This window comes from Nerophis lumbriciformis, linkage group LG23 (genome assembly GCF_033978685.3).
Source record: "Nerophis lumbriciformis linkage group LG23, RoL_Nlum_v2.1, whole genome shotgun sequence".
Taxonomy (NCBI): domain Eukaryota; kingdom Metazoa; phylum Chordata; class Actinopteri; order Syngnathiformes; family Syngnathidae; genus Nerophis; species Nerophis lumbriciformis.
The window spans coordinates 12,802,501-12,911,083 of NC_084570.2; the positions used below are offsets into that span (position 1 = coordinate 12,802,501).

General features: G+C 40.0%; 4 protein-coding genes across 4 annotated transcripts in view; 3 read left to right on the forward strand and 1 right to left on the reverse strand.

Moving 5' to 3' along the window:
- The window catches only part of LOC133622383 (ras-related protein Rap-2a-like), a 26,550-nt gene extending 4,135 nt beyond the window's left edge, over positions 1 to 22,415 (forward strand). Inside the window, exon 2 of the mRNA XM_061985056.2 lies at positions 21,492 to 22,415. Within this exon, the coding sequence (XP_061841040.1) occupies positions 21,492 to 21,729 (238 nt within the window). The 3' untranslated portion in view covers positions 21,730 to 22,415. The remainder of the gene's footprint in view (positions 1 to 21,491) is intronic.
- Positions 22,416 to 34,427: 12,012 nt separating this feature from the next.
- mrpl39 (mitochondrial ribosomal protein L39) lies at positions 34,428 to 57,414 on the forward strand. Its single transcript, XM_061985054.2, has 10 exons — positions 34,428 to 34,591; positions 38,792 to 38,998; positions 39,099 to 39,238; positions 43,503 to 43,602; positions 43,689 to 43,756; positions 43,847 to 43,959; positions 44,037 to 44,102; positions 53,369 to 53,522; positions 53,614 to 53,661; positions 55,729 to 57,414. Exons 1-10 carry the CDS (start codon positions 34,552 to 34,554, stop codon positions 55,807 to 55,809), a joined length of 1,017 nt encoding a protein of 338 aa, XP_061841038.1. The 5' UTR covers positions 34,428 to 34,551; the 3' UTR covers positions 55,810 to 57,414.
- Positions 57,415 to 63,042: 5,628 nt separating this feature from the next.
- Positions 63,043 to 99,497, forward strand: jam2a (junctional adhesion molecule 2a). The gene is given in 11 exon segments (XM_072915873.1): positions 63,043 to 63,748; positions 63,751 to 63,846; positions 76,242 to 76,307; positions 76,455 to 76,565; positions 80,836 to 80,985; positions 86,790 to 86,977; positions 87,059 to 87,161; positions 90,829 to 90,936; positions 91,100 to 91,115; positions 95,225 to 95,258; positions 98,416 to 99,497. Coding segments are annotated over 11 exon segments (1,281 nt in total). The 5' UTR covers positions 63,043 to 63,378; the 3' UTR covers positions 98,455 to 99,497.
- A 3,428-nt stretch (positions 99,498 to 102,925) lies between these two features.
- Positions 102,926 to 108,349, reverse strand: atp5pf (ATP synthase peripheral stalk subunit F6). The gene is made up of 4 exons (XM_061985055.1): positions 108,224 to 108,349; positions 103,886 to 104,055; positions 103,576 to 103,700; positions 102,926 to 103,017 (listed from the first exon to the last, which is right to left on the reverse strand). Exons 2-4 carry the CDS (start codon positions 104,053 to 104,055, stop codon positions 102,989 to 102,991), a joined length of 324 nt encoding a protein of 107 aa, XP_061841039.1. The 5' UTR covers positions 108,224 to 108,349; the 3' UTR covers positions 102,926 to 102,988.
- Between the last annotated feature and the right edge of the window lie 234 nt (positions 108,350 to 108,583).

Genomic DNA, 108,583 nt, shown 5'->3' on the forward strand with positions numbered 1-108,583 from the left:
TAGATCAATACAGTCTGCAGGGATATTTCTTTATGACAAAAATAAATAAATAAATAAAATAAAAATTACATAACCCTAAGGTCAAAGATCCTCTATATGACAGGAGCGTCTTTCTAGTTTTAAAGAATCTACTGATAAAAATGCCAGTCAAAGATCCTCTATCCGACAAGTTTTGAACTGCAGCGCCAATGCGATGCCATTGATGGGCGTGGTTGTAAAAAATATGACAATGTTTTTATTTTTTAGTCAAACAAGATGACAGATGACAAAATAAAAGCACAGGAAGTAGGTGAGGATGCACACTTAAAGATTAGCGTTTGCTCTTGACTAAACGGCGTCTCACTTCTTCTGACGTCAGCGGCGTCACGCGGCGCGACGTCACAGCCTGGGGGGGACGCCGCCAAGATGGAGGGGGAGCCTGTCCTCTGGCCCATAAATACTTCATGCTTTTATTTCACACTGCTCTGACTCTCCGCTGGCTTCCTGTTGCGTGAGATGCACACTTATATAATCACAGCATCTGTCTGAAGACACAAAACACAGCAAAAGAGCAATGGGGTATCCAACCATCGGCCCGGGGGCCATTTTTTGGATCACGTCTTGTGTTGTTATTGGCCCTCGGCATATTGCAAAAATACAAATTATTAAAAGTGAGACAAAGCATTATGTAGGATACAACTTCTTCACTTCCCATACCGATACTGGATCCTTGAATGTTGTCTGATACTGATGCGATACGATATCAGCACGAATCATACACACGTTTAGTAGTTTGTAATGGTCAATATTGGCTTTCTTTCCGATATGCCGATACGCTCTTCCCTCAAACTGTGAGCTAGCAAGCGTGTTGCTCTGCCGCTAAAAGTCGCAGAGCGAGTAATAGCCATTCCATCTTGATCGTCAGGAAAATACGATACCAGTATGATCTTACGTCTCATTTTCAAGCAGATTGTCAAGTTCAAACACTGATGACATCTATTAATCAGGCAAGAAGCAAGGAATCATGCAGAGACAGAGTTCAATTTAGCTCATGAGAGCTGCACACTTAGTCACAGTCTCGCCCTACGCTCTAAGGTTCAGCTCCTGCGTCCCTCTATTTATTCAGGAGTTCCACAGTCAACAATACTAAGGCCGCCTCTCAAAGGAGTGGTCACATATATTATGCAAAGCAGGTCCAGGACGCACGATACGTGACGGAATGTGCTGGGGGCCTTGTGATTTCCCCGCTTCGTCTGCGTGTTGTCATCTTATCTTCGTTGAGGTCCGTGAAGTCTCTGCTTCGTCTGCGTGTTGTCATCTTATCTTCGTTGAGGTCGTTGAAGTCCTTGGCTGTTAGCGGGCTAAAACAAAGATAACATCTGTGGCTGAGGCCACCCCTCAGACAAGAAGTTTTGTCCTTGCATGGATTAGAAAAGTGTAACTTGAGCACAATAGCTAATAACTAAAGCAACGGACTTTAAGCATACTAAAGGAAGTGTGATAATATATACATAATTATTCTAACACAGATAACGGTCGGTTGTATCGGTCTGTACAACTTTTTCCACTTCCGACACCATCCGACACCATATCGATAATGTGCCCTTGAATCTAGGTGGATGTCGATATTGATCCAGTACGATATCAACACGAATCATTCAAACTTGTATTATTTTGTAGCGTTGAATGTTCAAAACCGTTTGATCAAGTGAAATGGCAGGTGTGAAAAACCCTAAACTATTTATTATTAACCATCTGAAATAGACTGATGCTGTCTTTCGGTTAAAGTGGAGTGATAATTAATTGTTAACAGCACCTAGTGGCCACAATAAGGCACAAGTGGCTGTAAGTTGAACGATGCGGACACGTTTGTTACTTGATGTTTTGCTAAGTATATGACTAACAACTAAAATTATTTGATGCGTGTTTATATTGACAAATGTGCTGTTTTAGACTGCAATTATTACTTATTAAGGACATTTATTGCGCGTGTCTAGCTGGTGTGCTATTGTGTGCTTAGCTGTTGTGTAGCTGGCAGCTCCTAGTAGCCTATTTCCCACCATGCTTACATTTTTTGAAATGTCAAAAAAAAAACATGTGTTTATTGGGGGATATTTAGATGTTAACTATGCATGGTCAAATGGGAAAATAAATATTTAAATAATTACTTGAATGTGTTAAAATTACTTCTAATTGGAATTAAATACAACATTGTGTTATTAAATGTGACATTAATGTATTTAATGTACAATTGCATTTATTGTTTATTCATTTAATTGATTATTGATTTCATTATTTCATGATTTAATTATTTCACTAATTTAAATATTTCATTAGTTATTTAAGGATACATTTAATTATCTTATTAATTACAACACAATTGTATCAATTATTTCATGGTTTAATGATGTATTTATTTATTTCATAATTTAATTAGTTATTTCAAGATTAATTTTTTATTTCATGATTTAATTATTTCACAATTCAATTATTTAATTATTTAATTAATTATTTCACAGTTTATTTAATTATATGTAATTATTTTACAATGTAAATAATGATTTAATGACTTAATTAATTATCTTTTTTATTATTTCACAATTTTACTAGAGCTTTAAAGGTTTAATGATTTATTTGACTATACAATGGTTTTATTAATGATTTCACAGTGTATTTAATTGTATGTAATTATTTTACAATTTAATTAATGATTCAATGATTTATTTAATTATCTTATTTATTATTTCACAATTTTACTAGAGCTTTAAAGGTTTAATGATTTATTTAACTATATTATGGTTTAATTAATTTATTCACAATGTATTCATTTATTTCAAGATTAATTAATTATTTCACTACTTATTTAATTATTTCATGATTAAATTGTGCTACGATTTATTTAATTGTTTTAGGATTTAATGATTTATTTAATCAAAATCAAGTAGAATTAAGTTTTGACCCTCATTGCATTTCATGTAATTGTACATTTTATACATTAGTGACATTTACGAACACATTTATGTATTCAATTCCATTTATAGCTATTTCCTGTCACATATAAATAAGATTTATTTCAAAACAAAATTTTCTCCAATTTAATCCTCTATAACAGTGGTTCTCAAACGTCTGACAGGAAGTACCACCTTAAAAAAAAAGTGGCTCTCCAAGTGCCACAATAATGACCAACATTAAAATACAGTAGTGTAGTAGGCCAAAGCAGTCATTAAAAACAAGGTAGAGGTCTCATTTTGTTAGAAGTATATTCAATATTTTTGGCCACAGTAACATTACACACAGTTTGAACAGTTTGCGTATTTAAAAAATGTATCAAATAAAATGAATTGCGCATAACAAGTGATTCCTCGGTGTACCACTAGATGGAGCTTGTGTGCCATTACTGGTGCTTGTACTGAAAATTGAGGATCACTGCTCTATAGTTAAATCCCCACTTAAGAACTTTCAGTTTTGGTTGATTTTAGTGGACCAAAGCGGTAGTGTTTTGCCTGAAGATAGACCACATTTACCATGAGGCCCAGCGCATAGCGTGGTAAATGGTCCGAAACTACTGTCACATACACACAAACTGACACAACGATACCACAATGACTGATCTTTCCACAGTTGGAACCTACTTAGTGGACTCAAACTTTACATTTGCAGTCATTTTTTTTTTCTTTATACAGTACTTGTTTTGAGTTTGTTGCGTGGCTGGTCGTGTCGGTGTGGAACGATCAAGCTGATGGCGATTTTTTGCTAACATTAGCATTAGCATTTTTTATTTAAGCATTGAAAATCACTTACTAGTTTAGCGGGACCAGAGTCGAAAATGCCCTCCACGTCTGTTAGCTTACATAAACCAGTGTTGATCCTTGACTGTCTGGTTAAGCTTCCTTTTTCTTTTTTGTGTGTACTCATGCAAAACTTTTCGTTTCTTTGGTCGTTTTGATACTTCTACCAGGACAGCAGTATAATGCCGTCAGTTATGTCCAGTTTTGATGTCGGAAATCTAGAAGGCCACATCCACGAAAGCTATTTTTGCACTTGCCTTGTCTGAAAATAAACAACTTAAGGGAGAATACGCACTATTTTTGCAACCTTCACACACATGGTGGATGGAGAGGAAACACAAACGCTATTGCTCGCGACGTACAGAGTATACCACATGAAATTAATGTAGTTAGCATATAAAAACGTACAACAATACAATTGTTTATGGCTCATTTACTGCGACAAAAACTAATCAGAAGTGGTAATAACGGATATCCCTCCCCGTTCCACATCTCACCTCCCCGGATTGTAAATAATCAAATGTAAATAATCAAATGTATATACTTGTTCTTATGCTTTCTGATCTCTCTATGCCCACTACTTGCTGTACATATCCTACCACGTTAGACCTACACTGTTTCAATGTCCATTTCTCTTAAGTGGACCTCGACTTAAACAAGTTGAAAAACTTATTCGGGTGTTACCATTTAGTGGTCAATTGTACGGAATATGTACTGTACTGTGCAATCTACTAATAAAAGTCTCAATCAATCAATATCATAAAAGCGGACATCCTTGTGTACATCCAGAATAGCAATCTTTGAAACGTGGTGAGAATGCTCCGACTTCCCGAGTCGTAGGTCCGACCTCGAGAGGCGTTCCAGTTGAAATTCCGACTAACTAGGAACTCTTTTGTTGGGCAAGTGCCACTAGCAGTTTTTACCAAAATAAAAACGATATTTCTAAAATTTCCATAAAGTACATTTGCGACTTGAAGGTGTTTCAATTAATGTGTTTTGTCTGCCCTAGTTGTCCTGCATTGGGGTTTAGGTGGCCTCGAAATGCGGGAAAAAAGTGTTTCCGTCATGCTTTTGCGAAAAACTTCAATATCGAAACGTCTCAAAAACACATCCTGAGAGTGCAAAAAATGCGGGTGACTTTTCAAATGATTTCTAGAAATTACCAGTAATGCTACTTTTTGTAGGAAGGCTTTTTCCGAATACTTGACATATTACGGTTGTCTGTTCAACATCTTCCCGCTTGAAGCCAAACCACCGCCAGACCCCGTGCTGTTTTTCTTGGGAATTAATGATTCTCCCTCCATTTGTTACCAGATTCGCACCTTCTTTCTCTCGTATTACCACTCACACCGCACCGCTAGCATCACAGCTAACGTTACCATGCCGCTACCTCTCTGCTCGGCGAGGGCGTGTGACGTTGCACGCGCGACAGTATGTGACGTATGTAAGAAGGTGCGCTTGTTTTATGTCTCAGTGAGAAGCAGAGACAAGAAAGAGTGAGATGTGTAATGCCCGCAGCTAAAAGCAACTGCGTGAGAACGTATACTCCAATATCACGATATAGTCATTTTCTGTATCCCACAGAGACAAACCCGCGATGTATCGAGTATATTCGATATGTCTCCCAGCCCTAGCCAGCCCTATAACCGCCGCCAGATGCCTTTTACAGCTGACTCGTCCAACAAGGCAGCCTTGCTTGCAGGCTGCGTTCGTCAACATGGCGTCACGACGAGCTGCCTTTGTGCTGAGTTGGCGGCGGCAACATGCGGTGGAGATGCATGAACTCTCTCACCAGAACTTAATGGAATTGAGTGGGGTCGGGAGCCAAGTAGACATGGGGCGTCCATTAAGGAGCTGTGTAAAGTGGAACAAAAGCATGGTAACGCGCAATCTGATCATCTCCTTGCGTGCAACAACTGAGGGGGGGTGTGTTCACTTCAAAGCGGCCTTTTCACGCCGCGCTGATGCTGTGTCTAATGGCAGGCGGTCAGCAGGAACAGGGTGGGGACCAAAACATCTCAGGGGGCTTCACAGCAGCGTGTTCTCACATACCAAAGAGTATAAAAATGGGAGCCATTACCTCCCTGCTTGGCACTCAGCATCAAGGGCTGGAATTGGGGGTTAAATCACCCAAAAATTATTCCCGGGCGCGGCCACCGCTGCTGCTCACTGCTCCCCTCACCTCCCAGGGGGTGATCAAGGGTGACGGGTCAAATGCAGAGAATAAATTCGCCACACCGTGTGTGTGTGTGTGTGTGTGTGTGTGTGTGTGTGTGTGTGTGTGTGACAATCATTGGTACCAGTGCCGGCCCAAGCCTCCATGGGGCCCTAAGCAAAATTTGATTTTGGGGCCCTCTATTTCTGCCAATAATATTGATTGATCATTCACACACCTACTATGAACTCATTGCGGCTCTGGCAGTGTTGTTTACATTATCCTATTGTCAGCCTGGCATGTCTTTACAGATGACATGTCATTTATAAAGATATGGGGGTGGCCCAGTTAAGAACATAAATAATACCAATGAATGAACGAATGATGTCCAGAGTGCCACATATGGTTCCTAATCTTAAAATGTAGAAAACATTCAGCTACAAGAGTGGCCTGGGGTTGAACAGTCCAAGTGATAAAGCTTTGTATTTACAGTGAAAGTGTCATCTTGTCTCATCAGTCTTGTACATATTAGTCTTTAATTACTAGTTTATATTTTTAGTTAATTGTTCATATTTAATGTTTACTTTGTACAAAGAGAGCGCAGTCTACTGAAGTTAAATTCCATGTGTGTTAAACATGACTGGACAATAAAGCTGATTCTGATTCACTTTATTATTTTTGGTAACAAAAACCTGAAACAGCAATGTGCAAAAATGTTGACCTAAAATTGTGTTTTTGTACAATAATATATCTTTCATCATTTAGAAATCATCAGTCAGACTCGTACATGCAAAAAATAAAAAATAATAATTTTTTGTTAATTGCTTTTGGGGGCCCCCTGGTGGCCGCGGGGCCCTAAGCAAGCGCTTAGTACGCTTATGCCTTGGGCCGGCTCTGATTGGTACTTTAACTTTAACTTAACTATCTCGTGACCTCCCAAGGAAAAAAACGCGGTCGCCATTCGGAGAAAACAGCTGCCGCACAGGCCCGAATATCTCACACTGCAAAAAGTCAGTGTTCAAAAACAAGAAGAAAAAAAAATTACAAAAATGAGGGGTATTTTACATTTGGCTTGTCAAGACTTTCCAAAACAAGTCAAATTAGCTAACCTCAATGAACCCAAAAATACTTTAAAATAAGTATATTCTCACTAATAAGTGCACTTTTCTTGATAGAAAAAAAAATATTAGGCCTTTTTTCTCAATATATTGAAAAATATTCTTAAATTAAGCAAATGCTAGTGCCATCATCTTGACATAATGATATGCACTCGGCATTACATTTCTTGAAACCAGCAAACTTATACCAAAAACTAGTTTATTTTTCTTAATGGAAAGGCAACAAGGCACTCTCGGGGTCTACTGGCCACTCAGGCAAATCATATTGCCTAAAAATGCATTCTCCCATCCATAACATCAATCAATCAATCAATGTTTATTTATACAGCCCTAAATCACAAGTGTCTCAAAGGGCTGCACAAGCCACAATGACATCCTCGGTACAGAGCCCACATAAGGGCAAGGAAAAACTCACAACCCAGTGGGACGTCGATGTGAATGACTATGAGAAACCTTGGAGAGGACCGCATATGTGGATAGCCCCAACCTCTAGGGTAGACCGGATGCAATGGACGTCGAGTGGGTCTGACATAATATTGTGAGAGTCCACTCCATAGTGGATCCAACATAATAGTGAGAGTCCAGTCCATAGTGGGGCCAGCAGGAGACCATCCCGAGCGGAGACGGGTCAGCAGCGCAGAGATGTCCCCAACCGATGCACAGGCGAGCGGTCCACCCCGGGTCTCGACTCTGGACAGCCAGCACTTCATCCATGGCCACCGGACCTGTGTGTCTCCCCCTCCACAAGGGAGAGGGGGTAGCAAAGGAGAAAGCAAAAGAAACGGCAGATCAACTGGTCTAAAAAGGGGTTCTATTTAAAGGCTAGAGTATACAAATGAGTTTTAAGATGGGACTTAAATGCTTCTACTGAGGTAGCATCTCTAACTGTTATTAACTGGCATTCCAGAGTACTGGAGCCCGAATAGAAAACGCTCTATAGCCCGCAGACTTTTTTTGGGCTCTGGGAATCACTAATAAGCCGGAGTTCTTTGAACGCAGATTTCTTGCCGGGACATATGGTACAATACAATCGACAAGATAGGATGGAGCTAGACCGTGTAGTATTTTATACGTCAGTAGTAAAACCTTAAAGTCACATATTAAGTGCACAGGAAGCCAGTGCAGGTGAGCCAGTATAGGTATATATATAGGTATATATGTATATAGTTGTATAAAGGTATATACAGTATAGACGTAATGTAATCAAACTTTCTTGTTCTTGTCAAAAGTCTAGCAGCCGCATTTTGTACCAACTGTAATCTTTTAATGCTAGACATAGGGAGACCCGAAAATAATACGTTACAGTAATCGAGACGAGACGTAACGAACGCATGAATAATGATCTCAGCGTCGCTAGTGAATAAAATAGAACGAATTTTAGCGATATTACGGAGATGAAAGAAGGCCGTTTTAGTAACACTCTTAATGTGTGACTCAAACGAGAGAGTTGGGTGGAAGAAAATACCCAGATTCTTTACCGAGTCGCCTTGTGTAATTGTTTGGTTGTCAAATGTTAAGGTGGTGTTATTAAATAAATGTCGGTGTCTCGCAGGACCGATAATCAGCATTTCCGTTTTCTTGGCGTTGAGTTGCAAGAAGTTAGCGGACATCCATTGTTTAATTTCATTGAGACACGCCTCCAGCTGACTACAATCCGGCGTGTTGGTCAGCTTTAGGGGCATGTAGAGTTGGGTGTCATCAGCATAACAGTGAAAGCTACACCGTATTTGCGTATGATGTCGCCTTGCGGCAGCATGTAAATGAATGCTTAAGGGTGCAGGGCCACGAACCGAACCCTGAGGACTCCGCACCTTACCTTGACATGACATGACATCATCGCGCCAAGTGCGTGCTCTTTCAATCAATTAGTCCACGAGGAATATATATATATCCATCCATCCATCCATTTTCTACCGCTTATTCCCTTTTGGGGTCGCGGGGGGCGCTGGAGCCTATCTCAGCTACAATCGGGCGGAAGGCGGGGTACACCCTGGACAAGTCGCTACCTCATCGCAGGGCCAACACAGACAACATTCACACTCACAATCACACACTAGGGCCAATTTAGTGTTGCCAATCAACTTATCCCCAGGTGCATGTCTTTGGAGGTGGGAGGAAGCCGGAGTACCCGGAGGGAACCCACGCAGTCACGGGGAGAACATGCAAACTCCACACAGAAAGATCCCGAGCCCGGGATTGAACCCAAGACTACTCAGGACCTTTGTATTGTGAGGCAGATGCACTAACCCCTCTTCCACCGTGCTGTATATACTGTACATATATATATATATATATATATACAGCCCGGCCCCCAGTCAAAAAAAATTTTTATTATAATTTTGAAGAATTTACCTGAATGTGCATGAACTATTTCTGTTCAAAATAGTTTGAAATGTTAAATGGTTAAATATCAACTCTCCGTTTACTTTACTGTGCCAACTGTACTACTAAATGAGTACGTATTTTCTCTTGTTTCATTGTAAATAAAACCGCAAAGTCCATTTAGCTGTCATCTGTGTTAATTATGAGACACAATTGTGTCAAAGTCATGATTTTTTTATTTCACGCTTGAAATAAGAAATTATTACTTTGAAAAAGCGGTTTTATACTCGTGAGTGTTGATGACACAGCTTTGCAACAGTTGATATTCTAGTTTCAAGCATGTTTTACTCAATATAGGTCAGCAAATCTCAGCTACAAGCTGTAATATCTTCCTGAGATCATTTAAAACACTTAAAGGCCTACTGAAACCCACTACTACCGACCACGCAGTCTGATAGTTTATATATCAATGATGAAATCTTAACATTGCAACACATGCCAATACGGCCGGGTTAACTTATAAAGTGCAATTTTAAATTTCCTGCGAAACTTCCGGTTGAAAACGTCTAGGTATGATGACGTATGCGCGTGACGTCGATGGTTGAAACGGAAGTATTGGGACGCCATTGTATCCAATACAAAAAGCTCAGTTTTCATCGCAAAATTCCACAATATTCTGGACATCTGTGTTGGTGAATCTTTTGCAATCTGTTTAATGAACAATGGAGACTGCAAAGAAGAAAGCTGTAGATGCGATCGGTGTATTAGCGTCTGGCTACAGCAACACAACCAGGAGGACTTTGACTTGGATAGCAGACGCGCTATCCGACGCTAGCCGCCGACCGCATCGATGATCGGGTGAAGTCCTTCGTCGCTCCGTCGATCGCTGGAACGCAGGTGAGCTTCGGTGTTGATGAGCAGATGAGGGCTGGCGTAGGTGGAGAGCTAATGTTTTTATCATAGCTCTGTCGAGGTCCGTAGCTAAGTTAGATTCAATGGCGTCGTTAGCAACAGCATTGTTAAGCTTCGCCAGGCTGGAAAGCATTAACCGTGTAGTTACAGGTCCATGGTTTAATAGTATTGTTGATTTTCTGTCTATCCTTCCAGTCAGGGGTTTATTTCTTTTGTTTCTATCTGCAGTTAAGCCCGATGCTATCACGTTAGCTCCGTAGCTAAAGTGCTTCACCGATGTATTGTCGTGGAGATAAAAGTCACTGTGAATGTCCATTTCGCGTTCTCGACTCTCATTTTCAAGAGGATATAGTATCTGAGGTGGTTTAAAATACAAATCCGTGATCCACAATAGAAAAAGGAGAGAGTGTGGAATCCAATGAGCCCTTGTATCTAAGTTACGGTCAGAGCGAAAAAAGATACGTCCTGCACTGCACTCTAATACTTCACTCTCACGTTCCTCATCCACGAATCTTTCATCCTGGCTCAAATGAATGGGGTAATCGTCGCTTTCTCGGTCCCAATCGCTCTCGCTGCTGGTGTAAACAATGGGGAAATGTGAGGAGACTTTCAACTTGTGACGTCACGCTACTTCCGGTACAGGCAAGGCTTTTTTTTTATCAGCGACCAAAAGTTGCGAACTTTATCGTCGTTGTTCTATACTAAATCCTTTCAGCAAAAATATGGCAATATCGCGAAATGATCAAGTATGACACATAGAATGGATCTGCTATCCCCGTTTAAATCATACTTGCCAACCCTCCTGGATTTTCCGGGAGACTCACGAAATTCAGCGCCTCTCCCGAAAACCTCCCGGTAGAAATTTTCTCCCGGAATTCAGCCGGAGCTGGAGGCCACGCCCCCTCCAGATCCATGCGGACCTGAGTCCAGTGTGCGCACACAAGGAGACGAAGCAGAAGAACGAGACCGTAGTTGAAGAGCGCAGAGGAGACACTTCTCCAGGGCTGATGTATGCTCGGGGCAACACCCTTCACCTTACCCGTCAGTGGGTCTCCACAGCGGACGACTTTAGGGTGAATGATGAGTCCAGCGATTAGTTGCAAATCTTGCTTTATTGATTGCTTGCACACAGCCAATCCAACACAAAACAAACTAGTCCCTCCCCGCATTTACGCTACCGCTCCCTCTCTTCTCTCGCCCACACACTCACTGACGTCACTCACCTCACATGATGTCACCTATTAAAGGGCCACACACACACATACTCTACTCTCATAACACACAGTACAGTTAGTAGAACAACTGTGTTTTCATTACTGTGTATTTGATTGGTGCGATTGCCCCGGAATTGTATTGCATTGTACTTTCAAGTACAACAATGAGTAGATGAGTGTTGTGTGTGTATATGTGTAAATAAATGAACACTGAAATTCAAGTATTTATTTTATTTATATATATAATAAAATAAATAAATATATATATAGATAGAATTCACTGAAAGTCAAGTATTTCATACATACATATTAGAGATGCGCGGTTTGCGGACACAACCGCGGAGTCCGCGGATTATCCGCGGATCGGGCGGATGAAATAAAAAAAAAAAAAAGATTTTATCCGCGCGCGGGTCGGGTCGGGCGGATTAATTAGATTTTTTTTTTTTTTTTTTTTTTTTTTTTTTTTTTTTGCGGGTGGCAGTTAAACCAATTCGGAAATATATATACATAGTTAAATGTTGTTACCCACATACGAAAAACGAGCAGGCACCTGCTGCATATGCCACAACAGAAGAAAAAAAAAGAAAGGAGATGGACACTTTTACGGAGCGGAGAAGGGACGCCTCGCCGGGGTCCGGGACCGAGGCCCCTTCCCCCGAGAGGGCCCCACCTGGAGCCGTAGCTGAGGCGATCCGCGAGAAGGGCCCGACGCACGTCCAGGGTCACTACCGCGCCCACCGCACCGACACCCCGCCTCGTCCGCCTTCGCCGCGGCCGGCGTCACGCACAGCAGGTAAGCAGCTTACCCGCCCGCCACCCCCGTGGCCGGGGGCTCGTAACATGGGTCACTCCGCGCGCTCCGCCCGCGCAGCTTACCTGCCCGCCACCCCTGTTGCCGGGGGCGCGTAACAGGGGTCACTCCGCGCGCAGTGCGCTCACGAAAGGGGTGGGGCTCACCCTGGTTTATATAGAGAGCAGGACGGTGGCCATGGAAGTCGGAACCCGCTAAGGAGTGTGTAACAACCCACCTGCCGAATCAACTAGCCCTGAAAATGGATGGCGCTGGAGCGTTGGGCCCATATACCCGGCCGTCGCCGGCAGCGAGACGCGCTTAAAAAGTTAAAAAGTTAAAGTACCAATGATTGTCACACATTCTCTGCATTTGACCCATCACCCTTGATCACCCCCTGGGAGGTGAGGGGAGCAGTGGGCAGCAGCGGTGGCTGCGCCCGGGAATCATTTTGGTGATTTAACCCCCAATTCCAACCCTTGATGCTTGGAGGTGCGCTCAGCGCGGCTCCCATATGATTGCGCACTGGTGTGCGTCTGGGTCGTGACGGCGTGGCACGCGAAAGTCTGTGCTGCATTGGATCAGTCTCCAATGCAAAAGCTTTATAACCTCACCATACCTGCCAACTTTTGAAATCAGAAAAACCTAGTAGCCAGGGTCCAAGGGCCGCAGGCCCCGGTAGGTCCAGGACAAAGTCCTGGTGGAGGGTTCAGGGCTTCGCCCCCCGACGCAAAATGATTATTAGCATTCAGACAGGTTAAAATGTTGCTAAAACCATCACTTTTCTATCAGTCACAGTGACTTTTCAAAACAAAAATATTACAGCAAAAATCATATGGGTTGATTGGCATGTTTATTCTGTAAACTAACTTCAATAGTTTGAAATTATTTTGACAGTTAATGCCAGTTATCCTGTCAACCTTTCACAAGACTTCAATTTGTTAATTGAAAGTATAAACAGTATAAACACTTTTTACAGTAAACAAATGGTAAAACAGTACTAAACAATTCCATTAAAAAAAAAATTGGTGTCATTATTAACTTTCTGTCCAAGCTTGTATAATCTACTGCCTTGTTCAATTGTAAAAAATATTCTGTGCCTAAAATTCACATTTCTATCACAATTATCATACTGTAAACATGGTAAGCTAACTTCATTAAAATTAATAGTCCTGTCAATAGCATGGAATTACAATTCAAATGTAGTTTTTTTGTAAGCCTTTCAAAATAATTCAAAATATGAAAAATTAATGAAAATTAATTTAAGCCATCAGACACTTGAAAAGTGGCACATCACATCTCTAATGTAATCATTTGAACTTTTCAACAGAAATAGCACTGCAAAAATATTAAGGACATACTTCTGTATTTTGGTAGTTATGCTGTCAACATTTAACAAGATTTCTTCAACTTGGACTTGAAAGCATAAATAGTATAAACACTTTTAACAGTATGTCGTGCTGTGAAATACAGCCGACAGGATTGCGCACCAAACACGAAGCAAGGCCAAAGCGCATATGCATGGTGCAGGAGAACAAAGGACTTCTTTCATTTAAGGTTTGTGATAAACCATCAAACTCATTCGTTAAAAGGACTCTATAGTAATATAAAGCGAATTTTTCTGGACATTATCATGCAAGAAAAGTTTATTTTTGGGACCGCGATCACCGCGTAATGATTTTTAAAGGTTGCATTACAAACATTTAACTGTCCCATGTGATCAGCCAGTGCGATTGGAAATCCATGCTCAATTATTGCCTCTGTAAATAAAACTTCGGCATTTATCACATCCAAAGAATCTGTTTGGGCGACGAAAAACGTTGAAAGTTTTCCACTTGTATCGCTAGCAACGGCATGTTTTTTTGTCCCAACGTGGTCTTTTACATCGCTAATTCCTCCGTGTCCGATCGAAAAATCTTGTCTGCACAAGGTGCAATTCGCGTAGTTTTCACCCTTTTTTTTTTTTTGATTAATGAAAAACCGTATTTTTTATCACTGCAACCGTAACCCGGAATAGGTTGATGAAAACCGTACGAATTACGGGAAAACCGGAGTAGTTGGCAGGTATGCCTCACTAATGCCTTGCATCGTCTATATTAGATATATAACAACGAGCGGGTGCGGGCGGATGGCGGGCGGGTGCAGTTCTGATCAAACGTTACATCGGGTGGATGGCGGATGGTTGACGACTTTCTGACGCGGTTGCGGATGAAATAAATTGCCTATCCGCGCATCTCTAATACATATATATATATATATATATATGAAATACTTGAGTTGGTGAATTCTAGCTGTAAATATACTCCTCCCCTCTTAACCACGCCCCCAACCACGCCCCCGCCCTAACCACGCCCCCCACCCCCCACCTCCCGAAATCGGAGGTCTCAAGGTTGGCAAGTATGGTTTAAATTTAAAAAAATTCATTTCAGTAGGCCTTTAAAACAAGTAAAACACTCTAACATAAAATCTGCTTAGTGAGAAGAATGATCTTATCAGGCAGAAAATAAGCAAATATCACCCTTATTTGAGATATTTAATCTTACTTAGATTTCAGTTTTTGCAGTGCAGTCATGTCGGCTCACTCCAACATGGAGGCTTTGTTGAGCACCACCCTCGGAGACGTCACACACGCTTTTCTTGTTTGTGTGTTAGTTTTTTGTTGTTGTTGCTGCAGCTTCTAATTAAGAGCAGCTGCAGACGCGCCGGTTAGCTTGACGTGGCTTTTTTTTGCTGTAAGGCGTGTGGAAACCTTCTTTAGCACAGCAGGTATTCTTAATAAGGCTGTTGCGGCCGCGGGATAGGTGGGAAATGTTTCCTTTTTTCGTTCCGCATTTTGTAAACACTGCGAGTGTGTGTGGTCTCGGTGCTGCAACCCTCTGAGGTAAATAGCTGCGCCTCATTTTTAACTGTTCATAACGAGGCAGGCATCTTGCGTCCTTCATAAAAAACGATCAACATTGCTATGCTCGTCCACATAAACACACAGGAAGTCAGTGGGTTAATATTAAAGGGGAACATTATCACCAGACCTATGTAAACGTCAATATATACCTTGATGTTGCAGAAAAAAGACCATATTTTTTTTTAACCGATTTCCGAACTCTAAATGGGGGAATTTTGGCGAATTAAACGCCTTTCTATTATTTGCTCTCGGAGCGATGACGTGACGTCACATCGGGAAGCAATCCGCCATTTTCTCACTTTCGTCGGTGTGTTGTCGGAGGGTGTAACAACACGAACAGGGACGGATTCAAGTTGCACCAGTGGCCCAAAGATGCGAAAGTGGCAAGAAATTGGACGAAATTTGTTCAAAATACGAGGGTGTGGGGAAAGCCGACGAAATGGTCAGTCGTTTGTTCCACACACTTTACCGACGAAAGCTATGCTACGACAGAGATGGCAAGAATGTGTGGATATCCTGCGACACTCAAAGCAGATGCATTTCCAACGATAAAGTCAAAGAAATCTGCCGCCAGACCCCCATTGAATCTGCCGGAGTGTGTGAGCAATTCAGGGACAAAGGACCTCGGTAGCACGGCAAGCAATGGCGGCAGTTTGTTCCCGCAGACGAGCGAGCTAAACCCCCTGGATGTCTTGGCTCACACCGTCCCTTATGCCACCGAAGATGATCAAGAGAAGAATATCGACCCTAGCTTCCCTGGCCTGCTGACATCAACTCCAAAACTGGACAGATCAGCTTTCAGGAAAAGAGAGCAGATGAGGGTATGTCTACAGAATATATTAATTGATGAAAACTTTATTCATTACTCGCGGTTTTACGTAAATTATTATACATAAACTGTGTTTACCAATAATTTAGCTTAAAAACAGTCTTGTAGTCTTGTGTAATGCAGTATTTTGTGTCTATTTAGGTATGGTTAACCTGAGTGCTGAAATCGTGGAAAAATATATGTTCTTAGCGCGCTTGAAATGGGCTGTCTGCACTCTCAAAGTGCATGTTGTTGCCAAATGTATTTCATATGCTGTAAACCTAGTTCATAGTTGTTAGTAATTATCTTATCAGACAGTGTTAAGCCGCTGAAATCCGAGTCTGAATCCGAGCTAATGTCGCTATACCTTGCTGTTTGTTTGTATTGGCATCACTGTGTGACGTCACAGGAAAATGGACGGGTGTATATAACGATGGTTAAAATCAGGCACTTTGAAGCTTTTTTTAGGGATATTGCGTGATGGGTACAATTTTGAAAAAAACAGATTTTTGAAATTGTGATAATGTTCGCCATTAAAGGTATTTTAGTAGCATTGATGGGCAGTAACAAGCTAAATGTAACTAAGCTATCTTAACTACATTTCTTAGGGACGGCGTGGCGCAGTGGAAGAGTGGCCGTGCGCGACCCGAGGGTCCCTGGTTCAATCCCCACCTAGTACCAACCTCGTCATGTCCGTTGTGTCCTGAGCAAGACACTTCACCCTTGCTCCTGATGGGTGCTGGTTAGCGCCTTGCATGGCAGCTCCCTCCATCTGTGTGTGAATGGGTAAATGTGGAAGTAGTGTCAAAGCGCTTTGAGTACCTTGAAGGTAGAAAAGCGCTATACAAGTACAACCCATTTATCATTTAGTAGCCTGGCGTTAGCTTAGCTACTTTTTTTAACAAGTAGTTTTTCCTTTAGCTTAGCTACACTGCAAAAACTGAAATCTAAGTAAGATTAAATATCTCAAATAAGGGTGATATTTGCTTATTTTCTGTCTGATAAGATCATTCTTCTCACTAAGCAGATTTTATGTTAGAGTGTTTTACTTGTTTTAAGGGTTTTGGTCCTAAATGATCTCAGTAAGATATTACAGCTTGTTGCTGAGATTTGATGACCTATATTGAGTAAAACATGCTTGGAACTAGAATATCAACTGTTGCAAAGCTGTGTCATCAACATTCACACGTATAAAACTGCTTTTTCAAAGTAATAATTTCTTATTTCAAGCATGAAATAAAAAAACATGACTTTGACACAATTGTGTCTCATAATTAAACTGACAGTTAATATTTAAACATTTGACATTTCAAAACAATTTTGAACAGAAATAGTTCAGATAAATTCCTCAAAATTACAATAAAAAACAAATTGGCCGGGGGCTGGGCTGTAAATATATATATATATATATATATATATATATATATATATATATATATATATATATATATATATATATATATATATACTATATTCCTTGCTCACTAATTGACTAAAAGAGCACGCACTTGGCGCGATGATGTCATGTTATCGATGGGAAAATGCATTTTTAGACAATTTGATTTGCCTGAACGTTGCCTTTTTGCCTTTCCATTAAGAAAAATAAACTAGTTTTTAGTGTAAGTTTGCTGGTTTCAAGAAATGTAATGCCGAGCAACATATTGAGAAAAAAAAAATATATATATATATTTGTTTTTTTTTACCAAGAAAAGTGCACTTGTTATTAGTGAGAATATACTATTTTAAGGTATTTGGGGGTTCATTGAGGTTAGCTAATTTTAGTTGTTTTGGAAAGTCTTTACAAGCCAAATTTTCTTGTTCTATTGGCAGATAATTTTGCTTAGTTCAAATAAAATACCCCTCATTTTTGTATTTTTTTCCCTTGTTTTTGAACACTGACTTTTTGCAGTGTACTTTTAGACCAATGTAGCTAGGTAGCTTACATCAAAGCGACAAGCTACAAATAGAGAAAATGGACTGGGAATTTGGGGGTCAGCAACCAGCGGTTCTAGGGCCGCATCTTTAGCGGCGCCCTAGTGGCTCCCTGGACCTCTTTCAGAGATGTGTGAAAATGAAAAAATAGATTTTTTGTTTTAATATATTTTCTGTAGGAGAACAAACATGACACAATTGTTAGAAATCCCACGGTTTATATTAAACATACTTCACTGATGAGAGTATTTGGCCAGCACCGTTTTGTCCTACTAATTTTAGCGAGCCTTGAACTCGTCGTAGTTTGTTTACATGTACAACTTTCTCCGATGCTGCCACAGAAAGACGTGTTTTATGCCACCCCTTCTTGGTCTCAATTTGTCCACCAAACGTTTTATGCTGTGCGTGAATGCACAAAGGCGAGCCTTGTTGATGTTATTGATTTGCTGGAGTTCTTATCAGGCATATTTGGTGAATCCATGACTGCAAGCTATATGTATGTATGTATGTATGTATGTATGTATGTACATATTGCATCATTATGCCTCGTTTGTAGGTATATTTGAGCTCATTTAATTTCCTTTACTTATGTCCTCTGTGTATTTAATTTATACTTGCATGTCTCCAAAGACATGCACCTGGGGATAGGTTGATTGGCAACACTAAATTGGCCCTAGTGTGTGAATGTGAATGTGAATGTTGTCTGTCTATCTGTGTTGGCCCTGTGATGAGGTGGCGACTTGTCCAGGGTGTACCCCGCCTTCCGCCCGAATGCAGCTGAGATAGGCTCCAGCACCCCCCGCAACCCCAAAAGGGACAAGCGGTAAAAAATGGATGGATCGATGTCTCATGACACATTATCTGTATGTAATATTGGCTGCGTTTCTGTGTTGTTTGTGTGCCATGTTGTTCCAGACCACAGCAAACGTTACCCAGCTTGCAAAGATTTAAATTTAAAATTTAAATACAACAATTCGGTCAAGGAAGATATGCGTCAGCCTTTGATAGTAGGCTAATATAGACACATCATGTGTTGTCTTAATTATAACACTTATGTAAGGCTTGTAAAGTCAATTTGATAGTAGGCAAATATAGCTAATATAGACACTTACATCATGTGTTGCCTTCATTATAACACTTATATAAGGCTTTTAATTTGTTGCGGCTCCAGACAGATTTTGTTTTTGTATTTTTGGTCCAATGTGGCTCTTTCAACATTTTGGGTTGCCGAACCATGACCTGGATGAAGGAGAACATCCATACATACGGAGAAAATCCATGATGATTTGTTGGTGTTCTTATGATGAGTCACAATTGGCTAAGGTTAGGAAGAAACATTACGGACTGTCCAATCAGAGGCAAGATAAGGCGGGTCATCGAAACCAGGACGCAAAATCATTGACAGTCACTCACTCATGTCACATGATGGACAAGGGAGTCAGAGACAGAGGGACGCTTCAAGCTGACCACTCAAAAAACAAACATACTTAAAAAGGCCAGAGGGATTCTCTCCTTTAGTGATAAAGACGATGTCCAGGAAACCCACAATAGTGTGTGTCCTTGGCCATATTTAGACAAGTGTATGCTTTTTGAGAAAACAATGCCCAAAACCTTAGCTTTTGATTGTTTAAACCAAACCATAACATAAAACTAAACTGCTCTCTTCATCTAAGACACAGGTGTCAAACTCAAGGCCCGGGGGCCAGTTCTGGCCCGCCACATCATTCTATGTGGCCCACGAAAGCCCGGAAAAAAATGGGTTTCAATAAAATACTTTTTTTTTTTTTTTTTTTTTTTTTTTTTTTTTTTTTACTAAATTCATTTGTTCTTTCAATTTTGACAGAAAAAAATATGTTTCTAGATAGTATTTCTCCAGCAATGGACATGTGGTGACATAAATGATGGTATTTTGAGAGGTAATCATTGAAGTCGGACATCACTGAAGGCCTAGGTGGGAAACGCACGGCCCGACACTGCGAGAATGTATATTTTAGACGTGATGGATTGTTAACAGAGGTAACGTGTTCTTTGCATGCATGTTATAGAATTGGACATTACATTTTCAATGGTAATAATTAGAGATGTCCGATAATATCGAACTGCCGATATTAACGGCCGATAAATGCTTTAAAATGTAATATCGGAAATTATCGGTATCGGTTTCAAAATTATCGGTATCGGTTTCAAAAAGTAAAATTTATGACTTTTTAAAAACGCCGCTGTGTACACGGACGTAGGGAGAAGTACAGAGCGCCAATAAACCTTAAAGGCACTGCCTTTGCATGCCGGCCCAGTCACATAATATCTACGGCTTTTCACACACGTAAATGAATGCAAGGCATACTTGATCAACAGCCATACAGGTCACACTGAGGGTGGCCGTATAAACAACTTTTACACTGTTACAAATATGCGCCACACTGTGAACCCACACCAAACAAGAATGACAAACACATTTCGGGAGAACATCCGCACCGTAACACAACATAAACACAACAGAACAAATACCCAGAACCCCTTGCAGCACTAACTCTTCCGAGACGCTACTATATACACCCCCGCTACCCCTATACCCCGCCCCCCCCCCCTCCAACCCCGCCCACCTCAACCTCCTCATTCTCTCTCAGGGAGAGCATGTCCCAAATTCCAAGCTGCTGTTTTGAGGCATGTTGAAAAAAAAAAAAGCACTTTGTGACTTCAATAATAAATATGGCCGTGCCATGTTGGCATTTTTTTCCATAACTTGAGTTGATTTATTTTGGAAAACCTTGTTACATTGTTTAATGCATCCAGCGGGGCATCACAACAAAATTAGGCATAATAATGTGTATATATCGGTATCGGTTGATATCGGAATCGGTATTTAAGAGTTGGACAATATCGGATATCGGCAAAAAAGCCATTATCGGACATCTCTAGTAATAATGTTAGAATAAGATAATAGAATAAATCGAAAAAGGTAAAATATAGTGTAGAAATGCACCCAATTGCAGAAAATGTCGTCTTGATTTTCTAAATTTTATTTCGGGGCTTGCGTGGCAGCTCTTTGTGTTCATCTTTTTTTTTTGTCACATTTCCTCTTTTTTTCTGCCTGGACTCTATCGTTTGACTGTTTTTTTCATTGAGTTGCACTTTAAATGTGGTTTCTTGGAATGAATTGAATCCACATTAGCTCTATTGAATGATTCAATAATCTCCCCTCTGGCCTGATCTCCTTGTGTCGATGGCCCGAGGAGGAGGAGGAGGAGGAGGACGAGGAGGAGGAGGAGGCGAAGGCTTCACACGCTTGGAAAATGTGGTATCGCATGACAGCAATGATTTCCAAGCAGTATCGGAGGCCATTAAGTGCGCCTGGCATGCATGCTAAACACAGGCTGTGTTGTTTGAAGTCATGTCATGGCGGTTCTCTGTTCGAGTTCTGTCGGCCTCCTGGGGCGCTTGAGAATAGCTTTGTTTATAGCTCCCCTCTTGTGCTTCGTTCTTGTGGTTTTCACGCTATGTAGGCCAACTCCCAGGCATCGGGAAGTCCCCGCAGCGGATTTCACATATGGCTTGTGAATTTTATTTCCAGGTACCAGCAGGTGCCGGTGGTGCTGGTGGGAAACAAGGTGGACCTGGAGGACGAGAGGGAGGTGTCCCCCAGCGAGGGCCAGGCGCTGGCGGAGGACTGGGGCTGCCCGTTCATGGAGACCTCTGCCAAGAGCAAGACCATGGTGGACGAGCTTTTCACCGAGATCGTACGGCAGATGGACTTTTGCCCGCTGCCGGACCGCAGAGAGGTGTGCTGCCCCGCCTGTAGCGTGCAGTAGCGGTCCATGGGAACGGGGCTGATGGATGGAGGGACTTAAGAAATTAGCAAGTTGATCGATCGACCCAGCGAAGCAGAAAAATACGATAAAATTCCTCGGACACTGGGTTTTCTCCGGAAGTCCCTCATCCATCAAGCGCCTCCTGGTAAGTAGCCAATTTCAGGGCGGGGGCTTCCACGGGCAGAACTGTGCCAAACAAAAGCCATCAACACAGAGGATCCGAGTGCCACGTCAATATGGCGAGCCAAGAAAAAGATGGCCGTTAAAAAGTATCAGCCCTGGTTTCCTTTTTTTGCACTCTTCTTGACCAAAACACCAGGTTTCTTCTACACGGATGTCAAGCAGCACCACTGTGAAGACGTCACACCAGAGGTCGGCCCAGCAGCCGGCCTGCCTAAACTAGGAATGAATGAATACATGAACGAATGTCTACTGCGGGGACATTCACTCGGACTAAATGTGGATGACGCGTGCATGTGATCGTACTCTCACGCCGATCTCGAGTACAATCTCACCCAAAGAGACGATGTTAGTCAATCATTGTTGAAATGTGCAGACACTTTACACCTTACAAACGATACCGATGCCTTGTACGCTGAACATGACAGTGACAGTGCATTCTAGCCGCATCAGTTAGTGGTTCAGTCTCATCAACACTTCTTTTCAACAAGAAAAATAAACCTTTATGCACCAACGCGTCGAGATTGATTCCTTTCTATGTGGAGTTGAATGGAATGAATATTTGTCTGTTTGTCAGGGGTGCACAAAAAATGTATTCATATCAGAATATTCTTATTCATCCTGATTCTAAATCGGTTCATAATTTTCAAAAATGTATTTAAAAAAAATAAATATCTATATATACATACACATTTATATATAAATATATATATATTTATATATACAGTACAGGCCAAAAGCTTGGACACACCTTCTCCTCATTCAATGTGTTTTCTTTATTTTCATGACTATTTACATTGTAGATTGTCACTGAAGGCATCAAAACTATGAATGAACACATGTGGGGTTATGTACTTAACAAAAAAAAAGGTGAAATAACTGAAAACATGTTTTCTATTCTGGTTTCTTCAAAATAGCCACCCTTTGCTCTGATTACTGCTTTGCGCACTTTTGGCACAGCAGTAAAACGGCTGATCAAACAAAATAGAGGTTTGGACCTGCGAGCTTACTGTATAATAGCTGCTCAACGTTTTGGTGAATTTACTGAAAAATGTGTGAAACTGAAACAATACAAAAAGAATGCCGGTGTAAGTAAATAATACTAACACAGACACTCGTAAATGTGAGAGCATATTAGCTAATACACGTACAAAAATGCATGAAAACACTCCTACAGACATCACACATAGGTTTAGTTGTGATGTAAAAGTTGCAAACGTTGCTCGGAGTGATGAATGAAGAATCCATACGAGTAGAAACGCTATGGACGACTAAAAGACAGAACGGCACTTGTACTTCCGGTTCAAATCACTAAACAGAATCGAATAATTACCACCTAAGATTGAATCTAATCGTGTGTTGCCCAAAGATTTACAGCCCTAATATATGAATATGTATATATATATATATAGTACAGGCCAAAAGTTTGGACACACCTTTTCATTTAATGTGTTTTCTTTATTTTCATGACTATTTACATTGTAGATTGTCACTGAAGGCATCAAAACTATGAATGAACACATGTGGAGTTATGTACTTAACTAAAAAAAAGGTGAAATAACTGAAAACATGTTTTCTATTCTAGTTTCTTCAAAATTGCCACACTTTGCTCTGATTACTGCTTTGCACACTCTTGGCACGGCAGTAAAACGGCTGATTAAACAAAATAGAAGTTTGGACCAGCGAGCTTACTGTATAGTAGCTGCTAAATGTTTTGGTGGATTTACTGAAGAATTTGTGAAACTGAAACAATACAAAAAGAATGCCGAAGTAAGTAAATAATACTAACACAGACACTCGTAAATGTGTGAGCATATTAGCTAATGCACGTACACAAATGCATGAAAACACTCCTACAGACATCACACATGGATTTAGTTATGATGTAAAACTTACAAACGTTGCTCGGAGTGATGAATGAAGAATCCATACGAGTAGAAACGCTAAGGACGACTAATAGACAGAACGGCACTTGAACTTCCGGTTCAAAGCACTAAACATAATTGAATAATTACCACCTAGAATTGAATCTAATCATGTGGTGCCCAAAGATTCACAGCCCTAATATATGAATATGTATATATATATATATATATATATATAATACAGGCCAAAAGTTTGGACACACCTTTTCATCAATGTGTTTTCTTTATTTTCATGACTATTTACATTGTAGATTGTCACTGAAGGCATCAAAACTATGAATGAACACATGTGGAGTTATGTACTTAACAAAAAAAAAAGGTGAAATAACTGAAAACATGTTTTCTATTCTAGTTTCTTCAAAATAGCCACCCTTTGCTCTGATTACTGCTTTGCGCACTCTTGGCACGGCAGTAAAACGGCTGATCAAACAAAATAGAGGTTTGGACCTGCGAGCTTACTGTATAATAGCTGCTAAACGTTTTGGTGGATTTACTGAAGAATTTGTGAAACTGAAACAATACAAAAAATGCCGATGTAAGTAAATAATACTAACACAGACACTCGTAAATGTGAGAGCATATTAGCTAATGCTCACAGCGCTAGCTTAATCACATTTCGATAGCACGTACAAATATGCATGAAAACACTCCTACAGACATCACACATAGGTTTAGTTATGATGTAAAACTTACAAACGTTGCTCGGAGTGATGAATGAAGAATCCATATGAGTAGAAACGCTATGGACGACTAATAGACAGAACGGCACTTGTACTTCCGGTTCAAAGCACTAAACAGAATCAAATTATTACCACCTAGAATTGAATCTAATCATGTGGTGCCCAAAGATTCACAGCCCTAATATATGAATATGGATATGTATAATACAGGCCAAAGGTTTGGACACACCTTTTCTTTCAATGCGTTTTCTTTATTTTCATGACTATTTACATTGTAGATTGTCACTGAAGGCATCAAAACGATGAATGAACACATGTGGAGTTATGTACTTAACAAAAAAAAAAGGTGAAATAACTGAAAACATGTTTTCTATTCTAGTTTCTTCAAAATAGCCACACTTTGCTCTGATTACTGCTTTGCACACTCTTGGCATTCTCTCGATGAGCTTCAAGCACACCTGTGAAGTGAAAACCATTTCAGGTGACTACCTCTTGAAGCTCATCGAGAGAATGCCAAGGGTGTGCAACAAAAAGTAATCACAGCAAAGGGTGGCTATTTTGAAGAAACTAAAATATAAAACATCTTTTCAGTTATTTCACCTTTTTTTGTCAAGTACATAACTCCACATGTGTTCATTCATAGTTTTGATGCCTTCAAAGACACTCTACAATGTAAATAGTCATGAAAATAAAGAAAACACATTAAATGAAAAGGTGTGTCCAAACGTTTGGCCTGTACTGTATATATATACATATATATTAGGGCTGTGAATCTTTGGGCACCACACGATTAGATTCAATTCCAAGGGGTAATTATTTGATTTTTTTAGTCCTTTGAACCGGAAGTACAAGTGCCGTTTTGTCTTTTAGTCGTCCATAGCGTTTCTACTCGTATGGATTCTTCATTCATCACTCCGAGCAACGTTTGTAAGTTTTACATCATAACTAAACCTATGTGTGATGTCTGTAGGAGTGTTTTCATGCATTTTTGTACGTGCTATCGTATTGTAATCAAGTTAGCTTCGTTAGCATTAGCTAATATGCTCACACATTTACGAGTGTCTTAGTATTATTTACTTACATCGGCATTCTTTTTGTATTGTTTCAGTTTCACAAATTCTTCAGTAAATTCACCAAAACATTTAGCAGCTATTACACAGTAAGCTAGCCAGTCCAAACCTCTATTTTGTTTGATCAGCCGTTTTACTGCCGTGCTACAGACACCGTTTGTAGGCAGTTAAGGTACGTAAATAAACATTTGCAAAATCCATCCATCCATCCATTTTCGAGCATAAAAATGAATAAGTGAACAAAAAATATCAATACTACAGTAGTATTGGGCACGAGATGAGACCAAACCAATCAGAGCACGCTGTTTAGTATCGTAGCCACTGATTGGCTAAGCCTAGAGGGCTCTCATAATGTTTGAAACATTTATTTAGAATGATAATAATACGAATAAAAATTTGATTCATATAGCACTTTTGTACACTCAAGGACGTAAAAAAAAATTTTAAGATCTACTATGAAAATTAGGGTGTGAATCGATTCGATCAAATTACAATTCCTGGTGACAATTCGATACAGAATCAATTCGCCAATTAAACACGATTACTGATTCAAACCAATTCTGGCAATGTATTAATTGTTCAAAAAATGATAATAAAACTTATTCTAAACAGGTTATAGGTCAGAAAAGCTCCTTGTGTTTGCATGGAGATGGCCTAAAACATTTTTTAATTGATTATTTAAGAAATATATATATAACTTTTTTTGTTTACAATGAAAACACACCAAAATAAATCGATTTGATGAATCGATTAATGAAAATTAGGATTCGATTCTGAGTGGGGATCAATAAGAATTGCGATTCGGATGTGTCAGGTTCAAGCACTGATGACATCTATTAATCAGACAAGAAGCAAGGAATCATGCAGAAACAGAGTTCAATTTAGCTCATGAGGAGAACGCATGGAGCTGAACACTTAGTCACAGTCTCACCCTACGCTCTAAGGTTCAGCTCCTGCGTCCCTCTATTTATTCAGGAGTTCCACAGTCAACAACACTAAGGCTGCCTCTTAAAGGAGTGGTCACATATATTATGCAAAGCAGGTCCAGGACGCACAATACGTGACGGAATGTGCTGGGGGCCTTGTGATTTCGCTTTGTCCCCGCTTCGTCTGCGTGTTGTCATCTTATCTTCGTTGAGGTCCTTGAAGTCTCTGCTTCGTCTGCGTGCTGTCATCTTATCTTCGTTGAGGTCGTTGAAGTCCTTGGCTGTTAGCGGGCTAAAACAAAGATAACATCTACGGCTGAGGCCACCCCTCAGACAAAAAGTCTTTGTCCTTGCACAGGTTAGAAAAGTCTAACTTGAGCACAATAGCTAATAACTAAAGCAATGGACTTTAAGCATACTAAAGTTAGTGTGATAATGTATACCGTATTTTCCGCACCATAAGGCGCCCTGGGTTATAAGCCGCGCCTTCAATGAACGGCATATTTCAAAACTTTGTCCACCTATAAGACGCCCCGTGTTATAAGCCGCATCTAACTGCGCTAAAGGAATGTCAAAAAAACAGTCATATAGGTCAGTCAAACTTTAATAATATATTAAAAACCAGCGTGATGTGGGCGCGCACGGAGTCGTATATCAACATGGACGGAGCTGCGTGAAAAAAGCCACCCGGCCTCTTCGCGTAAACTTACCTTAACCACTCGCTCATCTTTTCTTCATCCATCCCTTCGAGTTAGCTTTTATGATGACGCCGGCTGGAAAGGTCTCTTTTGGCAAGGTCTTCCTTTTGAATATCACCATGGGTGGAAGTTCCTGGCCATTAGCATGGCAAGCTAGAACCACAGTGAAGGATGACTTCTCATTCCCTGTGGTGCGAATATTCACCGTACGTGCTCCCGTTGTATCCACAGTGCGGTTCACAGGAATATCAAAAGTCAGTGGAACCTCGTCCATGTTGATAATGTTCTCTGGCCGGATCTTTTTTTCAGCTATCTTGTTTTTACAATATGCACGGAAAGTAGCCAGCTTTTCTTGAAAGTCTTTAGGCAGTTGCTGTGAAATAGTAATCCGTGTGCGGATGGAGAGATTGCGTCTTTTCATGAACCGGATCCCTGTCGCTTAGTAGGAGCCATTTTGTGGTCTTTACAGATGTAAACACACAAAGGAAATGAAACGTAATATTCGCGCGCTTCTTCTTCTTCTACGCGGGCGGGTGGTTGCTTACAGTAGAAGAAGAAGCGCTTCCTGTTCTATGGGGGCGGGTGCTTACCTTGGCGGTTGCTTGCGTAGAAGAAGAAGCACTTCCTCTTCTACGGGGAAAAAAGATGGCGGCTGTTTACCGTAGTTGCGAGACCGAAACTTTATGAAAATGAATCTTAATATTAATCCATATATAAAGCGCACCGGGTTATAAGGCGCACTGTCAGCTTTTGAGAAAATTTGTGGTTTTTAGGTGCGCCTTATAGTGCGGAAAATACGGTACATAATTATTCCAACAGGATGTGGTTCTATTCAAGTAGGAATTATTGATTTTAAACCGAGTAGAGTATAAAAATCTGCTTAAGCGTGGAAACTGTGGTAGGGTAACAGGACTGAGTGAAAACCTGGGGTCAACTCAGGACAAAAGTGGAAATATTAACTGGTTTATGATTCAGTGTGGAATACTTTAGAGCACATTTCCTTTTCAAAGCTTTTAAAGAGGGCATTGTTTTATGAAAACTGCTTTTCATGGAGACTGTAGCAGGAGGAAAACACATGACATTAGAAAGCCTGGGGGGAATTTTCATTATTTTTAATAGGGATGTCCGATAATGGCTTTTTGCCGATATCCGATATTCCGATATTGTCCAAATCTTTAATTACCGATACCGATATCAACCGATACCGATATCAACCGATATATACAGTCGTGGAATTAACACATTATTATGCCTAATTTGGACAACCAGGTATGGTGAAGATAAGGTACTTTTAAAAAAAATTAACAAAACAAAATAAGATAAAAAAATTAAAAACAAATTCTTGAATAAAAAAGAAAGTTAAACAATATAAAAACAGTTACATTGAAACTAGTAATTAATGAAAATTAGTAAAATTAACTGTTAAAGGTTAGTACTATTAGTGGACCAGCAGCACGCACAATCATGTGTGCTTACGGACTGTATCCCTTGCAGACTGTATTGATATATATTGATATATAATGTAGGAACCAGAATATTAATAACAGAAAGAAACAACCCTTTTGTGTGAATGAGTGTGAATGAGTGTAAATGGGGGAGGAAGGTTTTTTGGGTTGGTGCACTAATTGTATGTGTATCTTGTGTTTTTTATGTTTATTTAATAAAAATAAATACCGATAATTTAAAAAACGATACCGATCATTTCTGATATTACATTTTAACGCATTTATTGGCCGATAATATCGGCAGGCTGATATTATCGGACATCTCTAATTTTTAATACAAGATCAATAGAATCTTTAACCACGGGACCCATTTAGTCCCATTGACTCCAATTAGAATAAGAATTTTCAATAAAGCTCCAAAATAATAATGCATCAAAAACAAATGTTATAATCATTGACCTAGTTGGGGCCGTAATACCCACATTTCAATTATTAGATTTTATTATTGTACACGTTTCCTGAGCCGAAGTAACAGGACTGAAAGTAGCAGGAAAGAGTTTTTAGCATAGAATTAGCAAATCCATGAAATATAGCCACACGGCATTCATGCTGATAGAATAGAATAGAATGGACTTTATTGTCATTATATTTGCAAATAACGAGATTAAGGACTCCAACTTAAGGTGCGGTAGTGGGAACAAATAGAAATAAATTACACAAGAGGTAATAAAGAAAAGAAGAAAAAAAACTAAGAATTGAAATAAACAGACTACTATCCAATAAAAAATAATAAGCAATCCTGTACAATATACAAACACTATACAAATACAAAATACTGTTCAATATACAGAACAAGACAGGAGTATCGGAGTAAAAAATAACAATCAGTGTCGGATGTATTGCACTCGAAGGGTAATATTGCACAGTAGGGTATTAGGGTAGATAGCTTGTTGCTACATTGTTTCAACCCCAAAATATATTTTTTTAAATAAACAAATAACATTTACGTAACAGGACTGAGATTGGATTTTACATTTGGAATGATGCAACTTCCTGTGGACCTTGTGACTTGACATTTTCCAGAGAGGATAACAGGATGAGTGAAATTGGGACAGGACTTAAAGAAGGAATTTAAAGCAAAGTACAGTTGGGATAAGGAGTAAAACAATTTTATGAAAAACAATAGAAAATAAATGCATTCTTTTTCAGTGTTCAATGTAGTTTAAATGTATATTTTGGACTGTATCTATTAAATATGCAGGACACTTTCCCTATGATGCAATAATTTATATGCATTCATACATTTTATTTCCTTATGGCAACGATTCGGTGGAATGGCCTACTTGGAGCAGATTATTTCCACATATTTTCTCCTTCTGAATATGATCTACAGTATTTGGAACAACTTCCCTCATTCCACGTCAAAATGTCCTGTGCTTCACAGCCTTCCATAGAAGATTTATGATGTCGTGTTGCTGCAGCTGATGTCTCTGCTCTGCTACTACCATTAGCGTTTTGGACCTGTAAAGTCCGGCATTTGTTCAATTCCACCCAAGTATCCTTAATGTCCATTGGAGGGTGAAACTGGAGGACACATCAGACATTTTTGGATGTAGTTCAATCAACGCCAGAGCACAGGTGTCAAACTTAAGGCCCGGGGGCCACATATAGCTTGCTATAATAAATTAATAAAGTGCCTTATCTTTTCTTCCTATATCTATTCGTTCTGTGCATTTAGACAGAAAAAAATATACGTACTGCATGAAATTGCATACCTTTTTCAAATTTAATATTATCCAATATTGCAACAAATATTATATTGTTACATTTTTTTTTCTATAAAATAAAAACAAATACTGTATATGCTTGACTTATAATTTCGAGGCAAATGATCCATCAAATTGTACACTTTAAAAATGACATTGGATTTTACTGTAATATTTTTGGTAGTTTTTACAGCATGTTACTGAACATTTTAAAAATGGTAACAGAGTTGTTGTTTTTTACAGAAAAAAACTGTCAGCTCAGTTGCCAGAATTAAAAAAGTGATACTGTTTTTCCATTTACGGTACAGTAATTTGTTGTAAAAACCACCGTAAATTTTACAGTAAAATTTTGGTGACTAAGCTGCCTGTTTTTTTAACTGTAAAAAAAACTGTTGTACCGTTTTCCATTTCCATTCATACGTAGTAAAAACAACAACCACAGATTTTACGTAGAATCTGGCAGCTCAGTCGACATAATTTTACAGTAAAAAAACACAGTGGTAGTTATTTTTTTAATTCACAATAATATGCTGTAAAAACCACCGTATATTTTATCGTGAAATCTATTGTTATTTTTAAAGTGTACAATTTGATAAAAAGTCAAAAATTGGAAACATTTTTAATTCTAAATTCTGTCGACTGAGCTGCCAGTTTTTTTACCCTAAACTCTACAGTTGTTGTTTTTATGGTGTATTATTGAAAATGGAAAAACGGTACCAGAGTTTTTTTTACGACAAAAAACAAACAGCTCAGTTGCCAAAATAAAAATTAAAAAGTGTTACTGTTTTGCCATACACAGTAGTATGTTGTAAAAAGCACCATAACGTTTACAGTAAAATTATGGCGACTATAGCTGTCAATTTTTTACTTAAAAAAAATGTGTTACCGTTTTCCATTTGCATTAATAAGCAGTAAAAACAACAACCACAGATTTTACGTAAAATCTGGCAGCTCAGTCAACAGAATTTTACAGTAAAAAAAAAACAGCGGTAGTTCTTTTTTTTTAATTTACAGTAATATTGCTGTAAAAACCACCGTATATATTTTATCGTAAAAGTGTATAATTTGATCAGAATGTAAACATTTTACCATTTTTGAATTCTGAATTCTGTCGACTGAGCTGCCAGTTTTTTTTTACCGTAAACTCTACAGTTGTTGTTTTTGTGGTGTATTATTGAAAATGGAAAAACATAGTATTATGTTATAAAAAAGCAATATAAAGTTTACAGTAAAATTATGGCGACTATAGCTGTCAGTTTTTTACTTTAAAAAAATGTGGTACCGTTTTCCATGTGCATTAATAAGCAGTAAAAACAACAACCACAGATTTTTACAGTAACAGTTTACTAACAAGATATAATGGCGGAGCCGAAGCCGAGTTTCTTAACATGGAGATATTCCCACTACTTTTCTTTTGTCGAGCACAAAGAAAAGAACATTTTAGTTAAATGTAAGTTGTGTCTTGGATCAAAGATCCCATCTACTGCCCAAAACAACAATTCAAATCTGCTGAAACAGCTACAAAAGCAACATGCTTCGACAAAGCTAGTAAAGAGAGACACAGACTCCGATGCCACTTCACCTCCACCACCACCACCACCTAAGGATTTTAACGGAGGGACTGCTAGCCAGGACAACATTGATAAAGCCATTGCAGCGGATGTGCTAGAAGGCATGCAGGCTATTTCTACAGTGGGGTCACCCGCTTTCAGGCAGCTAATTAGCATGATAGCGGGCGTCAAACGGCAAATGACACGAAAACATTTTCCAAGTTCCTGGACACAGTGGACAGTGAGCACATAAACATGGAAAGCCAGCTAAAGAAGACACTCCCAACTCTGCCTCTGCTCATCATTCAGCACTGAAGGTACACACACTCTGTCAATTCTCTTTCATTCTAGACTTCTACAGTGTTTGATTATCACATCACTCTAAATGTATAGACTATAAAGTTCACAAACATGAAGAGGGGTCCTAGCGGGCCAGGCCAATCTTTCCTTTTCTCTAAACTAAAACTGGGGAAATGCGTAGAGTGTTCTGGATTTTAAAAGTATTTAGTCAGCAACCGATTGTGCAAGTTCTCCCACTTAAAATGATGACAGAGGTCTGTAATTTTCATCATAGGTACACTTCAACTGTGAGAGACAGAATGTGAAAAAAAAATCCAGGAATTCACATTGTAGGATTTTTAAAGAATTTATTTGTAAATTATGGTGGAAAATAAGTATTTGGTCACTTCAAACAACAGTGTTGATCTCCTGAAAACATGATTTTATTTCTCAATTCCTTAAGAGAGAAAAATGCCTGGTTAGGCGTGTGTATAGCAGTATGTCATACTTGCCAACCCTCCCGGATTTTCCGGGAGACTCCCGAAATTCAGCGCCTCTCCCGAAAACCTCCCGGGACAAATTTTCTCCCGAAAATCTCCCGAAATTCAGGCGGACCTAGAGACCACGCCCCCTCCATGCGGACCCTCCAGGTCCGCATGGAGCAATGTTGTTGTAATAATTTGAGTTGGAGGCAATAAACAGGCGAGGTGATGAAGTACGTCTCTTTACTGTAGACTTCAGAACAGACTCAACACACTTGACGTCAGGTGCGCAACACCACGTAAATTGTTGGCCAACCAAAAAGTAACCCCAGTACGCTATAGCCAACATTCACCAGGAGATGGCAACAAACATAGATCACTCTATTACATTCCTCCCCTTTTAGAATTGTAGAGGTTACTCAAAATAAATAAACAACCCAACCATAAAATGCAGCAGCTCAATTAAAAAACTGTACTTAAGCCACATTCTTTTTTTTTTAGGACTGAACTCTTAACCCTCATTTGTAAACAATAACATGCTTATTATACAAACAGTATTTGTACATCTTTAACACAGATTTTTATACTGTCTTCAGAGATTCAGTTTTTTTGGTGGTACTCGAAACCTTTCTGGGTACCTGCGGATCACTGGTGGGGTTTTTGTTGTGGATGATCTGGGTTCTGATGATGGCAACTCAGCAGCCCTTGAATCTGGTTCAATGATGAGACTAGTTTGTGTCTGACTCACTGATGGTCCTGGTGATGGAACTGAAACAGCACTGTCCAATTGTACTGATGGCACATTTTCTGCAACTGGTGGAGACTAGATAACTGGCAGTCTCTCCATGTTTTCTCGCCATGGTAACATGTGATCCACATGCACTGTGCGCTGTCTCTGTCCCTCTTGATAGATAGATAGATTGATATATATATATATATATATATATATATATATATATATATATATATATATATATATATAAGAAAATACTTCACTTTCAGTGAATTCTAGCTATATACTGTATATATATATATATTTATTTTATTATATATATATATATATATATATATATATATATATATATATATATATATATATATATATATATATATATATATATATATTTATATATATATACATATATATATATGAAATACTTGACTTGGTGAATTGTAGCTGTAAATATACTCCTCCCCTCTTAGCCACGCCCCCACCCCCCACCTCCCGAAATCGGGGGTCTCAAGGTTGGCAAGTATGCAGTATGTGTGCTGTATATGTTGTATTTTATATTGCTACTATGGTAAATTGTTTGTCTACTTAATACCTGCATTACCCTTTCCATTCTTATACTTTCCATCCTTTGAAACTGAGCTACTGTGTGGAACAATTTCCCTTGTGGATCAATAAAGTGTGTCTAAGACTAAGTCTAAGTCCAATGCGACCCTCAATGAAAACGAGTTTGACATGTCTGCACTATAGCAACAATTCATCAAGCGGTGTCGGGGAAAGATTAAGGTAAGAAGCGTTTTAAATGTAAATCTATGACACAAATACATGTTAGTTGACACGCCCTGTTTTTTTTCAACGAAAGTATGATTTTTACGCAACAACGAGAGACCGTGCAAACAGTGACATCCACTGGGGAAGATCGGCGCTGCGGCCTCCTTCCTCTGACACGCGGAACTAAAGCGTCGGATTTTCAGTTCCCCGCCCGGACCCAATGAAGTGGTGCACAAGAAGCAGGCATGGCGTCCTTCGATTTGAGAAAACTGTGATTGACATTGAGGCGTCAGTCTGTTTGTCTTTATGAACAATTCTTCATGATGGTGATTCGACTTGCGTGTCAGGTTCTTCAACGCCGTAAGTAGCTTATTGTTAGCCACGAAGGGCTAACAAGCTAACGTTAGTATTATAGTGTGATGTCAAGCTAACTGCTAATGCTAATTAGCATTTGTTTTTATTGTACCTGCGATTATTAGGACGTTATTTAGAGTTTTAGATCAATTAGGGTGGCCAACTCCCACCCGAAGAAAAAAATAATAAATAATTTCTGTTGAAAGGAGTTTATAGTGTCCACTGAGGTTAGATAGATAGATAGATAGATAGATAGTACTTTATTGATTCCTTCAGGAGAGTTCCCTCAGGAAAATTAAAATGCCAGCAGTAGTGTACAGAATTGAGGTCGAATTTAAAAAGTAAATATTGGGGGTATAAATGGAAACAAAATTGAAAAATATTACAATAAGAATAAAAATGTTATTGAGTATTTGTTAAGTAAAAACTTTTTACTTTTTAAATTCGATCTCAATTCTGTACACTGCTGCTGGAATTTTTAATTTTCCTGAGGGAACTCTCCTGAAGGAATCAATAAAGTACTATCTATCTATCTAAAAATGATAAGCAACAATGAGAATAAAAATATAACAGCAAAATAAGAATATAACAAGAGAAACTAGTAGTGATGGGTTGATGAGGCGTCATGAAGCGTTTCGACATATTGCAAAACTGTATAGATACTGTGTCGATACTGTGTCACTAAATACTGACATCTGCTGGACATTAAAAATCCCTACAGCCAACCTATGGACCGACTCAACTGACACTGATTTTTTGAACAAGTATATACAATAGTTAGATAGATAGTACTTTATTGATTCTTTCAGGAGAGTTCCCTCAGGAAAATTAAAATACCAGCAGCAGTGTACAAAATTGAGATCGAATTTAAAAAGTAAAAAGTAAATAATGGGGGTATAAATGGAAACTAAATAGAAAAACATTACAATAGAATAATATATATATTAAATATATATGATAATATAAACCAAGTCATTGTATTTCATTTAGGATTATTTCATATCTAAATTGAAATAAAAATATATTTTTATCTTTTTTTAGATACAGTCAATAAATAATGTGAACATGTATCATGACATGGAAATCTAAGAGAACGTGTTGTGAATGAGGATGCTTGTGGACTGGGAATTTTTTTTTTACACATTTTTAGTAAAAAAAACGTTTTTCCAACGTATTACATTTTAGACGATTTCTCTTCTTAGTTATTATTTCTCCGGCTGTAGAAAAGACCCGCTCACAGGGCACAGAGGAGACGTCAGTGCGACACAGTTCGCGTATCGGTGACGTGACCAAAACAGCTCATGATCGGTCTCGTGACTTTCTAAAAGCGGTACACGCAGGGTTTTGCTCTATGAGCTCGACGCATGTGCCGATGCATCGGTGTTGCCGGGCCCATCACTAGAAACTAGACAGTAGTGACCATGTTATGAAAAAGTATTGCACTGTTATTGTTTTGCATCCCCTGTCATCCTAGTACCCCCCATGCTCCCCCCCAGAGAGGAGTTGTACAGTCTAATGGCGTCTGGGACAAAATGGTTTTTTAGTCTATTAGTCCTGCACTTGGTATGAAGTAGTCTAGCTCTGAACAGGCTCCTTCTGGCTATTAATAACGGTATGCAGAGGGTGACTGGCATCATCCAGGATAGTTTTCCCACAGTCCTCTTCTCTGCCACCGTCACCAGTGAGTCCAGTTTTATTCCGATCGTAGAACCGGCCCGCCTGATCAGTTTCTCCAGTCTGGAGCTGTTCTACTTAGATGTACTGCCCCCCCCGCCAGCAAACTACGATGTACCGTATTTTTCGGATTATAAGTCGCAGTTTTTTTCATATTTTGGCCGGGGGTGCGATTTATACTCCGGAGCAATTTATGTGTGAAATTATCAACACATTACAGCGCATTGTCTACCTTTGGAGTTTGCAGAGTTGTTTAGAAGAAGCGACACAGAGGAAGAACATTTCATCGGATTTAGCGATTAGGTGTGACAGATTGTTTGGTAAACGTATAGCATGTTCTATATGTTATAGTTCTTTGAATGACTCTTACCATAATATGCTACGTTAACAGGGGCGGTATAGCTTGGTTGGTAGAGCGGCCGTGCCAGCAACTTGAGGGTTGCAGGTTCAATCCCCGCTTCCGCCATCCTAGTCACTGCCGTTGTGTCCTTGGGCAAGACACTTTATCCAACTGCTCCCAGTGCCACCCACACTGGTTTAAATGTAACTTAGATATAGGGTTTCACAATGTAAAGCGTTTTGAGTCACTAGAGAAAAGCGCTATATAAATATAATTCACTTCACTTCAACATACCAGGCACGTTCTCAGTTGGTTATTTATGCGTCATATAACGTACACTTATTCAGCCTGTTGTTCACTATTCTTTATTTATTTTAAATTGCCTTTCAAATGTGTATTGTTGGTGTTGGATTTGATCAAATAAATTTCCCCAAAAAAAGCAATTTATACTCCAGTGCGACTTAGTTTTTTTCCTTCTTTATTATGCATTTTCGGCTGGTGCGATTTATACTCTGGAGCGACTTATAATCCAAAAAATACGGTAGTACAGAACACTGGCAAACACAGACTGGTAGTACATCCACAAGAGTTTTTTACAGATGTTGAAGGAGCGCAGCCTCCTCAGGAAGTACAGCCTGCTCTGTCCTTTCCCGTACAAGTGGTCCGTATTAACAGTCCAGTCCATCTTATTGTCCACCCACACCCTGAGGTACTTGAATGAGTCCCTCGATCACAATAATAAGGCTGAAGGAGGTCGGAGAGATATGTTGGAGCGAGGTTGTTTAGACGTTTGAAAACAAATAGTAGAAGTTTAAAGTTGATTCGGTAGCGCACAGGGAGCCAGTGAAGGGACGCTAGTACAGGGGTGATGTGCTCACACCTGCGGGTCTGAGTTGAAACGAACATAATTTGACGCTTTAATGAGTTACCTGTTAGACTCCTGTAGTGTCAGTATCATAAAGCTGGACACATTATGATCATGTTCAATAACTTGGAATTATAATAATATCAGGCACATTCGTAGCTCTTGACACGCCATTAATAGTTTAAGCCGCATACCTCTTAACCTACCAAGGGTGCAAACCGGATCCGTAATATCGCCATTAAATGACATGTACGCAACTTTGGACCAACTGCACTCGGTGACGAAACAAACACTCTTAAATTAATATTTGGCTTATTGTAACAATAGACAGCAGAACACTTCTAGTTAAATAAATAAATGATAAATGGGTTGTACTTGTATAGCGCTTTTCTACCTTCAAGGTACTCAAAAGCGCTTTGACACTACTTCCACATTTACCCATTCACACACACATTCACACACTGATGGAGGGAGCTGCCATGCAAGGCGCTAACCAGCACCCATCAGGAGCAAGGGTGAAGTGTCTTGCTCAGGACACAACGGACATGACGAGGTTGGTACTAGGTGGGGATTGAACCAGGGACCCTCGGGTCGCGCACGGCCACTCTTCCACTGCGCCACGCCGTCCCTAGTTGAACTTTTATTCATATACTTTATACTTACTTTAATTATCTGCTGTCCTGACAAGAGCCTGCTCAGTGCGTGTTGGCTACTGGGACGAAACTGGCGTGTCAAATCTGGCATTTAACGTCACTATTTAACTTTAACCTGGAAAATGAATACAAAATAACCTTAGGTTTTTTTGGCCACTTCGCCAATGCAGAGAAATAATAATGATATAATAAAAATAATATGTTGGCCACTCCACAAATTGGCCCTAGTGTGTGAATGTGAGTGTGAATGTTGTCTCTGTGTTGGCCCTGCGATGAGGTGGCGACTTGTCCAGGGTGTACGCCGCCTTCCGCCCGAATACAGCTGAGATAGGCTCAAGCCTAGAAAATGGATGGATGGATGGATGGATGTTGGCCACTTAGGCCCGGTAATAATAATACGGGACAAAGTGGGTCCCTTGACAGCTTAATACAAAATGTGTACTTTAGTTTCTAAATACGGGACGATTCTGTTTTTCGAGACGGTTAGCAAATCTAGACCCAATGTCAACTATGTAGAACTCAGCCTACACTAATGATACTTATTCACTTCTGCTTGTGCTCTTTTTTAATATTATTGAATTAACAATATGACGCCCTAATTCCTCATATTTATCGAGTACCCCTAGGTCACTGTTTTTAAGGGAGAGCTGAGTCTTCCCATCTACGGTACGCAGGCTTCACGTCGACTGCAGCGGCTGCACGTCTCTCAGGTGCAGAGGCCCGCAGCCAGCGCAATGCAGTCTTCTCCAGAGAGCAAGCGAGGCAGCGAGGTCTGTACCCCCGTGTGGAAAAGATCGAAGTGTCCATGCAGGGCCCAGGCTTGGATGGCACTCTGCTCATCATGAACCGAGGGATGTCCACACCGCTTAGCTGCGCCAGGCGTGAGTAAAAAAAACACTCAGCTCAGCTCACCCTGAAAACACTGTTGCGCGTATTCCGGGTGTACTGAACTGTATTGAAATCCTCCTGTGCCCTCCGCAGATCTGACAGAGTATCATGTGACCAACTCTGTATTGGCGTTGGTGGATGGAGAACTGTGGCCTCTCCATCAGCCGCTTACTCACTCCTGCACGCTCTCGCTGCTCATGTTTAAAGACAGCGACCCCATATCGGTCAATGAGGTATTTTGTGAGCACAATTCATAAGTTTACTCACACTTATCATTGGCATGCATGTCTTATTATTAGGGATGTTCCAATCAGGGTTTAATGCTTGCCGATTCCAAAACAGACCATCCATGAGTGAGATTGGCCGATAGGATCGCATGTATTACTTTTTATTTTCTACAATTGTTTAAAAAAATAGTGCACAACAAACAAAAGCAAAAACAGAGTCTGCTACTCATTTAAATCCTTTTTTTTTTTCTCCCTCAAAGTCTTCCTGGGTTAAGGAATTTATTCCCTGAGTTTATAAAATATTAACAAAGACAAAAAAAACAGATTTTGAGAAAATACAAATATTGATTTAATCATTCTAGTATCGTTCATATACTGATACTACCCTTGATATCGACACCACCGATTTATGGATCGATCCACCCTCTTACGTGTCGCGTACTGTCTGTGTTGTTGCTGACACACCTACAGTTGTTATCCTCTCTCTAGACTCTTATTAGTCTAGTTGTTAATTTCCTTTTATTTGATCGTGGCGATGCGCCATGGCAACATATTAACCGCCACATCTTAAAAATGAGGGTTTATTTACGTGAAAACAAAATAAATTGATATCATGCATTGTAGCGTCCAGAAGACGACACACAAAATCTGACGCTCTTATTAGCTTTTATTGCCAATGTTATGCTAACAAAGGCCCCAATTCCTACTAATATTTTCCTTGCCACATACGTCTCTGTGTTTCACTCCCAGACACACAACACTTCCTCATTTTCTGCCAACAAAATGAGCATCATAACATACACATTAACACCAACGTGTAGTAACAGTACTAATTAATATATTTAGTTTATTATTTGCACATTATTGACTCGTGATGCACTGAACATTTGGACCCCGAAAAAAGACATACTTTGATCATCGAAAAAACGCTGCCAAAACCGTATGTGGTGATGACGTAAGCAATATGCATGGGGTTGTCTGGATCGGACACAGCATGTCTGCAATGTGGACATACTTTAATGTATACGAGATGTACCCGCGGAAAGTGATCTTCAAAATTTAAGATAACACTGGCGGCTTTTAAGGAAAGAAAAGCTCCCAGCAGCGTAAAGCCAGTGGGACATCAGGCTCTCTGCAGCTCACTTTTTGTCGTGGACAATGGAGCAACACAAGTAAAGAGTACAGTCTGCAATAACACCAGAATAGATGTTAGATTTGTTGCCAGTCGTTTTTAATAAAGAAAGAGTGTCTAAAAGGATGGGAGAAATCTTAAAGGGAAAAAAATCTCATGAAAGTATATGGTACAATAAGCAGCAACACTTGAAAATATAGCAAAACGATATGTAAGAATAAATATGTTGATACTATCATAACAGATTTGTTTTAAATGTAAATGTTTAAATTTAAATGTAAATGTTTAAATTTTCAGGACTTGTGCAGATCCCAAATACCGTATTTTCCGCACTATAAGGCGCACCTAAAAACCACAAATGTTCTCAAAAGCTGACAGTGCGCCTTATAACCCGGTGCGCTTTATATATGGATAAATATTAAGATTCATTTTCATAAAGTTTAGGTCTCGCAACTACGGTAAACAGCCGCCATCTTTTTTCCCCGTAGAAGAAGCGCGCGGTGCATGCTGGGATATGTGACGTTTCATTTCCATTTGTGTGTTTATGTAAAGACCCCAAAATGGCTCCTATTAAGTGTGTTGTCTGTCTAATTATAAATAATGCAGACGAGGCGTGTTAACTGAGTTCTCAACGTTTTCTCACAGCGTGCTCATAACCACATTCGAACTCCCAGCATACAACAACGCTTCTCAGGGCTACCGCGCATGCTCGTAACTATCGTTGCATGCTGGGTAGTGTAGTTGTTATATTTGCTAGCTCATAACAGCACATTGAGAGACACGCTTACGCGCTTAATTCAATACTCGCCGTCATTCCGGGTGGATTGACAAAAGACCTCCAGCCGCTAGATATTGGTGTCAACAGGGCATTCGAAGCTAGACTGCTAACTGCGTGGGAACTTCTCAGGGCTACCGCGCATGCTCGTAACTATCGTTGCATGCTGGGTAGTGTAGTTGTTATATTTGCTAGCTCATAACAGCACATTGAGAGACACGCTTACGCGCTTAATTCAATACTCGCCGTCATTCCGGGTGGATTGACAAAAGACCTCCAGCCGCTAGATATTGGTGTCAACAGGGCATTCGAAGCTAGACTGCTAACTGCGTGGGAACAATGGAGGACAGAAGGCGAACACACCTTCACTAAGACGAGGAGGCAGCGCCAGACGACGCCAACATCTGCCAGTGGATCGTAAATTTGCCCAACTTTTCACTTCGGACACCGAAGACGAAGGATTTACGAATGAAGAATAACTTCAGAAAGTAAGCGCTATGTTTATTTTGTGTGTTGTGACATTAACGTTCGAGCAACATTATGTTGCTATTGCTCTGCACTATTTTGAATTTTACTATGTTTGTGATTGCACATTTGCGTACATTTTGGGAGTGAACAGAGTTGTTAGAACGCTGGTTTTTAATATATTATTAAAGTTTGACTGACCTATCTGACTGTTTTTTTGACATTCCCTTTAGCGCAGCGTAGGCGCGGCTTATAGTCCGGGGCGGCTTATTGGTGGACAAAGTTATGAAATATGCCATTCATTGAAGGTGCGGCTAATAATCCGGTGCGCCTTATAGTGCGGAAAATACGGTACCGTATTTTCCGCACCATAAGGCGCCCTGGGTTATAAGCCGCGCCTTCAATGAACGGCATATTTCAAAACTTTGTCCACCTATAAGCTGCCCCGTGTTGTAAGCCGCATCTAACTGCGCTAAAGGAATGTCAAAAAAACAGTCAAATAGGTCAGTCAAACTTTAATAATATATTAAAACCAGCGTGATGTGGGCGCGCATGGAATCGTATATCAACATGGACGGAGCTGCGTGAAAAAATCCACCCGGCCTCTTCGCGTAAACTTAAACTTACCTTAACCACTCGCTCATCTTTTCTTCATCCATCCCTTCGAGTTAGCTTTTATGATGACGCCGGCTGGAAAGGTCTCTTTTGGCAAGGTCTTCCTTTTGAATATCACCATGGGTGGAAGTTTCTGGCCATTAGCATGGCAAGCTAGAACCACAGTGAAGGATGACTTCTCATTCCCTGTGGTGCGAATATTCACCGTACGTGCTCCCGTTGTATCCACAGTGCGGTTCACAGGAATATCAAAAGTCAGTGGAACCTCGTCCATGTTGATAATGTTCTCTGGCCGGATCTTTTTTTCAGCTATCTTGTTTTTACAATATGCACGGAAAGTAGCCAGCTTTTCTTGAAAGTCTTTAGGCAGTTGCTGTGAAATAGTAATCCGTGTGCGGATGGAGAGATTGCGTCTTTTCATGAACCGGATCCCTGTCGCTTAGTAGGAGCCATTTTGTGGTCTTTACAGATGTAAACACACAAAGGAAATGAAACGTACGGTAATATCCGCGCGCTTTTTCTTCTTCTACGCGGGCGGGTGGTTGCTTACAGTAGAAGAAGAAGCGCTTCCTGTTCTATGGGGGCGGGTGCTTACCTTGGCAGTTGCTTGCGTAGAAGAAGAAGCACTTCCTCTTCTACGGGGAAAAAAGATGGCGGCTGTTTACCGTAGTTGCGAGACCGAAACTTTATGAAAATGAATCTTAATATTAATCCATATATAAAGCGCACCGGGTTAAAAGCCGCACTGTCAGCTTTTGAGTAAATTTGTGGTTTTTAGGTGCGGCTAATAGTGCGGAAAATACGGTATACATTTTTTGCCTTTCAAAAGAAAATATATGCATGAGAGCAAACAGTGTGATGACATCATATTGCCTACGCCACCAGCCACGCCCCCAACGCCACAGGCATCTTGGCAATCTAGTGGAAACCCTGGAAGAAATGCAGTTTATTTTCAGTACAGAGGTGATTATTAACTTAGGGGAGCGTCTCCACACTGTATGGAGACACATAATTAGCTGCTAGCTGCTTGTCAGGCAGGGAACCAAAAATAAATACAGTGCCTGCCAGAGGGGATTGGCATTAACAGGTATTAATCGTTAGTGCCGATCACATACTTTTTCCCCAATCAAGCGGCACATCCCTAGTTGTTACTTTTGGGTCGTTAATGATTATAAAATCCTGGAAAATGTGTGTCATATCATTCCATTCTAGTAGAAGGTGCCCATGCTGCCGGGTGGTGATATAATTAGACTGTCACTGCGTCCCCTTGTTTTTCTTTATAGGCTTATTGGCGGTCCTGCACTGCGCTCCTTGGTCAGGTACTGGAGACGGCATTTAAGGACAAATTCTCTGTGCAGTTGCTCAACACGCCAGAAGTGCCAGGTAGATTCCCCTTCAAGGTTTCAGGATTTAGCTTCAGACTTTGTCAATGTAGCAGAGTTCATTTATAAATGTACAACTATGTGCAGTTACTTCTGGAGCTTTCCTTTGTGATGTGGTGCTGGACCCTGAGCTGGACTCTTGGACCCCCTCTGAGGTTTGACGCCTTTCATTTGCCATTTGCTGAATTTAAAATACTTGATATGTGCCTCTCGCAACTCACACACTTGTGGCTCTCGTGCTCCAGGAGTCATTGCGGTCTCTGACGAAAGGAGCCCAGCAGCTCATCTTGCAGGACCTGCCCTGGGAGCCTTTGGAGGTTTCTCCCACTGTGGCGCTAGAAGCCTTCTCACACAGCAGGTAGATGCAACTTTACCTCTTGTGGTCATTTCTCTCTCAAAAGTCACAGTTTGTTACCTCATCTCTTGGTGTCTCAGGTACACACAGGAAGAGGTGGAGCAGAAGGCGTCACAGAATCCTAAAGGGACCGTCTTGCTTTACAGGTGATGTTACACACACACACACCAGAGAACAAGCATGTTGGTTAGGTTGTCCATCACTATCATGTGGTACATGCATAAAGAAAGTGGGGTTACTTTTGAGCCCGATAGCCTCTTTCCAACCAAAGTCAGCAAGGTTCTAATATCGTAGCATATTTACAGCCCAATATACTTGTGTGTGTGTGTGCGTGTGTGTGTGCGTGTAGTATTTCGCAGACACACACAAACAAAAACAGCACAAGCGACCAGTTAGCGCAGCTTTTTTATAGTTTGCCTTTACTAAAACATGTGTAAACTTGATAGCACACGCAAAGCTGATCTACTAAACGTATGCAAAGTCAATTGCGTCTGTTAAGGGAGCAGAATAAGGAGCGCAATCCATTTTTCGTCTGTCTTCATTAATATGCTGATTCGCAAAATACCCACATTACTGGAAGGAGACGATGCAAATATAAATATTTAGCATGTGCAATGTGATTTATCAACATTGATCACCATTTTGCAAGCACTACTTAGCATTTTATTTAGCACGTCTGAAAAGTACATGTGCTCGTGCCGCAAAGACAGACAAGGAACAGAGTGAGTGAGTGAGTGAGTGAGTGAGTGAGTGAGTGAGTGTGTGTGTGTGTGTGTGTCAACATAGTTGCATGGTCTGTCAGAAATTAAAAATATAAAGACATATTTTTTATCCACCCACATTCTTTTATAATGTTATAGCTGCATGTTGGATGAGTTAAGGGGCTGATTAACACAAATTCAATTGATACACTTTGGTGTCTGCTGGCCTATTTTATTTTTAAATGGCTTTTGTTTTTTCATTTAGAACATTTATTATTGTCATATCTCCTATATGAAAAAAAAACGTGAGGTATGTATTCTTTTGCGTCTTGAGCACAGTTAGTGCAGCCTCTCTGTTAGGAGCATCTGCAGGGCACAAAAAAAAGTGTGTCATTGTGGATGTACAGGACTGTTTCTAAAATGCCCATAAAAAGTGGTACATATCTGCTGCATGTTTGATAGCAAAATGCCACAGGTAGGAGCATGATAGCATGAATGTGCACTAAATGATAGTGTTTCTATGGTGAAAGCTGCGTAGTACGTACTTGCAAAAACCTCAGTTAAACAAGGCGGTCTGCACCAGTTATGAATAGCACATGCAATGTTAGTAGATCACACGCAACACGCTCACTAATAGTACATGCAATTTTATAGATTGCACATGCTGTTTAGCACGCAGTATTTGAATCTTAGTAAATCAGGCCTTTAGTCTGTAAAACACAAGACTGACTAAAATGTGCAGGAGGAAAATGTCAGTTTATTACTTTTGAGACTCTTATAAATGCATAGCTGCTGGTTCCCTGGAAGACCTCTGGAAATTGTACTCGTCTACCGACATCCCGACCGTGGCCACCCCTGCCTATACACAGATTATGCGCTGTGCCAAAGGCCCCCGCGACCTATTTTGCGTGAATAAGCGCATGCAAAATGGCAATGAATGAATTTATGACAGGCTAGTCTCTTTCTCCCCTGTCACTGATAAGAATATAATGGCAATATTCTCCAGACATACACAGTCATCCCACTGTGCTGGGAGTAAAAAGTAAAATAAAAAAAGGTAAAAAGAAGTACTGAGTTCAAATCCTGTCTGGACAGGTGTCTAAAAATATGCTAATTTATGTAATAATTGTGTTAAAGTTGTCTTTTTGCACGTACTAAATAAAGACTGAAAACCACGGGCACACAACAATTTTTCAAAATAAATCACATTGCGTATGCTAAATAAATATAGTTGCATTTTCTCCTCCCAGTATTGTGGATGTGATGATCAGCAAGTATTCTGCATAGTTATAAAGACAGACACACTGAATGGGTTGCACTCCTTATTCTGTTCACTTAAAGTACCAGTAGAGTGGAAAAACAAGTTGCCTCTATGTTGAAGCTTTTTTCTTCTATATTTGATTTATGACACCTAAAGACTTACCGGTACAAGTTTGTGAATAAATATTTATGGTCAAAATAGTATCAATCTCACGGAGATTCCCGAGCCATTTTGAGAGATAATGAGCTAGCCAGACACGTCATTGCATGAAGTAGAGGTAGGGACCGCTGATCCCTTCCTCATCAACAACAATGCAAATCATGCAGACTTTGTGAGAGGCAACAACGATTACTTTGGGAAAAATTGTGATCCAGAAACTTATATTGTTGATCCTGAATATAAGGAGGATGAGCTACAAGTTTTAGAAGCTCTGCTAAACAGATCCAGCTTTAGTGGGACACTAAGCATCATGTAGCAATATTGCTAAGTGCTAACCAAGAAATACAAACATAATAAAACGATAGCTTACTGTACAATATCTGCTCTTACTTACTGATAGGATATCCATATCTTCCCATTTGGATCATTAATTAATCATGATCCATATGAAGGGTAAAAAAGGAAGTCTCCCTGCAGCATGTCCCAAATTCCAAGCTGCAGTTTTGAGGCATGTTTAAAAAAATAATGCACTTTGTGAATTCAATAATAAATATGGCAGTGCCATGTTGGCATTTTTTTTCCATAACTTGAGTTGATTTATTTTGGAAAACCTTGATACGTTGTTTAATGCATCCAGCGGGGCATCACAACAAAATTAGGCATAATAATGTGTTAATTCCACGACTGTATATATCGGTATCGGTTGATATCGGAATCGGTAATTAAGAGTTGGACAATATCGGAATATTGGATATCGACAAAAAAGCCATTATCTGACATCTCTATATATAATGTAGAATAACTTTGACGAGCCAAGACGTGATGATGCGGGAGCAGCAGGACATCGCGGCCAGCTCACAGTAAAGCTGTGTGTTATCAATCAGCCGCAAAAAAATTGTCTGCGTTGGCGCCTATAGTAACAACATCGCTAATAATTGGTAAATATTCATGTCACGAAATGTTATTTAGAGGGTTTTGTGGGCGGAATCGGGAGCCCACCCTGACGGACTATTTATTTATTTACGACTTAGAATGCATGAAAAAAAGAAAAACTAATGTGTTCATGTCTTGTGTAGAGATTGTGAATGATAGACCGCACATTTCTCAAATTTTTGAGTATTTCCAGTATGACTGATTTGATACTAACGTCAATCTACGGATATTACCGAAGACGTTCGGAATGGAATATTCAAAATGGCTCACTGAATTTGTGGCATTTTGTGATGTTTAAACTGTATTTTCACATACTTTGTGGATTGTAAATACAATTGGATATGGTTTAATGGATACAATGAAACACAATTCGGCATATAAAGTAAATTTGTTTTTCCACTCTACTGGTACTTTAAGAGACGCAATCTTCTGCACTCAAGCTTCGTAGATCACCTTTGCGTGTACTATCAAGTTTGCACATGTTTTAGTACACGCAACCCTTTAGCTGCTAAAGGGTTGCGTGTACTAAAACATGTGCAAACTTGTTATATACTCTTTGGGGCTGATCTGCTAAAGTTTAGCAGATCAGCCCCAAAGACTATTAATGTTTATAAAAAAAATAGATTGGTCATTAAGGGGAAGAGGAGTTTTTCCTACCTGACTAGTATAGGACAGTATTTTAAGAAGGTGCAAACGCCTGAAAGAAAACAGTGGTTAAAGAAAGTACAGAAAACGCAACTACTGTGACATGACTAAGAGACAAAGTTGAATATTAATAACGTATTTTCCGCACTATAAGGCGCACCCAAAAACCTCCAATTTCCTCAAAAGCTGACAGTGCGCCTTTATAATCCGGTGCGCCTTATACATGGACCAATATTGAGCCACAACAGGTCTCGCAACTACGGTAACTACGCCGACTTCATTTTCCCCCTTCTACGGCTGCTTACCGTAGAAGAAGAAGAAGCGCTTCTTCTTCTACGGGGGAAAATGAAGTCGGCGGCTGAAGTACAAAATAAAATGATACTTAGGATATAAGTCCTGTCCCCTGGTTCTTTGCTTTCTGAAAATATGAACTTCATAACAATTTAGTTGAAAAACAGAGGTGTAAATACCCTTATTTGATCATTTAAAAAAATGTAAACTGATTAGTCTAGTTTTTATTACAACGTAGACCTTTTGTATTCATAGAGCATGTATAAAATTAATTCTAAAACTTCCATACGCAATCAGATGAATATCAGAATAATAAGGGTACATTACAAGGGCATGTTATTGTTATAAATGTTAAGATTCTGTCAGAAATGCGAGTAGTGGGTGTAGAAATAATTTTATTCTATAGCTTAATTCTAAGCATTATAATGCAGTTGCAGAAAAAATCAATAAAACCGTAAACAGTGTGATTAGTCACTTGAAAATATGGTGGTTTTAGGGAGAGTTTGAACTCACGGCCTGTATGCCCATATTTTGTGGCCCTCCGCTTTACTTCATTGTTGAGTGTAATTGTGGCCTGCACAATCTAGGTGGCTAACAGTTCAATTTATTATGACAATCTTGAATTCCACTAGGGCTGGCCAATTAATCAAATTTTGGTTTCGATTTCGATAATGGCTTCTCACAATTATGAAAATATGATAATAGAAAAAAAAAGATTAATGTGCCACGCAACGTGCATGCAAATTCCTGACCTTGTGACGGTGAAACAGTTGAATGAATGAGTGGAATAAAGAGCATGTCTACTAGAAATTTGGGATGTCACCATCGTTTCTATTTTTTATTTGACACATCGCTAGTATGCCTAATCAATCACTAAACTCAACAAAAAAAAGTAAAGCATATACCGTATTTTCCGCACTATAAGGCGCACCGGATTATTAGCCGCACCTTCAATGAATTACATATTTCATAACTTTGTCCACCAATAAGCCGCCCCGGATTATAAGCCGCGCCTACGCTGCGCTAAAGGGAATGTCAAAAAAACAGTCAGATAGTTCAGTCAAACTTTAATAATATATTGAAAACCAGCGTTCTAACAACTCTGTCCCAAAATGTACGCAAATGTGCAATCACAAACATAGTAAAATTCAAAATGGTGTAGAGCAATAGCAACATAATGTTGCTCGAACGTTAATGTCACAACACACAAAATAAACATAGCGCTCACCTTCTGAAGTTATTCTTCATTCGTAAATCCTTCGAATTCTTCGTCTTCGGTGTCCGAATTGAAAAGTTGCGCAAGCGTGGGATCCAAAATGGCCGGTTCCGTCTCGTCGAAGTCATCGGAGTCAGTGTCGCTGTTGTTGTCCAGTAGTTCTGTGAATCCTGCCTTCCGGAAAGCTCGGACCACAGTTGTGACCGAAATATCTGCCCAGGCATTTACGATCCACTGGCAAATGTTGGCGTATGTCGTCCGGCGCTGTCTGCCCGTCTTAGTGAAGGTGTGTTCGCCTTCGGAGCTGTGTGAAAAAAGCCACCCGGCCTCTTCGCGTAAACTTCCCTTAACCACTTGCTCATCTTTTCTTCATCCATCCATCCCTTCGAGTTAGCTTTTATGATGACGCCGGCTGGAAAGGTCTCTTTTGGCAAGGTCTTCCTTTTGAATATCACCATGGGTGGAAGTTAGCATGGCAAGCTAGAACCACAGTGAAGGATGACTTCTCATTCCCTGTGGTGCGAATATTCACCGTACGTGCTCCCGTTCCACAGTGCGGTTCACAGGAATATCAGTTGCTGTGAAATACGGTAGTAATCCGTGTGCGGATGGAGAGATTGCGTCTTTTTATGAACCGGATCCTTGTCGCTTAGTAGGAGCCATTTTGTGGTCTTTACAGATGTAAACAGGAAATGAAACGTACGGTGATATCCGCGCGTTTTTTCTTCTTCTTCCGGGGGCGGGTGGTTGCTTACAGTAGAAGAAGAAGCGCTTCCTGTTCTATGGGGGCGGGTGCTTTCCTTGGCGGTTGCTTGCGTAGAAGAAGAAGCGCTTCCTGTTCTACCGGGAAAAAAGATGGCGGCTGTTTACCGAAGTTGCGAGATCGAAACTTTATGAAAATGAATCGTAATAAAGCGCACCGGGTTATAAGGCGCACTGTCAGCTTTTGAGAAAATTTGTGGTTTTTAGGTGCGCCTTATAGTGCGGAAAATACGGTAATTTCCGCATTTACGTAATCGTGGACAGTCACATAATTGGCCAATAAAACGTAACCCGCTATTAATTGCAGAATATCAGGGAAATCGACATAAACGTAAGTGAAATGTTGTCATTGTGAGGAGTAGGAACATTTGGTTGGGAAAATAATGTGTCCAGTAGCGCTCATTCATCCCGCCACACGCAGTTGCCCTGCTCTAAACTAAACAATGTCGAGATGGTCATTTGAAACAGCGACTAAACTACAAAGCTAAAGCTCGCAAGAACAATCCATACACCCACGTCACAACTAATCTATTTGTGTTGTTGTGAACGACATCACCGATGTAAGATTATTGTGCAAACGAAACAGCAGTCGCAACTTGAGAGGCGCTCTCTTTTTTTAACAGCCTGAAGTGAGTCGCCTGTTTACTTGTTTACAACACAGCACACTTCCCCCTTTTACAATAATAGCACAGTGCGCCACATCCGGTCTGACAATGTAACAAACAAAATAACAATATAAAGGTTTCAAAAAAGTACCTTACACAAGCACAATGTACTTAAAGCAGTTATTGATACATTTACAAAATTATTATGCTTCGACCTAAAATACCAGTCAAAATTGTCCAAAGATGTATTGCACCCAACAACATGAGGATTTTGCATTTAAGTAACAAACATTTTGACACATAAAGCACACACTCTATGGTGGTCAAATAAGTGTAAAAGGTAAAAAACGGTATTCAAAAAAAATGTAAATGCAAAAACTTTATTTTATTGTTTTTTATATTGCTATTTTGATTTCATGTTAGTCATATTATTATTATTTAACGTGTGGTTTATTTGTCACTAAATTATACCAGGTTTTTTTTTAACTATATTTAATTTTGTTGTTACAATAAATACCTACTCATGTTTTCAAATAATCGTGTAATTAATCACAGTAGGGCTGCAACTAACGATTAATTTGATAATCGATTAATCTATCGATTATTACTTCGAGTAATCGATTAATAATCGGATAAAAGAGACAAACTACATTTCTATCCTTTCCAGTATTTTATTGAAAAATCTGGCATACTGGCACCATGTTCTGGACATTGGGGGTGCAGCATACACCAATAATAACACAGAAATGTAACTCATCAGATCAGAACTGAATCGGATATTGTACACGTTTCTGTTGTGAATAATAAATGATTCATTTTAGGCTGCCTCTGAATAATAGCATGAAATATTCCAGCACCTTCATAACATTTAGTTATACTAAAGCGTCACTCAAATCTAAATATATTTATATAGCTTTATCGGGCCCGGCTACATTGATCCATTATGAAAACAACCTGAGATATTTCTGTCCGTTACGTTTATTTCGAAATTGGTAACCGTGCGTTTTCTCTCTCAAAACGAAGTCAAATGTGCCGGAGACACATGCAACAAAGGCATAACGTTAACGTTACTCACAAAAAAGCTGAACTCATGAATGCTTGTTGTCACTATGGACTTAAAAAGTTACGTACTGTGAGTTCTTCCCTTCATCCATGGCTCCAACATGTTTCCTTTTCAAGTGCTCCTGAAGCAATGTTGTACTTCCGTGCCATTTTGCAGGAAACGGTCTTCTTTGAAGTCTTTAAAGTAAAGTGTTCCCACACTTTTGACGACTTAGGTGATACACTTTCCATTGAAGCAATAACCTCAAGATGTTTCTCCGCTGAACTATCGGTACTGTTTTCCTGCGCCATTTTTCAAATGTTTCCAGCAAAGGAGACGGCGTCGTCACGTGAGCTGCACATGACACATCATTGGCTAGCTTACCTCCACTTCATGAGACGTAGCCTCAGCGCTGTTTTGTACTGTTTTTGTACTTATTTTGATTATTGTTTCTCAGCTGTTTGTAAATGTAGTTTATAAATAAAGGTTTATAAAAAAAATAAAAAATATATATATATAAAAAAAAGCCTCCGCGCATAGCATAGTTCCAACGAATCGATGACTAAATTAATCGCCAACTATTTTGATAATCAAATTTAATCGATTAGTTGTTGCAGCCCTAGACCACAGTCTTGGGGGCGTGCCTTAAAGGCACTGCCTTTAACGTCCTCTACGAGCTGTTGTCATGTCCACTTTTCATCCATTCTAACGTGCCGGCCCAGTCACAAGATATGTGCGGCTTCTGTACGCACACACACGTGAATGCAACGCATACTTGATCAACAGCGATACAGGTTACACTGAGGGTGGCCGTAAAACAACTTTAACACTGTTAGAAATATACGCCACATTGTGAATCCACACCAAACAAGAATGACAAACACATTTCGGGAGAACATCCGCACCGTAACACAACATAAACACAACAGAACAAATATCCAGAACCCCTTGCAGCACTAACTCTTCCGGGACGCTACACACACACACACACACACACACACACACCTTAGCATCCTGGGGGGGTTGATGTGTGAGGGAGCAGGGTTGGGGTGGGGGCGGGGTTTGGTGGTAGCAGGGGTGTATAATGTAGCCCGGAAGAGTCAGGGCTGCATGGGATTCTGGGTATTTGTTCTGTTGTGTTTATGTTGTGTTAAGGTGCAGATGTTCTCCTGAAATGTGTTTGTCAATCTTGTTTGGTTTTGGTTCAAAGTGTGGCGCATTATTAGTAAGAGTGTTAAAGTTGTTTTATATGGCCACCGTCAGTGTAACCTGTGTGGCTGTTGACCAAGTATGCCTTGCTTTCACTTACGTGTGCAAGCAGAAGATGCAAATAACAAGAGGCTTGGCTGGCACGCTGTTTGTACATATTGTAGAGGGCGCTAAATGCTGTACCATCATGGCACGCCCTTAATATTATTGTAAGGGTGAAAATCTGAGAATTTTAATCCCGGGAGTTTTCTGCGAGAGGCACTGAAATCCGGAAGTCTCCCGGGAAAATCGGGGGGGTCGGCAAGTATGCAGCTGAGCCGCATCAGAGTGATCAAAGAGCCGCATGCGGCCCCGGAGCCGCGGGTTGCCGACCCCTGCTCTAAGGCCTTCACAAAGCACAACGACATCCCCTGATCCGAACCCTCATTATTCAAAAATAACTAACATTACAGCTCAACAAACACACATTGGGCAACACAAAGAGCAACTTCCTGTAAGCAAGCAGAAGTGTCTGACCATCTCCTGGGGAACTCCAAAAGCAATCAAAAATGTCAGGCAGCAGCCTAATGTTACATCTTTGTTTTGTAGATGTGGGGACCATGTCATGTTGAGTGGGGGCCCTCTGGTGGCCAGAACAGGCCTGTGCTCCCAGTACGAGGTGACGGCAGTCCACAGTTTGGGCCAAGGTCCTTGGGGCCTGCACCGCCGAGTGCAGGGCCTCTCCTTGCCTGTGCAGCTACAGGTATTAGGAAACATTGTTACTTTGCAACTTCAGTAGTTGCACGTGCGACCATTTCCACGTGCCTGCTAGTCACGTTGTCTCCTCCCTGCAGGCCCACCACACTGTCTGGAGGAAACTGAGGCAGCGGGCAGAGAAACTGGTGAGAACAAACATCCCTGTTTTGCACACTCGTCCAACAGAGAAAACATCAAAGGTAAAGCGAGTCTGCCAGCTCAGGCAGCGCCGGTACTGGCGAGGCGCCGCTTGCGTCTCCGCGCTGGATGCGCGTCCAAATTTACCGCTTGTTCTAAATCCAGCCCTGGATGCCCCCATCTCTCCAGATTTCACAAGGTAGCCAGAGGTTAGGGTTTAACGGTGCTCCGCTTTACGGCCTCGCGTTTATGCTTCTGGCAAAAATTGAGGAAAGGACTCTCATCCTTCTCATGAAGGACAAACTGCTCCTTTCTGAAGTCGACATCAAACACACTGAGGATCCAAAGAACTATTTTTAAAATCTCTCCAGACTCTCCACGAGGTGCATCGCGACACATTCCGACTGAAGCAGAAAAGATGCATAAATTCTTGCACTTCAAACTAGGCTGAGTTAATTTTGGATAGAGCCATCTAGGCAAAATATATTCTGCTTTCTCTGTGCATCACTGACTGTGTCATGGGGGGGGGAAAGGGACTACTCATTAATAGGCACGCTTGATTTGGCAGCTGATGACATACGATGCTGCGTGGCCTACATTTCCTTTTCACAGCGCTGCGGCTATTTGGGGAATTGAAACTGCACTTTGTGAAAGACAAACGTATGGACTCAAGAGTTGGACTCAAAAGCGAATGATATTTGGATCAGGTCTTGGCGGATTAGCATGCAGAGCCGCCGCACTCAGTTTTATGGTTCAGAAGGACGTCCTATTATCACCCGGTGTACCGCGTGCAATCTTGTCATGTCCTTTTTGTCCCAGAGCATCACTCCCACAATCAGCAGCGAGCTATAAAGTACAACAACCCCTCTGAAGGGTGCTGATGCTGTCTTTTAAGTGTGCACTATAAATAGAGCTATAAATTCAGGCTAAGATATTGAATAAAATGAAATAAAGCCCCCTTTTTTTTTAATGAATGCTTTTATTGTGAGTAGACATTCATCCATCCATTTTCTACCGCTGGTCCCTTTTGGAATCGCAGGGGGGCTGGAGCCTACTCCAGCTGCACTTGGGTGGAAGGCAGAGTACAACCTGGACAAGTCGCCACCTCATCGCAGAGCCAAGACCACATTGAAATGTTTTAAATGTAGAAAAAAATCATAAGACCCATTTAATGCGCCTTATAATCTGGTGCGCCCTATGGTCCGAAAAATACGCCATATATATACTGTATGTATATACAGTATATATATGTATGTATATATATATATATACACACACATAATTACACACATGCTGTATTCAAGTATTCAAAGCGCTTCACTTTTTCAGCCTTATTCCAAAATGGAGTAAATTAATTTATGTCCTCAAATTTTACAGACAATAGCCCATATTGTCAATGTGATAATTATTTTAATTTTTTGAATTTTGCAAATTTATTAAAATTCTAAAGTCACATGTACATAAGTATTCATAGCTTGTGCTCAATACTTTACTGCTCAAAGATAAGTGTGCCAAGCTTTTGGCATTGTATTCAAAAAGACTTGAGGCTGTAATTGCTGCCAAAGGTTCATCAACAAAGTATTGAGCAAAGGTTGTGAATACTTATGTACGTGTGATTTCTGAGCGTGTTTTTAAAACATTTTCAAAATTAAAACAAATATATTTTTACGTTGTCATTATGGTTTGTGTGTAGAATTTTTTAGGACAAAATGAATTCTATTTTGGAATAAGCAACACAACTGAAGCGCTGTGAGTACTTTCAGAATGTACTATATAAAACAATAGATATAAAAAATGTCTAAATAAACTACATGTGGTAAATGTTCACGATGTACCAAATATTACGCAATATGATATTGTGATGTTAATGTAATCCAGTGAGCTCAGATATCTGACTCATCCTGTATTATATTCAATAAGTCTATGATGGACATCAGGGGGTTCCAGATTTGATTGAACTTCCTAAGCGAACCTTAGAGAGAGAACCTTTTCCAAATTAAAATTAGACAACAATTCTCTCATCCATCGCTCATAAGACGAAGGTGAAGCTTGTTTTGTTTTTTTTGTTTTTACAGGTAGATGTGCAGCCGCCTAAGAAAGTGACTCCGCCCCCTGCTGCTGTCCCCGCCCCTACTCCATCTTCAGCCAGCCAGTAACACCTTATCTGTAATTACACACACACACACACACATGCACACACACACACATGCACACACACACACACACACACACACACACACACACACAGTTACAAATGTCCAATAAAAGTGTCAAAAACCAGTTGACAAATCAATTCTGCTTGTTTTCAATGAAATCCAAACAGCATTCTCTTAGTTTGCTGATTGTGTTGCGGGTTTTTTCCGCGTGTGTGTTGGAGTAATTTGTAACAACAAATACAGTGTGTCAGCTGGAGGTCAGCCTGTTGGCAGCTGTTGTGTGTGCGTGTCACTTGTCAGACAGGTGGCAGTGTGAGAGCCATGTTTACACCCCCGATGACACCCAACACTCCTGCTCTCTGTCAGCGTCCCCCTCTCCACCGTGTCAAAGGCCATTATTACGCCAAGTGACAAAACTCCCGCTTTGATTGGAAGATATCCATTTTTAATTTCCATCCCCCGTCCGACCGACTTAACGTTTTCTTCATCCAGCCCGCCCCTTGTTGGTGTAAAAGCAAAAATCTCGGGCAGTTTTTATTGCATCTGGCAACCGCATGGAGCCACGAAAGAAGTGATTAGATTGCTAGTGCAAGGTCGCCGTGACTTCACAAAACACATTTTGGCCATAACTCAAGAATTAATACGTGGAATGTAAAAAAAACTATATTTCAATCAAATAACCTCGAAGGGAAAAAGAAGCAATGACAATCTATGTACTCTCTTCTCTGGCAAACAAGAAATTGTAAGAGTTGTTTCTTGAAGTCCGACATGTGACACACAGCTGCTATCGCACTCAATGTCTTTTTGTCCAATCCCAAACTTTTCATCACCTCCTCCAAAGTCTCCCTTTTTGATATTTGAGACGTACTGAAAAAAGTCAGGTTGTCCAAACGTTTTCCACTCGTGCATCTTTCCTGGGGGCTTTTTCCCCACAAAACCATCAGGGGGCTGAAGCTCAGCCTCGGGCTGGACAATTTGCCCGCTTTGCAGCTGTTCCCCCAACTCAACATTCAGCCCCCCTCAGTACCCACTGTCACTTCAGACTTGATTTCATCTTCAGTGTACTTTGTTCTTTCCTTCTCCCATGCAGGGTCTCCATCTTCTTCATCTCACCCAGTCAAGCCACTGCTGCTTCATCGTTTCTATCCATGATCGTTAGATTCACTTCACTAGCGGGTCAGAAAATATACTAAAATGTCCAACACATTCACAAATAAGCCCACAAATCTCAAAATATGAAGGAGAAGATTGTCCTAATTTAGCAGCTGATTGACGGGCCACAACATTAGGTACACCCAAACAAACTAATAAGATCTCGCCAACAGAATTTCACTTTTCTGAATATGATGTTGGACTGTGTTAATGAATAGTAGTAGCACCTCAACTTAAGTGTTTTGAGATACAGTGCATCCGGAAAGTATTCACAGCGCTTTACTTTTTCCACGTTATGTTAAAATAATTATTTTTTGTCCTCGAAATTCTACACACAATACCTCCATAATGACAATATGAAAAGTTTTTAGTTTTGTTTTTTTAATTAGCAAATTTATTAGAAATACAAAACTGAAAAAAATCACATGTACCGGTACACAAAAATTCACGGCCTTTGCTCAATACTTTGTTGATGCACCTTTGGCAGCAATTACAGCCTCAAGTCTTTTTAAATACGATGCCACAAGCTTGCCACACCTATCTCTGGGCAATTTAGCCTATTCGTCTTTGCAGTACCTCTCATGCCCCGTCAGGTTGGATGGGAAGTGTTGGTTGTCATCTAGGATGTCTCTGTCCATTGCTGCATTCATCTTTCCCTCTATCCTGACTTGTTTCCCAGTTCCTGCCACTGAAAAACAACCCCACAGCATGATGCTGCCACCACCATGCTTCACTGTAGGGATGGTATTGGCCTGGTGATGAGCGGTGCCTGGTTTCCTTCAAACATGATGTCTGGCATTCACACCAAAGAGTTCAATCTTTGTCTCATCAGACCAGATAATTTTGTTTTTCATGGTCTGAGAGTCTTTCAGGTGCATTTTGGCAAACCTTTTATGAAGAAATGGCTTCTGACTGGACATTCTACCATACAGGCCTGCAGAGATGGTTGTCCTTCTGGAAGGTTCTCCTCTCTCCACACAGGAATGCTGTAGCTCTGACAGAGTGACCATGGGGTTCTTGGTCACCTCCCTGACTAGACTAAGATGAATGCAGCAATGTACAGAGACATCCTGGATGAAAACCAACACTTCCCATCCAATCTGATGGGGCTTGAGAGGTGCTGCAAAGAGGAATGGGCAAAACTGCACAAAAGATAGGTGTGCCAAGCTTGTGGCATCGTATTCAAAAAGACTTGAGGCTGTAATTGCTACCAAAGGTGCATCAACAAAGTATTGAGTAAGGGTCTGAATACTTACATACATGTGATGTTTTTAGTTTCCAATTTTTAATACATTTGCAAGTTAAAAAACAAAACAAAAACCACACTGTCATGGGGTATTGTGTGGATAATTTTAAAGACAAATATGAATTTATTCCATTTTGGAATAAGGCTGTAACATAACAAAATGTAGAAAAAGTAAAGCACTGTAAATATTTTCCAGATGCAGTGTAATAGCAGTCTCTTAACGGACTATTTTGCTTTAAGTTGTACGCACAAATTTGAGTTACAAGCATCCCCGCCATTGGTTGGCGAATGCCACAGTGATCTGACCAAAACATGTGGTCTTACTCGCTAGCTTATTAGCGTATAGCTAGAGATTGACAAATTTTGTTTTCCAACCATAGGAAGGAAGAGAGTGAGTGTGAAGGACCGTGCAGAGAAGACGAAGGGGATGATGTTCACTGAATTAAAGACAGAAATCATCAAGAATGCGATCAAGGGTGTCGAGCGTATCACTGCAAGTCTGCACTAGGGGTGCACCCAAAAATCTATTTACCGTATTTTTCGGAGTATAAGTCGCTCCGGAGTATAAGTCGCACCGGCCGAAAATGCATAATAAAGAAGGAAAAAAACATATATAAGTCGCACTGGAGTATAAGTCGCATTTTTGGGGGAAATTTATTTGATAAAAGCCAACACCAAGAATAGACATTTGAAAGGCAATTTAAAATAAATAAAGAATAGTGAACAACAGGCTGAATAAGTGTACGTTATATGAGGCATAATTAACCAACTGAGAACGTGCCTGGTATGTTAACGTAACATATTATGGTAAGAGTCATTCAAATAACTATAACATATAGAACATGCTATACGTTTACCAAACAATCTGTCACTCCTAATCGCTAAATCCCATGAAATCTTATACGTCTAGTCTCTTACATGAATGAGCTAAATAATATTATTTGATATTTTACGGTAATGTGTTAATAATTTCACACATAAGTCGCTCCTGAGTATAAGTCGCACCCCCGGCCAAACTATGAAAAAAACTGCGACTTGTAGTCCGAAAAATATGGTACATCTGAATCGCGATTCTTATTCATTGTCATTCTAAATTGATTCAATATTTTCAAAAATCTATTTATTTATAAGACAATTTTAGGCTATCTCCATGCAACCAGAAGGAGCTTTTCTAACCTACAACCTGTTTTTAAGAAAAAGTTTATATATAATTAATATGCCAAATAATAAATTGTGAGAATTGGTTCTGAATCACATCTACACCCCAGGAATATTGTTCTTGAAATAATATCTGAACGGCAGGTATTTATCCATGAAAATATGGAAAAGCTGCTGATTGTGTGTTTGACAGAGACGCAGCTGGAAGGAAACACCGTAGAAGACTACAAAGGTAAATGCTGTACATTATTATTATTATGACATCACTACAAAAAACTACAGTAGTTGTTAGTATTGCTTTCTATTGTACTTTTCTTATACAATATTTCTTATCCAAAAGTTTGTTCTTAATTTTAAAAGGCTGTATGTAAAATGGTGGCATTTTGTGGGGGCCAAGCAGCAATTAAATTGATTTGATTTCAGTGGGAAATGTAGATTTAAGATACAATTGAGTTGCTCTTGTATACATTATAGTGGTGTGATTTGTTTTCTGTTGCGAGCACACTGAGCCCCAGCTATCTGAATGAGGTCACCTTCCCCAGACCACTTTAGGGGACATGCTACAAAAAGTCCTATTTATTTACCGTATTTTTCGGAGTATAAGTCGCACCGGAGTATAAGTCGCACCTGCCGAAAATGCATAATAAAGAAGGAAAAAAACATATATAAATCGCACTGGAGCCCGGCCAAACTATGAAAAAAACCTGCGACTTATAGTCCGAAAAATACGGTAGTTAAAAAAGGCTAAAACAATTTTGCGTCAACTTTGTGTTAGAGATGCTTAAATTGGACCAGTTTTGCATGCTAATTAAAAAAACAAAAAGTGGTTGATTTGTTCATGGGCCTCAAAAAATGAGTTACAGGTTGCAAATGGACCCTGTACCAACGTTGTGTTATATTCAGTGTCGTGCAGTGCCAGTCACTAGCACAACAATAAACATCAATCATAACTACAAGCTTTATGATTTGTTTCAAAGGCAAATTGTTCATTGCTATTGTTGTGATTGATGATGTTTAGCATGTGGCTAATTAAACATAGTGCACCTTATTTGGGTTCCAGTTAGTGAAAGACCTCAAGAAAGTCAGAAATGTTGCTAAATGTAAATGAAATACGCTGCAAACCAGGGTTGCTCTTCCTTATATGCAGAGCACACGCTGTGTTTAGGCTTCTGCGATCCGTAGGGGGCCGTGTTTTGCGTTAAGTGCATGTAAAATATCAATTAATGAATGACGAGGCGTGTTTTAATGAAATTGTACTGCAAAAGTAGTCCTAGCCCCTTCCTGCTAAAATATATTGGCAATTTCCCCAAGGATTTTCATTGACTTTCGGGCGTGCAGGGTTAGTGCTTTCAGTTCCTGTCTACGGGGCTAAGGCTTCTGGGTAATGTATATAAACATGTTTGCAGTGCAAAATGAGTAAAACATCAATGTGGTATTTGTTTTTGTAGCAGTACTGTGATTTCTTTTTTTTTTTTTTTTGCAGTGAAGGTTGTAAGGAACATTTAAATAATTGATGGCAAATGTATAATATCCCAAGTTCATTCAGTGTTATTGGAACACAATAGAATAGATGTGTATCGCCATTTACACATGCACAACAGTACGGGAACATTGTCATTCTTCCTAAATCAGTTTCTACAAAAAGTTGAATAGCATTGTAAGAAAAGGGAACAAAGTACAAATAAATAAGTTGCTTTAACAACTAAGTGAATTAAAATAAACTGTACCTGAGGTTATTGCACACGTTACTGGGAGAGAGAGAAAAAAACCAACCTCAAAACATTGCAACTTTTGCCACAACTTTCTGAAAAGGCTGCCACAAATTCAAAACCGACTTTCGGTACCTGCTGTTGTGCATCTGAGATCCACATGAGTCCCGAAAATGTGAAATCAAACCGTGGAGACATTGCAGGAATATTTATAAAACAATCTTGCCTTCCTTTGTACTTCTTCCAAACAAGCCATGTGGAATATGCCTAATTTGTGACATTTTTCACGATATATGGTAGAAATTTACCCAAAGTGCTTTGCGTGAGTCCGCCTTTGTAATCCACACTGCAGCCAACAAGTTCCTTCTTCTTCGCTATCCTCTTGTTGTGGGGCAGACTGGCTCGTACATGCACATGCATCCTCTGCTGTAGCCATTTCTAATACAAAGTAGTTTTAAGTTGGAACGTATATCTGTCAGTAGACTCCATATAGAAGTGCTAAAAACTACACCATGACTGGCGGGGAGAAAGCATGTAAATAAGACTGCCCACAAAACAGCGCATCTTGAAGAGACAAAACGTACTTTTTGCAATCTTTTGACCAAAAAACACAATTACATGTTATATAAACCAGTGTTTTTCAACCTTTTTTGAGCCAAGGCACATTTTTTGCGTTGAAAAATCCAGAGGCACACCACCAGCAGAAATCATTAAAAAACGAAACCCAGTTAACAATAAAAAGTCGTCGTCGCAATTGTTGGATATGACTTTAAACCATAACCAAGCATCACTATAGCTCTTGTCTCAAAGTAGGTGTACTGTCACCACCTGTCACATCACGCCGTGACTTATTTGGAGTTTCTTGCTGTTTTCCTGTGTGTAGTGTTTTAGTTCTTGTCTTGCACTCCTATTTTGGTGGCTTTTTCTCTTTTTTTTTGGTATTTTCCTGTAGCAGTTTCATGTCTTCCTTTGAGCGATATTTCCAACATCTACTTTGTTTTTATCCTTCTTCGTGGGGACAGTCGATTGTCATGTCATGTTCGTTGTACATTGTGGACGCCATATTTGCTCCACAGTAAGTCTTTGCTGTCGTCCAGCATTCTGTTTTCGTTGACTTTGTAGCCAGTTCAGTTTAAGTTTTTGTTCTGCATAGCCTTCCCTAAGCTTCAATGCTTTTTCATAGGGGCACTTACCTTTTGTTTAAGCATTAAATACCGTTTTACCTGTACGCTGCCTCCCGCTGTTTCCGACATCTACAAAGCAATTAGCTACCGGCTGCCACCTACTGATATGGAAGAGTATTACACGGTTACTCTGCCGAGCTCTAGACAGCACCGACACTCAACAACAACACATCATTTGCAGACTATAATTACTGGTTTGCAAAAAATATTTTTTACTAGAGATGTCCGTTAATATCGGGCTGCCGATATTATCCGCCGATAAATGCTTTAAAATGTAATATCGGAAATTATCGGTATTGTTTTTTTATTTTATTTTTATTTTTTATTAAATCAACATAAAAAACACAATATACACTTACAATTAGTGCACCAACTCAAAAAACGTCCCTCACCCATTTACACTCATTCACACAAAAGGGTTGTTACGTTCTGTTATTAATATTCTGGTTCCTACATTATATATCAATACAGTCTGCACACGTGCTGCTGGTCCACTAATAGTACTAACCTTTAACAGTTAATTTTACTCATTTTCATTCATTACTAGTTTCTATGTAACTGTTTTTATATTGTTTTACTTTCTTTTTTATTCAAGAAACTGTTTTGAATTTATTTATCTTATTTTATTTAATAAATTTTTTTAAAAAGGACGTTATCTTCACCATACCTGGTTGTCCAAATTAGGCATAATAATGTGTTAATTCCACGACTGTATATATCGGTATCGGTAATTAAGAGTTGGACAATATCGGAATATCGGTTATCTGCAAAAAAGCCATTATCGGACATCCCTATTTTTTACCCCAAATAGGTGGTTGAAAAACACTTATATATACCACAAGGAAGCGTTTTAAAGATAGCAAAAAAATCACAATATGACTCCTTTTAATGCTGCAACATCACAAAAATTGATTGGTAAAATTATTTTTGCACTAGAAAAAAAAATATTCATTTGAATTTGTTTAGCACAAACCATGCAGCAGCTAGTATACAAATAGTTTGACATGAACGAAACGATGTGGCGGGGGGAAACATGTTAATTCACAAAATTCTGCTCAGGACCCTGATGTAGCCCTGCTGTGAAGTACTGGGACAGGATGCACGGCGTGTCCGGCAGAGGATGCAGTGCGCGTCTTGGACGCGACGCTGCGCTCTCCGCTCTGCGCTCGGAGAGCCAAGCGCCACCCCGCCCCTTCCCTCCATCTCCACCTCAACCACAGACACGACAGAGGACATTTCCCCGCGTCTTTGCGCTCAGATCCGCGGCTCTCCGTCTTTCTTCCCCTCCCTCCCCCACCACCACCACCTCCTCCTCCGCCGCCGCCAGGTTCAGAAAGCGGCACACCGGCAGCCCCCGCGAGGCGCGCGCTGCGCTCATCCCCGCCGCGTGACGGTCCCCCCCGTCGCACCGAACCGGGAGAAGAGTGTCGGCCCTGGAAGCTGGATGAATTATCGGAGAGTTGTGGACAAGTGCGAGAAGAAAGCTGAGGCGTCGGATCAGCCGCGTCGACGACACTCAAGCCGGAGTTGTGGGCGACAATGGAGGGGACGTCCATGTGTGTTCCGCTGCTGCTTCTACTCTTGCAATGTAAGTCCAACTATTTTCTCACAACTTACCGCCACACGTCGTGTCTGTGCCCCCACGCACACGTCACTGATGATTTATTACACGTTTGCGCCGTGAAGGACGCAGACTAGGTAGGACGCAGACTAGGTCGGCTTCCTACAAGTTGGACTTGGCCGGACGCCACCCGAGGGTGTGGGCGGCTTGGCGGTGCATGAGTGCATATGTGCACGAGTCCACCGGTTGGATCACTACCAAGGGCTCCAAGCTGCTATTGGAACATATTGCAAAGTGTGTGTGTGTGTGTGTGTGTGTGTGTGTGTGTGTGTGTGTGTGTGTGTGTGTGTGTGTGTGTGTGTGTGTGTGTGTGTGTGTGTGTGTGTGTGTGTGTGTGTGTGTGTGTGTGTGTGTGTGTGTGTGTGTGAGAAAACATGCACACAAGGGTCGACAGTGTGAGCGTTGGCACTGCAAGGAGACAAGTGGCATCCTGACATGGATGTGATGAGACAGTGCGAGTGAGTGACGCACGTTTTACTCTGGTCCCCATTTTGCCACCTGTCTAGTCAAGGGGTTACGAGGTGTGTGTGTGTTTCTACCCTTCTTGAGGCATCAACAAGGAAAAGTAGCTTCCATATGAGGAATGAGGACCGGTGAACAAGTTAGGACATAAATCATGGTCCCAATACGGAAAACCATTGCATCTAATAGAGAATGTCTCATTTGCACCCCTGGTGGTGACATCTATCAAAATTAGGGTAGGCCTAAAAACATACTTGCCAACCTTGAGACCTCCGAATTCGGGAGATGGGGGGGGGGGGGGCGGTAGCGGGGGTGTACATTGTAGCGTCCTGGAAGAGTTAGTGCTGCAAGGGGTCCTGGGTATTTGTTCTGTTGTGTTTATGTTGTGTTACGGTGCGGACCTTCTCCTGAAATGTGTTTGTCATTCTTGTTTGGTGTGGGTTCACAGTGTGGCGCAAATTTGTAACAGTGTTAAAGTTGTTTATAGGGCCACCCTCAGTGTGACCTGTATGGCTGTTGATCAAGTATGCTTTGCATTCACTTATGTGTGTGTGTAAAAGCCGTATTTATGATGTGACTGGGCCGGCATGCTGTTTGTTTGGAGGAAAAGCGGACGTGACGACAGGTTCTAGAGGACGCTAATGGCAGTGCCTTTAAGGCTCGCCCCCGATATTGGTGTCCGGGTGGAAATCGGGAGAATGGTTGCCCCGGGAGATTTTCGGGAGGGGCACTGAAATTCGGGAGCCTCCCGGGAAAATCGGGAGGGTTGGCAAGTATGCCTAAAAAGAAGGGATTTTTCAAATTGACTGTGTCGGTTTTTAAAAGTGCTCCCCCTCTGGTCAACGTAGGAAATAACAAATGTGTGTAAAACATTTTTAAGTGCTCCCCCTAAATAAATATGTATAGAGACATACTGTAATAACTTGAAGTAAATAATGAAGATTAAAAACAAATTACAAACAAAAAATAACTAAAAGCAGTATTTTTTTCACAATATGTCGACTTTTTTCTTATACAATTGGGAACTTCTCATTATCTTTCTGTTTCTGTAATATTCCAATATTTTCTTGTAAAATGATTACTTTTTACTGCAAAATGGTGACATTTGTCATATAAAATTCTGACTTGTATCACAATATTGCTAATTTTTTGTTGTAAAATTGTGACAATTTTTGTGACAAATTATGAAAATTTTGCCAAGTAAAATTCCGAATATTATCATAACATTGCCAACATTTTAAACTTTTCTTATACAATTGTGACTTTTGGCAAGTAAAATTATGACTTTTTATAAAATTGCCAGAATGTTATGCTATTTCTTATTATTGAGTAAAATTACGACTTTCATGCACAAATGTTCCGTTTTTCTTGTAAAATTTTGACTTGCGCTGAGTAAAATTACGACTTTTATTATAATACTGCCAAAAAGTTTTTCTTGTGAAATTGTGACCTTTTTCTTGTTAAATTCCAACTCATTTTTTACGACAGTTTTTTTTAAATATTTGCATAGTATGTATATATTATTAATGTTGTAAATACAAATCTTTATATATCTAGAAATGGTGGTCCTAAAGAGGTAGGCATTATTCAGAGGTCTAAAGGTCTCAAGAAATTAACGTGTGTGTGTGTGTGTGTGTGTGTGTGTGTGTGCGTGCGTGCGTGCGTTCGTGCGTGCGTGTGTGTGTGTGCGTGTGTGCGTGTGTGCGTGTGTGTGTGTGTGTGTGTGTGTGTGTGTCTGTCTGTCTGTCTGTCTGTTTACTGTCAGTCATCCTTCACCACCAAGGCTCTAGCTGCTGATGTCTGTACGGACTCTTGGCGCAAGGTTGTATTGTTGCAAAAAAAAAAAAAAAAAAAGTCCAGCAGGAAGCGTTTTTAGGGTGGGTCCATGTGTCTCTCCCCCCTCCGTCTGACGCACACATTTACACAGTGGGACAGCTGTTGCTCGCGGGGTTACAGAGGCGCTTTGTTCCACCGGAGACACTCTCTCCTTGCCCTCGCCCGTTATCTCTCCCACCCAGCCAGGCCGTAGGCTTCCTGTGTGGGGGTCCACCTCCCTCCCCTCTTCCCCTGCCAGGTGAAGAAGTGCCTTGCTCGCTGGTGCGCCGCGTTTCCGACCGTCGCTAATCAACACTCTTGTAATGAGGCTAAAGCTGCGTGCCAAGCGGCGAGCGTGCCATCTTTCTGTTTTTCCCGCCCAGGCGGCGGGAGGGCGGCTGTCTCTGGGTGAGTCAGAGCTGTCGCAGTGTTCGCTGGACGTTCACGCCAAGCACAGGGTGTGCGTGTTTGACGCCTGCGGAGGTGCCGGCCTACCTGCTGCCACCTGTTGTCCCCGGGCCAGACCATACTTGCCAACCTTGAGACCTCCGAATTCGAGAGATTGGGGGTTACGGGGGGCGGGGTTTGGTGGTAGCGGGGGGGGTGTATATTGTAGCCTCCTGGAAGAGTTAGTGCTGCAGGGGATTCTGGGTATTTGTTCTGTTGTGTTTATGTTGTGTTACGGTGCGGATGTTCTCCCGAAATGTGTTTATCATTCTTGTTTGGTGTGGGTTCACAGTGTGGCGCATATTTGTAACAGTGTTAAAGTTGTTTATACGGCCACCTTCAGTGTGACCTGTATGGCTATTAATCAAGTATGCCTTGCAGTCACTCGTGTGTGTAAAAACCGCTTATATTATGAGACTGAGTCGGCACGCTGTTTGAATGGAGGAAAAGCGAACGTGACGACAGGTTGTAGAGGACGCTAAAGACAGCGTCTTTAAGGCACGCCCCCAATACTGATGTCCGGGTGGAAATCGGGAGAAATACGGGAGAATGGTTGCCCCGGGAGATTTTCGGGAGGGGCACTGAAATTCGGGAGTCTCCCGGGAAAATCGGGAGGGTTGGAAATTATGGGCCAGACCATGGTAAACACATTTATGCAAAGTAGGATTACTTTTAAATAATCAAATATTTAAATAATTTGAGTGTAAAAAACTGTTTCAACCTTCTAAATATGTGGTTTAGAAGTCACCTTTACACTTGTTTCACCCAATATAGCAGTCTTGAGTTTGTTCTACTGTATATTGCAGTATTCACCGGTATTTATCGCTATATTTACTCTATTTATACCTACATTGTCCTTTCCACCCTTACACTTTCCATCATTGTAACTGAGCTACTGTGTTGAACACTTTCCCTTGTGGATCATTAAAGTTTGTTTAAGTCTAACCCGAAGGAGCCTTTGCTATGGCCTTCACCCGGTCACTACAACATGGCCACTACTTTTTCACTACCTAGGTCATTCCTGTAAGTGAGAACTGCGCTTTGATGTGCTGAAATATACCTGACAAAAGTTGGTCAACTTGAAAGTCGCAGCTATACAACCACGAGTCGTGTTGTTGGCATTCCGTGTTGTTAGCATTGCGTGTAGCCCCAAAGGCTAACCAATGTCAGGTGGAACTGATGATGAAGTACATCAACAGAGTTCACCTCTACTTAGCATTGCCTGGATGGATACCGATAGCAGTCTTGTTAGCATGAAGTGTCACGCCGGTACTGGTACGTCTTCTGACATCGCTCACGCCAAAGTCTTGCCGGGGGGGATGTGTTATTGATGAGGCAGGAGTCAAAGATGAGGTGCATCAAAAAGTTGGTCAACTTGATTGTTGCGGCGAAGATACAGTCGCACCAAGATTAGTCGCCTGTTGTTGTTAACGGTGGTCACCCTTCATCCGGAACACAAGTCCTGCTTGGTGAAAGTCCACAACACAATAACAGAAAATAAGACAAATACTGCAGTGTGATACATATAAGACATTAAGGATGCAATGATAAGAAAATGTTATTGTGACGAACATTGTCATGCTATTGTTAAAAGTGCTCAAAAAGAACTGAAATATATCTTATAATAGTTTTTATTTCTATTACACTTGCAACTAGAGATGTCCGATATTATCGGCCAATAAATGCTTTAAAATGTAATATCGAAAATTATCGGTATCGGTTTCAAAAAGTAAAATTTATGACTTTTTAAAACGCCGCTGTGTACACAGACGTAGGGAGAAGTACAGAGCGCCAATAAACCTTAAAGGCACTGCCTTTGCGTGCCGGCCCAATCACATAATATCTACGGCTTTTCACACACACAAGATAATGCAATGCATACATAGTCAACAGCCATACAGGTCACACTGAGGCTGGCCGTATAAACAACTTTAACATGCGCCACACTGTGAACCCACACCAAACAAGAATGACAAACACTTTTCGGGAGAACATCCGCACCGTAACACAACATAAACACAACAGAACAAATACCCAGAACCCCTTGTAGCACTAACTCTTCCGGGACACTACAATATACACCCCCCGCTACCCCCCAACCCCGCCCACCTCAACCCCGCCCCGCCCACCTCAACCTCCTCATGCTCTCTCAGGTAGAGCATGTCCCAAATTCCAAGCTGCAGTTTTGAGGCATGTTAAAAAAAATTCTGCACTTTGTGAATTCAATAATAAATATGGCAGTGCCATGTTGGCATTTTTTTCCATAACTTGAGTTGATTTATTTTGGAAAACCTTGTTACATTGTTTAATGCATCCATCGGGGCATCACAACAAAATTAGGCATAATAATGTGTTAATTCCACGACTGTATATATCGGTATCGGTTGATATCGGAATCGGTAATTAAGAGTTGGACAATATCGGAATATCGGATATCGGCAAAAAAGCCATTATCGGACATCTCTAGTTAAAAGGTGCATTAACTAAAAACTTTACTAAAAAGAGAAGTTTTCCAAATGTTTCTTTAAAGTTTCAACACAGTCAAGATCACGGAGGGACTGGTGCAAATTGTTCCAGAGTCTGGGAGCTATAATCTGGAATGCCAGGTCTCCACGGGTTTTAAAACAAGTTTTTGGGGTCTTTAGAAGACCCTGGCCTGAAGATCGGAGGCTGCGCCCCAAAAAGTAGGGGCATAGCAAGTCAATCAATCAATCAATGTTTATTTATATAGCCCTAAATCACAAGTGTCTCAAAGGGCTGCACAAGCCACAACGACATCCTCGGTTCAGATCCCACATGAGGGCAAGGAAAAACTCAACCCAGTGGGATGACAACGAGAAACCTTAGAGAGGACCGCAGATGTCTAGGGAGACCGGTGCAATGAACGTTGAGTGGGTCTAGCATAATATTGTGAAAGTCCAGTCCATAGTGGATCTAACATAATAGTGAGAGTCCAGTCCATAGTGGATCTAACATAATAGTGAGAGTCCAGTCCATAGTGGATCTAACATAATAGTGAGAGTCCAGTCCATAGTGGATCTAACATAATAGTGAGAGTCCAGTCCATAGTGGATCTAACATAATAGTGAGAGTCCAGTTCATAGTGGATCTAACATAATAGTGTGAGAGTCCAGTCCATAGTGAATCTAACATAATAGTGAGAGTCCAGTCCACAGTGGATCTAACATAATAGTGAGAGTCCAGTCCATAGTGGATCTAACATAATAGTGTGAGAGTCCAGTCCATAGTGAATCTAACATAATAGTGTGAGAGTCCAGTCCATAGTGGATCTAACATAATAGTGAGAGTCCAGTCCATAGTGGATCTAACATAATAGTGAGAGTCCAGTCCATAGTGGATCTAACATAATAGTGAGAGTCCAGTCCATAGTGGGGCCAGCAGGAGACCATCCCGAGCAGAGACAGGTCAGCAGCGCAGAGATGTCCCCAACCGAAGCACAGGCGAGCGGTCCACCCCGGGTCCCGACTCTGGACAGCCAGCACTTCATCCATGGCCAAGTCAGTGATGTACTGAGGGGTCCACCATGCAACACACGGAATGTCAGGACTAAAATTTTAAACTCAATGCGGAATTTAACTGGAAGCCAATGAAGACTGGCTTCGCACCGGTCAAAAGTCTGGCAGCCGCATTTTGTACAGTCTGAAGTCTCTTTTCGTTGTTGAAAAAAGTGCAAATTAATAGTTTTTTTTTTAATTTAATGCGCAATATAGTGAAGTTGTAATATTTGAAGTGCGATATGGCGAGGGGCGACCGTAGAGCTAGGACTCTTGTTTCACTGCGCCAGCTGTAGCGCCGCGTTAGCATGGCGCTAAATGAAGAGGCCATGTGTTGGTCGTCCGCTCCGACGCCTTCGCGGCTAATTCGCAGCGCCGAAGCTGACGAGCGTTTTGTCGCCGCGGCAAAGCGTCACCGACGGGCGCGCACGGACTCTCTGGACGCCGTCTTGTCAAAAAGAGGCCCTTCGACATGGCGGCGGGCCGGGTCCCTCCGTGTGACAGGAGCTGCTCCCATTCGCCGTCTTCGTGTCCGAGAGGATCTCCCTCGCCTTCAATCCACCCCTCCTCCCCCGCCCTCGCTCCCTCAAGTCGTGTCATCTCCTCTCAGGGCCGCTCGCCTCTCCTTTGTGCTTCATCCCCGTCCTGCTTTAATCTCATTGTATCTCCCTCCCTCCTGCGCGTCATCCTTCAGCGAGACAATGTTTCTCTGAGGGCGTTAGTGCTGCGTGAGTCGTGGCTACAATCCTAATCCTTTTACACGTCCGCCGCTTGCACGGCGAGGGGGGGAGAGAGAGCGTCCGGGGAGGGAGAGTGTGCACTTTTAATTCACTTAATTGAAAGTTTGACAAGCGAGGGTGCTGCGAATTGAGCCGTGTAGCAAAGTGTTTTAAAGCCCGCGTTTCCCACGTGATTATCATGTAGCAGCACCAATATGAAAAACAGGGCTGGCTTCCTGTGACTTTGCTTCCTGGCCTTTGTCTCCGTGCTCAATTGCAGCGAGCAATTCCCAAACAATACTCAGGAAGTAGCTCAGCAAACCGGACAAAGTTCTCCAAACTAGAACGGGGTGTGCAGAAGCGCTTGGAAAAGAGTAAACGTGACATAGGGGTCTATACCACCATCTTCACTAGGGGCGGGATTCTTTTACGCACCTCACCATTCGATTCCATACTCGACTCAGCACCATTCTGGGTTCAAACCGATTCTCGCAATGTATTATTTGGTACAATAACTATAATGAAACAGGTTGCAGCAAGGGTGTCCAAACTTCTTCCACCAAGGGCCACATACTGAAAAGTTTAACTATTCAGTACAAAAAAGAGCTGACAAAGTATAAGATTAAAGGACTAGATTTTAGTTGGGTTTTTTTAACCAAAACCTAGTGAAATTATCTGTCAATGCAGTAGTGTTGTCCCGATACCAATATTTTGGTACCGGTACCAAAATTATTTCGATACTTTTCGGTACTTTTCTAAATATAGGGGACCACAAAAAATGGCATTATTGGCTTTATTTTAACAAAAAATCTTAGCGTACATTAAACATATGTTTCTTATTGCAGTTAAGTCCTTAAATAAAATAAATAAATAAACTTGTCTTTTAGTAGTAAGTAAGCAAACAAAGGCTCATAATTTAGTCTGCTGACATATGCAGTAACATATTGTGTCTTTTATCATTCTATCATTTTGTCAAAATTATTAAGGACAAGTGGTGGAAATTAATTATTAATCTACTTGTTCATTTACTGTTAATATCTGCTTACTTTCTCTTTTAACATGTTATATCTAAACTTCTGTTAAAATGTAATAATCACTTATTCTTCTGTTGTTTACTTTACATTAGTTTTGGATGATACCACAAATTTGACCCAATTGTACCGAATATGATTCAATAGTATCCTGGTACTATACTAATACCGGTATACCGCACAACCCTACAATTCAGCGAGTTAATTTTACTTGATAAGACGTCCTAAACTATGATTTGTATATCCAGAAATTAGTAGGACTTTTAAGATGGAAATAAGTATTTTATTCTGAAACAAGCACTATTGCACTTGCAATTTTTAAACCAAGCATCCTCAGGATGTTGCAGAATCTTTTAACAAGATTTTCCATGAGGGAAAACCTAAATATCTTATTTGAATATTTATTTTCTCCATTTTAACAGGGCAGCTGTGGCTATGAAAGTAGCTTACCACCACCAGGTGTGAATGAATGATGGGTTCTACATGTAAAGCGACTTTGGGTACTTAGAAAAGCGCTATACAAATCCCAGGTATTATTATTATTATTATTATTATTATTTTTAACTAGAAAAGGGGTTCTTAACCTTTTTGACCTCAAGGCTCAACCTTTCCACTACAAGTGGGCTCGGATCCCACTCAAATATTAAAAATAATCCTACTCTTGTTTTTAATCATAGTCAATATTTATATCTTACTATAGTTTATAAGGGTAAACTTTGTAAAATGATATGAAAGCATGTGTTAATCACAAATGTTATTAATATCAAGGCTTAGGTCAGGCTGATTACAAAAAAAAATACTAGACAAATGTACAGCAAAAGAAGGGAAATTTACATACGACTAAGCAGTGCTAAAATAAATCATACTAAATGAATAATAAATTATATATATTTTCCTTAAATAAACTGTCGATAAAATTTAATTGCAAATGAAAATACAGTTTCACCACTTAAGTCATAATTTTTGCGCTTAAGAAACTTCTCTCCAGACTTCTTATGTTTGTTTGACATTGTCATTACTGCCACACGTGGTGGAAAAGTGTATTACAACTGCATAGTGTCACAGCCAATACGGACCCCAGCTGAGAAACAGATATTTTTAGCGGGCCTTAGCCCTATGGTTAAGAAACACTGAACTAGAATACACATAATATAATTATTCATGCTAAAATTAAGATTATGATTTAAAGTCAATGACGAAAAATTAGGGATGTAACAGTATCAAATCTCAGGGTATGATATTATTAATTTTCCTGAGGGAACTCTTCTGAAGGAATCAATAAAGTACTATCTATCTATCTATCTATTGCGATATGTGCAACAACAAAAAAAGCTTGGTAAAAATGCCATTGTGAGTAAAATGAATGTTTAAGATAAACATTTGGTGATTACCTCCGTGTGGTGAGATGTGACTGGCTGGCTCTGTGTTCCCATGGAAACGCTCGTGAGAAAGTATTGCTTTGCAGAACTTTCTTACCTCTGCCAAAGAGGTTATGTTTTGGCCAAACTTTGTTAGTTTGTTAGCAACATAACTCGAAACAGTTCTGCATGGATTTTGATGACATTCTTCAGGAAATGTCCAAAAAGCAATTTCTCTCATCGACTACAAACACACTTTATTTCCTGCTTGCGGCGTGCCACGCCCCCACCATGGCGCTGTGTGCAAAAGATTCTGGAAGATTTATTTCCAGACTCTGCCAACACTAAAGGGAAGGAAAAAAACGACACACCCAAGTTTTTGTTTCATACCATCAGGCGTCACGGTATTATTGTGAAGACGTAGAAACCAGAATACTACAATACCCTTGCACTCCTGCTAAAAATAACTAAATAGCTCTTAAAAATTGGGAAATAAAAAAAATAATACCATTTTAAATCTTGGCACGTGGCAGATTTGCAATGTGGGTGGCATTTTCATACATATTCATTTTGTTAAACAAAATGCTACAAAGAGATATATTATATTTAAAGACAAAACTTAGTGTCATCTTTGTATTACAGGTGACAAAGTACACTGTTATTATAAGTTATTACAGGGGTGCCCAAAGTACTGGCCGTAGCTCGAGTTTTGTTGACTGGTATAACATACCGTATTTTTCGGACTATAAGTCGCAGTTTTTTTCATAGTTTGGCCGGGGGTGCGACTTATACTCAGGAGCGACTTATGTGTGAAATTATTAACACATTATCGTAAAATATCAAATAATATTATTTAGCTCATTCACGTAAGAGACTAGACGTATAAGATTTCATGGGATTTAGTGATTAGGAGTGACAGATTGTTTGGTAAACATATAGCATGTTCTATATGTTATAGTTATTTGAATGACTCTTACCATAATATGTTACGTTAACATACCAGGCACGTTCTCAGTTGGTTATTTATGCGTCATATAACGTACACTTATTCAGCCTGTTGTTCACTATTCTTTCTTTATTTTAAATTGCCTTTCAAATGTCTATTCTTGGTGTTGGGTTTTATCAAATAAATTTCCCCCAAAAATGCGACTTATACTCCAGTGCGACTTATATATGTTTTTTTCCTTCTTTATTATGCATTTTGGCCGGTGCGACTTATACTCCGAAAAATACGGTAAATAGCTCTTAAAAATTGGTAAATAAAAAAAATAATACCATTTTAAATCTTGGCACGTGGCAGATCATTTGCAATGTGGGTGGCATTTTCATACATATTCATTTTGTTAAAAAAATGCTACAAAGAGATATATCATGTTTAAAGACACAACTTAGTGTCATCTTTGTGTTACAGGTGACAAAGTATACTGTTATTATGAGTTATTACAGGGGTGCCCAAAGTGCGGGCCGTAGCTCGAGTTTTGTTGACTGGTACAATATAGTCGGGGGGGGGGGGAACTAAAAAAATGGCAAAAAGACATTATGTAAGGGGAAAAACTGATATTTTTTATCATAACTAATAATAGGAATACACTTTGAAACACCGCTGGCACTAAGTTGTGTCAATAATATCTGTTTTGGGTTTTTTTCCAAAATAGAAATGGCCTCAGCATGCTTTGATTTCTCCATGTTGGTGCACCCCAGTTATTAGAATCAACATTTCTGTTTTTGTTTCTCATTAAATCACGTCATTTTGCTTTTTTTCCCCCTTACGTTTTCTTACTGTTGTGTTTTTTCTTAAATTTGTCCAGGGCCAAAAAAACTGGAGCTGCGGGCCGCAAATATCCCCCGGGCCACATTTTGGACACCCCTGGGTTAGACGTTAGAAAAGCTTCTTCTGGTTGCATGGAGATGGCCTTGAGCAACTTGAGCGTATCACTGCTAGTCTGCAACATACTGAAGCCAAATTAGTCGATAACACCAGCCAGGCATGTTAAAATGATACCTAAATGGCAGGCTGTAAAAATAGGGAAAAGCTGCTGATGGTGTGTTTGACGGAGAAGGAGATATATCGTAAAAATCCACTCTACAAACAAATGCTGTACATTATTTCATAAAACTACTGTAGTTCTTTGCAGTACATTTCTATTGTATTGTTTTTATACAATATTTCTTTTTAAAAGGCATGTTACATGTTGAAACTGTGCTGTCTTGCAAAGGCCAAACATTTATTTCAATGAACATTGATTGGAGATCCAAATGTTTTGAGTTCCATCACAGAACCAATTAAGCTTGTAAAATGAGGTACTACAGACTTAAAAGCTTTTTATTTTATTTATTTTGTCTGCATCTCGTCTATACGCCTCGAGGGACATCCTCTTGAAAAATTGACACATCTTTGCTGTTTTTCAGAGGCTTTGAGAAGCTTTAATGCTAAGTAAGTTCTCTGGAGGCTTATTTCATATTAATGTATTTCTAAAAAAAACTAAAAAAAAACTGCATGGCTTCTCCTTAATTTGCTGACCTACGGGAGAGCAGCTTTCGCGCAGCGGCACTTTAGCGCTTTCTCCCTCAGGTGACCTTCACCCGCATTCAACCCGTGAACCCGACCGTAATCAGACTGATAAGCCAATCGGCATGCGGGGAAGTCACCGGCCGATTCCTTTTCCTGTGGGGATGCGAGGTATCAGTGACACGCAGGAAGCAAACACAGACGTGTTGGCGGCCAAGCCCATGCTAAAGGCCGCGCTTCACATCAGGTTAATCTGGACAAGCTGCCGCAGAGCTTTGCGAGGTGTTTGCCGCCCTTATCCTAACCTGCGCTTAAGGGGACATACGGCCATGCTGCTCCTTAACCCAGCGGGATTAAAGTGGAGGAGACAATAATCCTCCCCGTGCATCTTCCCATGAAGCATTCTGCTCGTGCAACATGGCGCACATTACCTCATTCACCTTGCCCCCTAATGGACGACAAGCAATATTGCTCTCCTTGTTAACTCTCCTTGTTCTCCTCCCCAGGTTGCCCCTCCCTTCCTGTCACCGTATCCACCAACAAAGCCCGAGTGGAGGTGCACGAGTTTTCAGGTGAGGCCCAAAAAAATAAATACAAAAGCATCCAGGCCCTTTTTATGAGTTGATGCATCCTTGACAGTGAAGGCTTTAAATAGAACCAGATGTTTTTTTCAAGTGGGACTGGCGCCATAAATATCCCATTTTGGTTTTTTTTCTTAGATGCAGAGCTGTCCTGCATGTTCCGCACAGAGAGGGACCAGAACCCGCGCATCGAGTGGAAGAAGAGGGGGAAAGATGTGTCTTTTGTCTACTTTGACGGACAGTTCCGAGGTGAGAAAACACCACTATGGGGGGTAATTAGTGTCTTTATTACGAAAGCTTTTTTTTTTCTTTCAGTTTGTCAAAATACAAAATTCAGTGCAAAATAATTCAAAGCTCAAAACTCACCTCATTGGCTGGTTCTGACACGGGATCGATTGCATCAGTCTTAATTTACCAGAAGTGATTTTGAGTTTTGAAACACAGAATTTTTATACACTAAATTTATTTAATTTTATAATAATTTTATTTATTTAAACTGAATTTTAAAACACTGAATTTTGATACTCTGAATTTCTTTGCGCTGAATTTTTTTACACTGATTTTGAAACACTTTTTTACACTGACTTTGAAATACTTAATTTTCAACACTGAATTTTAGAACACTAATTTCTTCACACTGAATTATAATTTTTTTTACACTGAATTTCATAACACTGTTTTGGTTTTTTTACACTGAATTTTAAAACACAGAAGGACAAGCGATAAAAAATGGATGGATGGGTGGATACATTTTTTGGAGACTGAATTTTTTTTACACTGAACTTTAAAACACTGAATTTTGATACTCTGAATTTTTTACACTGATTTTGTAACACTTACTTTTTTACACTGAATTTAAAATACTTAATTTTTTACACTGAATTTTAAAACACTAATTTCTTTACACTGAATTTTTATACACTGAATTAGAATTTTTTTACACTGAATTTCATAACTTTTTTTTTTTACACTGAATTTTAAAGCACTGAATTTTTATGCATTTTTTTAAACACTGAATTTAATTTTAAAACACAGAAGGACAAGCGGTAAAAAAATGGAAGGGTTGATGGGTGGATACATTTTTTGGACACGGAATATTTTTACACTGAACTTTAAAACACTGAATTTTGATACTCTGAATTTCTTTGCACTGCATTTTTTACACTGATTGTGAAACACTTACTTTTTTACACTGAATTTTAAAACACTAATTTCTTTACACTGAATTTTTATACACTGAATTAGAATTTTTTTTTTGCACAGAGTTTTTTTACACTGAATTTCATAACTTTTTTTTACACTGAATTTTAGAGCACTGAATTTTTATGCATTTTTTTAAACACTGAATTTTAAAACACAGAAGGAGATGGATGGATGGGTGGATGAATTTTTTGGACACTGAATTTTTTTACAATGAACTTTTAAACACTGAATTTTAAAACACAGAAGGACAAGCGGTAAAAAATGGATGGATGGGTGGATGAATTTTTGGGAAACTGAATTTTTTCACTGAACTTTTATGCACTGAATTTCATAACACTGAAATTGTATACACTGAATTTCATAACACAGATATTTTTACACTGAATGGGACAAGCGGTAGAAAATGGATGAATTTGTTTACACTGATTTTTTTTGCACTGAATTTTTTTTGACTGAATTTTCATACACTGATCTTAAAACACTGATTTTTTTTCTACACTGAATTTTAAAACACTACATTTTTTACACTGAATTTTTTTTAACTGAATTTTTTTACACTGACGTTTCTTACTCTGCATTTTTAAACTAAATTTTTCTGCACTAATTTGTAGTGAATTTTTATACACCGATTTTATTACACAGAATTTTTCTGCACTGAATTTTAAAACACTGTTGTTTTTTTACACTGAATTTTTCAGCGCTGATTTTTTTTACACTGAATTTTTCTGCACTAAATTCTTTACATGGAATTTATTTACACCGATTTTAAAACCCTGAATTTTAAAACTGAATTTTTCTGCATTTTTTTTTTTTACACACATTTTCTGCACTGAATTTTAAAACAGATTTTTTTACACTAAATTTTAAAACACTGATTTTTTTTATTTTTATAAACTGAATGGTTTTACATTGAATCCTTATACATACACATTTTGCTTAAAAATTTGTATTCAATGAAATTGTCAGCATAATTCAGTAGCATGAATTCAGTGTTCAAAAAAAGCTTTCCTAATAAAGACACAAATTAACCCCCATACGCCACATTTGTTTTAATCAGCTTGCCGCTGCTGTCCCTGCTGGGAGGAGTTCGGCGCTCCCATAATGGGAGTGATGTTTCAAGCGGCGTCTGTGTGTGTCAGTGGTGCCAAGGCGTAAAATCTCCTAGCCTTGATCCATCTTCATTAAGGTTAAAGGACGTGGTTTTAATGTGCGATATAAATAATGAATCATAGCCTTCACCTGGCCGCAGTCGAATGCAGTTTAACCGGAGAGTTTTTACGCCGTCCAGCCTGCTAATTCCCTGACATCAGGTCCATGTATGTTTCCTCGTGATACAGCCTAGGGTTGTCTAACTAACCTTCAAGTCGATACCAGCATGCAAAAATCACATTGATACAAGGACTGGCCTAAAATCGATATTGTTATATTGCAGCTACCTACGATAACAAAACACAACACAATATATTATTTGGAATATAAAAGATTATAGAACCACTTCAAAACTGTTTAAAAGAGCGCCTAATTTAGCTGCTGACATATGCAGTAACGTATTATTAATGCACTTGCTATTTTACTGTCAATATCTGGTTACCTTCTGTTGTAACCTGGTTTTGTTTACACAACATGTAATAAATACTTCTGTTGTTTGGATACGCTACATTAGTTTTGGGCGATACTACAAATTTGAATATCGATCCAATACCAAGAAGTAGTTACAGGGGCAGTATTGGTCATATCAAAAATGTTACTAATTAAAATGTTCAGGGTCATCAAATGATTACTGTATATTTTTTTATCTCAATTGGCGGTGTAATATTGTCAATTGCATGTTTATTTCCTACACCACCTCTGATTTACATTTCTTGATTGTTGCCCTTAAAGTCCACGGACTTATTTCCTTAGTTTGTAAACAAAAACAACAAAAGTTTTTTTTTATTATAATAAAAAACTTCGATTGAACTACGCATCTACCAGGATACCACACCTGATACTATACTTGGTATCGTTACTGTCGACATCTGTATCGATCCGCCCACCTCTGTTAACATTTGAAAGCTCGAGCTTAGCCGTTAACGGTAAGCATATCCTTCTTGTAAGAAACATAATTAATTTTCCGCCATGGAGGTGAGGTTTACTGTCTGAGAAGTTGCTTTGCACTGAGGAGGGTTGTTAGCCGCTAGCTGGAATGCTACATTGCGTTGAGGACGTGTTTGTGCGCTTGTCGCTGTCAAATTTACAGAACACAAATAGAATGTGTCATCAACATGCATCATCACGATATAACTATAGGATTAAAAGCTCTATCATTGGCCATATTGATAATCACTAATCGATACCAGCTTTTTTTAGTATCGTTAGCACCGATTACTGCTGTATAACATTTTCTCCGGAGCGGGCTGTGTCAATTCTTTTTTTTTTAATTTTTATTTAATCACAAAAGAGTGAAATATTTTTATAATTATTTAAATCAGATTAATCACACTTTGGAATTTGGATTAATTATGATTAATCACAAGTGATTACTAACTTGCATAATTAAACATTTGCTTGAGAAAAGACCCCGATATTTGTACACAAATGCAATTTTATTGCCATTATGAATGCATGGTATTTATTTGCCCAAAACTTGGTAACAGTTTTACCTAAAGTTCTTTCAGGCTGTATTTTGGAGTGAAATGTGACAGCGAGCACACCAGTTAGTCTCCTCACTCATTTTTGAACTAACTTATACATCGATCTGATCACTGACAGTATAGCCGTTAAGGTAAAAGAGCTTGCACGGTTAAAATAAATAGCATGATTACTCTTATTGTGTACATGATTAATCATTAATCATATGAATTAAACCGTTAACTTTGACAGCTTTAATAAAAACACAAACATTGTCATTAAATATTTCTCTAGCCTTTTTATTTCATTACAAATGAGACGATATTGGAAGAATATTAATATCAATATTGTTTGTTTTATAAACTTAAACGCTCCATGCCGTTGCTCTTCTTTTAAGAATGTAAAATAGTTATTTATGAGCACAGTAATGTTTTGAAATACTGGGAGGTTATAAGCCACCACTGTTTTTCTAATGTCGTTACCTCATGTCAGCGGATAATGCAGTTTCAATTATGTGCAAAACGTATTCAAGTACAGTCATCTTAAAAACTTGACAGTTTGAAACAGTTTTCAATAGGAAGTTAAATTAAAAGTACACTGTTCTGATTTGAAATTCATAGATATATTAGTATTGACGACTGAAATTCTGATATCATGACAACACTAACAACTGAATCTTACTTTTTCAACACGTCCTTGCTCTCAGGTCCGTTCGAGGGGCGGGCGAGCATCGAGGGAGCCACAGTGAAGTTGCGCCGGGTGACCCAGGAGGACGCCGGCGAGTACCGCTGCGAGATCAGCGCTCCTCTGGATTCTGTCAATTTGGGCGAGACCAACGTCACACTCCGGGTCTTAGGTAGGACCACATGACTGCATAGCCTCTTCAACATCCAATCTCACTGTCAAATATGCCGACGACACCACGGTGCTTGGGCTCATCAGTAATAATGATGAGACAGCATACAATGCAGAGGTCCAACAGCTGGCTTCATGGTGTGCTAACAATAACTCTGTTCTTAACACTAACAAAACCAAATAACCAATTGTAGACTTCCGCAGGAAAGGGAAGAACAAACACCTTCCACTTTTAATTGATAACAATCTCGTAGAAAGGGTCAAGCATTTCATATTCTTAGGGGTGAACATAACAGAAGATCAATGCTGGAACATTAACACTGCTTCTACAGTCGGAAAGGCCCAAGAACGTCTTTTTTTTTTTGAGGAAAATAAAATGCGCAAACATTCCGCAGAAAACAATGGTCAACTTTTACAACTGTGCCATCAGCAGTGTCCTCACTTACGGATATTTAGTGTGGTTTGCTAGCAGCACTAAAGCGAACCAACAGGCCCTCCAGCGAGTGGTTAATGCGGCAGGGAAAATTACAAGGACGATACTCCCAGAGATGAGTGCCATGTACACAACTCGCTGTCTAAAGCGAGTACACAACATCCTGAAGGACAGATACCACCCAGCACATGGCCTCTTCAACCTGCTACCCTCTGGAAGGAGGTATAGATCGATACGCGCCAGGACCACCAGAATGTCTCACAGTCTGTATCCCCAGGCTGTGAGACTGCTAAATGAACAGCCTGCCCCTTTGCTGCCCCGGACCATCTTATTACCTCACTCTTCACCATCTCAATAATTGTGCTCTGGACATTGCATTGCTGCAACATCAACGTAACACCCATCAGACATCTGACTGTTCCCACCCCCACGTCCCTCTTATCGCGACCTTCCTGACAATGCTAAAATGCTAAAATGAAAACTATTGTCAACCTGCACATCAATGCAGTTTCTACGCCGCTGGACAAAGCTCAAACAAAATCTCGTTGTTCATGTATGACTTAAGTGTTATTATGACAATGACAATAAAGGAATTGATTGACCGACCGAGGATCTAAATATGAAATGTGAAGCGGTACCTCGGCTTTTACATTTTCCGTACTTTACTGTGTCTTCATGATAAAATTAAAGGAAAAAAATGACGAGGTAATATATTAACTGATATATTAACTGTGCAGTTTGTCTTACACTTCTGAGTCATTTTCCACTATGCATTCACAGTTTGTCCTCGGTGTGTTGTCGTAGTCAGGAAGTAGTCTTTGCCATCAAGTTGAATTTCACACCAGCTGTTCATCTTAGTTGTAATTTGGATTTCAAGTTTGGAGGTGTTGACATTGCCATGCCATGTAAAATCGCGTATGCTAATCAGTAGCATGTAAATGGCATATACAATGTAAATTAGCGTCGAGCTAGAGCATTTAGAAAAGTGGAACCTTACGTGTGTTGGAGCGCTTTCTATCAGGCTTGCTTGCTTTGTTGACATGCGGAATTGTTACATGGGGTAGGGGTGCTCAAAATATGATTCACATCCATATCGCGATGTTTATTTATTCCAATTCTAAATCGATTTATCGTTTTAGAGAATCTATTTAAAATAAATTAATTATTTGCAAATTTTTTTTCTGTATTTATATTTAAGAATCGATTTTTGCATTAAAAACATCTAACAACTACCATTTATTTTAATATCACTATTAATATTATTTCTACTGTTGCTTTTATAATTTTTGGGTTTTCTTTTATGTAGTATAGTATTTAATAATTATTGTATTTGCTTTGTAAATGTCTAAGTATTGTAAAACTGCAATTTGGTTGGAGTTGCTCTATTTTCTTTTGATTGATTAACATTCTGTGATTTTTGTAAATACTATTTGAAAAATCCTTTTTAAAAAATGTTTTTTTGGCCACTTTTTTTTTTATTTAGATCATTTATCTACCAAATAACATATTACGAGAATCGTGTTGGATTCTGAATCAAATAGTCACCCCAAGAATCGGAATGGAGTAGAATCATGAGGTGCCCACAGATTTCCACCTTTAACATAGGCAGTCCGCTATGAATCTGCCAGTGACAAGTAACGACGGAATTCAGTCGGTACCCATTTCCATTCGAGACACCCAAAAATATAAACACAAAACACATTTTATCGAAAATAATTCTTAGTTTGACATGTAGAAAATGATGTAAAATACATTAAAAAAACAAATGAAATGTAAAAATGTACATTTAACATTGCTTTTACCTTTACAGAAGAATCTTGTTGGCGAAGACGGCAATGAGCTGAGAGCAGGGATAGTCAACAACTAAATTGTTTTGAGAGCCACATTACCAAAAAGCTAAGGACCGTACTTCTCCCTTCAGTTTTAGTTTTTTTTAGACATTTTCCACAGAACCAGTGTCCTCTACAGTAGACATTTGATTTTTGGTATCTTTATTTTGTCAGAGTTGCAGGAGTGCTGTGTTGTTTTTAAAGGGGAACATTATCACCAGACCTATGTAAGCGTCAATATATACCTTGATGTTGCAGAAAAAAGACCATATATTTTTTTAACCGATTTCCGAACTCTAAATGGGTGAATTTTGGCGAATTAAACGCCTTTCTAATATTCACAACGTGGCGTCACATCGGGAAGCAATCCGCCATTTTCTCAAACACCGAGTCAAATCAGCTCTGTTATTTTCCGTTTTTTCGAATGTTTTCCGTACCTTGGAGACATCATGCCTCGTCGGTGTGTTGTCGGAGGGTGTAACAACACTAACAGGGACGGATTCAAGTTGCACAAGTGACCCAAAGATGCGAAAGTGGCAAGAAATTGGACGTTTGTTCCACACACTTTACCGACGAAAGCTATGCTACGACAGAGATGGCAAGAATGTGTGGATATACTGCGACACTCAAAGCAGAAGCATTTCCAAAGATAAAGTCAAAGAAATCTGCCGCCAGACCCCCATTGAATCTGCCGGAGTGTGTGAGCAATTGAGGGACAAAGGACCTCGGTAGCACGGCAAGCAATGGCGGCAGTTTGTTCCAGCAGACGAGCGAGCTAAACCCCCTATCGACCCTAGCTTCCCTGGCCTGCTGACATCAACTCCAAAACTGGACAGATCAGCTTTCAGGAAAAGAGCGCGGATGAGGGTATGTCTACAGAATATATTAATTGATGAAAATTGGGCTGTCTGCACTCTCAAAGTGCATGTTGTTGCCAAATGTATTTCATATGCTGTAAACCTAGTTCATAGTTGTTAGTTTCCTTTAATGCCAAACAAACACATACCAATCGTTGGTTAGAAAGCGATCGCCGAATTCGTCCTCGCTTTCTCCCGTGTCGCTGGCTGTCGTGTCGTTTTCATCGGTTTCGCTTGCATACGGTTCAAACCGATATGGCTCAATAGCTTCAGTTTCTTCTTCAATTTTGTTTTCGCTACCTGCCTCCACACTACAACCATCCGTTTCAATACATTCGTAATCTGTTGAATCGCTTAGGCCGCTAAAATCCGAGTCTGAATCCGAGCTAATGTCGCTACAGCTTGCTGTTCTATGCACCATGTTTGTTTGTGTTGGCTTCATTCACTATGTGATGTCACAGGAAAATGGACGGGTGTTTATAACGATGGTTAAAATCAGGCACTTTGAAGCTTTTTTTAGGGATATTGCGTGATGGGTAAAATTTTTTAAAAAACTTCGAAAAATAAAATAAGCCAATGGGAACTGATTTTTAATGGTTTTAACCCTTCTGAAATTGTGATAATGTTCCCCTTTAAGTCCTCTTATTTTTGGCCTTTACACATTTTTTCCTAATGTGATTTATGTAACTAAGGTGTTGCTGTAGATTGTTTATTTCAGATACAGTCAGTAGTCATTTATTCAACTTCTTTAGTTATACTAGTGGTGTTCCTCAAGGTTCTATTTTAGGTCCTCTCTTTTTCATCATGTGGGCTTTTCAACTGATGGCCTCTGAGTTCAGTTCAAAAAAACTTGTGAGAGACTCACATTTAAAAACCCTGGAGTGTGGTCATAGAAATGATCTTTGACAGGCTTTTTTGCAGAAGGTCCTTAAAGGGGAACATTATCACAATTTCAGAATTGTTAAAACCATTAAAAATCAGTTCCCAGTGGCTTATTATATTTTTCGAAGTTTTTTTTCAAAATTTTACCCATTACGCAATATCCCTAAAAAAAGCTTCAAAATGCCTGATTTTAACCATCGTTATAAACACCCGTCCATTTTCCTGTGACATCACATAGTGAATGAAGCCAACACAAACAAACATGGTGCATAGAACAGCAAGCTGTAGCGACATTAGCTCGGATTCAGACTCGGATTTTAGCGGCCTAAGCGATTCAACAGATTACGAATGTATTGAAACGGATGGTTGTAGTGTGGAGGCAGGTAGCGAAAACAAAATTGAAGAAGAAACTGAAGCTATTGAGCCATATCGGTTTGAACCGTATGCAAGCGAAACCGATGAAAACGACACGACAGCCAGCGACACGGGAGAAAGCGAGGACGAATTCGGCGATCGCTTTCTAACCAACGATTGGTATGTGTTTGTTTGGCATTAAAGGAAACTAACAACTATGAACTAGGTTTACAGCATATGAAATACATTTGGCAACAACATGCACTTTGAGAGTGCAGACAGCCCAATTTTCATCAATTAATATATTCTGTAGACATACCCTCATCCGCGCTCTTTTCCTGAAAGCTGATCTGTCCAGTTTTGGAGTTGATGTCAGCAGGCCAGGGAAGCTAGGGTCGATAGGGGGTTTAGCTCGCTCGTCTGCTGGAACAAACTGCCGCCATTGCTTGCCGTGCTACCGAGGTCCTTTGTCCCTCAATTGCTCACACACTCCGGCAGATTCAATGGGGGTCTGGCGGCAGATTTCTTTGACTTTATCTTTGGAAATGCTTCTGCTTTGAGTGTCGCAGTATATCCACACATTCTTGCCATCTCTGTCGTAGCATAGCTTTCGTCGGTAAAGTGTGTGGAACAAACGTCCAATTTCTTGCCACTTTCGCATCTTTGGGTCACTTGTGCAACTTGAATCCGTCCCTGTTAGTGTTGTTACACCCTCCGACAACACACCGACGAGGCATGATGTCTCCAAGGTACGGAAAACATTCGAAAAAACGGAAAATAACAGAGCTGATTTGACTCGGTGTTTGAGAAAATGGCGGATTGCTTCCCGATGTGACGCCACGTTGTGAATATTAGAAAGGCGTTTAATTCGCCAAAATTCACCCATTTAGAGTTCGGAAATCGGTTAAAAAAATATATGGTCTTTTTTCTGCAACATCAAGGTATATATTGACGCTTACATAGGTCTGGTGATAATGTTCGCTGGTGTCGCTGCCACCTCAGTTATGTCAATCACAAGTTTGGACCTTAGTGTTCTATGTTTGCTAGAAAGGTTAAAACGTCAATGTGAGGATCTATATATGTGTTTACAGTGGTCCAAGTTCCTCTATACAACACGAGCACTCTCGAGTGTTTAGGAATTTGCGGAAAAAGTGTGTGTCTCCAAAGTTTTTAACTGACCTCAGGGGCCGGATGAAAAGCCCTGCTTGGAGTTCTGTCTTTAATTCAATAGTGTCCCTTGCCTTCTTTATCCAAATGTTGGAACTTTCTTTCGCCCCCACTATGTACTAAAAAAGCACAGAGTCAATAGTTTGTTATACACAATGTCTGGCTGTACTTCAACCAAGATGGGATATGAAAACTGGGGCAGACTTTTGGCGAAAAAGAAGGAATATTACAAAATAAACCTGTACATTGGAATGGCTCGTGCAGTGATCATGTACTCCCACAGTGCCCCCGAACACGCCGTCCTGCCAAATCCCGAGTGCGGCGGTCACGGGCTCTGCAGTGCAGCTGCGCTGTCGGGACCAGCAAAGCATCCCGCCTGCTACGTATTCCTGGTACAAGGACAACCTGCTGATGAGCGTGACACGCCACGCCAACGCCACATATCTAATCAACTCCCACACAGGAGTACTGGTGAGTATTTTTACTATCAGAACGCCGAAGTTGCTCCAGGACATTCATCAGTCTTCAGTTAACTGTCTGTCTGGTCCGCAGGAATTCAAAGCTGTGGCAAAAGAGGACAGTGGTCGTTACAGCTGCCTGGCTTCCAACGGCGTGGGGAAGCCTAAGATGTGCGAGGGCAAGCACATGACGATAGGTCTGTGTGTGTGTGTGTGTGTGTGTGTGTGTGTGTGTGTGTGTGTGTGTGTGTGTGTGTGTGTGTGTGTGTGTGTGTGTGTGTGTGTGTGTGTGTGTGTGTGTGTGTGTGTGTGTGTGTGTGTGTGTGTGTGTGTGCGCACGCACTCACACCTTTCAGCACTGGGCAAAATCAGCGAAGCAGTGGAGAGGAAAAGCCCCCCGCTTGTAAAATATGAACGAGTCCTCACCTTTACCAGCACGTTGATACGCCATGAAGGACTTCTTTGTTGTATTTTGGTCCAAACTAGAGCTTCAGCTGTAAAAAAATAAGATTGTTCTTAGGGCTGTCTTCAAATAATCGACGATTCGATTCAGAGGAGTATGATTCAACTATCAATCTCGCAGTGGAGTCGTCAGGCATTGAACAATGCAATCTCTACGTTTTTATTCATTTATCCGTGTAAAAAGTTGTATTACTTTAAAAAGTATCTGAAATAATTACCTTATAGTGGATATATTTACATCATGTGACGTAAGGGTTGCGCAATATGCAGTAGACGATATAAATGTGGCCGTTATATCATGATAATGCACGTTGATCAGTGTTGGGACTACTTACTGTAACGCCGTTAGTTTCGGCGGTAATTAGTAATCTAACGCGTTATTTTTTATATTCAGTAACTTAGTTACCGTTACTACATGATGCGTTACTGCGTTATTTTACATTATTTTTTATGTAGTATCGGCTAGAAACAGAAGATCTGAGTGTGTTTTATTGGAGCGCTGCGGTGTCGTCCTTCTGAATGTTCTTGTGTCACAAGCCGGAGGCGCGCTCTGTGTGTGTCTGGGTGTGGGGAGGGGAGGGGAGGGAAGGGCCGTGTCTGTGTTTACTAACAACGGAGCCGCAGTCGAGTGTCTTAACATGGAGATATTATCACTTATTTTCTTTTGTCGAGCACAAAGAAAATAACATTTTAGTTAAATGTAAGTTGTGTCTTGGATCAAAGATCCCGTCTACTGCCCAAAACAACCATTCAAATCTGCCTGGTTAGGCTTTGTGTATGTCACGTGTGCCTTCCTTAGGTGAAGCCAGGTTTACAGCTATGTTGTTATTATGCTGTTTGTTACTTATGTATGTTATGTTGCAGCTATTTCAAATAGTTTTGTCAATTTGTTCTGGCCTTAAACAAACAAATTGGCCCTTTGAAACATATATTTGTCTTTGTGTGTTGTATGTAGACCACATTGCTTAGCAGAGTTCAGTGATGCAAATGCATGTCAAGTTGATCAACACATTGTATTATTCTCCAGTGCAATAACAGTACTGAAATGAAGGCTAAAAGGGCATTGATGGGAGCTTTTAAAAAAAAAAAGTAACTAAATAGTTACTTTTCACAGTAACGCATTAGTTTTTGGTGTAGGTAACTGAGTTAGTAACTGAGTTACTTTTGAAGTAAAGTAACTAGTTACTGGTTTTCAGTAACTACCCCAACACTGATGTTGATTACACGTTCTTGCCGTGTCCTGCAAATTTGACAGTGACAAGCGAACAAACGTGTCCTCAACACAATGTAGCGTCCTTGCTAGCGGCTAATGTCCCTCCACTGTGCAAAGCCGCTTCTAAGTCGGCAATTATCACCTCCATGGCGGCAAATAAACTACCTTCCCTACAAGTATCCTAGGACGAGGAACAGCTAAACACGCTACACTACACTCCGTAGAAAGATGTGCTAACCGCTACGCTAGAGCTTTTGAATGTAAACAAAGGTGGGCGGATCAATACAAATATCAACAGTAACAACACCAAGTAGTACAGTGCCAGGACGATACCACAGTGGTTAGAGCAGTATTTTTTATTATCAAAAAATCTTAAGTCGTTTTTGTTTTTGTTTACAAACTCAGGAAATAAGTCCCTGGATAATGGAGGGCTTTAAAGGCTAAAACAAAGGATTTACATCAGGGCCAATGTAAGAAATAATCCTGTGTTTTTGTCTGATTATAATTATAATCTTGAAATTTTGACTTATCAGTATTCTATAGCGTGTGCCTCACAATACGAAGGTCCTGGGTTTGATCCTGGGCTCGGGATCTTTCTGTGTAGAGTTGGCAAGTTCTCCCCGTGACTCCTACCTCCAAAGACATGCACCTGGGGATAGGTTAATTGGCAACACTAAATTGGCCCTAGTGTGTGAATGTAAGTGTGAATGTTGTCTGTCTATCCGTGTTGGCCCTGCGATGAGGTGGCGACTTGTCCAGGGTGTACCCCGCCTTCTGCCCAAATGCAGCTGAGATAGGCTCCAGCACCCCCCACGACCCCGAACAGGATAAGCGGTAGGAAATAGATGGATGGACAGTATTCTATAGTGTGTGACAACCATTAGTACTTTAACTTTAAGGATAGGATAGGACAGGACTTTATTGTCGTTGCACAAGTGCAACGAAGCTATGTTTTCAGCACAAACCCGTTCAAGATTAGACAAACAAACAGTGTACAGGCTTACAGGACAGGAACGCTGATGGGTCGCCAAAGATAAGAAAAAGGTCAAACGCTGGGGAAAACGATGAGTAAAAAAATACAATCTAGACTGGGCTAAGGGGGCCTAGTCTGGAGTTTAATAATAATAATACTAATAATAATAATACCTGGGATTTATATAGCGCTTTTCTAAGTACCCAAAGTCACTTTACATGTAGAACCCATCATTCATTCACACCTGGTGGTGGTAAGCTACTTTCATAGCCACAGCTGCCCTGGGGTAGACTGACAGAAACGTGGCTGCAATTTGCGCCAACGGCCCCTCCGACCATCATTCATCATTCAATTCACCGGTGTGAGTGGCAAAGGGTGAAGTGTCCTGCCCAAGGACACAACGGCAGCGATTTTTTGGATGGTAAGAGGCGGGGAGCGAACCTGCAACCCTCATGTTTCTGGCACGGTTGCTCTACCCACTACGCCATGCCGCCCAACTATAACTATAGTATACCTATACAGGGTTTCTGCGGGTCATCAAAAAAGCATTCAAAGTAATTACATGGATTTTGCAAAATTTAAGGTCTTAATTAGCATTAAAAAGCAAAAATGACGTTGTTCAGAGGCATTAAAAAAATGTCATACAATTGCAACTGGCAACAAAAAAAGACAACAAACCAACCACCCGACCCAGTTTTTCCAATTGGGGGAAAAAAACTGCTCTACAAAATGTTCAATAATTATTTAAAGAGCATTTTTTTCTAGCAGAGATTGAGTCCATTTTATTCCATTTTTTATGTTTAGTTTGTTTACTTATTTAGCACAATTAACTTATTGACCTTCTAATTACAATGACAAAAAATACCACAAATGAAAAATGTTTATTGCGTTTGAAAGCATTACTTGCATTATTAATATAAATGATATGTTTAAAAAATTATTTAATTTGGCCACAGTTAATGTCAACAATTTTGTCCATATGCTTTTGACTACATATAAAAATGATCTGCAGCACGACATGGGCATTCATTGTGTTTTAAGTTGCATTAAAAAGCATTAAATTAGATCTGTTGATACCTGCAAATACGTTACACTGACTACTATCATCACAATCTGTTTTTTCCCCCTCTTAAAAAACAATGCCATAGATTGCAATGATAGTCGACTACGGGCAAAATGTAACGAATCGTTAATTGTGTTTGTGTTGCCATTCCAGAGGACGTCAACGTCACGGCCGTGGTGGTTGCAGTGATTGTGGTCTGCCTGCTCGTCATGGTCTGCAGCTGCGGGGGATTCCTGCTTCACCGCAATGGCTTCTTCAGCCGTGAGTTATCTCGTCGCCACTGCCGCTTCCTTGTTCCACTTAATAGACTTTTTTATTTTTTTATTTAAATGAATCGCGGCGGCACGTTGTTACTGAATAAAAACAAAAGTGATGTCCGCCTCTCGTTTTGCCTTTGCATGGCCCGCGTGGGATCATCTGCCAGCAGGACACAGAGGAAGGTAAGAGCTCTGTGATTGCATTAACATTGACGTGAGCAAACATGGCCTAATATCGTAAACAGAGGATTGAAGGGGGGGGGGGTTTGTTGTTGCACTTAGACGCGTGTCTGCGTGCTGAGTCAGGCCAGAGCGGAGTGACAGCTGTGCCCGAGCGTGTGTCTATAAGGGTGTATTTATGGCACCGGCACATGTAAATAACACTTGCGTGGTACATCTGTCCAAACTTTGTCTGACAATTGAGCTGACCCAGCAAGCGCACACGCGCGACAATCGGCGTGACTTAATTGTGCAGTAATTAGTGACTGTTAATCAGCTCGGAGATGTCAGATGATTGCAGCCTATTAAACTGATTGGACGGGATCACTTGAGAAGGATTATTGAGAAGAGTTGCCATAACGACACAGAGTGACAGGACATTCTAAGGCCCGGCTGACCACGCACGCGCTGGTGGGACCGACCGACAGGATCCCGCCTGCCTTTATGTGATGACTCGCTTGTTGCCGTGCAGCGTTTGACGGAGAGGCGGCGCGGGGCTTCGTCGCGAAGCTCTTTTGTCGAGGTTAAAGTCTGATGCTTATCCCACCGAGCTAACTGGAGCTGTCACTGTCAACTTCCTATTTATAGCAGCCACTTCTTCTTCACAGAGACGATGCGACGTGTTTTCCGATGCACGAGTCAAACAAGGCACGGAAGTAGATCAGGGATGTATCTCGACTTTAGAAAATACATTAAAAAAGGTCACGGCGGGTTTGGAGGGTTCTAACATCATCCAAACACACAACAAAACAAAGAGATGAAGAGTGGGCCTAAACCGGAGCCTTGGCTAACGCCAGAGGCAATAAAAAGCATTTATTTCTATTGGATGCTGCATGTGAATGGATCATCACTCGACCACCTGAGCGCTGCCACATCATGATGTACATGTACATGTGCGGCTGATAGGGGTGTCCCCATACGACTTCTTCCCTATTCTATTGGCCGATAGCAACATACATCAACACGAATCATACAAACTTTTGTTCTGTGGTTTTATAGAATATTACAAAGGGCTTGATCATGTGAAATGACTCAAACAAAGAAAATCTGTAGATATGAAAACACTAACCTATTCCTTGTCAATCTCCTAGAATGGACTTAAGCTGTCTTTTAGGTGAAGCGAAGTGGTAATTAGTAGGACTGGGAATCTTTGGGGCACCCACTCAATACGATTCTCGATTCAAAATCAATACTTTTTAACAACATTGGGTGCCAGTTCTATGATGAACTACATTCCTTCGTCAAATAGATCAGTGTTTTTCAACCTTTTTTGAGCCAAGGCACATTTTTTGTTACGATCCGCTGCCCGGATCAGAGTTTGTTTATGTTTGTGTCACGTGTTTTCAGCACCTTGAGTTTAGTTTGTTTCTGTTGCCATGACGGCAGATTGTGCGCACCTGCCTCTGGTTAGTGTTCGGGACGCGCACCTGTTGCCCGGGCGCTAATCAGAGGGCTATTTAGTCTTTGCTCTGGCCTCACTCGGTCTGGCTTCGTAGTTTGTTCCCATACAACTGTTAACGACTATTTTGATTCTGCTAGCTTTTCACGCTATGCTATTTTTTCCTGCTAGCTCCCACGCTAGTCCTTTTGTTTTGCCTTTTGTGCTACATGCATGTTTTTTGTTTATCCATCATATGATTTATATTTAAAATAAATCATTTTCCTACCTGCAAGCTGTGTCCGAAGCCGTCTGCATCCTTGGGAGAACCACACCCGCATCACTATGCGACCCAGTCGTTACATTTTTTTCATAAAAAAAAATACGGGAGGCACACCACCAGCTGAAAAGGTTAAAAAATGAAACTCCACCAGGTTGTCGTGCCTTATTTTGAGTGTGTTGTTGTTTCCTGTGTGTAGTGCTTTAGTTCCTGTCTTGCGCTGTTTATTTGGTGACCCTTCCTGTTTGCCTTCCTTTGAGTTCTATTGCCCGCACCTGCTTTGTTTTCGCAATCAAGACTATTTCAGTTGTGCGTACGCTATCCTTCTTTGTGGGGACATTGTTGATTGTCGTGTCATGTACGGATGTACTTTGTGGACGCCGTCTCCCTGCTCCACACGCTGTAAGTTTTTGCTGTCGTCCAGCATTCTGATTTTGTTTACTTTGTAGCCAGTTCAGTTTTACTTTTGTTTTGCATAGCCATCCCTATGCTTCAGTGCCTTTTCCTAGCGGGACTTGCCTTTTGTTCATTTTTGGTTTAAGCGTTACATACCCCAAAAGGGACAAGCGGTAGAAAATGGATGGATGGATACCTTTTACATGCCAAAAAAGGTTGAAAAACACTGCACTAGACAACGACACATTATTATAATTATTGATTTGCAAAAAATATTTGGCCCTGTGATGAGGTGGCGACTTGTCCAGGGTCTACCCTGCCTTCCGCCCGAATGCAGGCTCCAGCAACCCCCCGCTACCCCAAAAAGGGACAAGCGGTAGAAAATGGAAGGATATTTTGGACCAATTAGGTGAAGTTGCATAATTTCCTACGGCACACCAGACAATATCTCACGGCACACTAGTGTGCCGCGGCACAGTGGTTGAAAAACACTGAAATAGATAACAGCTCCGATAACTTTCTATATTACTTAAAAGAAAGCTGGTTTTGTTTAATAAAATTCTAGCCAAACATTTAATAAAGTAAATACAAATAAGGCAACAAGAGAAGTAACCCACATTTCTCTTTTCAAAAGTAAATCTCAACAGAAGATATGGGCGCCTACGTCAAAAAGTGTCTGAACATCCATCCATCCATCCATCTTCTTCCGCTTATCCGAGGTCGGGTCGCGGGGCAGCAGCCTAAGCAGGGAAGCCCAGACTTCCCTCTCCCCAGCCACTTCGTCCAGCTCCTCCCGGGGGAACCCGAGGCGTTCCCAGGCCAGCCGGGAGACATAGTCTTCCCAACGTGTCCTGGGTCTTCCCGGTGGCCTCCTACCGGTCGGACGTGCTCTAAACACCTCCCGAGGGAGGCGATCAGGTGGCATCCTGACCAGATGCCCGAACCACCTCATCTGGCTCCTCTCGATGTGTCTGAACAGGACACATTAAAAAAAAAAAAAAGGTTTTCTTTTTCTAAACGATTGAATCGTTACAAGTAAGAATCACGATTCATTCAAAAATCGATCGTTTTATTACACCTGTAGTAATCAGCGGCCGCCGATAAATCCTTAAGCTATGATCATGACGCAGTCTGTTGAATGATGTGGAATCGTTTGTTACTGGATACTTTCTAGTACACTTCTGTCTTGGAGACTTTGTATCTGTAAGCAATGTGCAACTGTAAATTGTTGATACTTGTTTATTTGAATAAATGCGGTGTTCTAGACTGCACTATTGTTCAATTAAAGACATGTATTACATATGGCTAGCTTGTATGCTTAGCTGTTGTGTAGCTGCTAGCTCTAGTAGCCCATAGCCTACCATGTTTACGTTTCGTAAATTACTTGACTAAAATACAAGAAAAGACCAACCTCGTGTGTTTATTGGAGGACATTTAGATGTTAACTGGCTGTTGAACTTTAGGGCTGCTTGTATCAGAGATTTTAGATACAAGCTGACAAACCCAAAAGGGACAAGCGGTAGAAAATGGATGGATGGATATAATGAGATACTTTTTTTTTTTTTGTGCTAATATCAGACTGATGTACCATATCGGATCGGGACACCCCTAGCGGTTAATGAAGTAATTTGCGCAATAAAAAAATAAAGCATGGTGTGCAGTGCCAGTCTTAAATCAGGCCCTCATTTTGAACTCGTTTAAAGCCACCGCCAACCTGACCCCCACCCACCCCCGCCCAACAGGTCATTTTGGATCTCCGAGTGTCACGGTGCTGCTCACATCAGCAGACAAAACCTGAACAGAACTGAGGACACGTGAGTGTAACACCTAAGACAGCATGACAGAGACATAGATTAGCTGAACCGGTACCTGCTCATAGGCAGTTTTTTCTTCAACCTATTATGTGGGGGTAGATTTATGTTTAAGATTAGGATGAAATATAGGTTTTAGATTAAGACCGTCCAACATCAAGGTCGTGACTTTCAAACAATTTGAAGTTATCTTTGCTTTGTCTTTCAGGTCCAATGTCAACTATATCCCTCCGCCTCAAGAAGTAAGTGTCACTTTTTCATTGTCGCTACGTTGTCCTGCTGGCCGAGATGGGTACTAAATTCCGTACTTTCATAGGAATTCCGTCGGTACTACCAGTTACCAATTAAGATCAAATCAAATACCGTATTTTTCGGACTATAAGTCACAGTTTTTTTCATAGTTTGGCCGGGGGTGCCACTTATACTCAGGAGCGACTTATGTGTGAAATTATTAACACATTACCGTAAAATATCAAATAATATTAATTAGCTCATTCACGTAAGAGACTAGACGTATAAGATTTCATGGGATTTAGCGATTAGGAGTGACAGATTGTTTGGTAAACGTATAGCATGTTCTATATGTTATAGTTATTTGAATGACTCTTACCATAATATGTTACGTTAAAGGGGAACATTATCACAATTTTAGAAGTGTTAAAACCATTAAAAATCAGTTCCCAGTGGCTTATTTTATTTTTCAAAGTTTTTTTCAAAATTTTACCCATCACGCAATATCCCTAAAAAAAAAAGCTTCAAAGTGCCTGATTTTAATCATCTTTATATACACCCGTCCATTTTCCTGTGACGTCACATAGTGATGCCAATACAAACAAACATGGCGGAAAGAACAGCAAGTTTATAGCGACATTAGCTCGGATTCAGACTCGGATTTCAGCGGCTTAAGCGATTCAACAAATTACGAATGTATTGAAACGGATGGTTGTAGTGTGGAGGCAGGTAGCGAAAACGAAATTGAAGAAGAAACTGAAGCTATTGAGCCATATCGGTTTGAACCGTATGCAAGCGAAACCGACGAAAACGACACGACAGCCAGCGACACGGGAGAAAGCAAGGACGAATTCGGCGATCGCCTTCTAACCAACGATTGGTATGTGTTTGTTTGGCATTAAAGGAAACTAACAACTATGAACTAGGTTTACAGCATATGAAATACATTTGGCAACAACATGCACTATGAGAGTGCAGACAGCCCAGTTTTCATCAATTAATATATTTTGTAGACATACCCTCATCCGCTCTCTTTTCCTTGGGTTTCTGGCGGCAGATTTCTTTGACTTTATCGTTGGAAATGCATCTGCTTTGAGTGTCGCAGGATATCCACACATTCTTGCCATCTCTGTCGTAGCATAGCTTTCGTCGGTAAAGTGTGCGGAACAAACGTCCAATTTCTTGCCACTTTCGCATCTTTGGGCCACTGGTGCAACTTGAATCCGTCCCTGTTCGTGTTGTTACACCCTCCGACAACACACCGACGAGGCATGATGTCTCCAAGGTACGGAAAACAGTCGAAAAAAACGGAAAATAACAGAGCTGATTTGACTCGGTGTTTGTAATGTGTTTGAGAAAATGGCGGATTGCTTCCCGATGTGACATCACATTGTGACGTCATCGCTCCGAGAGCGAATAATAGAAAGGCGTTTAATTCGCCAAAATTCACCCATTTAGAGTTCGGAAATCGATTAAAAAAATATATGGTCTTTTTTCTGCAACATCAAAGTATATATTGACGCTTACATAGGTCTGGTGATAATGTTCCCCTTTAACATACCAGGCACGTTCTCAGTTGGTTATTTATGCCTCATATAACGTACACTTATTCAGCCTGTTGTTCACAATTCTTTATTTATTTTAAATTGCCTTTCAAATGTCTATTCTTGGTGTTGGGTTTTATCAAATAAATTTCCCCCAAAAATGTGACTTATACTCCAGTGCGACTTATATATGTTTTTTTCCTTCTTTATTATGCATTTTCGGCAGGTGCGACTTATACTCCGAAAAATACGGTAATGCCATATTTCCATATCTCTGTTGCGCGTGACGTCATGCAAACAAAGCAAGCATGAGCTCAAAAGTAAGGCTCTAATTTTCAAAATGCGCTAGCCCGATGCTAATTAACATTGAATATGCCAGACATGATCCTGATTAGCAGAAGCGATTTTACATGATGATTTTAACCATTGAAAATTACAGCTGAGATATACGAAATTATTGGATACTTTCAAATGACACTCAGATGTGTAAAAAAAACAAACAAGAAATAACAACTGGACAGCACAGTTATCAGCTCAGTGTTAAACAATTTAGATGTTATGACCACATGAACACACAAAAGTACCAAAAATGTTATCTTTCAAAACCAGTATCGATTCAACTGAGGGATGTGCCGATCGATTGGCTACCGATCAGTATCGGTTGATATTTCATAAAAAATCTGGGATCGCCATTGACAATTAATGTCTTTTAATGCCGATCACAAACTCTGATCCCCGCTGGTTGACATTATTTATTTTTAGTCCCCCGCTGGTTGACATTATTTATTTTTAGTCCCCCGGCTGACAAGTGGCTAGCAGCTAATTATGTGCTGGAGTCGCTTCACCTCTGTTATGGCAAATAAACCATACTTCTTAGTATCTTAAGTATCGTTATCATGCACCTATCAATGGAGGACGAGGCTAAACACGTAGTACGCCTAGAGCAAGGCAGTAGCAGGCATGCTAGTAGCAAAGCTAACCGTTAAAATAGCTTTAAATGACAACAAGAAATAAGTGCTTAGTAAACTTTAAGAAGTGTAGCTGGAAGCAAAAGTAATCCGTTATAAATAAGTAGAATAATAGGAGTTTATAACAACTGTTGGTGAGGTTAACATTGCCACAGTCAGTACACAACACGTAAGAGGAGGGCAGATCAATCCATAAATAGGTGGTGTCGATACCAAGGGCAGTATCAGTCAGTGTATGATCGATACTGGAGTGATCAGGTCAATTTTTGAATTTTCTCAAAATCAATTTTTTGTGTTTTTGTTAGTTTACAAACTCATGGAACACTTCCTTGGACACAGAAGGACTTGAGGGGCAAAAACAAATCATTGTATTAAGTAGAACATTCTAGTTTTTATTTTTTTATTTTGTTACTATTGACTTTGTTTTGCTCAAACAATGTAATAAGAGAATAAGAAACTATTTCACTTATTGTGTTGGTATTGTGAAACTGTTAATGGCCCTCACAATGATAGCAAAAGGGATCAAAATGGCACAAAACAAGAAGAGAGTTTATGCAGTTATGGTTGTAGTGAGGAGACAACAATTGCTAATCAAGTGCAAGTCACCAAACAACATGGTCACACAAACATGTGACATATTGTTCTGTCTGTTTCAGCCACAGGATTTCAAACACACACAGTCATTCATGCTCTGAGAAGATGGCCAGCCTTTTGGGAATAAGGTGCCAACTCTGGATCCTGGGTTTATTCCTCCCCAGGAGCAGACTCGGAACGAGCTTGTGATCTTCCAATTATATGCCAATTTTTTATCCTTTACTCCTTTTATTTTTATTTCTCATTTTTAGGGGGGTGATAAAGGGCAAGTTTGACATTAGCGATGCTGCATACTCTTGCTTTGCTGTGTGGGTAGTCCTGCTTATGTGGAATTAAATATAGTTTGATGTCACTCTGCTCCCCCCTGGTGGTCAATGTTGGAACAGACCCACTTCAGCTGGTTTGGGATTTGTTTTGTCCCCTAAGCAGGCCAATTATTTTCACGTCCTACAGTATATTTTCTTTTACCAAAGACCTACTACTTTAAGGAATTATGTTGCATTGAAACAATCCTCTTCATTATACTGCATTGTTTTTTTAACAACAACAAAATGCAGTTTACCTCAGTATTGCTCCACTTGCCATTCTATATATAACACTGGGGCCCCAGTGTACAAAGGGCCACATGTCCACGGTGTTAATAACACAAAAACCCAGCCCAGGAAATTATGACTAAAGACCAACCCCATTCCATCCTAATGTGCCTGCATGGTCTTTTTTGATATATACAATATATATATATATATACCTTGTGCCTTTTTAATTTGTCTGTCATATTTATCAACAGATCAGTTTTTGTAAAGAACTTGCCTTACTTTTTTCTGTCTTTATATTTTGTGCCACTGTTGTGTGTCTGTTTTTAGACAGTGTGAATGGATTGTTCAGAGTTTAATTTGAATGTTGTATCAATAAAAAAAAAAAATGTTTTCTATAAAAAAATGCATTGGTCGTGTTATTCAAACTAATGAGAAAATTACGTCAACATGACCACTTTGTACCCACATGGAGAAGAAAAGCGGTAATCTGGGAGCTTGATGACGATGTGCAACGGTTCAAAGTCGCTTACATTCCACCTGAAAATTTCATCAAGCGACTATTTTTGTCCTTTCTCTATATCTGGATCTCAATTTGCCACAGATCACAGTAAGCCATTGTTTGGTGCCTCTCCAGAGCTTGACATTAAAGCCGCGCTGGCACAAAAAGGTAACAGGTCATGCATGACATAACTTTGGGCTTCAAATATTTATCCTGGAGAGGAATAAACTGCGCCTCTGATCTTTGGCCTCAAGTGCTGTCACTTCAGCACAATTCAAAGTGACAGCAGAGCCTCAACTAGGTCAGTTGACATTTGGTTCACATGCAGTTATCAGCAAATTCCAGACAAAAACACTTCAATATATGATATCACTGGCACCAGTGAGAGAAGCTGCACTATTACAATCCATCTTTTATCACATTCAAATGAGAATTTAAAAAAACATTAAAGCATGTTATTGGACTAGCCCACTGCTTCTCTGGAGAACGTGTTCTGCAACCGCCTTGAGTTTAACTAATTTTGAGAATTTGATCATATTTATGTGAGTTACACTATAAATGCCAGACTCCCTTTTTTCTTTTCATTCTTGTCACAAACTTCTCAAATCTCCTCGCCTCCCTTAGGTCGGCACGTGTCCCTGTGTACTTACTACTTCTAGTGGGTAGAACAGGGGGCCTGTTCTCATTTCTCAACCCATTTTTATCTGGTTTACTTTATCGTCAATGTTAAATCTTGCGCTGTTGATACACAATTGATAATACAAAGTGATGTGCGTATCAACACTGCCGATACCAGCTCTTTATGCTGTAATATCGATTCTCAAATCAAAATATAATTACTTTTGATATGTATAGCGTTACTTCATATAGAGCAGTGGTTCTTAACCTGGGTTCGATCGAACCCTAGGGGTTCGGCAGAGGTCAAAACACACCTGACTCATTGTGTAAATACAAACTTCTCCTTATCGGCGTATTACGGATACGGCAACAGCTGACTGATTTGCAGGTCTGTAATTTGTTGTGAGTTTAGGGGGGGGGGGGGGGGGGGGGTACCCACAAATGCGGTCCTCTCCAAGGTTTCTCATAGTCATTCACATCGACGTCCCACTGGGGTGAGTTTGTCCTTGCCCTTATGTGGGCTTTGTACCGAGGATGTCGTTGTGGCTTGTGCAGCCCTTTGAGACACTTGTGATTTAGGGCTATATAAATAAACATTGATTGATTGATTGAGTTTATGCACTGTGTTGGTTTTGTTGTTTGAACAAGGTGATGTTCATGCACGGTTCATTTTATGCACCAGTAAAAAAACATGGTAACACTTTAGTATGGGGAACATATTCACCATTAATTAGTTGCTTATTAACATGCAAATTAGTAACATATTGGCTCTTAACTAGTCATTATTAAGTACTTATTAATGCCTTATTTGGCATGGCCTTATTATAACCCTAACCCTCTAACCCTGACCCTAACCAAATAACTCTAAATTAAGTCTTTATTACTAAGAATATGTTCCCCTAATGTCCAAATAACTCTAAATTAAGCCTTTGTTATTTAGAATATGTTCCCCATACTCAAGTGTTACCAAAAACATATGACTTTGTCTTGAATTTGTCTGGGTGGGGGGTCCTGCTTTGGAAATAATTTGTACCCCTTTCAGATATCACATTTAGGTCCCACTAAAACATTCACATGTTGCACAATGAGATGTAAACATGGGATCATGTGTACATTCCTGTAACGTTCTGTTTGTAAAATATATCTTTAATAGTATTTATTTAATATAATAACATCATTAAATTAAGAAAAAACATTTTATTTTTCACTAAAGAAGGGTTCGGTGAATGCGCATATGAAACTGGTGGGGTTCGGTACCTCCAACAAGGTTAAGAACCACTGGCTTAGAGTATTTGGAGACACTTAGACTACATACAGAGTTGAATATAACCAAGATGGCGTTATTCAGTTTTGAATAACGCCATCATTTCAACCTGGGAGTTTATATTGTTTGAAAATGATTCCCCAACAGCAGTAACACTTGAAATACACTTTACACTTTTTAAAATTTTACCACACACACACGAGTATATTTGCACAAAGTATCGGTATCGCCGATACCAGACGGAATTTTACTGTTTCGGATGGTAAACAAAATCAGTGGTATCACACAACTTATAAAAAGGTTATTGCCAGTGTTGCAGTTTCAACTGTTTGGCTAATTTTGCAACCCTAGGCAGCACAACGTCCCAGCGTTTTTGTCGCCTTTGCTGTCTAGAAAAAATGGAACATCCTGGCATTTCCCCCCTACTCGCTTAGGCCCGCAGCTCAAAGGGGCGTGTCAAATCTAGCCTTTAACGTCTTTTATTATTATTATTATATTAAATGCCATGAATGATCACTCATTATTTTCTTGACCCTTTATGTTGATTTCTATTTGAGTTACGTTTACAAGCCACAGATTACTTTACACAATACGCAAAACTGCAAGTCTTAGACCACCTTTCAAGTTGTTGACCTAATGAGCTTTTCCACAGCAAGTAATGCTGACACAGTGTAACAAATAATAGCAATTGCATCCTCCAGAGATTACAATGAAAAAGTTAGAATTGAATGTAGCACATGTTAAAAAAACAGGTAAATTAAAAATTATATTTGCAATTTTCCTGCAAAGGGTTAATTGTTCAAGTGTGAGGAATGCAGTTTTCTTTTGGCGTTTTTTAGCTGTACTCAGACTGAGAAATAATATCTAGCCAAATATATCTAACAGTTTATCTAACTGTATGCTGGGAACGCTGTTTGGGTCCCCGATGACCAAAACAGCGTTCCCGGCCTACTCTCTGTACAGCCCCCAACAACTTCTGTGGCTCCAACACATCTACGCTCAGCAGTATTTGATGCAATACCCCAGTGGTACCTTGGTTTTTGTTAGTAAACCGTTTAAAAAAGATTTTTTTTTTTTTTTTTTTTTTTTAAATTACATTAGGAACAATGTATATCCAAGTATTGTGCTACAGACACAAAACATTCTATATACGGTACACATTTTATAGAGAATTGTAGTTTTGCAACAAGAAAACAATGCTAAATATATTTAAAAGACAAATTAAATGAACAAATGTATATTTCATATCAAGTTTACTTATAAGACTTGTTGGCTCTAGGTGTTCTTTTTTTTTTAAATGCAACTGTATCTCACCTTTATCAAAGTGATGCCACTCGCAACTTTAATTGGCTCAATGGTGTTTTTTCTTTCCGCAGTTGTAATCAATAAAAGCACAGAAACCGAGTCACCAAAGAGTGGGATTCTTTGTTTGGGCGCTCAAATCCACGGAATAATCTGCATTTAAAAAAGGGACTCGTTTTTTACGCCCAACGATTGGCCGTACAATAACCGAGACAAAATGTAAAACTAGAGCGTACAAAAACCAATGTATGATAAAATGGAATTAATAATACTCCCTTTACTACATTTATTTTGATAAAAATAATTATCTTGTTCATTAAGCCCAAATACACCATTACAAAGATACACCCATATTTAAATCTATTTTTTTATTAAATATAACACACCGGGTACATGTAGAACCAGGTTAACAGCATTCACTTGGTCACTTCAGCAAACTTGGGGTCTGGGGGAAAAAACAACAACAGAGACAATCAGTTACAATTAAAAAGATGTACAAGACTGGTCAAAAACTGGAACTTCAACTTCAAAACAATACTGTTAAGTGCCGAGATAAAACGTTCCCAAAACAACTTGAAGCGGACTATAAAAGTGAAAGTCATCTGTCTTGAATGGCGTCATCAATGCAGAGTATTTTTAGACAGAGATAAATCACAAGACAACAGCGAAATGAACAAAAAATAGTGTCACGGCAATTTTGGAAAAAAAGAATGGTCACAGTCACTAAAAGTTCAGGAATTTTGCTTGATCTTTATCATCAACTATGAGTGCCTTCATCATAAGTATTATTCAACATGACACAGTCAACCAAGGCCAGAGTTAAAACACTTGGGATACAAAGATGAGCCACAATAATAACTTTAAAAGCAGCAAAAGAACACTGTTGTTATAACAACATGTCTTAACCAGAATGCACACAAAAACAGTTGAAGTGAGCATACACATTTCTCAAGGCAAGGATAGGGTTGAACAGGAGGAAAAAACATCGGGAGTTCAATCTTACCTTGGAATTTAAATTCGGGAAATTTTGTGAGGTCTCCTCCGCCGTATAGCCTCTCTAGTTTGGATACTTCCTCGACCATGTTCTTCTGATAAGAAGGGCCTGCATCAACAATGCCGCCAGAAGCCCTGGGAGAGCCAAGGTATCAAAAAAAATGTTGAAAAGAGACATGCTGAACTGTGATTGAAGTTCAACCAACATGGAGCCGCCATTATCAACATTTATATTATTCGGTCACCAACCCGACTTTTAGACATATACGACTACTAGGGTGTTTTTTATGTGCAAGTATTTTTGACAGGTGTTGACTGACTTGCTCTTGGTGGCATAGTCACGGATCTTGTCCAGGAACAGTTTCTGCACAGGGTCCAGCTCCTTGGCCCGGTTGAACAAGACTGCAGACATGCCGATATTCCTGCGCAGGGTCAGGTTGACGGCCGAACGCAGCCTCAAGGACAACTGCTGGAAGAGGTTGAGCGCCATCTGGAGGAACACACATGAAGTTACTGAGCTGACAAATTCCCTTGGTGCCTGTCCTGGGGTATTAATCAAGCTATTTAAATTTAGACATAAAAACACTTTACTGATTCTCAACACCCCTTTAAGGATTTAAGCACATAAACAGCATCAGCTACACTTGCATGACCAAATGTTCTGTGTTCTTAGGCAGTGATGGGCAAGCTACTTGAAAAATGTAGTAAGCTAAGTTACAAGTTACTCTACATTAAATGTCGCTAAGCCAGTGGTTCTTAACCTTGTTGGAGGTACTGAACCCCACCAGTTTCATATGCGCATTCACCGAACCCTTCTTTAGTGAAAAATAAAATGTTTTTTCTTAATTTAATGATGTTATTATATTAAGTAAATACTATTAAAGATATATTTTACAAACAGAACGTTACAGGAATGTACACATGATCCCATGTTTACATTTCATTTCACTAAAACATTCACATGTTGTTTTAGTGGGACCTAAATGCGATATCTGAAAGGGGTACAAATTATTTCCAAAGCAGGACCCCCACCAGTTACAACACTACAACACTAGTACACAGCTCATGAAAAACTAAATTTTTTGTTATTGTCATTGTAAGTGGGCCAAAACACTTATATTAGAAAATAATCTCATGGAAATGACTCCTGTCATTTGATTATAATAATAAAACATGTAACTTGTTATTTAGTCAGGTTTGGGACTGGTGTGCTGCTGGTGTGGCCACAGTGCATGTGCACATCTGACGTTGCTCACATGTGCTCCACTGAATGCTCAATGAGTTTTTGCATTTGCTCAAGCATATGGAAAATTAGAGGGAACATTGTTTGGGGGTATCATTAATACGCCGATAGAGAGAAGTTTTTATTTACATGATGAGTCGGGTGTGTCTTGACCTCCGCGGCGGAGGCTTCGTCGAATCCCTGAGGCCGACTCACCGAACCCCTAGGGTTCGATCGAACCCAGGTTAAGAACCAGTGAGCTAAGCTAAATGGGAAGCTATCCCTGGAGAATTGTCGCAAGCTACACTACAAGCTACACAGCAAAAGTACATCAAAGCTACATTTAACAGCATTTCTATCTATGGGCCCACATGTATAATATTTATGTTAACGTAAATGAGAGTGTACAAATGGACCCAATAAGGGTCCATTACTATTAACTATCTGTCATTTAGCTGGGGACACCCTACAACTACCTCTGGGGGTCCCCACACCCCACTATATGTATTTATTTAGTTTGCCTTTTCTTTGGCCCACTCCTAACAGGTTATTAATTTTCTCAACCTACAGTAAAAAAACAGCATAAATCTATATTGTGACAAAAAAAACATTGACTTATGTGTTGTTGGGACAGTTAGTAATGATTATGTGCAGTCAAACTTTTCATGAACTCAACTCACCTTAATGTGGGTTCCTAAATTTGTGTTGGACATCTTAGATGAAGAGAGCAGTTATGATTTTGGTTGATAGAGTAAACAACTAAAAACTAAGGTTTTGGACATTGTCTTCTCCTAACGCACACATTTGTCAAAATATGGCCAAGGACACGCATTATTTATCAACATCATCACTGAAGGAAAAATCTAAACTGCGGGAGAGAATTCCTCTGACGTTTTCAAATATGTTTTTTGTTTTTGCTTGAAGCGTGCCTCGGTCTCTGACTCCCTCGTCATCATGTGACATGAGTGCGTGTGTGTGTTATTATGTTGCTCACTAGTTTTGATGACCCCGCCTTATCTTGCCTCTGACTGGCCAGTCCATAATGTTTCTCCCTAGCCTTGGCCAATTGTGACTCATCATACGAACACCAACCAATCATCATGGATTTTCTCCGTATGTATGGATGTTCTCATTCATCCAGGTCATTGTATTTTCTCCATGTTTTGTTTGGCCTGGATTCACAGTACATTTTCTCTCGTTATAGCTCGTAGCTAAGCTACTCGCTACATGGGTCTAAAATGATCTTCGCTATAGCCAAGCTACTGGAAAATGCCATTAAGCTACGTAGCTTAGCTACATGTAGCCTGTTACTGCCCATCACTGTTCCTAGGATGTGTCCAGTCACACCATTTTTTTTCAATAAAGTGAGGAAAATGTCCTGGTTTACATCATTGAACCGAAAAGTTTGTGAGAGCTATTTCTGTTAAAGCTGGCCTTGCTAAAAAAAAAAAAAAAGCTAATATTGTTTCATATATATATATATATATAAATATACACACACACAGTTATCCATTTTTCCAGTAAGACTTGAAAATATATATTTTCTTACAAGCCATTGTATTTCCTAATACAGAAGATACATTATTTCTATTATGAATTTATAATCAAGTTGTTTTAGCACAATTGAAACTTGCCAAATATTTATTATTTTGGGCATATTTAATGCAACATGAGCTAACCCCTGATCATCTGAATTTGCTTCTGAATTTGCTATTAGATGTACAGAGGAGTGTTTAGTGCATCTGCCTCACAATACGAAAGTCCTGAGTAGCCCTGAGTTCAATTCCGGGCTCGGGATTTTTCTGTGTGGAATTTGCATGTTCTCCCCGTGACTGCGTGGGTTCCCTCCGGGTACTCCGGCTTCCTCCCACCTCCAAAACATGCACCTGGGGATAGGTTGATTGGCAACACTAAATTGGCCCTAGTGTGTGAATGTGAGTGTGAATGTTGTCTGTCTATCTGTGTTGGCCCTGTGATGAGGTGGCGACTTGTCCAGGGTGTACACCGCCTTCCGCCCGATTGTAGCTGAGATAGGCTCCAGCGACCCCCCGCGACCCCAAAAGGGACAAGCGGTAAAAAATGGATGGATGGATGAAACTTGCCAAATATATATTATTTTAGGCATATTTAACGCAACATGAGCTAACCCAGTGGTTCTTAACCTGGGTTCGATCGAACCCTAGGGGTTCGGTGAGTCGGCCTCAGGGGTTCGGCGGAGGTCAAGACACACCTGACTCATGGTGTAAATAAAAACTTCTCCCTATCGGCGTATTAATGATACGGCAACAGCAGAAGTTAGACTGATTTGAAGGTGTGTAATTTGTTGTGAGTTTATGCACTGTGTTGGTTTTGTTCTTTGAACAAGGTGATGTTCATGCACGGCTCATTTTGTGCACCAGTATAAAAACATGGTAACACTTTAGTATGGGGAACATATTCACCATTAATTAGTTGCTTATTAACATGCAAATTAGTAACATATTGGCTCTTAACTAGTCATTATTAAGTACGTATTAATGCCTTATTCTGCATGGCCTCATTATAACCCGAACCCAACCCTCTAACCCTAACCCTGATTGATTGAAACTTTTATTAGTGGATTGCACAGTACAGTACATATTCCGTACAATTGACCACAAAATGGCAACACCCGAATACGTTTTTCAACTTGTTTAAGTCGGGGTCCACGATAATCAATTCATAGTAAACCAAACCTAACCAAATAACTCTAAATTAAGTCTTTGTTACTTAGAATATGTTCCCCATACTAAAGTGTTACCAAAAACATATAACGTTGTCTTGAATTTGAAAAAAAAAAACATTTTATTTTTCACGAAAGAAGGGTTCGGTGAATGTGCGTATGAAACTGGTGGGGTTCGGTACCTCCAACAAGGTTAAGAACCACTGAGCTAACCCCTGATAATCTGAATTTCTTCTGAATTTGCTAATAGATGTATTTTGTAAAATAAGACGTTTTTTTTTATCAATGTAGAGAAGATATCATTTAAATGTGTTAAACATTATAAGGCATCTTTAAGTAAACTTAGTATAATATGAGTAAATTTACGCTAATGAAAATATGATCACCCAGCATGTTCCATTTATCTAGTTTGCTATTTCGGGTGAAACACAATAAGATGGACACGTTAGTCTTTAGACGTCTTGAATGTTTTATTTATTATTGACTTAAATACGTTTATTTGATATTTTCAGTGGTTGACCGACACACAATACAAGGTCGTTTGTGTATTGCTAACTGCTTACCGTCCCAAGCTAACATGCTAGCCTTAGCTCGCGGGCTAAACAGCAAGCGTTGCTTGACACAAATGACGCAAACCCATTAAATAAACTCATGTCCGTTTAACCGAATATTCAACATGTTAATAAATATATGTCAGCTAAACAGTACTTATTGGCATTATTACACACAACTCACCTTGGATTTGACACTTCGGAGCCAACAACCTACTGTGGACGACCGCGGTGTATTGTGGGTAAATGAGTAGCGGGGCGGGCGCGTTGGTGAGCGTCACCGCGGTGTATTGTGGGTAATGAGTAGTGGGCTGGGCTGGTTGGTGAGGGCAGCCTGGATAAAATTACCTTTTTCCTGCAAACACACTTTATTGCATGCCATCTGATTTAAACTGATTAGCCCATACATCATACTACTATCAATATATGACTATTCAATTAATACAATATTATGTAGCCTATAAATTAGACTTAGACTTCCTTTTTATTGTCATTCAAATTTGAACTTTACAGTACAGATAAGAACAAAATTTAATTTCATTAG

Excerpts from the sequence above, each read along its gene's own strand:
- mrpl39 (XM_061985054.2), top strand. The coding sequence starts at position 34,552 with ATGATGGTGATTCGACTTGCGTGTCAGGTTCTTCAACGCC. Across the intron at positions 34,592-38,791 it reads GTGTCAGGTTCTTCAACGCC|GCTTCACGTCGACTGCAGCG; the intron begins GTAAGTAGCTTA and ends TACGGTACGCAG. Across the intron at positions 39,239-43,502 it reads ACCCCATATCGGTCAATGAG|GCTTATTGGCGGTCCTGCAC; the intron begins GTATTTTGTGAG and ends TTTTCTTTATAG.
- atp5pf (XM_061985055.1), bottom strand. The coding sequence starts at position 104,055 with ATGGCGCTCAACCTCTTCCAGCAGTTGTCCTTGAGGCTGCGTTCGGCC. Across the intron at positions 103,701-103,885 it reads GACTATGCCACCAAGAGCAA|GGCTTCTGGCGGCATTGTTG; the intron begins GTCAGTCAACAC and ends TGGCTCTCCCAG. Across the intron at positions 103,018-103,575 it reads TCCCGAATTTAAATTCCAAG|ACCCCAAGTTTGCTGAAGTG; the intron begins GTAAGATTGAAC and ends TTTTTCCCCCAG.